The sequence below is a fragment of the Athene noctua genome, chromosome Z (assembly GCF_965140245.1).
Source record: "Athene noctua chromosome Z, bAthNoc1.hap1.1, whole genome shotgun sequence".
Taxonomy (NCBI): domain Eukaryota; kingdom Metazoa; phylum Chordata; class Aves; order Strigiformes; family Strigidae; genus Athene; species Athene noctua.
The window spans coordinates 86,708,302-86,852,480 of NC_134077.1; the positions used below are offsets into that span (position 1 = coordinate 86,708,302).

The following is a 144,179-nucleotide window of genomic DNA, read 5'->3' on the forward strand; positions in this document are numbered from 1 at the left end:
CAGACTAATTTAAGAAGAGTTATCATTATAATATACCTTTTGCAATTATGGGATATGCTAGGTGGCAAGACAGCATGGCTTTGCATTGCCAAGGTGAAAAACAAATTCAGTGTTCAATCAACCTGAGAGAAAAAGGACAATTCTCATTTGCATAAACATGTAGCCACGGAAACTAGATGCACAGAGGTATAAGGAAAAGAGACCTATTTTACATGATGTGCATAGAATATTTGACAGTTTAGATTGGAGGCGTCATTGATGTGGGTAGGAATGGTGCAGTTGGTTGCCATGGATATCATTTTCCCTACTGGCAGTGCAAAGATTGGCAGGGATGGATGCTAAAAAAAAAAAAGACACACACACACACACACACACACACGCATGCATGCACACAAAACCACCCAAACCACTGCAACACTCTGGCAACCTTACTCTCTTCTTTTGTTGAAAATCTGTATACCCTTTTTTCCTTTTTTTTTTTTTTTTTGCTAATGACAGCTCATCTACTATGCAGTGTAATCTAGAAACACTGATATTTCTATAATAAATCATTTATATACAGTATGTATTTACATACTGCACATAAATGCAGTGTGTATTTACATACTGCACACAAAGTCATAGACATATAAGGTATGTTTTATATCCATATATTCTATGAAATAGATAGCAAGATATTTAATTCTTAGGGAAAAATGTCTATGTGTCTGTATGTGTCAATAATAAGATTCTTTTTTCCTCCTTTAAGTTACAATCTGAGACACCCATCGACCTTTATATATATATTCAAACTTCTACTGCAAAATATGCATACCACTATATAAATGTGAATTTGTGCAAAAAGAAAGATGAATTATTTTTCACTGATGTTCTGCATTCATGTTTTGATCAGCTAGTCACTAGTTCATGTATGAACTGTTTGAAATTCTACCTACCATAAAAAAAAAAATAAAATCAAACAATCCCAAGCAAAACACAAGTTCTGCTGTCATTTTACAGCTTCTGCCAAATGGTCGTTCAAGGTGCTTTGATCTTAATACAGCAACGTTGAAACGTATACTTCACTTAGCTGCATGAGAGGCCCTACTGATGTCAACAGTACAATGTGGACTCTTAAGTGCTAGTGCTTTTATGATTTACTAGTTGAGTGCTGAGCATCTCAGGTGCTGTAGCAAGAACCAAGCCCATGCTCTCCTACAGTCTAGCTCAGAACTAAAAAAGCCCATTTTAGCTTTCCTCCAATGTACTCCAATGAATGAGGCCAGGTTCCACTCTCAGTTAAAGCAGAGCGAACCACAGCCAGATATATTTTAAATGAACGCTTATCTATCCATGATCTAGATATCACTATAACTACCAGCATAGTGCTTCTTCTGAAGCAGATGACATCTGGAATTGCCATGTGACTTCTTCATTCTCAGTGTTGTGCAGGTTTTTTTTTTTAAAAATAGTAGTAAAACATAGGGGGATTGTTTATTAAATTAAAAAAAAAAACCCAACCAAAAAACACAAGACAAGATAAAAGTTTACATTTCTGATTAACATTTTCTGTATGAAAGTGATATTCAGGCTTCAACCACTGCCCCCATACAACGTGACAATCTTAGAGCAAAGCGACAGAAATTGTCAGTTCTTTGTTGTGGTCTAGGAGACAGAGTTATAGGCAAAGAGATGGGTGGTAAGGTCTCTGCCTAGTCCTATTTCTTTCTGGTAGATTACCTTTAAGAAATAAATTGACCTTCTCTTTCTGTATTCTCACTATGAATAGGAATAATTATAAACTACAAAGTGCCTTGAGATCTGTGGATGAAAAAAAAAATATCTAAAAGTGGTCATGTGTATTACTATTACCTTTTCCCTAGTTTGCACAGCTGAAACAAGTAGTTCATCTCAGCTGCAAACATGTATGTGTGTGAGTTTCTCCACCTTCTGCTTTGATGAGATACTTGGCTTCCCAGTGGCTGTTACCCAGGCTTGATGCATCACAGCTACAGGGGCAGTAAGTTCAACATCGCAGCAAATCCAGCATGTAAATGAGGCAGGGAGAATGAGAGAAAGGAGAAAAAACAGGGAGAAGAAGGAATCCAAGGCTGAACTTCCGAGCAGCAGTGGTGAACTCCTGTACTTACAGTTTGGATGGGGAAACAGTGTCCAGCACTGCTCTAATGCACCTGAACCGATCTGAAAGTACTATGACCAATTATTTCACCCCCTCTTCAGCTTCCTGCGGAGACCATGATCCACATAACAGTGGTGATGGAAGTGGTAGCTTTCAAACTTTCGTGATTTTAATCTGTTTGCCTTAAGAACAAAAGCTTATTTAATTCTTATCAAAGAGAACATACGTATTTCTCTTCAGTCGTTGCCTGTTCAGTTGTCCATTTTGGTCCCCTATAAATAACTTCTGAATTTCTTGGCTAATTTCAACCAAGCTTGCTATAGCTAGGCTGACACATCAAAGATATTAAGTTCCCATAAGGTTTCTGACTGTTAGATAAGGGTGAAAGATCCTATGAATGTCCCAAGAGACTACTTGGGAAAGACTCTTTGGAAATGATGCTTCATTACTTTCCCTGCTCGTTAAGCTATGTGTTTTGATATCTAATTATAAAGATGAAAGTGTGAATCATAAATATCCTGCTGAATGGAATCTCCTTTCACGTGTCTGGCAGTTCAGGTGGGAAGGGATCACAGAGGCAGTGACGGGCACTATGGCCCCACGGCAGCATTGGAAAGACGATGTTTCTCCATTTTCCCTTTCCCTGCTGCCCTTCCTCCATCAGCTCATGAAGCAGGGGGATGTACTGAGCTTTCACTGGATCACAGAAGGTGATTATCTGTCTGAATAAAAATCCCTCTGGTCTTTGGTCTTTAAACCTTTTTTTCCTAGGAGCACAGGAGACACGTTATTGCATCATTGTACAAATATTTTCTGTCTTCCAAGCTGTGAGTATAACTCTTCAGTGATCGGTGGGGGAACTTTGCAAACAATCTGTTTGTCTTGGGTGAGCAACCACCTGTCCAAACTTCACTCTGGGGCCTGTCTACAGTCTTGAAAGCTCATTCTCGGTACGGATAACCAGTACAAACACCCCTGAAGCCTTCTCACTATATTAATTTAATACTGGGGTCACCTTGTCCCAGCTGTGTCGGTGATTTACTTGGCTGTAGCTCAGATGAGAATCTGGTGCAAGAAATCTTCACTGGTTTTAGCATGCCCCTTTCACTAGAAGGATAGCTCTGCTTGCTGAAAATCAGCTACTTCAAGATGCTGTTTTCTAATCAATTTAATTGTCCCGATTTCTTTCATTCTCTCTCCCTCTTTTTTGTTTTCTTTTCTGGGTGGAAACTGTGCCTAGATTTGAAAATAAAACTTCAGGAAAAATACATTGTGGGTTTCATTTTCTGACTAGCGTTGCCAGTATAGATCAAAAAAAGCCTTGTGATATCTCTATCTTTTGTGTGGAAAACAGCTCCACTCCTTGTTTTCTGAGCCACCTAAATTAAAGCTTGAAATGAAGGGAAAACGATGAGCAAGATGGATGTAGCCTGATATTTAATTATATCTTAATAAATGCTCACAATGACATTTCTTTTCATATAGGAGTTTCAGGGGCCTATGAAGCAAATCTAGTCTCATCTCCACAGAGAATACTGCATCTTTCTCCTCTGAAAAAGATGTCAACAGAAGTTCTCACTCTTATGAAACTGGTCTTACTGATATACTGTAATTTCCTCACACTCAAATTAAAAATATAAATGCATCCATTTCCCTACTTCAGTGGTGAAAACCAATTTATTCATGGGATTTTTCAGGGACCACCTGATACCTCTTTCCTAAAGAGAGATAAAGGAGACATCAGAAAGTTGAGCCATTTGAATGATCCATCCAGCTGAACCTTCTTGAACGCTTTGCCATGTTTATGATAGCCTTTGAACCACATTGTCACCATTACCAGTAACAGTTGAATGATCATAGAGCTCCTTGGGAATAAAAAGCAACATATTGAAGACTGCAATTTTTCCAGTGCAGCTGAGCTTTGTAAAGGCAAAAGTTCACTGCTAAGTTTGTGCTCCTAACTTTCTTTCAGACCACAGGAAAGGGAAGTCAGTGTATACAACCATTTCAGGGATCAAATGTTTGTCTAGGTCCAGCACAGTACATTTCATCCCAGGTTTAACTGAATATTTATATTTTGGGACTATTCAAACTGTCACAGATATGAGTATACTCCTGTTTCTGCACTATCAGCCATGATGAGTCAAACTGTGTAAATATGAACGAAGGTCAATGAAGCCGGTGTAGGGCCTGGAGAATAAATCTTATGAGGAGCAACTGAAGGAGCTGGGAGTGTTCAGTGTGAGGAGAAGGCTGAGGGGAGACCTCATCACTCTCTGCAGCTCCCTGAAAGGACACTGTAGAGAGGTTGGTGCTGGTCTCTTCTCACAGGGGATTAGTGACAGAACAAGAGGGAATGGCTTGAAACTGCAACAGGATAGGTTTAGACCGGACATTAGGACAATTTTTTCACAGAAAGAGTGGTCAGACAGTGGAATAGGCTGCCCAGGGAGGGGATGGAGTCACCATCCTTGGATGTGTTTAAGGGTCGTTTAGATGAGATGCTGGGGGATATGGTGTAGGGGAGAACTTTGTAGAGTAGGGCTGATGGTTGGACTCGATAATCCCAAGGGTCTTTTCCAACCTGAATGATTCTGTGATTCTGTAATATAATAATCTGGAAAATGCAGTGATCTCATCACCATTCAAACTAAATTTGAGCTATATGTCACAGCTCCTAAATCCCTATTCATCTTTTTTTCCGAAAAAAATGTGGTCACAGAACTGCTCTATGGCTTCTTCTAAAATGCTTATCTTGATCACTACATTTTCCTAAGAAATACAGAATGATTTACATACAGATTTACATCTTAATAGGCTGACTTTTAAAACCACTGTGCAAACTAGTAAATCAGGCTCTGCAAGATGAACCTTAGTCTCTTCAAGTCAGATTGTTTTTTTTTGTTTTTTTGTTTTTTTTTTCTCATTTCTTTGACATGCTCTTTCTCTGAGCATATTGTGATACAATACTGTAAAGTATGGTAAAGAAACTACAGCATAATAAATAAATAAATAAATAAATAAAGAAAGATCTCAAACATGACTTCCTTTGAAGTATTTCTTTAATAATCCAATATGAATTCTTAGTAATAATATAACTGAAAAAAAAAGAACAAGGACTTTTTGAACAAGCTGGTGATAGCGTTCATCTTTCTTTTGACAGTGAACTTGATTTTCCATGCCAACTGAAAGCAAATAGTGAACTGTGGAGTCAGGCATATGCCATACATAGATATATGCCATACATGATCTATGCATTATCTGTTTTTTCCCAATACATATATGTATATATGAACCAGAGAGGAAGAACTAGTCTTCCTTTTGCCTCTGAAACACTTAAAACTTGTTCCTTTACACTCTTCGAATCCTGCTTCTTTCATCTTTGTAGCACTAAACTCCATTCTGATGGTAGCTACTTGTTTCACTCTTTCTCTTTCTCATAATGTTTTAAGAAACCCTATCAACAGTTATAAAATAACTGTTCAAAATCACCTTTGTATTAACCCTTATACATGTTCTGTGAGATAGAACAAGTGGATTAGGACTGGGATTGTGTCTTGAAAGAAATCAGATCAAATTCATAGGGAATGGCAACCTCTTCTCCGAAGTCCTGCCACAGAGGAAATTAAACAATCCAGATATCCATCAAACTAAATCTTCTACCTTCTACTTGTGCAGGCTCAGATGGTATGAATTAATTGAAACGAAAATTTTTTTTGCATGCACTCAGTCAGTTTGTCTTTCAGTGGCCTATTTTTTAAGAATGGTGTTTCAGGATGTGATGTTTTGGTCCTAAAAAACCCAAGGTTTCCTGAAAGTAATTTCTGCTCATTTAATTATTTTTTCATCTCATCTCTAGCAAAATTAAAACTTCAACTCTTCTTCAGACTTTCCTTCTAAGAATGTAGATTCATCTGACCAAAGTACAGAAAAAAACCCCACCCCATAACTTACAAGACCAATCATGGGTTATTAACCAAAAAATGGTTTTGCATATTGATTTTTTAGGGCAAGATATCAGGCAGAGAAAATGGCAGAGGAAAAACGATAAAACAATTTGAGGTCAGTAAACTCAAGGCACAGTTAAATTCTTTGGGAATATCCTATGTACACTAGATACCATACTATTTTTTATTTGTATTTTATTAATATGAAATCCTAACTGAAACTCACTTTAGGGAAAACAAATCTTACATTTTCTACTGTGTGTAGTGCTTATTCTGCCTTCAGTTTGATGAAGTAGTTGGATCTTATCTCCCTGATACATCTCTATGGGTCTATTTCAGGAGTCTAGATGTAAGGTGCTATGAAACAGATAATGAGGGAGTTTTTTCTGGTCCAGAACAAAAGAAGGCTAAAGAGATTCCTGGCAATTAGCTGGAAGAAGGGGGTCAGTATAACATGTCACACAAACTGTGAACCAGCTTTGACAACTGATCTGTGGGCATTTTGGTATTATTTAAAAGAACTAGAAGTAGCAAAAGACTAATCCTTCTGCCAGAGGTTAACCAGCACTCGTGAAAACAGAGAAACATTTTTGCCTTCTAACTATGTACACTGGGACACACCACGAAGTTGTGTATCATTCATATTTTCTTGACATCATGGCCTTTGCTGGTCATGATCACCTCTAGTAATTCTGTGTTTTATATGCCCTGGATGTAAGTGCAAGTGCAGGCTGTGAATACTCTGTGATTGGAAATAACAAGACAACTCCGCTGATGCTTTAAAATAAAACGTAGGGGAGATTTAACCTGAATGTTACTGATAAAGATTAGAACAAAGGAATTATTTCCAAAGGGTCTGATTTCAATACCTTTAGAATAGTCTAAATTTTTACTTTTTCCTTCCAGAATAGACTGTCACAGGGGGCAGAAAATATTTTTTAAAAAGGGTCCTTTCAGTCATGTTGTCCTCCTCCCATCACCCAGGGACAACTGCCTCGTCCTGTTGTATGGTCTCCTAACGCTTAGTCCAGATAATCAAATACCATTGTGGCCAGCTGGGTGGACTGTAGGGTCTGAATAAGTAAAAGTATTGACAGCTCTCTCTTAGGCATAGCTGCAATACTGCATTAAGCAAACCTGGTTCCTGTGCAAGAGACTTTCTCACTTAGGAGCACAACAACAGGCACGAGCGAAATGCCCCCCTGGCCAACCATAATGTGACACAACAGCTGTTCTTTGGGGAGTGACCCTTTAGGGATTTTGCTCTTAATGAGCAGTGCTGCCAGACAGTTGCATATCTCATGAGAGATGTCACGTAGGCACTTTTTAATGAAGTCTTAGACATATTTTCATACTTTTACCCAGACCAGACCCACACTTCGAAGTTTCAATGTTTTGATTGATCTCACTGATCCTGTTTGGAAAATATTCAGCAGCAGGTTGGGGATAGATCCCACAAAAAGTCAATAAACTTCTGGATTAAATAAGCCTCTAATGTATGTGAATGAACTCTTTTTTGTGGTGTTAATTCTGTTTCCGCTCTGTACACGTTCATGACCATGATCTCCTCCTTGTCAAACCACTCTCCCTCCCACAATTTCACTTTATTTCACTGTTTAGCTGATGGGCTTTTTGTGCAAGCAGGGTTATGTCCTGGACATTGTAAGGGTTCTTGTTCTATTAGAGAGATTTGAGAGTTTGCTAGCATTTATACTCCATCTGTGAATCTTGCAAAGTTTCTGTCTCTTGGGAAGTGGTCAAATTTCCCTTGTGATGATTAAATGTGTTTATTTATGTTAAAATAGAAGATGATGAAAGTTGCCAAACCAAAGCAGAAAAAACTCTCATGTGACATAAGAGATGTCTTCGCCCCTCAAACATATACACATGTTGAGCTGCTGATGAGCAAGGATACCTTAAGGACACCAAGAAAGGAAAACTTGATTACTGTTTTAAGCTGGCTATTGACCCCACCCTTTCCGCTGCTCTTCAGGACTCTTTGACCCCTTCTTCAGCCCTACTGTATTAATTTTGTGCAAAACATGACAAATTTGGTGGCCATCTACTATGGGCTTATAGTGTTGGTGAGTAAGGGAAGAGCAACTGACACGATCCACATGGGTTTGATCAAAACATTTTACACTGTCTCACATAACATCCTTGTCTCTAAATGGGAGAGACATGGATATGTTGGATGGACCACTCAGTGGATAAGGAATTGGCTGAATGGTCACACTCAAAGGGTTGTGGTCAACAGCTCGATGTCCAAGTGGAGGACAGTGATGAGTGGTGTTCCTCAGGGGTTGGGGTTGGAACTGGAGCTGTTTAACACCTTTGCTGGCAACATGGGCAGATTGAGCTCACCCTCAGCAAGGTCACCAACAACACCAAGTTGTGTGTCAACACGCTGGAGGGAAGGGATGTGCCATCCAGAGGCACCTGGACAGGCTGTGCAAACCTCATGAAGTTCAACAAGGCCAAGAGCAAGGTCCTGCCCATGGGTCAGGGCAATCCCAAGCACGAACACAGGCTGGGTGATGAGTGGACTGAGCAGTCCCAAGGAGAAGGATTTGGGGGTATGAGTGAACGGAATGAATATGACTATGAACCAGCAATGTGCATTTGCAGCCCAGAAAGCCAAATGTGTCCTGAGCTGCACCCAGAGCAGTGTGGGCACAGGGCCAGGGGGGGATTCTCCCCTCTGCTCCGCTCTGGGAGACCCCCCTGCAGGGCTGGGTCCAGCTCTGGGGCACCAACAGCAGAAGGACACGGACCTGCTGGAGCGGGGCCAGAGGAGGCCACGGAGATGCTGGGGGGGCTGGAGCCCCCCTGTGAGGACAGGCTGGGAGAGTTGGGGGGTTCAGCTGGAGGAGAGAAGGCTCCGGGGAGACCTTAGAGCGGCCCCCCAGGGCTGAAAGGGGCTGCAGGAAAGGGGGGGGGGGGGGAGGGACTCGTCATCAGGGGGTGTGGGGATAGGATGAGGGGTGTTGGCTTTAACCTGAAGGATGGGAGATTCAGATTAGATGTTAGGAAGAAATTCTTCCCTGTGAGGGTGGTGAGGCCCTGGCACAGGTTTCCCAGAGAAGCTGTGGCTGCCCCCTCCCTGGAAGGGTTCAAGGCCAGGTTGGACGGGGCTTTGGGCAACCTGGGCTGGTGGAAGGTGGCCCTGCCCGGGGCAGGGGGGTGGGACTGAATGATCTTTAAGGACCTTTCCAGCCCAAACCGTTCTGTGTTTTTATGAAACCTATCACTCACCAAAATGAGAATTCTTCAGAGTTATTACAGAAAACAAGTGTTAATCCACTTAATTTCTCCTGTGATATCTCCTGTTACCTCTGTGCAAAGCCTTGTGGCTCCTGTCCACACAGCACTCTACAAACTTTCCTCATTTCATGCACTAATCAGAAGCCGGACATCCATAAATAGCACAAGATTTTCTATCAGAAGATAGCATGGAACAGAGGGGTGATTTAAACACCACAGCACTGATACCCATTCAAAGTTTAAATGCCAGTAATATGGGACAACTAATTCCTTTCTTCTGCCATCTCGGAGTCTGTTCCTAGTTATCAAGAATGACAGAATTTGTCCTAAAGCATTGAGAAAGAAGTTGTTAAAAGGTGCCTTAGGAAGATCTGTTTCTCTTGTGTATTAGTACCTTTTCATTCACTGAAAAATTAGAAAGAAGAATACTTGGCTGAAAAGATTTTAAAACCTGAACAAGTTTCTTCTCCTTACACCCATTCACTTCAAGCTATGTCCTTCTATAAATATATAGCACTATTAATAGTGTGTCCTAACAGGGCTGTAACATCCCATCTACGAAAAAAGCAGCTCAATATTCTTGCTGTCATAATAGCAAATAAATTCACATTTTTCTTGTCATACAGGGTCTGATTTTCACTTTTATATATAATGCTCATTATAAGGTGATATTATGTCATCCTACTGTAACCCCAGGTGCTATGGTGACATACTCTAGGAGAAAAAGACTTCCTACTTCTCTCTATCTTTTTGAAGAAAATTATTTCTGGTTAGTTTAATTTTTGGTTAGTTTTCTACGGCAACTAGCTGTATCATCTCCATAGAAACTAAATCAGAGTGTACAGAAAAGTGGAAAAAGGTCCTGAGCCTCTACTCTTTCTCTGGTGCTATAGGAAAGGTAACATCCCTGGTGTTTGTCTCCTCACACCACTGCTCCTGACCATGGTGTCTGAAAGACAATCCAAAGTCTCTTGAAGCATTTTCCATGGACTCCTGATGGTGTCCCTTATCTCCTCATGGTATTTCAATCCTCATGGAATTACAGGATTTTGCACATTTCCTCAGTGCTTACAGATGACCAACAACTCAGCTGAGACACCAGCTACTGCATACCAGAAAATCTAGATATGTGAACTTCACATAGGTGGATCGCCTTCACGGTGCCTGCGCAGAATCTAGCCGTTCCACGGCTGTCAAATCTGGAATGGACATGCAGAAAATGTGCCCCAGACTTACTGGATGCACTGCAAACGTGCATCCCATCTCTACAGAGTGTGTGGTGTAAGTCTAGTTCTCCTGGGAAGCGTTAGCCCCATGATGTATGCTTTAAAGTGTGCACACGTACTTCTTTCTTCTTCTTTTTTTTTTTTTTTTTTTTCCTGGATCCTACCTTTGCACAAAAGAAATAACTCTCCTCAGGGCTATTCATATCCTAGAGCTTTGATTCAAGACATACGATAACATTATTTCCTAGTGCCAGCTGCATCACACTGTTGTTAATTCTAATACAGCAATAGAAGCGCTATGCGGTAGCAGAAATAATTCATTATTCCATCACCCATGCCTGTATCAAGTGGGAGAAGAGATACACAAAGCAAAAGTCTAGATTTCTGTGCTCATTGAAACAGTCTGTCAAAGTTAAGGTGAGCTACCTCTGTGCCTTGACAGCCAGGGCTCTCATTTTGATCCTGGGTGCAGAGTTATGCTGTTCTTTCAGACCTCCACGTTTTCTGAATTTAATTTTATAAAAATGTAAACAAGTGATAAGACTATGTGGAGATGGATCTTTTTGTCTCATCTGTTGTGGAAGGGGTTCCTTGACCAAAAGTTAAGACTTGTTCTTTTTCTGCTGAGGTAAATGATGACAGGATATGACTCACCCCTTCTTTCTAGGGAGTAATACCATCTACTAAGTTTGATTTCAGAAAGATTTTGTGGGTTTTCTTTCTGGAAGTCTCATTACGCCCAAAAGCATGGCTTTTATTTTCATAGAAGAAATAATTCAATGCCAATTTTCTCTCTTATCTGAAAATATTCCATAAAGTCTATGAAGTTAGGGTTGAAATAAATCACTACTAGGCTCTATAAATTAATGTTAAGATGCATTTAATTAACATGGAAGTTCTAACCTAGATGAGAGAGCTTTCTCAAAGGCTGGCAGCTGGAAGAGAGAAATATCTTTGCTAAGAGTGCCCAGGCTATTGTTACGGTCTTGGGCCACCACAGCTGTTCCCTGGCTGCCTGAACATCTCTTGATGCTTAACTGATTAACTTTCTCCGGATGATGGGGGCTGCACACTGATCTCATGCCCAGGGCGGGAGGTGGAGGCTAGGAGGAGGCCTGGCTCAATTCTTTGTGATTACAAGTACAGAGATAATAAGAGACTCTAGAAAAAATAGGGGTCTAATAATTAACTTTTTTCCCCCTAGAAAAGGCAACCAAAGAAATTCTGGCACCTAGACACTGATAAACTCCTGAGCACTTTGTGCTCTGCTCAGTTCCTGGGTATCGTGGCCACACACTGTCTCTTAGAGCAAACGACAAAGTTATAATTATTGTGATAATCACACATTTCTTATTCTACACACAACTGTTCTTATGACATATAGAGTGCACAGTACTGTAACCTCTGCAGTGTATAACAGTTATTATATATATATATGATATTAGCAGAGTGGATTAATATTTTGTAATAGGTATGTTTTTCACCGATTTTTTTATTCTCTGTTCAGTTTTTTTCTTCCTTTCAAACTGCCAAAAGCTGGATCCTAATTTTCACAGATGTATTTGCTGTTATTCAACCAATAATTTCTGTGAAATATCCTTAGTTTGCGAGCTGTTTGTTTTGCAGTTCTGATACCGAGAAGTTGTGCTGTTTTGCCTGAACAGTGGGTTCACACCAGCGGTTTGTGTTGTATACTTAATTAACATCTTGCTTTGAATTGGGTTTCTGTTGTAAATTTAATTATAATTGACTATCTGAAAAAAAAAAAAAAAAAAGTGGGTTTTTTCTGTCAATATTCTCGCCAAAAAATCTCACTTACTGGATATTTCTGAGAACAGCTAGAAATTTCCTCAGAGGAAGCTTGAACAAAAAGAATATAAATACAGTCAAATGTGTTTATTTGTAAATGTGAACAAATACTCACAGAGTGCTTTAAAGAATTTCCTTTACTCTGATGGTGATTATCATTCCCTCTACCTTAGTGTGGAATCTGAGAAGGATTACTGGATTTTTTTTTTTAATATTCTTTTTGACCAACTGGCACATTAATACTAGAAATGTTTTTTACTCGTTCTTTAGGGTTTAAGATTTTACTATACTAATGATAAAATATTGTGATAGATGGCAATTCATCTCATCTAATTGCACTAACAGCAGAAAGGCTTCTTCCTTACAAATATTCACAGCTTGTACAAATACAAATCTTTTCCTTTTCAATATATGTTGTAAGCCACTTTTAGTCTAAAGGATCTCTCTGTCTTCAGTCCCAGTCCTTGGTAAGCTGCCAAACACAATAGGGCATTAATTAACATGTGCCAGGGATTCATCTACATGCATGGTGGTAGAGAGCAATTGCAGGCTTTTTTTTTCTTTTTTTTTTTTTTTCCCCTTTCTCCTTTACATTTCCGTGTAATTCATGAAAGATCTGCTCCAGTATGTAAATCAGCTCTTGCTAAACACCCAGTAATGCAGTTCCCTTTATTTTCCAGGGCTGTTGCTGAATTTTTCACACACCCAGGAAAGACATTTACTCTGTCTCTTTTTCATGTTCAGAATCCATTTACAGGCTGCAGATGGTAAAAAGAACATATTTGTTTACTTGCTATACAGCCGACTCTATAAATAAATCTGATAAACTAAAAAAAAAAAAAAAAAAAAAGGTACAGAATGAGATGAATGTCCCTTAATGTTGTACCAGTTGGAATAGTGGAATTAGTCTCCCTGTTAGCGCAGGGTCACAGTAAGCTGATCTGCTAACTTACATGAGTGTAAGGAGAAATACTGTAAGTCATTTGATATCTAGCTTTTACCACCCAGCAGTGAGTAGTCAAATAAATCAGAGATGTAAATAAATTTCAATTAGTCTTCAGGTAGACCTCATTCCCTTTATCTCCAAGGAAACCAAACTCTCTTTCCATTTCCTTGTTTGTTGTTGTTATTACTACAATTATTAACAATATTATTAATAAATAATATTAATTAATAATAATAAATAATAATAACTGCTTAAAAAAACCCACAACACATTTATCTTAATCCTAAACAATTGCCTTTCATTATTCACTTCTGACCCCAACACCAAGGGAGTGTAGAGATCTCCAATTGGATTGCTGGTATCTTTTTGCTAGTATAATATCTAGCACAGAAATATGGAAGGAAATAACCAATTAGAGGGTTTTTTATGCTTTTTTATCACAAATATCTGATAAATAAGATGATGTGCCCAATAGTCTGGATATTGTGAGAACTTCCTTTTTTCTTTCTTTTTCTTCTCCATCACTCCATCTATTTTACTTAGATCCTTTTCAACCCATTTCAGACAAACCTTTCCCTCTTCAGCCATTCCAAGTCCACTGTCTTTGAAAACATTGTGGGAGGAATCACAGGTTTTACTTTTGTTGTGTGCTTCTGGCTACTGATAACTTCAAATTACATTATTTCTTGGGACTGTCCATTGAAACATGTTTCAGAAATGAGCCCATTTTACCTTACAATGAGTAAGGCTCAAAACCTGAGAATCCCACTCATCTCCATAAAAAGAGGTGGATTTGGCTCATAGGCAAGACAGATAATGGATATTAGCAGGGCTGAACTCACAAGATGAAGAGAGTGCACTGAAAAACCAAAAAAACCCCTCCCAACATTCTTCCACCTTTTCCATGTTTAATAGCTGCTACAGAAAACTTAACTTTATGTCAATCTGCACATCTTCTAGAATTTTAGCTTCACATGTATGCCAACATAAGTTTGAAACCCACTGAGGAAAGCTAGTAAGGCTCAAATCAAGACTTTTTTTTCACATTATATGATGTAATCCAGAGATTTGGGTTGTCCCACTGAAAATTAAGTTTCTTCTGCAAACATTGTGACAGTCAACAATCAAACTTGTTGTAGCACTTTTGCAAGAAACAAGAAAAAACATCTATAGCACTCTAAAAAACTAATAGGATTTGTGCATTTAGACTTGTAGCTAGATCAACAATTTTCCAGATGTATAGTTGTACAGATCTTAAGTCACTAAGTGCAATGTCAAAAAACGTGTGTAACTTTAACACAGCAACAACTTAATGGAATGACTATCTTCTAAAAATCCACGTGACATCACTTGCTCAAATCAAACAGTACCCATTTTCCTCTGATCTTCATGCAGACAGTAGCAGCATGACTGTGTGAGGGAAATGGCTGTTACAGATATCGAGGTATTTCTTAGGCTTAAAATAATGTCTGTGGTACAGTGCAGACTTTGGACAGAGCATAGCTCCTGCTCAGAAAAGAAGAAATTCCTGTGGTCTTTAAGGATCACTGAAGACTGAGTTTCTAAACATTTTGCAGTTTTATGCCTGTACAGTATAGATGGCTTTGAAGAGGTTATTCTTGATAAGAAGTAATGCAAACAAGACGAGACAAAATACCTTCAGAATATCGCTAAATAACTATTAAGTATTCAGAGAAAGTTTACCATCTCTGTATTATGCCCATGAGATACCTTGAAACAAGTTGGGTGACTGCAAGATTAGTACGTTTTTCCTCTTGGCTGTATTGTACAGAATTTAGAATTTAGGTCTGGTGATAAATCCACACGGTTCTGTCTGCCAGGCACAAACACGAATTATGAGTTAGTGCTGAGCTAGATAAAAATACTATCAAGTCTAGCAAAGATAGGAATTAAACTCAACCACAAGCCAAGTATTTTGAGTTTTGCTTGACTCCTAATGTTTGTGTTCTTCAACTTCTCCCCAGCTTATGGGGAAATAAGGGCTGTATATACAATGCTATATGACCTTAATAAAAATAATGGATAGTATTTTCCCAGGTAAGCCTGGGGGATTTGAGGGATGTTCTGTTAGTACGGGGCAAGAGGAACTTCTAAGACCTCTTGCATTTCACTGGGAGAATGCAGCCTGACATTGTCCTTTCTGTCTCTTCATACTGCTTGTTTAATCACCAGGTGACCATAATGCCTTCACATACTGGCATTTTACACAATGAAAAGCTACTGTGTGATGTTCTAAAACACTGAGCTAAATCACCACAGTGCAATAACAAAGGATGACAATGGCACATCCCTTTGTCAACATAAAGGATAAATAAAACTGCCATAGAAATCCAGTGTAGAAATCCACTACATCAAGACATACACAAGCATTGAGTCAGACTCCATTTCAAACAGCAAACTCTCAACAACTGATCCAAAGAACTCTGAAATAAAACCATCCCATGACATCACCATTGCTTGAAAGAAACCAGGAAGACCTAACTTCTGTGAAGCAACGACTCAAGAATGCTGCAAGGAATCTTTTCATCTGAGTGGTGTGATACCATATGTATTAATGATATTTATCGTGTGTATAGATGCCGTAGTGTACATCTACTCATATTTACTGAAAGAGACCTGAACCAGACTTATCCCCAAACTGACGTGTCTTTGACATGAGCTAAAATACAGAATCAATATAGAATGCAAAAATTACAGGGATCTATATAACACTTGACAAAACAATTATGAGTCTACTGCCCCTAAGAGATAAACTATTGAGCAGGATACTTAGGCATGCACTTTGCATACAGACATGGAAAAAAACCCAAACATTGCAAGAACATATTCAGAGAACAATTTTTCAGTTGTCCAAACTTTTCCACTTCTTCCATTCAAAATTTACTATGAAATTTTTTTCTGAAGTTTTTAATTTTATCACTAGAATTAGTGGTGCTAGAAGCCACAGAACATGAAATCTCAGCCAGCTGCAGGGGGTCTCATCTTCATGGCAATATGTAATTTAAACATGATTCTTTATTTTGCCAACAGCAAAATTTTCCCTATCATTAAACTTGGCAAAACTTGTCATCCTAAACAATGGAAAGCTCTTTGTTGTGTAGGTAGGCTTCAAAATTTTTCTGTATGTGTATACATTTCTTGGATAGGCATTGTGTTTTTAACTTCTTAGAGACACGGCAAGACCTTACATTCTTGCTGCTTTTAGATTAATACACCCTTCCCGGTAATCAGTTTGACTTTTGTGATCAAACTGATTTCTAGTCACCTACCTTGTGAGATTCATAGTAATAAGTACATAGCACTTTTGTTTTGTGAAGAATTTAAATACAATTACATTGGCACAAGAAATGTAAACCTGTAGTGAAAACAAGATATGTATGTCTTGTCAGCAGCATCCCTTGAAACACTGAATTTTGGCATAGCTATCACTATCATCTAGGGAGCCCTGCTGTCTTTCACATGGGGTATCTCTGGTTTCTTTTTGTTATGATCTCCTTTTCCAGATTGTTGAGGGTATTTTTTAGGAAACACATGAACGACAGGAATTACTAAGCCTGCCTTCACTAGATAACTAATTCAGTTACTTCTGCTATTCAGCCTTGAAAGTAATTCTTTCTGGACAGGGTGGTAGCTCTGTCCAAAAACAGCTTCACTGGCAGAACAAGATCAGTCTGGCTTTACTGAAATTCCCTTACTAAATCAGTCTGGAAGTAAAAAGCCATGGTAATAACAGAAAATGCAGGCAAGCCCAACTTTCAGAGTAGTGTTTCCAGTCTGAAATTCATACACTGAGTTCCCCGAAACCAAACAGAATTCATAAACTCTACAGAGACAGACTTCTGTGATTGATTCTTTACCCCCAAAAAATTACCTTAAAGGTGAGACACAGCGTAGAGCTCAAGCTGGTAAACATGGGCTAATTAACTGTCTGCAACAGCCTGGCACCGCCGCAAGGAGATAGAGGGGCAGCACACACAAAGAGCAAGGGAAGAGGAGAATGGCAGTAGCAGTGGCTCCTCGCCTGAAAAAAAACCCAACTCCGTAAACATATGGAGTACAAGACAGAATGGTATCACAGAGAATGTTGCATAGTCGCGTTGTGGTTGCATGGGGAAAGCACAGGCTGGAGTGTATCAAACTAATTGTATAGATTAATCAGCACAGATGGTGGCACATCCTACTACCAGTGCTTAAAGATACTATTAAAAGCATAAGAGATAGGGTCGTGTATGTGTGCACAAACTTCTTCCTGCTATACTGTTCCCACAAACAATAATTTAGGAATATTCTGATTTAGAGGTTGCATCTAGACTGTTATGTTTCATAGCTGTCAGTGAACTTGCCCTCCATGAATTTGTTCAATCCTTTTTTTTTTTAACCCTTTTTTAACAATTAGTCCCCAGAACACTGGGTTCATTTCCCCACAGAAGTGAATCTCAGAGTTCCCTTGAGCTGTTCTTTATGTTGTAAGTAATCACAGTTTGCAGCCTCATGTTCATTTTCTCTGTATCTTTCCTACTTTTATAGGCTTCTTTCCCAAGACAAGAATCCCAGCCTAATCTCTTTTCATACAGATTCTGTTTCATATCTGATCATACTTTTTACCCTTTCTCAATATCTCTCCTAGTTCTATTGTATCTTTCTTGAGATGGAAGAGTCAGAACTTCACAGAATATTCAAGACTTAGGAGTAGCAAAAACTTGAGCTATGGCTTGATGATATTCTCTAGTTTCTTCAGTTATTATTTTCATAGTACCTCTAAATATATTTTTTATGGTTTTGACTCTGTACTGACTCCAAATTTATGACACTCCTGTGTCATAATGTTTAGCAAAAACATCATCACTGTACACACGCAACTGCAGTTCTTTTTTGCCTGATTTGCATTACTTTGCCGTGATTTGCATCTACCTTTCAACCAGAAGTTTTTGCAATCAGCATTGGATTTAAATACCCTGAAAAATTTTTCAGTGCTGAAAAACTTTGTCATGTCACAATTCACACAGTTTTTCCAGATCATTTATGAAGATATTAAATAGCATAAAATTAATCACTTATCTTGGTAAGACCTTCCTTCTTGGTAACCACCCTGGATGACAACTTCAAAGGGTTGGAGGGCTAACCACTTAAGGACAAGAATGTATTGGGAAAGTACAGTATACAGAAGGAATAACCAAAATGAGCTACAGCTTGAAAGCTGGTTTGAATGTAACAGATGTCAAGTGCAGAGCTGTCTGCAAAATGGAGATGCAAGGAGCTACGGATAAATAAGGGATGTTGGGGATAAACAGACAGTTCACTTGAGTTTATAAAGAAATTCTTTACTGTACTAGTTCTTGTGAAGGAAAAGGAAGTCCAAATAACCTCAGAATTATAAAGGAGCACTAATGAATACAAGAGGAATTTGCGAATAAGTACAGTATAACATCATGTTAAAATAAAAATGAGACTGTAGAAAACCTGCCAAAGTAAATACAGTAATAGAATAATTTAACGTTCCTCAAAAGCTGATTATGTGGAATGTGTAGGAAAATCAGCGTTCACCATAGTATAACGTCCCCTTTGTATGGCATAAACTACCTTACATGTACAGGAGCAGATCAGGTCAGAAGAAAGGGAGGAAGGGAGGAAGGGAGGAAGGGAGGAAGGAAGGAAGGAAGGAAGGAAGGAAGGAAGGAAGGAAGGAAGGAAGGAAGGAAGGAAGGAAGGAAGGAAGGAAGGAAGGAAGGGAGGGAGGGAGGAAGGAGGGAAGGAAGGAAGGAAGGAAGGAAGGAAGGAAGGAAGGAAGGAAGGAAGGAAGGAAGGGAGGGAGGGAGGGAGGAAGGAAGGAAGGAAGGAAGGAAGGAAGGAAGGAAGGAAGGAAGGAAGGAAGGAAGGAAGGAAGGAAGGAAGGAAGGAAGGAAGGAAGGAAGGGTGAAGAAGACTGGCTACCTCTGGGGTCAGGTACTCATTGTGATTTACATTATCACTGACACTGGTGTTCAGTGCTAGGATGCAACTAATTAGGACAAGACTAAAAAACACAAAAAAGCTTTTTAATGTCACTGTGTAAATTCACGGGTACTCCCTGATCCTGAACATCTAATGCACTTCTGAGCACTCTGTTCTAGAAAGGGTATGAAAACAAGCAGGGAATAATTGGAAAAGAGGATCAGAGCCAGTGGCTGCCAGATGCTGGGAGGTGACAAGGGACAGCCTGGCTGTGAGGAGGAAAAGGTCACACTACTGATGGTCTTGCCCCTCAAGAGTCTGCTGCCAGCCATGCTCTGAAGTGTTAGGTGAACTTCGGTCTGACACAACGTGCTTGGTGGTCCTGTGCTCTTCATCCATTTGCATCCACTCAGACTCTACCTCCCAGCTGTCCTGCAACAGGCTATGGTTGCTCAAAATAATTGTACTGCAACAAATGTCCTACAACAAAGAAGGTTAATCCATTAGAAGACATACTGACCAGGAATACTCCTGAATTTTTTCAAGCCTCAGAGAATCAGAACTTGAGATAAAAGGATCCAGGGAAGCCTCTTTTTTAACACGTGACATAACAACAGCATGTATTTAAGCTCTTAACATCAGATATTTTGCTACTTAGCTGTACTGCCTCCTGTGTATAAGATGTTTGTAAAGGATTATTACATTTATGTAATTTTATTTAAAGGTGACATCTTCCTTTGAGGGATGAAAGGCATATATTAGAGCAGAAGATAGTTTCAAGTCCTTTTCCATCTATGACATCCTTCTGCAGTTATTCTAAACCTTACCATATAGCAAACAGAAGCACCTGAGAAAGAATTTCATGAAGAGAAAGGTTGTTAGAAGGAAAAAGTTTAAGATTGCCTAAACAAATAAAAGAAAAAGTAATAACTCATATATCTGTTCACATTTCATAAAAGCAGTGGCATATTAATTTCCCTTTTTGCCATAACTACAGTGCTTCTATTTCATTGTTTGTTAGGATCTCCTTCTCTACTTGACCCTGGTTGTCACCTTCTTTTTACTTCTGTGTTTTAAAATAGAGTATGAGAAAAATAGGGCTAAAAGATCAGTGGAAGAAATTTCTTATACTGGGAAACAAGCAGGCATGGATCTGAATTTCACACATAAAATGAACCCTGTGACAATCTGGCCTTGCTCCATCACCATACTTAAATTTGTTGCAGAATTTCCCAGTGTAAGTATCTAGAATACCCTGTTAAAAGTAAATATTGTGGTGCAACATTAACTCAAGGTGATACTAAACATTATACAAAAGTTATTGCAGAAGCAATAAAAAGGCTCATTCCTTTAAACAGCCTTTCCATCAGGTCATGGAAGTTCGGAACAATGAAGCTCAGCCCAGCTTTTCAACTCATATGCAAGTGTCCTGCGAAGGAAATGCCAAGGTTTTTTTTTTCCTGTACATCTGCAGAGTGTTCAGCACAGGGGGACTCTGCAAGGAAGGAGAAGGTGAAGCCACCATCACTGCTAACACAGGGGCGGGATGTCTCTGGGGGTTGTCCCACAAGCTGTTGCGGGGAACTGGGTGAATCTTTCATCTGTTCTGGTGTCCAGAATCCTGCTTCAGGTTTTTCATAGGAAACCAGTAAACATTGTACAACTTGCTGTAAAAACACAACCAGTTTGATCAGATATGCTGACCATTGCCCATATCAGACCAGAACCATCCCTCCCCTTTAGATGAAACTGAACTCACCTTTGTAAAAGTCACCAAAGCTTGTTTTGGAGCAGCTACAATACCTGAAAAAAACCACAAGTTTTCCTAAATTTATCCATATGCTCTTTTTCAGATGTCCTTGGTGTCTGTGCAGCACCCTGTACTTTCAGATATCAAGTAAATACTCCAACAGGACCAAGGAGCTACTTCCCCTTACCATGTTGTTAAGTGTGCACAAATGCAAGCCCACAATAATTCCTGCAATTTTGAAATGCTGGGGTTTCAACCCCAAGCCCCAAATTAAGGTTGACATCTGGGTGATTCCCACAGCCCTTCCCAAAGGGGGGTGAGTTTGCCTTTAGGCTTCCCCCCAGGGTGGGGCCTGGCAGACAGAGCCGTTGGGTAAAGGAGCCCCAGGGGTCCAACACAGAGTAACCCAAGGTCAGGTGTCCCACTGAGGGATAAAGCTGGGACCCCTTGCAGGAGGGGCAGTGTCTGTGTGTGAGGTGGGTGCCCTGTGCAGAGTTCCCTGTTGGGGAAGGACCTCCCGCCTCCCTGGGACTGGGCTCCAGTCAGGTCTGGCTTTTGTAAACGCGGGCTGTGTGGAGATTCAGTGTGTGGCTTCCTTGGTCTGATGTGTTTGGCTTGTTGACTCGGGTGTCTCCCGTCCCTTCTATGGGAGACTGCATGTCACCATTTATTCCACCCATTGTTGGTCGTGTGGTGTCGTTGTTGGGGTCAGTGGGATTGATGTCGATTATGTATAATCTGACTGACTTGTTTGTACCCCCAGCGCTCACCCATGGACTGACCCTTTTGTATCCAATACAATTTGGTTATTGGTTCATCTTCATGCTGCCTGTGTCCTTTATGCTTGGCCTAATAATTGGCAAAACAAATTTGCATGCAGATATCTTTTGAATGTTGCCCTTTAACACTTAAATTTGCTGAGAGTAGCGGGGAAAAAACCAGATCAGACTCAGGATTCTGCCAGCGTGTGGAAGGCCCATCGATTTTGAGAGTCAGTCCTGTGAATACGTCTGGGAACTAGTGATTTCAGAAATTGTCTTCCTTTGGCCATTCTGTACCAGCACCATCTGAGCAGACCTGGAGGAGGCCGCCGGGCAGGGCTAGATCATCACAATCATGCACCTCTGAGTTACTTGTGGTCCTCCCCCAGGACAAACGTGCTCTAATATTTTATATATTCCTCGACAGCATCATAAGGAAACAGCCAGTTGCAGCCTGTTATTCAAAAATAATACTTCTGTAAAGAAAAAGATGTGAAAATGTAGGCATTCAAGTGAAAATTCAATCCTTCACAGTACAGAGCCTCTGAGAAGTCTTTTAAATGACCCTTTTTATCATGGTGCCATGTCCGTACCTGTCTGAATAGTGAGACCTGGTTAAAAAAAATAATAAAAATGTATATATACAAGTGGCTGAGTAATGTATTACTCATGTGCACTTTGTTCTTTTTGGCAAACTGACCTTATCAAAGGGAAGAAAGCTGCCCACTGTGACAAGCTGAGCCCTACTGAAAAGTCTGAATTAGCAGTGAGTGAGGTTTCTCTGTTATCTCATCTTAAATGATGATCAGTGAGAGTCATCTTTTTTTCTGGGGTGATGATACTAAAGCAATGCCACTTGCTTGCTCTTTTTGTTATTCTTACTGTTTTCTGTGTTGTGTGCTTTAAGGAACAAACTCAGTTTACAATAAGGATAGTAATTGTCGCAGTAGCAATAAAATAGCGTGCTGACCCTCTGACTACTTTTCTGCCAATATAGAAGTATTGTTTAGATTTTAGCGTGGCATCCAATTTTTAAATATAGTGCTGCCCATGGTGTAAGTCAAGAAATGCCCAGAATAGTTTTATTGCTGCACTGCAGCGAAGTCCATAAAGGACACCGGTGGAAGGGTGACAGGACTCAGGTGAGTGACACGGGGAGAAGACGTGGTCTGGTTTTGATCAGACAAGAGAGAGACGGTTGTCAGACTGCCTCGCAGGGGCAGCTGCACGGCTGCACGGTGGGGTCTCGTTTGCCGTTTTCTTCAGGAGAGTTTCTGCAGGTATACTGGACCTGTGAAGAATCAAGGTCCAGCACAGGTCAGAGGTGGTGTGAAATGTCTTGAGTCTCTGTGGGTGAACTCTCTTCTTCCCCTGAAACTGGAAAAACAGCATGCTGGGGGGAAGTCTACAGGAGGAGATGATCATAGGTTACTGTTTAACAGACTTTTAAAAACTTTTAGAAACTTTAACTGCATTTTTTGCAGTTATCCAATTCAGCAACTCTTTTTTTTTTTTTTTTTTTTTTCCTTTTAATTGTGAACCAATGGAAAATAATTTCTGGTCAATATTTAATGTATTCTCCATGACAACAAATTCCTCCTTTTAACTGCCTCTGATTCTTCCCCTTCTAGAGCTGTTTAACACTTCGTTTTTCTTCTCAGCACTGGGAAGTTTACTGGTACTGTAAAGGGACACATACTGCCAATTGTTTAATTAATTTTGCTTTACTTTCATAAAACCTTGGGCATTTCTTTTAGGGACTTTAATGAGGTTCCCAAGTCAGCATAAGTCTGGGCCGAACGGCCAGACAATGATGTGTACCACAGGTGTCTTCTGGGGAGGGTCTTCTGTTGTGGAAGGTGCTGCCACCACTGGATTCAGTGACCTGATAGAGCAACAGACCATGGTGTGATGTCCTCAGCTCCTGCCAATCCCATGACAAAGAAACTAACCTCTTTTAACTCCCTTTGCTCATATGTCTCCTTAGCTGCTTAGTCTCTCCCTGTGCTCTCAGTTGTGGTGAAGCAAATTAACTAATATGCTTTCAGAAATAAGACTATAAATTGTAAGGAAGCACTAGAGCCTGTAACACATTCAAGGACACAGCTTTGTTCACCCCATCTGAATTTCAGCTGGCATTTTGAAATAGAACAGCATGGAGAATAAATCTTTTGCAATATCCATAAGGAGCTCACCTATGGTTAATATAGCCCGTGAGTGGGTGGTATAGTTAATCACTACACAACACTGTGGCTGAAACAGGGCTTCTCTGAAAAAAAGGGGAATCTTCAAGCTAAAAAAGCTTGTCTGGGCTTCACTTTTAAGGCTCATTTACCCAGGTGGCTTGGAACATGAATACAGCCATAGTCATGTTTGTCAGTCTCTGAATTTCATAAAGCATCCCGCCATGCAGTGAAGTAAGAATCACTAAAAAGTCATCATTTATGAACATTCAGTGTGTCACGGTACCAAAGAGGTTGCTTTCTCGCGAAGTGCTGAAGTATCCTGGTGTGCAAAGGGTTGAAAAGTACCGATGCTAGCTGTTGATCACTGCACCTAGGAGCTGAATACAAAGTATGAAAGGGCAATTATCTAAAAAGGTGATTACTATTTAATGGGATGGCTACTATTTTTCTCACTTGGTTGTTTTGTCTTGCTGGCAAACAGGAGATTTTCCATCATTTAGAAGTTTTTGGATAAGTTTTGCTGAGCGCTGTATGCAATGTATTGATGCAGGATCTGTGCACTGGCACAGTAGGCACAGCAGACTGCTACAGAGGGAAAAATAACTGTAGACACACTGTTTTGCCTGTTTCTGGGATGCCGGTTTTGCTGCTGCTGCTGAGAGTAAGGTAGGCATCAGTGCTGGTTTGGGCAGAGCAGTGGACACTGCCGCGACAATGCGCTCTGAAACTCTTCATCACCTTCTTCTCCGACCTCTCCATCTCTAGTCCTGGCACCAAGAGCAGCTCCCCCAGCTTGACCCACGCTTGGGATAAGCCTTCGCTAACACCTCGTGCCCAGGGGTGCATTGCATGCTTTCTCTGATGCAAAGCCTCTGGTCAGAAGGACATGGAAGGGGTTAGGGCTGTAGAGATCTGTCCCCTCACTAAGTTACTCTGAAAAATTGCTGCAGTCAGAAAAGAGATGGAAAAAAACCTAAAAATCAATAATTGTCAAGCTGACTTGGTCAATAACACCACAAACTCTTCATGCTGCACATTCTTCTGGAAGGCAGCAGCATATACAGCCATGTGACAGGCATGGACTGATTTGTGCAAGCAGCATGCTAATTTGAAAGGTAAAATCTGAAAATAATTTATGATCTGAGTAACTTTAGACAGATATCCCTGAATTTATCCGATTTCCATCCTCCTTCTATGTTTTCAAACTCTTCTTTAGTGTTAGTTCACTTTCTCTAAATTCATTTCAAGTTAGGTAAATAATTTGTAAAATTGCATTTCCTCTTACTTTTTTCACTGTGTCTTTTTCATCCTAGAGAATTAATGTGAATGTGAAAGAAGGCTTTTTGCAGTAATAGGTAATAATACCGAAAATGTAGCATTTTCTGCTCGCACTGAAGTCAATGGCAAAAATCTTAATGAACCAAGAACTGGGCTTTTAGTATAATACCATTTGACTGGAATGAAGCAAATTATGCTGGTTCCCATGAGAAATCAAATATGATCAGCATATTCATACAAAACCACACTCACATGCGATTCTTATAAAAACTCTGTTTCTGTTGCTCAGCACTGGGGACAGACCAGGACTAGCATTCAGTTCAACTCAAGCAAGAAAGAACCCAGAGCCGTATTTTAAGTGTTCCCTGTGTCACTTAGGGCCTCAGTTTCAAAGATGCTTCAGAAAGTATTTAGCTTTATTGACTTTTTAAAAATTATTATTCTTTAAACTGTGGCACTGAACTGTGTCTCTGAGCTCCTCTGTAAATGTAACAACAAGGATCTTTCCCCTGCTGAAGTCACTGGGGCCACTTCTATCATCTGTAGTGGGAGTTTGGTTGATGGCTGTAATTGGTTATCACCATGGTATCTGAGGATTGACTCGTGGTTGTATAAATTTAGTAAACTTGCATCAGCAATATTCAAATCCATAACACGTACAGAAAATGCAGAGATGCATGCAGACACTGTACACAGCACAGATGGAAATGAGCAACCGAACCTCATTAGAACTTTATTCCTGCAAGAATATTACCGAGAAGTGGGAATGCCACCCCCATTTTACTGTGGTGACAGCGATGACACCCCTCTTGTGTAGCACGTGTGCTACTCAGGTCTCTTAACAGTGTTTGTTTTCACTCTGAACCACAAAGGGTATGGGGAGATACCATGAACACCAGGGGAAAATATGTATGACATGAAGCAGTAAAGAAAGCAATACATTGATAGAGATGACAGTGGAGAAAAACAGCAACTACCGTGTGTGACGGGATTGTGCGGGGCGGCTGCCAGCTCAGGAGCTGAAGGAGGTGCCTCTGCTTTAGGTCTCCTTGACGCCCAGCCTGCGAAACAGGGGTTCAGCCACTCTGCCTGCGCCTCCTCATTACTGTAGCCAGTACAATAGCTAGTTCATTACTGTAGTTTACAAGAGTGAGGCTGCTCAGTGACTAGACATTTCATTAAATTGGCACAAGCCATCTGTCATTTAACTTGTTTTGATTTGCACAATGCTGCTCTGAACCACTAACTGAATGAAGAACTTGTCTGGCAGTGTGTGCTGCGGGGTGGAAGGCAGCCCAGGCGCAAAGTGAGGGACCTGCGATGGGAAAGCAGTTACTCAGATGGGAATGAAAAGGGTTTTCTGTTTCTTTTTAATAAGAAACCAAGGAAGGAAAAGGAAGGCCTGAAACGAAAGGTGCTCTGGAGCACCAGGAGATGCAGAAAGTGTATGTGAAAATCAGGTGAAGCGTTCAGAACAGCAGAAGACACTAAGCTGCATAACAGGGAACTCACTGTATAAATCTAAGATGACACAACATTCATAGGAACAACCTTTAACGTTTTAGTCTTAAAAAAAAAGAAAAAAAATCTTGCAGTAGCTACAGTCTTAAGGAAAGTACTGAAGGCCAAGGACATACAATGTAGAAAAAGATTTTAAAGTAAGGAGAGCAGCACAGACTTTTAACAATTTTTCCCATTTCATTGAGGAACCAAAGTCTACTCAAATCAATAGTAGGTCATTTATATCAGACATGTTTTTCCAGTTTTACATAAGGAATTATATGGATATCTGAAAAATACAGAACAATTACGAATTTTTCTGTTTCATGCGAGGAAATGTGCAGAGACATGGTAGGGTTCTGTTCCATCTGGAATGTATATAAAATGCAGCACATAATTTTCATATAAAAGTACCAGTGTTTGCATCCTTGCTGACTTGATGCAAAAAAACCTTATTCAACTTATCCAGGTTTTACATTTGTGCTCCAGACTAAACGTCAGGGTTGTTCTGTGACTTTATAGAAATCCAAAAGGGAGCAAAAGATGTGTTAAGTGAAGCAAATTTGCAAACACAATGGTCATTACATTAATTTATGAAGGAAGGTAATCCAGAGATTTCCAGGCAAAAAAATTAATCTGTGGATATTTTAGTCAATTATTTGTTGTAGGATTATTCCAGTGCAGATAGTACAACAAAATACTTCCCTCTGTTATTTGACTTGGTCCTGCAGTGTTCTGCCATCTCCTTGTTGGTGTTTTGAACGTGTCTGGTAGAAAAAAATCCCGTATCGCTTGCCTCAGTATTCAGACTGAGACACTGCTTGAGACTCTTGAAGATGAAGGTTTGGGCTGATTTTGATGTTTTACAGCAGGACTCGTATACAGCCTTTATTATGTTGCTTATTTAACAGATAATTAGTACTATCTGGATTTCCTCATTGCAGTGTTTGAGAAATGTGAATGTTGATCCATACATTTGCTCGATCATAATTATCTGTGTTTGTAAAGTCCTTGTCAACACCTGCAACAGCCTTTCATAATGGTGTAAGACAGAGACTTTTGCAACTATTAGGCAATAAAGACTACATAAGAAGATCTGGAAAGTGTGCAGATGTGTGGCAAAGGGCAGAGAAAGGTCATTTACCATGGCAAAATACACAGGTCCCAGGCTGGGTCAGAGTGGGAGCTCCCAGCAGGATGAGGGGAAAGGGGAAAGTGGTGGAGTTACAAGAAGGGAAAAAAATAAATACCTCTGGGCATCCAGAAACAACATTGCAGATCCACAAATGGGCTATAAAGTTAATCATTCCACATTATTCTGTGAAACCAAGCAATTCCTCGCCATTATGTGCCGAGGAAGGATGTTTCTTTGTTGCTGATTAAAAGCTGAAATACACAGCTGACATGGGGATTTTCAATTTGGTCCAGCCCATAAATTCCTGTGCCAACACATGGAGAGGAAAAAAAACAAAACAAAACAAAACAACACAAAACAAAAACATGTTGGAAAAGCGTGGGTGCCAGCTGGCTCTGAACCTTCTGGTTTCAGGAGGAGAAGGTATTTGACTCATAATCACCCTGGCTCATCACCTGTGATACGCAGCATTGTATATCTAGTCTAGAATTAAGCATTTAAAGCAGGTGCGCTGTAAAACGATGCCAAAATTGTCAGTTATGGGTAAATCTGTAAACTGGGCATTTCTTATCAGTAGAAACAATTACCCACGAAGGATGGGGCATGCATCCCCCTTTCTCCTGTAAATTCTGGAGTTTCTCACAAAAAGGGTGGGACATTCCTATAGAGTTACCTATGCTCTAGGAGAAATCTAAATGGTTTTTTTTCCCTTTTTTTTTTTTTTTCTTTTCTTTTTTTTTTTTTTTTAAATGACTCCCCAATAGGCCCGTCCGCCCGGTGTCAGCCCCGCCGGTCCCGCGCGGTGCGGCGGCGGGAGTTGCGCGGTCCGGCGCGGTGCGGTAGGCGGCAGAGGTGCTCGGCGGCAGCCGCTAGATGGCAGGAGAGCACCGCGCAGCGCCGCGCAGCACCGCGCAGTCCCGCGGGGGCCGGCCCGTCCGCCCGGGGAACAAACACTGCTGGAATTTGCGTTCTCTAAGATAAAGGGGAAAAAAAAAAAAGCAAAAAAAAAAAAAGCGCCTTCTTCTTCTTTTTTTTTTTTTTTTTTTTTTTTTTTCCTGAGAGAATTTACAACCATCCTTCTTTTTCCTGGTGCAGATTTGTTGATTTCAGCGAGGTTGCATTGAGGATAAATTTGTCCCACCATCTCTACACTTTTTCAACAGACCTGTTAAGCTTTTTAGCACTATCTGCACCTTTACCGTATGAAAAATTGCCATATTCCAGCACGCACCATCATTTCCTCCATCACAAAGCGTCTGTTTAAAAGCTGTTTTCATCTTTTGGATAACTGGCTTGATTTAAAATAACAGCCAAAAAAAGTAAGCTCATCCGTGCATGAATGACAAATCTGTTGTAGTTTGGAGTGTACTTTAAGAAACTCTTTTAAACCTCTTGAAAAATTACATATTCCTAGAAAAAAAGGTATTGCACACTAGGAAACTGAGCAACGTGATTAATTTAATTTGCTATTGATACAGTTAAGTTTATACAGACACAGTAGATTTGCTATTATACAAATCCATACCACCCACAAATGTTTTTAAACTTGTTTCTGTTTTCTAAAGTATGTGAAACACAGAAGTTTTTTGCCTTGGGCTCAAGCAAAGGTTTTATTTTCTTTCTCAGTGCAAGTTGAAATGCTGGAAACTGCTAAATCATTAATTTCACATGGTTCCAACAAAAATAATTCAAAACCCAGACAGCTCTAGCCTGGCTAGAGACAAAGCTGAGATTTTCATGGCCTATGTAAAACTTCTGCTGTGTCTGACACAGCAAATTCTGAAACTGGACAATTTCTTCATTATTTGAATTATAATATGGATGCTTGATATACCTCGTGGGGTTTTTTTGGGAGGATCTTTCCTTTTAGAGTTGTTTTAAGTAAAATTGCCACATCTTGTAACAGAGCCAGAATTCTGAATTTATGTCAAAATTATAGGCAAAACAACACAGCACCAGGAACCTTGTGAGGCTTGTTACTGTACAACCCTGACCCTGAAAGTGCCTTCTAACTTTTTTTTTTTTCTTCAGTGTAAACCACTCTTTGCTTATACTTTAGTGAACTAACAGACGTCTTTGGTCATAATTTTTAAAAATTTTTTGTATCTTACCATTTAAAATTGCCTACTTTTACAAGTAATGGGAGGAATCTTATGAAAAAGTCTTGCAGATCTCAGTTGGGTTCAGCCCAGTTGGGTTCTCTGAAGGGCCAGGTCTTATTGTAATGAATAGAATAGAATAGAATAGAAGAGAATAGAATAGAATAGAATAGAATAGAATAGAATAGTTTGTACAGTGACCTGGTTTGTATCACAAGTGTGTGAACTATGGCAGAAAACTCTAAGGCATAGTAAGTGTGAGTGAGCACAGTTCTTTTGAAGTATATTAGGAATCTGACTCCAGTATAGAAAATTGTCTTGAACGTGCAAATTCTTGCATAGAATTTTGTTTGGGAAAGAATTTGAGGTTAAGTTTTGTCAGGTGAAGCATCTCCTCCCAAACCAGACTAAACCAAATCAAAAAACCTGGTGACAACTCATGGGGTGCTCTTGAATTATCTAAGTCTTTTCCACAAATACAAATATCATTTATACCTTTCCAGCCTTGCCAGTGAACACCATTCCCAAGCAGCAGTTCAGCGAGGTTTAACCACATGTCCCTGCAAGGCATGCAGTGTTAGTCTGCAGTGGGAACCACCTGCAATAACCCACCTCTGGAGAAGCAAGTGGCAGACCTGTTCCTCTGACTCTCAACTCATTTTCTGCACAAAAAAGCAGGTACCCGTTCCCATAGAAGCACCCAGACTGCAGCCTGTAAGTTGTTGCCAGCAAAGCAGCTGCTCCCTGCGAAGGACCCGGGCAGTGCAGGCTGTTCATCCCAGAAGGCGTCGAGAGAGTTTGTCTTAATCCTTCTCGGTGCACGGTGCCTGGCCTGGGGGCTGGACGGGGGGATGCTGGCACGCACTGGGGCTGCCTGGGGCTCAGAGCTCCTCTGCTCAGCCAACTGCTGTCTGCAAGCATTTCTAGCAAAGCCAGCAGCCATTTCAGGCCTGTGTGAGTGAGTAAAAATGAGCCAAGAAAAGCGGTTTAAAAATGGCCAACTTTTATTTGATTTTTTTTGAATTGAAACAGTTTTTAAACCATCTTGAAAGCCGCAGTGGGCATGATTCCTAATAAAGGCAGTGTTATGATTTTGACAGACATTAGTGCTTCCTAGCAGGGCTACAGAACAATCGTTATCTGTCCCTCTCATTTAACCCTACCGCTGTGGGAATAGCCAGAGAAAAGTACAAAGAGCAGAGGCTCTAGTTAAGCTGATGATTAAAGGTAGGGCTGTGAGAAAGAAACAAAGGAATCCTTCTGTTGCACCTGTGCACAGATAGCACAAGATCTGCCAGAGCTTTTTGACTACATTAGCTGATGTTTTACTCTGCATTATACTTTTTATAAAAAGAGACATGTTTGTTTAAAATACCTCTCTTCTGTCTATGAACTTTCCCTCCCACATTTGCACAGCAGACACACTGACATAAATAAGGACTGGTGCTTTCGTTTTCCTTTGGGGTTTTTGTGGCCTTGTGGTTTGATCCTGGTTAGCTTATCTAGCTAAATGACTGCTGAAAATTAACTCTGTAACTACCAACTGCATATATCAAATGCTACTGCACTGTGTATCGACGCATACAGCTGTATTAATGCCTGAGCTCTTCTTCTTGATGATGCATCTCCACAGAAAAATAATTACCTCCTTCTGCTCCCCCCTAAGAAAAAAAGTGAAATGAACTCAGAACAAAAATCTTTAAGAAAAGAACTCCTACATTTTTTATCATTTTGAAATATAGGATCAGTGTTATAGACTCTGTTTCAATTTCTTTTAAACATCTCAAAGTCCATTACAAGAAAAATAACATAGTCCAGTAAAGAAAGAGTGTTCAGCCAGCTACCAGACAGCCACCATGTGTCAAATACAACTGAAGACAGCTCTGCCGAAACCCAGGTATTAAAACAGAGATGTATGTGGCCTGCTAAAGAAAAAAATTAGTTCACAGTAGCATGACAGCTGTCTTAAATATAGTATCTCATACCCTTAACACACAAAATACAGAACAAAAGAAAATTAAAGGACACAATTAGTGCTTTTTCCATGCACAGGGGCACTCGTGCTTCCTCCATCTCATGCCATCGCAGCAACCTAACTCAGCAAATGCAGAAATGCTGCCCTCAAAAACAGCACACAGCTACCTGAAGAGTCTTCTCCCAGCAGCTTTCCAGGTGTTTTTGTGAAGTCCCACCCAGCTTGCAAGCTGCCCAAGACCTCCAGCAAAGCTCATCCTGGCCATCAGGTTAAAAACAAAAGATAATACAGCTAGCTGCCACTGAGTGATTTTCTTGAGCTTTTGGTTTTTTGAAAGAAACAAGAGTGGGACATCTCTTGGTGCTTTTCCTGTGATGGATTTCTTTTGCCAGGCAATCAAGGGGAAGCAGATCACTTCAGCAACGTTGCCACTGCTGGCTAGCCAGCTGAGTTCAGCAGCACATAAAGCTACAAACATCCCATCTTTACTGTTGCAACTTTTATTTACAAAGCAGGTCAGAGCTGTAGAGGTAGACCCCTCCCTTCACCCCATTGCTTAAGCCAGGGCTTTGGAACTTGAGAAGGAAAGCACCACCTCTTCAAAAGGCAAAGTAAACGCTCAAGAAACTCAAAAAATGGGGAAGAGAGGACCAGACTAGGGGAATTTTCTCTCCTGTTGCTGCTGGTGAAGGTCATGGAGAGCACAGCTGGCTGCTCTCCCTGCCCAGCGTACTCCTGCACACACAGCCAGTGCTGAGCGGGGAAGGTGAGGCTTTTGTGAGTCTGGCTCAGCGCTGCAGCCACGTGTGTACGGCCAGATATCCTCAGAGGTATCATCGGAGAGTCTTCTGCATATAGAGGAGACTTAGAAATTGGAGCCTTGGGGTTCGACAGCACTTATGATGTCAAGCAATGACATTTGATTTCTGCATGGTATCGCTCATACTCCTTATCTTAGAATGGGAAACACACAAATACAGCAATTAATGTAGCCACCATGGGCATAAAGTGTTACCATTATAGTGATCCTTACTGTATAGAAAAGTAGAAGGAGCTTCTCCTATACATAAAAACATGTCTGCCAGCAAAGACACTGATTTTGTGTTAAATCAGTTACTGGTGTTGTTTCTGCTGGTTGCCTACTGGCATGCTGAGCCAGGGAGGAGTAGTTTGATTCAGGAGACTAAATCATGCTTCTGCTAGCAGTGAATACAAATCGGACATTCAGTACAAAAGGAGGGGGTTTCACTCAGGACACTTAGGAAAGGAAGAAGGGGAAGATACTGACAAGACCATCAAGCCACCATGTAGGTGCCAAATTGATGTGCAGTGAGGGAGGAGAGCTTGGCTTAAACGCATGCTTGAATTTCAGCTGGGTAGGGTTGTTCATGACACCTCCACGCAGAAGCTGTAGTAAGCAGCGGTGTTGTGTGCGTATGGGCAAGGGTCTTTCTCACTGGAAGAGACCCCATCGTGGTTTCCTTCTGCCTTCTTCTCTGAGCAACTCCTAAATGTCCTTCTTTTATGTCCTTTTCCACAGTATCTCACATGCAACACTTTTTCCTACTCAAAGCTGAGTAATCTTAGCATAATATCTACTCTAAACCAATCAAAAAGTTTGATGTTCTGTGCCCAAAATTAGACTTGCCCCTTTCAGTTGAGGCACAGCTGAATACATTTGCGTTCTTTCTTGCTCCAGCTCTGCTTTGCAGGCTAGTATTTATCAAGAATAGCTACCTCATGTGACAATTTAAAAAAGCATTGTGTCGCCTTCCCTGACAATAGAGCTTTAGTTTTAGGACAAGACTGGAAGTATTTATGATTCAAAGATTAAAACAACATTCATGGGATTTATCACAAAATGATCATGTGGAACCTGGAAAGCTGGCAAGGATTAAAGTCTTTCCACTGGCATTCATGGACAGCGGCTCAGGGGTTTTAAGAGTCTTGCTGTATTTCTGTAAGTCCTTCCCAATAACACCTTTTTTTTAAAAAAAAAAAGTGAAGTTAGTATTTTTAAAGATATTTATAAATCTGATTATTTTCATAGGGTGGATTGTCTTCTGAAAAAGCACTGTCCTTTACCCAATAAAAAGCATTGTCTCATGCAGCTAAGTGTCGTAGACCTTTTTGCCAGAGAGACACTCTCACACTCCAAAAAAGGGACAGAATGAATCTATTTGCCAACAGGAGAGTGCAATATGATGTCAGGGCTCAGTTTTGTCTTTTTCTCTTCTTCAAAATCTGAAAAAAATACACCGTGAAAACTGGCAGTTTAATCTCAACTATTGGTACAATTTCTGTTGAAAACAATAAAAGTATACATGCTCACACGTTAACAACATCGCATAATATTAATGGCAAATAACATTTCCCTACATCTATTATATAATATATAAAATTAGGTGTGCAAATATATCTGCTGGCTCCAGTATCTTCTGCCTGTGCTCTCTGAAGCATAACAATTCTTATTTGACCATCTCTGTTTTGTGGAGTACTCTAATTATAGCACAAAATGTTTACAGTTCTGCTGAAATATGTAAATTATGCAAGACTAAGTCTAATAACAAAAATGCAATTTTTAAGAGAAAAATACATAAACTGACACGATGCAGGAGATAAGTGCTTTTCCGAGAATAACGTCCATGCTGTAGAAAGCGGACAAATAATGCAGAGTACAGAATGAATGCATGTCTCTTCAAAACAGTACAAGCTCTCTTTTGACATGCAAGCAATTCAGTAAGGAGGAAAAAGGCTAGAATTGAATTTAGCTGATGCAAATGAAATTAAAGCCAAATTGGTTGTCACATCGAGATGATGTTAACTATGTAAATGTTTGCTATTTATTAAGCCACCATTTAGAATTTAGACTGTGATAAAAATACAGGAGTCTTGTTGTACATTTAAGGTGCAAACTGTGCATTTAAAAGAGCATATATATGGATTATTCACCTCTTTCACCCCTTTGAGAATTAAATTTAAAATATATATTTTTTTTTTTTCCAGTATTTTTCTGTAATTATAGCTCACACGTACTGTAGTTTCAGGCTACCAAAAAGCCAAACCAAAACTAAAAAAAAAACCCAAACCACTAGGCTTTTCTAGCTAAGCAGTATCCCATTACATCATTGCTTCAGATGCATTCATCCTCTACAATATTGTTGGCTGTTTCAGGTTAACTACCAAAATCATTTGCCTGAGAAGCAAGATTTAATTGTCTTACAACTACCTCTGTGAAGTACAATAGGGATTACAAGTGCTCATTGATCATACTATTGGGTAGAATAAGGGACTCTTATTCTAGCATTTCTCATTCATTTTGTCACCGCATTCTCTTTGAAAGAGACCAAATGGGTCCCAGCAGGTGAAAGCAAAGAAACCTGAAAGGCCCCCTTTGATGAATGACAATACCACAACTGCCCTCCCCCCATTTTTTGAGATTATAAAACCTTATTAAATCGTGCCCTGTTTGATATTGATTGAGAGGGAGCTAAACTAAAACCAACAATAGCAGCATGAATCAGAGAACAGTGCTTTCATCAATGGGCACAGAACACAGCTAAGCTTTCCTGTCCTTTTGCTGTGTGGGTTCGTTGTTTTTGGTTTGGGGGTTTTGTGTTTTTTTTGGGGTTTGTTGTTGTTTGTTTTTCGTTTGTGGGTTTGTTGTTTTTGGTTTTTGTTTTTTGTTTTTTTTTTTTTAATTATTAAACCATAACTCTTTACTTTTGTTTAAATTATGATACAAGAAACTCATAAAATTGTACCAGCTTTGTCAATCACAGATAGCCAGTAGCTAGCTGTCCCTGTAATATTACTGATTCATCTTTCAGACTGTCCCAAGAAATCCCAAATTAAATAACATTAAAGTTAAGAGTCTTGCAGTTTTTAAATTTTTTTTTTTCTTCATTTTGGGTTTTGGGGTTTGTTTGTTGGTTGTTTTTTTTTTTTTTTTAGCTTTTCTGAGCAATTATGTCAACTGCCACTAACTTCAGGATGCTCTTAAGTATTACAAGGCTGGTTTTGAACAAACCGTGTGAATGGAAGAAATGAAACCATTTGGTAAAGGCTGATTCTGGAAAGCAACAGAAAAACTCTCTGTTTTTTAAAATCATATCTTATCTGAGGCTACTTTTATTACTTGCCTCTCATGTCACCCGTTTAAGAAACTGACTACAGAAATTCCCTTCATGGCAGTCATCTCGGTATAACTTGAATCTGCCTGATTTGGGGAGACTCTTTAATAGGACTGTGTGTTAATTAACTGTCAGTGATTTATTTATGTTTAAAGCATGGTGCATTTCAGACCATGGTAGAAAATGATGAAACATGAATAAGCACACATTTAATTCTACAGGTATCTTCTGATAACAAAGAATCTTGGGCCAGCCTCTGAAGAATTTATTTACTTTAAATGTTTTCCTTGGGGTTTAATTTCTTTTTCTTTTTTTTTTTTTTTTTTCCTACAGGTGTTCCTTGTCATAGGCAGAAGACCTCTGAATCAAGGGCAGCTTAAAGGAATAAAAATATAATAATGATGAAAACAATCTACCTTTAAACAGCATCACTCTTCCATGTAACAGGTGATTCCTAAATTTAATAATTTTTCTTTTGAATTAATTTTGGCTGAAGAATCAAATCACCATCCAGATCATAATTACCTAAATACTAATGTTATTATTCTTTATTGTAAAAGAAAAGCAGTTTTTCTGTTTGTTACTAATAGTCTTGTTTGAGGAAGTTGCACCATTCTGTATGAAAACCCTCTTTTGGTAACCAAACATATTTCTGGAATAGCTGAAATTGTTATAGAATTTCTGAACCCATCGTTCAGAGCTAAAAATTATTTTGATAACTGTCAAAAAAAATTAGAGGATTAAAAATAGTGTGTTCATAGTATGAATATGAGAAATAAAACAGCTTTCATTGCTGAAAAATTTGTATATTTCACTCATGTTGTGAAAACATCTGAAGAAAATCTGGGGGGAAAAAAAAGATAAAATAGCACAGAATAATAGAAGAGTTATACTTTTGAAAAGGATATAAAGAAATGCATTGATTATATTATAATAATATGTTTATGTCCATATTCATTTTTGATTGATTTGCACTATCCTTATCCTAATAGCTGCCTTGCTGCTATTTAATATTTTCCATTTGTTTGCCTTCTCCATGTCAAGTCCATGAGGATTATCCTGTGATTTCATACTGTAACTTGCATTAATCTAAAACATTAATAAATACTTATTACAATCCTCCCCTATTAAGCTAACTGTACATTCTTGTGTCTAAAATTTACAAAGGCTAATTGCTACTTAAATTGAAAGCAAAATATCGAGTTTTACAGCTATCTGTTTTGTTGTCTGGGGAGGAAGGGGTTATGCAATTTGGCACTGGCAAATTTGGTAATGGTAAAATCTGTATATAACACAGAGATGAGATTGAAACCAGAGAGTTTCAAGTTATATTGTGAAAATTACAACTAATCTTGGGAGAAAAATAACTTGAACACGTTTTATAAATAAGCTTGCCAGTTACAGAACTTTAAATTTTTATACGCTGCTCAGGACTAATAATTAACCGGCTGAAATCTATGGCTAATTGTATTTTCATCTGGTTTAACTTTTCAAGTGCAAATGTTACATGCTAGTTTTATGTTAATGATTACCCTTTTCTAGGCAGATCTGTGCTGCCAGGGAGAACATCTAACATCATTCTTTTGGTTGCAAGGGAATCTGGTAATTCAACCATCAGCAACTGCTTTCCAGTCTGTTTTCCTTAAAGAGCCCTATGAAAATATAATGTGATGGGCCAAGACGTTGCAAGATTTTTCCTGTTTTCTAGTCTCTGCTCTCTAGGTATAGAGATGTAGTAATTTTTCAAACTCTGTTTCAGAAAACAATATATACACACGAGAATATGACTGCAAATTACTTGATTGTAAACTGCATCAAATTATTGTATTTCCATCTATCCTCTAGCAGTTGTTGGCAACAATTATAATTTTTAGCATAAGGAGTACTTTTAATTATCTGTTAAATTTTCCTTGTGGTGCATTTTGACAGTGCCTTTCAAAAACGATAAATTTAAAATAGTCCAGCTCTAAGGAAGAGGCTGCACTTGAAAGTTTCCAAGCTGAATCCTTTGTTTCTTTTTTAACCTTACATTTTAAATAATTTGCCGTAGCTTTAAGGTAACAGTAATATGATGGAAGCAGTGTTTTGATGTCAAGCCCTAAGTTTTAGTGCTCTCAGGTCACCTGGGACTAGAGTGTGCTGGAATCTGTTGTCTAATTATACAAACCCATGAACTGTCAAGCTCCATTACATTACTATAATATCAATTTTTGTTTAATAGCAGAATTTATCAATTAGGTCATGACGATGTTTCAGCCAACTTGCAATGAGAGAAAACGCTCATAAATTCAGGTATTTAAGTTGTTTAAATATGTATTTGAAGTTACAGTAAAATGCAGGCAATCAAAATAGGAAGTATATTTATCGATCTTAAATATATTCACTGAATTGTTCTAATGGCATTCACATAATTCATATTAATTTTTAAAGCTGGCTTCCATTACTTTATTGCACATTTTCTAACTATTAAGAATTGCTTTGCATGATCCTTCCCGTTTTTAGGTATATCTACAGAAGGACATACATGCAGACCTACATATGTACACAAATACTTATGCCTTGTTTACTGATCAAAGTTTAATCCGGTAGCTTTCATTGGAGGTGATCTGGTGAAGGGATGGACTTTTAGGGGAATGCTCACCATGCTCTTTTTTCTGTTGAGGGTTTTTTAAGCAATCTGTATACCCCATGAAGGAAAGCACGTCTCTCCAGAGAGCCATTCAGAGCAGGGTAATCAGGATATGCTCTAGGAGTGGACTAAACATCTCACCAATTTGGGTTACACAGTGCTGGTGGTTGAGTTCCTCTCTTTCCTTTCCCTTTCCGCTTCCCACTTTCCAGGGAGAGGGACACTCATCTCACCTTCCTAAAACACACCTCCAGCACTCTGCCAGCCTCCCATCACTGTTTTGGATGCCAGCCCCTCCATGGAGGAGACGCCCACCCAGCACATGCCAGAAGTTTCTCCCCCAGGAGCCAGATTTTTTTCTTTGAAATCATCTTAAGTGTTCAATCTAATAAACATGATGGATTCATACCTTACCCTCCTATAGCTTTGGGTCGATCACCAGGTTTATCAGACATTTTTTCTAGGCACCATAGTCATAGTCCTCTCAGGACATAGTATTGCCAATCCCTGCATTCCTACACAACACACTGGAATTCAATTAGTATAACCCAAAGTTTTTTTTAAAAAAATTAAAAATCAGCTTATCTCATCCAGGTTCAGAAGGCAGGCTTCTTTAATGTTCCCTAGGTAACTCAATGCAAAACTTAAGCTAAAGTAAAAGATATGAAATGTTAAAATACCAACATCAGCTTTAACCTGGATGCTATAAAAGAACAAAGCCTGTATAATGAATATATGCCTTTTCAGGTATAACAGCTCTTTTGCTTAGATCCTTTCAACCTGTGCAGCCTGAGGACCCCGTATTCAGTTGCAGTGGGAAGTTTGACTTTGATCTCCAACTCCCGTGTTTAAATTCTGAACTATACCATCCTATTAGCATAATTTGTGCATTTAATTTTCCCTATTAATGGAATGATATGAAGTTGATTACACTTCTATAAGCATAAATTCAAAAGTACCCGTTCAATTTTCATCTCTAGCATTGCATTAATGTATTTCACTTTTTTTTCTTTTTTTTATTCCCCCTCTAAATTTCTTTGAATCCCCTTTCCATGAATGTTGGTGACGATGAAGCATTTATCAGCTACTGTTGTTTGCTGAATAGATGGTTGTTCCAGTCAAGGAACTCAATTTCCATACATTACAATTACTTAGGATTGTTACTAATGTATGATAATGTAAGGAAAGTGTAGACTTGTTCAATATCTTGGGAGGGGTCATTTAATATCATTAAGTTACAATATCTTAATTTTCCATAAAACTATTACTGGCTGAGTATTTGAATGCTAGAGAATGAAAAAAATCTCCACACTTGTTCTATATTTCTTCTAAGTTCTATATATGTGTGTGTTTAGCTTGCTTGTGTGTATGATTGTCTACATCTCTATTTCTGCACTTATACCATCACCACTGTACCTAGAAGTTACAGTAAAATCTTCAGTGTTTCCAATGTCAAGGTGGTAATCACTGAAAAATTAGTCAATGAATAGTTTTTAACTATTAACTAATCCTAATCCCTTACTGAATGTCTGTAAAATTACAGGTGTGATACTCTGTCAGATAGACCTAACCTAAATACACACAAGTCAGAGGCAAAATAGTGATTTTAACATATACAGAGATAGTACGTAAGGGATGGGGTGTGTTTTGGTTTGAAATGGCATAAACTGATGAAGAACTAGATGTGCAGGGATGGGTTTCCCAGGTGGTGCCATCTTTCATTCCTGTTGAAATCCATAGCCATTAGGGACTTCAACCCTCTTGCAGACTTTTAATGTCAGTTCATCTCTGTGAAGCCAAAGTTGATATCTTAAAAGAGAAACAGAAAGAGTTAAGAACTATCTCTTGGCTAGGCTTATTAAGCCACGATGAGACTGGACAGAAGAGCAGAAATAGCATAATGCCTCCAAGAAGTTGAATTAAGTTGTCTGGTAGTGACATGCTGTTAAAGTCAACTGTAAAAGCCGAGAACGCTTTGGTTGGTGGGGTGAGTCATTTGATCACCAATTTTGAGGTAACTTTCTTCCACAAGTAAAAGACGTTAAGGAAAGATCTGCTCGAACTTTCGTATATATGTATTGAAAAAAATAGCCCACTGATATAGAGAAAAAAAACACAGCTTCCTTCTATCAAGAGAAAAAACCAAAAATATTCCTAGATCAACTTTCAGTCCTTGCTACACAAACCCTGTTTCTCAGCAGACTCAGTCCTGACCGTCTAAAAGTAAAAGTTTGATACTCAGCAAGAGAAACACCAGCCTTTTCTATGGCACACCAGCAGTGGGAGGAGAGCTGGTACGTTGTTATTACTGTTTCCGCGCACTCACTGAGAGTGGCACCAGTTCAGAAGGTGGAACAAGACCTCCTTCTTGAAGCAAACATTACTGAGGTCTGATCTGGTGAACTGGAGAGGCAAGCATGCTAAAATAACTGTTTTGAAAGGAGTCCCACCACTGATGTGATACCTGGGAACTTACTGCACCTTTCTGGTTCTCAGAAAGTGCCCACTCAGTTGTGAGGTTGTTGGGTTTTTTGATTGTACTTCTTTCTATATCATGCTTAAGAGGTAGAAGAAAAAAATCCTCCCATTTCTTCTTTTTTCCTACCTTAGCTTGTCTCTACGTACATTTACAGAATATGTTTCACAAGGTGTTGTTTATGTTTTGAGGATTATTCCCCTCTACTTTCCTGTAACAAAAAGGGTCTGCTGTCTATTACTAAAATATCACCTGAAAATTAAAACTATCATAATGCCTTGGTAATTTAAAATTATTAGGTTTAAAATCATAGGTGTGTGGCAAGAGGAAAAGCATATCATTCAGTCATGAGTGGAAAGGGAACAATGAGATTCACACGCGACTACAAAACCGTTCTTATTCTGTTGTGATGAAAGAGTTAGCTGTGTCTTATGTAGGGAAGGTCATCTAGGAGACAAAAAAGCTTACTAGAGTTAGCTTGGTTCCTCCCTAGGTTAACTAATACCTGGTTAATTCCTGGGATAACAGGGAAAATCACTTTCAAGAAGCTTATTTTCTGACAGAAAGCAAACAGCATGACCACCAGCTTTGCATCCCATTCAGCTTGTAGCAACCAACTTGTAACTGCTATCAACAGAATTATGGAGGTTATCATCTGGGGGAAGGGTAAAAAAAAGCAGCTCTTGCCATGTTTTTTTTCCCCTTGCTGTGCAATAAACATTTGTAACAGTGCTACACAAAGACTACTCCCTATCCCCTATACAAAGTCTCTGAAATAAAGTTTGCATGAGACCTTATGTTTGATTCTCGGCAAAAGGGTGGAGAAGTCAGGCATAAAATATTTCAAGGCAGTATTACATCACGCCTGCTATTTAAAGCAGTTGATCTATCTGTTATGATTTTCTATTTACAGCAGGTACTAACACACACACACACACTGCTTAAATGATAACTGAAAATGACAAAGCGCTGCGTTCCCTGCAAACCTGAAGGAAGCCTTACCTGCTGCTGTTTTATGGAGAAATATGGGGTATGTCATGCAAGGGTGTATTAACTTAATTAGGGTATTTCAAAACACAGCAGAGCCTTGATGACATTTACTTAGGTATTCAGCTGATTTTTTTTTTTTTTTTACGTGTATTTATTCTTTGCTAAATTCAAGTCCTTATTTCTCCAAAGATGTGAAAAGTGGTTGTAAGGGTATTTAATCTCTTAGCTAATCAGTGTGGGGTTTTTTTTCTTCTTTTCCCTCTGTCCACTTATTTTCTTCCACACCTATCCTTTTCTATTTCTCCCGCCAATCTTGCCTTTATAATTTTCCTAGCACCAGTGTTAAAGACAGCTCCAGCTGGTGGCAGCTTCACCATGGCAATGTGTTACTATCACAAACAATTGTCTCAATGTGTTAATTCATCAGTATAATTTCATTGTAGGCCCCATCTGACTTCTTATAGAAAATCTCCCTTCCTAGTCAGACCAATACTATGAAATCCTCTGTGAGACAGTTCATACTGTCTGACATTACACTTCAGAATAAGAAAGAGAAAAGGGGGGAAAACAAAAACCGTGCAATGTGCAGATTATCTGTCTTGCATATGCCGTACATGAACCAAAGAGAAGGGAGAAATAGAAGGAAAAGAGGAGCGGCTATAAAATGCCATAATTATTAATTTGGGGGGAGAACCCAGGGATTGAGGAGACCTTCTGTCTTTGCATCTTGTCCTAAGTGACTTCTGTGGGCACCTTGAGGATGCAGGAGACTACGTAGAGTCCTAGTAACAGGATGAGGAGCACGGGAAGCCCTAAATATCGGCTTTTAAAACACAGAGTTTCAGGCGCAAACACATTTTTGGACAAAGTTTCCTTTTAAAAAGTGTTGGAAGTATATGGACATATTTGATTAGCAGAAATAACACAACACGGTATCACTGCAAACTCCAAATGAGGTTTGAAAGCTTGGAGAAACTCTCGGCTGACAAAAAATATAGTATCACTTTTAGGAAGGATGAACTGTAAACAAGGAATTGGTTGGTTTAAATCCAATCTAAAATAAAATTTCAACACGACAATTTCAAACTCTCAGTTTTAAAAAGATTTATTTAATTTTTCTTGCCTTTTTAAATGAAGTTTCATCTGTTCAAGTTTTTACCATTTGCAGAAAATCAGCAGTGTGTTAAGTTACATGGCTAATACCAGTCATTTATGGTATGTTTTCTCCTTCTTAATTTTGGCCCATGTTTAAGAAATTGGAGGAGAGGATGAGGAATATTTCGAAAGGAACACTATTCTTCCAGTATATCCAACATATTCAAAATCCAAAACTGCTGCAGTAGGTTCTTGCAAAAAATGCTACAGCCTATCCTGCCAAAATAATTTCTGGACAAAGGAAAATACATTTGAGAATAAAGGAATTTTTTTTTTTCCTTAAAAAAGCCTTTAATTTTCAAAGCCTTTAAACTTTTTTTTTTTTTTCTTTGAAATTTCCTATGTTTGATCATTCAGAAATGTGGACATTCAGATTTTTGCCTGACTATACCACAATAATTCACCAAAGAAATGATGATGCACAGGAAAGATGTGGAACAGATTAAAATGATTTATTTACATAAGTGATGAGTAAGCAGGTCAATTAGGAATTAAATCAACCAAACCACATGCACAGTCTGATCAAAAAAGACCAAAATTGCATAGCTTGTGCGTCATACAGCAGGCACATCTTCCACTGTTGATAGCTGTGGAATGGAAATATTTTTTGGTATTGAGTAAAGCTGTCAAAATCTTGCTGTTAGTGATCTGCATCAGGGACTGCAGCCTCATGCTCAGGCTCAAGGGAGTGTAGCCTGTTTGGCTCATGGCTAATTGCTGGAGAAAATGGACCGATGGCTGCTGAAAATGTGGAGAGGTTGGAGCTGGACATGCACCAGTTCGTGGGTTTCTGTGGATGTGAGGTGGCTAGGTGAGCACAAATCCAACAAAAATAATGGCCTGCACGGTTCTATATTGGATTATTGTTTTCATTGCAGTGTGGGCAACGGGTAAGCTCACAGTGATATCTCATTTCTACTACAGCGCTGGTGCTCCTTGAAATCAATACCTGTGACTAAAGAGAAATAAAACTTAAATGCTTATGAAGCCCAAGTTTAGCAAAATTAAAGTCTATGTGGCTGGTGTGAAATGGTATCTAAAGCACACATCCAAGACTGATGCAAAGAGTTTCAGCTAAAGAATATATCTATTGTAAAGAAAATTGAAAAATTAAGGAGGATTATTAATCAGCCTGCATCAAGGCACGCAAGAAATTGTGCATCTAAAAATCAATAATTTTTTTGGCATATCTTCTGTCACAAGCTCTTTTAACCCAAACTGTCTTACTGCACAGGAGAAGAGTGGGCCCATGACTTCCTGATTAAGCCTTGCCTGCCAGAGTGCTTCAGTAGAAATTTCTAGGCTGAGGGTGCTGCCCTCCTAAAATTGAAGTGAACATCATGAAAGAGTTTTTTATATGTTTTCTTTTTTGAGGGCAGGCAAGCTGTTGTGAAAATAAAAAAGGTTTTGGAAGCATGGTGATGACTGTAGCATCATTGAGTCACAGAATGGTTGAGGTTGGAAGGGAAAAAAATATGAGTCTTTGTTTTAGTTGATTTCCCCCTTCCACAAATCCTTCTGAAATCATAATGATTTTAATCCCTTATGATAAAGTATAATTTCTGAAAACAGAAAAAATATTTTAAAAGTTTGAAAAGAGGTTGTTAGACATCTTGATGCCACTATGTCTCTTCTCACAGTTTAGAAAACCCCGAAATGTCATTTTGGGTCAACCAAACCCAGGATCTAAAGTTGGTTAAAGAAAAGGTGTTGCTTTGGGCTGGAAAATAATTGTTTTCACAGCTCCACTTCAAGGACAAATGAGAACTAACTAATTCCTCTACTACATTTGTCTGACTGTATAGGTTGTTGCTTCCTGATGTTGGAGTTTTATTCCAACTGTGCAAGGAGTGATAGGGCCAGCCAGGAGTAACACAGCAGTCTAATATGGCTATTCCTTCTATGAAAATGACGCCAAGTGGCTTCTCTCAGTGCAGTCTACCCTCAGGAAATTTAAAATCACTAATTATAACTAATGCACTTCAGAATAAAAATAAATTCGTTTCATTTTCTGTTGGTTTTTTTTTTTTTTTTTTTTTACACGATCTTATATTTACCTGTGTACATAAAATGACAATGAAGTTTTCGTTTGGCACATTTGCTTCAATTATTTGAATGCACTTTGGTCAGAAGTAGACACGTTGTGCTATGAATATTTCACCCATCTTCAATGGCATGATTAGCCAGCCCGACTCATAGCATTTGAACCTGTAAACAGTGAGTTGCAGGAGGAGGAACAACTGACATTTTAAAAGATGCAGATTCTTTTACCGATGAATCTATAGCTGTAGCTCAAATAAAGACACTTCCTTGAAGCTGAGCACACTGATTTAAGTTGTCTGCTGTGTATTTCATTGTTTGTTAGTTTCCCAAATAATTCGTGCTGCATAAAAAGTCAGGTGAAAAGGCAACTAAGAGTTTCTCATGCAGAAAAAAAAAAAAAAAGATACTTATTTCTGTTGCTCCTCCTCTCTTTATTTTTTTTTTTAATTTTTTAATAATGTTCAGAGTTACACCATACTTCAACTAGATTTTCTTTATCAAGCCCTCCTCTGCTTTCAGTTCCAACTCCTTCCCCCGTTCTGCCAGCTCATTAAACACATAAACCTGTGAGAAAGCCACAGTTAAGCCCACCCTGCTAACAAAGATGATTTCACAATAGGCCTAATGTCAAATATGTTTCAGACGCCTGGTGAAACCTCTTCATGAAGCAATACATTTAGCCACACGGCTGCCACTTGAGGTTGTTGATTACACAAAACTATGAGGCAGGGATTGAGCACTGCATCTGCGTGCAGAGAAGTTTTAATGAATGCCCCAACTACAGGTCTAAAAATGTGATACTTGTGTGCAGGCGTTGGTACAAGCAAGGACTTTATGGAGAGGACACTTACAACGTTATGCTTATTGTTGCTAAATAAACTCATTCCTGCCATTAGCAACAAGCTGTAATGGAAATGGGAGCTGATTCTGTAGCTCTTGTCACTAATTGGGATGTAGATGCCAAAATGATAATGCCTTAAAATAGCTAGGATAGATGGATGGGAAGAGAAATAGGCTCTCTTGGCAGTCAAAACCACTTCTGCACTTTGTCCACTTCTAACAGCAAGTTTGTGAGCCTTGTGTGCCTGATTTATTAAAGACAGTCTTTATATATTTGCTTTTTAAACTAATCAATTTTTACAGTTATAATAATTATGTGCAAGAATATTTACTGTCAGCAATAAATATTAATTAATCTCAGTACACAATTTTATTTGGCGACTATAAATAATTTCTGATCCAGCAAACGGTACTGTAGAAAGTCTGGTAAACTAAATGCCATTTCACTTAATGCTGCTAAATAATTGTATAAAAAGAAGTGCTGGGTAAATGGCGCCAAAGTAATATCTAGCATCACTCTTATCTAAATGAAACTTTAAAGACAAACCACATTTTCAGCAGCAAAGGAAAAGCCTAAGGAAAAAAAAAAAACACCCAACAAAAACCAACAACCCACCAAACCACCAAAAAAGGAAAAAATGACAAACTATTTCCACATCTCTTTTAGAAAAAAAAAAAAAAAAAGGTATATTTTAACCAAATATATAATATTCGTAATTTTGATTTTACTAGAAATGACATTTTATGCCAGCTATGGTATTATCTTCCTGCAGAACTATTGGTTGTTACACACTGGTTTCATTTTTGGTGTCACCAAACATTTGTTTAATTTCCCTACTTACCCTGTAGCCAGAAACAGTTTGAGGGATGAGGTAAGGGGGAAGCATTGTTGGAAATTACTCTCCTAAACTTCCAATGCTTTCACCATTGGAATATTTCCACAAGCAAGCAACAGACAGGCACTCACACACATGCTGTCTATAGAGGATTTATAATATGTATATTTATTTAGTAATAAATTAGTGAGTAATATAAAACTATGTCATAGTTCTTGCCAGAATCATGTTTAAAATGTGTGTTTAACTATTTATTGAGTAAACTGGCCTACAATATTAGCTGATCCATTTTATTAAGAAAATATTCTGTGGCTGGCAGCTAAACTGAAGGAAATTAAATAGCTTCAAGGGGACTTAAATATGTTTTAGAAGATTAGGGTTCAAAAACTTCAAGAGAGTACCTGGGTAGTGCTGTAAATGTACAGAATTACTTACCTGTAATGAAAATAAAGCAAAAAACTCAGCAGAGGTATTCATGTTACTAAAATAATAGCTGGATTAATATATGGTCTTTGAAAGAGACTCCTTGGGTGATCATCTCAACCACCTTCACATAGAAAGTAAGGCATATTAGCTCTGTATATTTTTGCAGTAACCAGCAGTTAATGAAGACAAAACTGAAGCCACTGACCAATTTCTGTTTGTTAAGTGTTTCACTTATACCCGAGGAGAAGATCCTAGGTTTTGTGAGTGTGAGACAGTAAGAAGACATTCATGTGAAGGGTGGGACCTGCTGGTCATTAAAATCTACATAGTAAAGTTTCAGGTTATCTAATACATAGTGGTGAGTGTTAGGGTTAAAGAAGCATATTGATAATTTCAAAATACTGCAAACTTGGCTGTTTGAAAGAGGCATTCAAGCCAGTTTTGGCAGAACGAATGTAGGTGGGAGCGGGCAAAACAGCCATGAGGTCAAGTTGGGAACAACACTGGTGCATGTTGTGTCTGGTTTGTGGGTGCTAATGGGAGAGAGCGGGTCACTCCCGGCACTGCAACATCACCATCATGCTGAGCATTGGAGGGAGACAAAGGCCCTTAAATTGTGCTGTAATATCCAGTGTCACACCCTCAGAAAGGAGGTCGCATCACCACAGGTCTCCAACTCGTGTGTAATCAATCCGTCTGTAGAGTTCTTGAAGCAGCACCACGGGTGATGCCATCAGGGGTATTGACAAGGCTTCTTGGCATGTGCTTCTGCATCATCTTTCTGCTTGCAAGACATCCATCTCAGAATGTTTTCTGGATGATTTTTTTAACATAATTAGAAAATCCTAAGTGCATTGATAACCAGTGGCTGTAGCTAAGCTCTCTGCAAGGAAAGAGGAATTCAGACAGGTTGCTTATTTTGGTGTAGAATCACTTGATGTACACAGGTTTATTACTTATATACCATTATTTATAAGATACTTATTTATTTATGTTACCTTTTTCATTACCATGCAGGTATAGGGTTACAAAGCTATTTTTTACAGGTTCTCTGCTCTTTAGACTTTTCAAAGTAGCGAAACTTTTCTGCCCTGTATAGCTTTCTGTTGGAAAGATAGCAACCTAGCTGCATGCCATCCAATGCAAGATCAAAAGCACATAGATCATAAAAGTATTATATAGGTTCTATAAGAAAAAAAAATAAATCGTAATTCTACAACCTACCACACAGGTACTAAAGTTTTATCAATAGAATAGATGAACCGGAGCTAGTCAATGCAACATTATCTTTTGACAAAATCCGTCACTATTAGCTGTTAAGGAAGAAAATATATTTTGATGTGAAAATCCAAAGCCCTGAAATAGATGAGATAGATTATCTATAAATTGACAACAGACTGAAAGGCAGAAAGGAGAAGTAGGAAACCACATGTTTTTATTTTAGCAAAACATAATAGTTAAATGATTTAAGTCCTGTACAATAATTGATGTGATCTATTTCCTAATGTTCAAAAGAAGCCTAACAAATCTTCAAATAATATAAAAGATTCAGGTTAGTCAAGACAAGAAAAACTGAAAGAATCTGCAGAAGGAGCTATGAAAGCTTCTGTCTACAGAAGTTAAAGCCAGGTGGAATTCAGTATCAGGATGTACAAATGAAGATTCACTGGAAACAACTCAAGGATGGTTCAAAGTACTTGTAACATAACCAGGTTCTGATCAAAATTCAGGCATCCACATGGGCAAAAAATGCCAAGAAAATATTGCAAGTAGGACAGCAAAAGTTTCTCTGTACTAGAATACCGTGCCAACTGTTAAAAACATATCATTTCCTCAGAATAGTCTGTTCAGATATATTGTCACCATATTGCCAGAGAAGAGTAAAAAGAAAAGCAGTGAAGGTAATGAAAATAATTAAATATGTAAAATGTGTCCTGTAGGAAAGACTACTGAAAAGGAGATAATCCTCTTTTTAAAAGGGAGTCCAATAAGAAATTGCACCATAGATGCACATAAAACAAGCTGTGTGCAGAGGATTAATCATACTCATGACATGTGACAAAGAAGTTGCAAATATAATGATAATGAGCAAAGTCTTGTTTTGTAGTCTGTGTAATCTATGTAATCTACCTGTGGAGATCAATGCCGTTAGATACCACACAGGATTACAATGTAAGGCAATTAAACCAGATTTGGGTGCTGGCATAAATATTGAGGATATCTGTAGTTGTATTAGGTAGGGCCCGTATTAATTAAAGGTTGAACACCCAGCTGCTTTGGCTGCACGAGATAGTTTTGGCCTCACAGCAGAAGGGATAAATGCAGGAACGGGAATATCCTGCACAGCCATAGGTGTCTGCGCTTCCCTGTGAATAATGTGGCCTGGACCAGTGTTGCTTAGGATGCTGACAGAGAATCATCTGGGGTAATCCTCCAAGCCACTATAGATTTTCCTGTTTGCCTACTTAGAACTGGGCTGACGGTGAGAAAGTTGTTATTTCCAATTAAACCCGACCCTGGCTTTAAGATGCAAACAGCTAATTCTTCTTGGCTTTTTCAAATCTGTTACAGAGGCTTTGAACAATAATACTGAAATAACATTTGAAGCACATCACTGTGCCTAATGAATTACAGAGCTCTTGATTAATGGCACTTGTTCAACATCGCACTGACAGTAGTATGAAGGGTAAAAAAACTGGTAGTGTTTCTGTCTAATGTGTTTTCTCCTATAAGACAGACCAGTCGTCATCAGCACAGACTATTTTTAATTTTTTTTTTTAAATAGCCTCTTTTTTTTCTCTTTCTCTCCTGTTGTATTTTTTGTTTTGCAAGCATGGTCTTTTATCCTGCACTGGAGCTTGGATGAAATGAGTTATCACTCAGGAGGTCTGCAGCAGGTTTTGCTGAAGTGTCACTACTTAACGTTGACTCTGCAGCAGAAAGCCTCAGTCCTGCATCCTAACGGACAGCACAGCAGTGAGGAGGCGAAAAGGAGGGAGGGGAAAGGAGCTGAAGGCATGCACTGGTCAGATCCATCAGCAAACAAACCAAGCTGCTGGAGTATCCATCATGATGCCACTGGTGAATTGCAGTTGACTGGAGGCATACTTCACTGCACAGTATCAGAGTTTATGTATTTTACTAACCTTATTTCACTGGGTTGAGGCTGTACAGTTTTATGGGGCCCCCAATCTCCACCAGTTTGAAATAAATTCCTGCTGAGCTGTATATCACAGCCTGACAAGGGTTGCAGGGCCATCCTTGTACGTACAGTTGTTGCCTGTATTTCTTCCGCCGCTTCCGGACCAGGAGGTCACTCTCCTCAGGGATGAGCAGGGAGGCATGCTGTAGAACTCAGAGACAATAGCAATTTTCAACCTTTTGTTATTCTGGCAAGCTGTTCATGGCACCAGTGGCAGGGAGGGAGGGTTAGTGCTATTGCAGCTATCTCCCCTCTCCAGCTTCCCCCTCTCCTCCCAGCAGCATCAGTGACACAGATCTTACAGCAGCGATAAGCCTGGGTTTGTCTGCAGAAATTTCTTTCCCATTTATTATTTTGTTGTCTTGGCTAACGAACACAGCTGATCTCTGTGTGAAAATGCTGTCAACACATCCAGGTCCTGCCTTGTCATCCTTAGGTGTCCCCTATTCTTGAAAAAAAAACAACCAAGCCTGCCTCTGGGCCTGAGTAAGAAGTGTTACAGAGGGCCAGAGGTGAATTAAAATGGCTTTTAGAAATATAGCCGTTAATAGAATCATATGAGCAATCTATTTTTATGGGTTTTGGGGAATGAGCTCCACTGAGTATAAAGAAAGGATCCTTCACCTTAATATATAGTACTGCAAGAGGAGCATACTACTGGAGAAAGTAGGAACAGGATGGAGGCCACTGAAAAAATCATTCTTTTTTCTCTGGCAGTGCCTCTGGGCTTTAAGGTGGTTTTCAGTAGTCTAAAGATATTCCCACTGCCGAAGCAACACTACTTAATCTGTAATGTCTGACAAAGTAACATCCTTACCTGCTCTTTCTTCTGCTGAAACAGAGCCTGCTTCCCAGCAATAACATCTCTTTGGTAGATACAATCTCATACCAGCCAGGCGTACCAGCTTTTCACTGCAGCTAACAGGTAGGCGCAGGAATGATGACATTGCTTCCACTGCGAATTTGAACCTGTGACTTTTTGCTCCCCCCAAAAAATAGATAAAACTGGTAAAAAAATGAGCCATAAAGCTGACACGTAAGCTCCTGTTTTGTCTTCCTTCAAAGGCAGATGTGACCCACATGTAGAACAAGAGCCTGAGTCTTGTTCCTTTCTCTCTGCCATCATGCTGTGTGGTTCTTAGTAACTCCTGCCTCAGTTTCCTCATCCAAAATGGAGAAATATCATCAAACCTCCTCAGAGAGCAGCAGGAAGGGGTCACAGTGCATGAAAAGGCTTGTGAAATTTTTGGGCTTTACAGGTCATAAAAAGTCAAGGTATTGCAAGCACTATGCCATTAATACACAGACAAAACACCAGTAAGTTTTGTATCCAAAGGAGACAGGAATATTCTCATTCTCCTTTTCTTTGCCACAAAGAACATATTCCATTTTAACACACACAACACAGAGAGAGGCTGAAAGCATGGCTTAACAAGAGAATCTTTTTTCTAACTATTATCAGCTGCATCATCCTTCAATGCAGGGAAGGATGGAGAGTCATAACTGAGCTCTGAAGAGGAAGAGCAGGGCTTATGAAGGAAATTAAAATGGTATTTCATGAGGAAACAATATAACACACAAAGCCCTGGTAAGATATATTTTTGGTTATTTTTTTTATTAAAGGTGAGAGCTTATCCATATGTTGGACAAGCAGTAGTTTCTGGGTAGCTACCATGGTTATCCATAGACAGAAATAATTGAGACAGTTTTACCTGGAAGGAATGAAGCATAAGTCAGTGGGTAGAGAATTGCAATCCAGGTATTTAGTTATAAGGATGAACCTGAATAATGAATTTACAACTGCCTAACAATGTCCATCATTTTTTCTGAAAAAAAAAAAAAAAAGAGACTGAGAGATTCATCTCTGAAGCAATTTTCTTTTGCTGAGAGACCAGAGTTCTTCCTGGACACACCATTGCCAAATGCAGGTATTATTAGATATTGGTTCTTGACCGCTTCCTGGAAAAAAAAAAAAAAAAAGAAAAGATTGTATTCACATTACTTATTGCTGTATTTGTTTATTTTAAGCTATTTCATGCACACTATTTGTTTTGACTTCCCAATAGCAGCTCATGCTGTAGCATTAATCTGATGCCAGCAACTCTGTGCATAAGAAGCAATTTTCAACATTTGTAATCTCCTTTGCTGAAATTGCTGGAGGCTGAATTTTGTCTTTGTGGAGCCCCTTCCATGCGATGCCTTTGGTGAAATTGCAGGCTGTCGGGACGTACAGGGGTTTTATCAATATGCCTTCAGGAGCACCCACATTGTAGGACATCTGCAGTGTGCCCTAACGCAATAAAAGAGTTTTCGGTCGATGGATGCCTTTGTCAAGGAAGCGAAAGATCAGAACGGAAAAATTTAACATTACCCACAGCTGGTGATTCAGGGCATGTCGAGTATGTTTGAGCTTTCTCAATGTTCATCTTCACACACTCAGAGCAGTACTTTTCTTTTTGTTGTATTGGATTTTCTCCGTGAGTACTCCTTGGATATTGCCAAGATAAAAGAGATGTCATGTGTTGTTGACTCATATGTAAGTATGGACAAGCACTGAGTGAAAACAGACCCAAGAGCTGCTTATTGGAGACATAAGGCATATTTCAGACTAGAAACCCATTTCAGCAGCTCCTGCTCACAGGAGCAGCTTGCCAAAACCTAGCTTTTTGGAGAAACTCAGGGGTTTGAGTGCCTTAATAAGTGACATTACCAAACCCTGAGGCTCCTGATTCAACCAGGGCCCTGCTCAGAGCAGGACTGAGAGAACAGTAACAAACAGAGGCATTTTCTTGACCATGACAGGGAGAGGCAGATGATGCCTCTTCTGCCCTTGGGTGGTCCCTCCGCCTCCTCCCTTCTCCCCCGTGCTCACTGGGGGCACCCTTAGGAGGTGGCAGTTCCTTTCTGTGCTCTCCATACAGACACACAACTACCTGCTTCAGCATCTGTAGTTTTTCAGCAACTAACCAGAAGGAAGACCTGGTATTGGGACAAAGGAGGATGTTAAACATCAGCCTTTTATTAGGAATAACAACACAAGAGGAAAAAAAAAAAAAAACCCACAACAAAAAATCCCAAAACAGAAACTGCCCAGTGCACTTTCTGCCCAGAAAAAAACTCCAATCTTTGTTACTTCCTTTCAAAATTGGTCCTGCTTGAGATGCATAGTGGAAATGTGTAGTTCCTGTCCAGACAAATTCAATGGGCATTCATGGAGGGCAATGACTATCTCCAGCAGATATTAATTACAGTTCACTGACAATACTTACTGCAGAATGGCAAATTTAATTTTTTGTGCTGGATGAACAGAAAAAAAGCAAAATGAAATGTATGTGAAAGTCTGGGTTTTTTTTCACCATGAGTGAAGACAATTTTTCAGCAGCGAAGCTGCGTTGTACTCAGTAAAAACAAAATTTACACATTTTGTTGGCTAAAACCAGCTGAAGTTAAGAGATCCAACCCCAGTTCCCATGACACTTCTTTGCAGGTTGTTCTTTAGCAGTGTTTGAGAAGAGAAAACTTCTGTCTGGAGAGAACCTATATAAAAGAAAACTATGTATTGCTTTTTGGAAGAAAAATCACGCAAGAACAGAAATTTTAGCTGAGAAGACAAGCTGGCTACACGTTGAATATTTTAGAACTGTTCACTCTACTTTCTGCATTTAGCAAAAGGTAAATTTATTTTCCTGAACGAACGAAATTTGTAAATTATACCAGGATAGACGGGTCTTTTTACAAGTGGAAGTTTCAACATTTGGAGATGGAAGATCACTATTTTGCAGAGAGAGCCTGTAAACTTCAGTAAGAAGGTGTAAAAGGTGAAGAAAGGAAAAGGGAATGCAATCTTATAAGAACTGGGATGAACTGGCCAATGTAACTATGTTCTGCAATGAGCCCGTCCTTCCTCACCTGGCTCTCTAGCAGGAGGAGCTGTGAGAAGCCAGTCGGCAGCAGGAGGATGCACAAGGTCTCACAGCAATAATTCCCTGAAAACTGCGTAACTGTAGCTACAGGCAGAGCTATGTATCCCCTCAGGCTCTACCATCACTGTGACTGGCTTGACTAGGATAATGCCGCAGACCCATACTTCGTGCATAAATTTGGAGGAGGGGGGAGATGGGCAGGACGTGGTTCCAGCCCCAGGCTCTGTATCACCTTCCCGCAGATGAAAGCAGGGAAAGCAGCTACAGGCAGACACTCTACAGTCAGTGCAGCTTCCCACCCAGCCCTGGCTCTGCCGCCCTTGGGAAAGCAGAGCGCTAGAAGGGTGACTTGTGTTTCCACCTGAATGTGCAGTTCTTCCCCTGTCCTCCTGCTCCCCACACACCTTTTCTTCCAAGTCAGGCAACCTTCATGTGTTTTCAGCCTTCAAGTGCCTGCTTGTGCTCTTCAATAAAAAGACAAGACGAAGGAGGTATATCGAGCACTGCAGGTTGTTTTTCAGCCTTGGAGAGGCACAGAGATACAACGGTGGAAGGTGACATAAGGACACCTGTAAACTATGAAATAACTGTGAATAAAAGCATTGCAGTCTCAAAGTTTATTGTGATATTCAACCTGTCCTCCCTTTCTTTATTCCCAGCAATGTCTGTTTTCTGTCCGTGAGGTACCTGCAGGGAAACCGCGTTGGAGACCGGCCAAGAGGGGCTGCTGTGTCCCTGCTCTCCCCTTCCAGGTGCCTACATCCCTCTCTGTGTTTAGCATACCAGTCACCCTGCTGCTTGCACAACACCTACACAATTTTGAAGGCTTCACAGTTGCATCAGGGCAGCTGCATTCCCCTGTCCTTCTTTGGGAAAGGGGGTCCTGCCACTCTGCCTGATGCGTCTCTTGAGGAAAGGGCTGTTCCAGATGGCTGTGCTGTGCTCTAAAGATGTGTTCTCCTCTCAGTTCTCCCCTGCAAAGATTTCAGAGCTTTAGCTAGTTCAGGCTGCTTTGCCCTGGGTGCAGTTAAGGCATCCCTCCTTGCCACATTTCTGTACGGGGCACAGGGGGTTGGGGTAGCTAACAGCTTGCCCTTTGAGAAGATACCTCAATGAGGAGACTAGCAATGGGAAATTATCACCCCTGCCTCAAGAACTGTTAGGGTCTCTAAAGGGCTGCTGCACAGCAGAGCTATAAGCCAACCTCTGAGCACCCTATAAGCTATAGGGTAGGTGGTGTATGGTAGCTAGAAGCACAAGGGACCTGTTGCAACCATGACCTTGCAGATCCCTCTGCTCCTCCCAGGCTGCCTCATTACTTGGAGAGTATTCATTGGGCCTAGGATGGATTAGCCCCTTATAGGAGCCTGCACTGCATCACTAGAGCAGCAAAAGTGGGAAACATTAAGCATCCATGGAGGAGGCCTCATGCTAAGGCATACTGTCCTCGTTGCCTTCACCGAGCCTCCTCTTTGTAGGAGCTCAGTGGAAACCTGGACACACTTCAGCTCTTAGGGCATTTTCCCATGTCCCTCCCAAGCTTTGGAAATTAAGGTGGGAATTTAGATGAGTCCACCACCCACACCCCCCCTCCAAAATACAAGCACACAACCCCTCCCTGCCCCCCACCCCCAATGTCAGACTAATAGATTTTACAAGGAGTATGAAAAGACTTCGTGTTTGTTCCTGGGTTTATCACCTAACACTGGCAATGATGTTAAGGTAGCAGTCTGGATGGTACACACCTTCACTTGCCACTGTCAAGTTTATGTCAGTAGCAGAAGCTGAAAGGAGGCTCTTTAACAGCCTTGACTTTTACTGGCATCAGAAAAGTCCAGAATTAGACAGTTTCTGAGAGCAACCACTCTCCTTTCAGATTTGGACTTTACCCTCCTGTACAAAGTTAGAAATTTGCTATGCAAAAAATCGTCAGTTACTATACCCAATAAAATGACACTAATAGTCTGTATTAGGGTTTCCTAGAATTACTACTATTGCTGCTAAAGGGGCTGCTACACAAAAGAAAGGGACACAGCAGGTGGTTCCCCTACAACAGCAGTAGCAGCAGCAATTATTGGTAGTGAACAAGACATACAATACAATACTGGGCTTTAGAAGGCCTTGTCTGTGGTAAAATCACAGCCGTGACAAGGGACGAAGTTACAACATAGTTATCCCCTGACCCAAATACAATATGATCCTATTTTGTAGTGTTGATGGGTCCATAACTATGTCCCACAGCAAGGCTTAAAGGTTAAGGTTACCAGCTGCACTCTACAATGAAACTGTGTTGTAAGTGGATCCCATGACACAATTGGGTTTCTAGTATAGAAAACCCCTAAATAGGCTAGATGCTATAGATCTCTCCCTTTTTCTCCATCTTCCTTGTGTATGCATGCACACTTTGCCCTAAGGATATCTCCAGAGAGCTGTGCTTCTCCATTTACTGTAATAGGAAGCACTTTGATATGATGACGGGGTCATTGTCTATCAAAATCAGGAGATCAAAAGATTTACAGTTAACTAGTAACAAGTCATCAAAACACTTTATGACAAAATTTGAAAGAGACAGGCCCTTCTTCTCATTAAGCGGCGACAAAGCAAATATTTTTCCATTGTCTCTTCCAGGAATTTAATTGCTATTTTGCAGTTTACTTAGGCTCCTTCATCCAATACACCTGATGCTTCAACTGTGTGCAAATAAAGTGTTGCTAGTTTTATCAAGGAGCAGATGAAAATGAGAAAAAATAATAATAAAAAGAAGAAGAGGCAGCCTGACCTTTATAAAGGCTGTCAATACTTTAACTTATACTCTTCAGCTCCTCGACACTTACTTGCCAAGTACTGGCTGTAAGACAAGAGGCAGGGAAAGAGGGATGGGAGCTACCCTGGCAGTGGTAAGTTTCTAGGGGATCTGATCAAGTGATGGAGATACATGCCAGCTGCAACCTCATTCTTTTGCACCGAGTTCTTTCACTTGGTGGTGTTATGTGCCTTATAGGCAGGTTTAAAAAACACAGACACAATAGGAAGGAAATACGAGAAGTAGGCTGGCTAAGGACATGAATTTAAAAGGTTCTGATTCAGGGTTTGTGCACTTCAGTATCTCTGAGATTTCTTTGACATCTTTTTTTTAGGGCATACAGTACCAGTTTTCATTGTTATGCCAAGGACTCCTCACCAAGGTCTACCTGCTCGTTGACTTGGTCCTGACAGGAGGTGTCAGCTCTGCCATTCTGCCAGCTGAAGTGCAAATGTGTATGTCACAGGATTTCTCACAAATCTTAGCTGAAATGTTGAAAATCGTCTCTCTCTTGATTTATTAAAATCTACTCTGGATTGTAGAGGGGGTTTTTTTCCCTTTTCCTGGGCACTAATCTGATCATCCCTTCCAAATTTTTTTAATGCTAAATGATGTCACAGGTTTGTGGAGAAAAAAGCTTGTCACCTTAGGCACCTGATGTTTCATAATATGGTGATAAAAATTGTTGCTGAAGAATGTGCACAACCCAAAGGCAGTGGGGGATCTCAACACAAAGTTTGCCCCTGCTCCTTTTACGTCACCACTAAAAATAATGCTGGACCAGAACATTACTTAATTCAGCCAGATAGAAAAATTGTGGTTCATATTTTCCTGGCTTTGAGGAACAATCATATCCACCTGTCTGTTTCCATAAAAATATCTGAAAGGTTTTGTGACTTCTTCAGATTTTGCATCTATTGCATCTTCCCAGGTCGAACTCAAGATGATCTTTGCATTCCTTGGGGCACAAAGAGCAACTCCTGCAGTTCTGCAGCAGCAGACAAAATGGACATGAAGTCAGGGAAAGATGAGGAGAAAGAAGGGGGGGCACTCAGGGAAGCAAGCCTTAAGAAAAGTATTTGATAATGATAGAGATACCCAAAGATATGTCCCACTGATTCTTTTTATGCTGCTGGCAGCTACACATGGAGCGATTGCTTTGACCCAGTGTCAGTGTGTGAGTGGGAGAAGAGGAGCCAAAGGCATCCATGCAAGTGAGGTTCAATTCTCTCTTAATTTGTTAGTTTTCAACACCAAGCTGCGTTTTAAAGTATGGCATAACAAAAGCTTCTTAAAAATCCTTTTGGCTTCTGCATCAGCTAGGGGTCTGGCTTTACATATGGTAAATCTGTTAGATGTTGTGGTGTTGAATGAATTAGATAAACCTTGGATAAATAGGTGGGAACATGGCAAATTATCAAAATGAATGTTAAAAGCCATAAAGTATGTTTCAAATTGTTTCTCTGAATGGCACCTTTCAGGTATCCATTGCAGGGCAGTACTGTGGAAACGGTGATATAAAAGGCATAATAAAATTCAGGCTGAGATTCATAGGCAGAAAGACTGCTTTCAAAAGTGGATGTAGGAGTCGATGAAACCAGTGAAAATTGGCCAGTGGATTAGTTACATCCCTCAGGTACTTGCCCTATCTCTCCCATGACATTTTTAACCCCGAGGCAAAACCATCCAGTGCATCCATGAATCAGCTCCTGAACTGACACTGGTTTCAGCATGGTTTATTAAGAAAAAACAAAATCTGAATTAGTTCACATTAGTGTGACAGGCTGAAAACTGGCAAGTTGGGAACTGATTTGTGAGTAGATCAGTTCATTCTGAGTTGGCCATCCATCTGTTTGAAAGATGGGTCAAACAGCTGAAGGCAGTAACAGCTTTAGCATCCTGATCTTAATTCACTGCCACAAGTCTATCAGCCCTCCCAGACACACTAGATGTCCCCTCTTCCCCTTCTGCAGGCCCAGCTCTGCCATTTAAGCACTACTTATATTTTCAAAGGCACTTTACAAGAACTGTCCTAACCCAGTTATAATAAAAAAAAAAAAAAAAAAAAGAATCTCAGGGAACTTCCCAGGGGAGTTACTTGTTTTAAACAATGTATAAAATATGAGAATATTCCTGTGAGCTCTTTCCAATTATACACTCTTTTCTGGTATTTTTCTTTAAAAATTCAGATGTAGAATAAATGTGTTATACATAATTCACAGAGAAAGTTTTAAAATTAACATTATACCATAAAGAACTGTATATGACTTAAATGGCTAATTAGCTATATGCTTCATGCCTTGCCAGTGAAGTAGAGTCTCTGCCTGTTACTATACTTTCATTAGAAGTAATTCAAAAACTTGACATACATCTCAGAAAAATTAAGAAGTTGATATATACCTGAATTTAAGCAAATGAACTGTCTAAAAGGGCTGATTAACAGAGTTCACCAGACTGAATATGTTGTTAATCCCATTGTTGGTTTGGATCCTATACAAATTCAAAAAAACAGCCTTCCACCAAAACTGGTTTTATTTTTTTGCAATGGTCTACTAGTTTCTTCTGAACACGCTGGAATGAGCAGCAACAGAAAAGGCCCAAGTGTGTGGCTTCCTCATCTTACTAAATTTACAATAAATTTTTTATATTAATTTGAGAGAGGCTTGGAGGTCACCTTATGTATTCAAACTAGAAGCAATGTCAAATGCAATCAGCTCTCACATACTTGAAAGTGAACTTTTTCAGAGTAGTCACAATCTATTAGTGAGTGGGCCAGAACTGGGGTGGGCTCATTTGGGGTTTCCATTTTTGGAATGACTCTGCCAGCAATTAGTAAATCACTAAGCATAGCCCTCCCTAGCCATTTAGGTAATTTAATATTATTAAATGTTTCTAAAATAAGAAGTGGGTTATAAAGTGTATCATTTAACTTAAGAGTAATTTGTTCCATTACTTAAATTTTCCCAAAGGATTTTATCATGGTACAGGCTTACAGCATATGTACGATGCTGCTGTGCCCATAACACTTGGGTCTTTAATTTCAGAAAGTGCCATCATAACCACTTATCTTAGTTTTGATCATTTCTGGCTCGTAGATTTCTTTCTCCTTCATAATCATAGTCAGCTATAGTACCCAGTATAAGTCCAGGTCAACATTTTTTTCATACCTACATAAAAGCGTGTTCTGTGTGGAGTGGTACAGATTGTGTAGAAGAACATGCTTGAGATGCATTTGCGTGAGCCTAACGGCTCCTTTTTAGCACTTCCTTCAATATGAAAGCAATCCTGATGAGAAACAGTATTTGAAGATGTATTGCCAGAGCACCATGAACAGAAATGCCCTACTCTAAAGACCATAACTAATCTCTTACCTGTACTGTCTTTCACATTATCATGTCAAAGTCCTGATCCCACTTTAACCTTGTTAGCCTCAATCCTTATTTTGCTGCTTTTTTAATTCCATATGCTCCTCCTGCTTTCATGCCCTGTATCAATGGGAAAAACTCCTTGTTAAAGCTACCATTGCACTCTGCTTTTTGGCTTAGGTCTCCTGAGATACACAATGAAAAACTGTAACCTCCGGTATATTAATTAATAATGATATATTAATAATTTACTCCCAAGTTTGAATCATACTCCTAAATTGTAATAAAAAATATGTTTTAACTGTATGTTTCTTTTTGCAGTTATAACACAGCCAACTGTGGTCCTGTCAGATGTCATAAACTTGGTTGCATCAGAGAAAGGTAAGTCTTAAAGAGCCTTTTAGGATCAAAAAAAATCAGTGTGCCAAGAATTAGCACAACCTCCAGCTGAGTCAGTTGTGAATAGGTGGTAGAGACTGCCAGGGGGCTGAAAGTGTATTCATTTATTAAGCAAAATTAAGATCCTCCACCCTCACAGACATTTAAATTGTCCTGTGGTATTTTGCATGTAGGTTACTCCACATGACCTGGCAAAATTCCCCAGGTAATCTTTCTGACCAGTACCTTTTCTCTGGAGTTTCCTTTGGACGTGTTTTCTACAGGACTGACTCAAGTCTAGCGGTCATGGAGAGTGGAGGTCTAGCCTACTTGTCTTGGTGGCACCAAAATTTTAACTCTTTCACTGGGTGCTAAATCTACCTTTGAACTGTTAGACCATTCCCTCACCGTCCTGCTTGGAGATGTGTTACTTGAAATGAAAAACTGCAGAACAGATACTTTTAAAATAGAAAACACTGGCTGTGATTTTTTTTTTTTTTTAATTGTCTAGGAATCTCCTGTAAGAACAAACTGACATTGTTTTGTGGCGTCCCCTGTTCCCTAGGAAGATGGCCCTCCCCGAGGACACATTCACTCCCAATATTTCTGTCCCCAGTGCACATGCTCGCAGCTGCAGCGTTGCATGTTTTAGAGCTGCCTGCAATACCCCAAACCCTGGGGTGCGCTCAAGGAATTAAGTGGAGATGCTAGAGTTTTAACAAATGACAGCAGCAATTAAACTACTCTATTCCCATCAAGATCTGAGTACTTTTAATCATGTTTATTCTTCTGAAAGTCTGTGCTTTTTCTATCAAGTTTAACCCAGCCATAGGTAGCGTCATCACAACAAAATTTTGGTTCCCACAGCTGTTCGCTCATCCAAAGCAGTAACTATTTCTACCTTTCCATTCTGCCTGAGGTCTCTCCTCCTCTTCCCGCTTTATTTCCATAGTGGAATTTCAGAGCTGCGTCCCCTCTTCTTTAGTACATTCAAAAGATCAAGTCATTCATTCTGAAAGACCAAGCCTGATGATTTTTTCGTCAGTTAAAAAAATATATTTTGACCATGAACTTCTATACCATTAACTCTGCCAGAATCCATATCCTACTGATATCAATATTTTGGCTTACCATGCAGATGTTTTGTTTTTATAAATTATTATTTCAATTTTCCAATTATGGTTTTTTGCTGCTTTTTTTCTGCAATATGAAGCCTTAAGAGTGGACTTAAAAATGAAAGACTCTTTTATGTCCACAAGCCACCAGTTTGCTCCAGGCTCATTAAAATCATTGTAATTGTGACCTGTGAATAAGATTTCAGTTCTTTGCTGCTCTTATTTCTCATTATAGAGAGGATTTTGAAATATTTTAGTCTTACTTTCAAATGTGTTGATCAAGGTGATTTTGTAATTTGCTGTGTTTGGTTTTGCAACTTACTGCAATTTCTTTTTTTGTTGTTGTTGTTGAAAGTGTCTTTATTTTGCATTATTTTTTTGGATAAACCAAGAAGTATGCATTTTCCCAGGCAGTATGTTTTGAAATTTGATTGATGTGGATCCTTGATTTTGCTTATGCTGTACCTTTAGATTTTATGTATTTCTGCAACCAGCTGCTTTTCCAACTGATTAGTTATGATGTAATTCCTTTCAAATTTTATGCAGCAGATACCATCCCATGATACCTTGCAGTTTTGTGTTCCTGCTAGCACAATTACAGGAACAGTTACCATAATGGTAAAATCTCTGTATACCCAAAATAACCTCTAAATGGTTTTAGTATTTCAGTATTAGAAATTTCAGTATCAGTATTTAGAGCTTTTCATCGAGGGCAACAACATGGAATTGCCTTTGTTATTGATTTTAATTACAGTGCATGCAGCTATTTTCTCCCAGCACTGAGAGGCAGATCTGATACCCATACTGTGTGCAGACTGTACTTTGGTAAAGACACTGTCAGGACCTTGCTCATCTGCCCAGCTGTTTATCACGAATGTAAATGCAGCTGTACACAGTTAGACAAATCAGCCAGAGGTTGATGGGGAGCAGAGTCACATCAAGGCAAGCAGATGGCAATACCTGGTTTTCTCATTTCAGACCATGCACTCTTTGCAGTTTCACTGAAATTGGCCCAAAGGGTGTTAGGAAGGAAGACACATACATGCAAGATGCAGATAAGAGTAAGTGCTCACACCCTGTGAGCATTTGTCTCTTTAGAGAACCAGGCAAGAAAAAAATTTGAAGCTAATCTCATCTCCTTGCATCTCTTTTGCCTGTTGTCTACTTCATCTACATGGCCAGCTTGCCTTTCTTGTTCCTTTGCCCACCTGTGATGCATCAGTTCAACTAATGAAGAGGAGCAAGAGTAAAAATAATCCTAAAAAAAATGCCTCCTCATTTTTTTCCTCTTTGATAAGGCTTTTCTTAAGGAAATCTCCTTGGATGTCTCTCTGTGACTATGAGGTGAGATTGGTTTGCCATGTACACTCACTGTTTATTAAAAAGCCAGCATTTGTCATCTGTCTCAGTGTGTTTTCATACTGTCAGAGGCAGTGAAACTAGACAAAATGGACTTCAGAGGGGGTCAGCTAAAATAACCAATGGGGAAGACACCCCCCTGCTTTTCTTGGTGGTCTAGATAGGTAGCAAAGAGCATTTTGTGCTTCCAAAAGAGCGTGCTGGGAAGCAGAGAGAAAGATCTGCAAGAACATCAACGCAAAATGTGGAGCAAAATTAGGAAGACAAGAGGGAAGAATGGGGTGGGATTTGGAAAATACAAGAGGTCCCTTGAAGAGAAGTTTGACTCACATGTGGGAAGAATCCTGAAGGATCCGACACTTCCACTGCAGAACTCATATCAATTTTAATTTCTTTAGCAGACTTCCACTTTTGTAGAATTAACTTCTTTCCAATTAGACTTGCCCTTAAAATAAAATGCCCTTGATCTTTGCTAATATTTGTAATGGAATCAAAATCCCTAAGGATAAAGATATTAGGATTCAGAGGCAACTCTATGCTCATTTTTTTATTTACTTTTCTATTACTTTTCTTTAGAATTAATACTCTCCTCAGCCTGGATTCACCCTTGGAAGTCCACAAGGACCAGATACAAAACAGTCCTCCCATCCTCCTGCTTTCCCCACACATCCCTGTGCTGGGGAAGCAGCAATCTCCTCTTCATCAGAGACACATGTTCTGGGTGCAGAGCCAGAATAATCCAGTTTCTGAAGTTTCAGAATGAAATTAAAATAGTGTCATCTTTCCATAGACTTAGACCTTAGAGAGAAAAGGAAATCTTGTCTGCATTTCCACTGTGACTTTTGAAAACTGACTTTGTTCTGTCCTCAAGCCTAAATAGCTGGTCAGTAACTCGATGCAATGGTAGTGAAGACCACATTGCTCTGGCACTTTGGGCGGGACTGTTAAGTTTTGACTATCCAAAAGTGCTTTCCTCCATAAAAGCACTTTTCCCATCACAGGCATCTTCCTTTCAGGAGTAATTTTAAAGTGTTTTCCCATTCCTAAATACGAAATGCAATTTATGTTCAAAATTCTGTTGATACATTCCACAGATCTTTTGCCTCAAAGTCCCCAGTTACTACCAATATCACTACTTCTGGTAGCATAGGCTGGGAGTGGAATACCTAATCAGAAGAGGGGCATTCATTAGTATAGTAAGGAGAGAAGAGATGGGTCACAGGAGGCTGGGAATGTCCAGCTACTCTGCAACGTGATATGGTCCATAAAGCATTTTAAGATGGGATCACAATGAAAGAAAGCACAAAACCAGATTGAATTTCCAATCTCTTTCTATGGAAAACTTAACCAGAAGTTTCATACCAGACCATACTGATTGCTTTTCTAATCTAAATTGTTTGTACATCAGTCAAACAGTTCATCTCAGAAACTCAGAGATAAGTCAGGTCATGTTTCCATGTATTGCCAGCTCAAAGGATGGGTAATATGGCAACACCCTTTCATTTCCCACATGCCGGTAACTACTCTCTGCTACTTGTCTGTCAAACTGGCAGTAACAGGAGACAGGAGTTTGCATGTTCAGGTTGCTGTTGTGCCTGCTGCCACTCAGGAAGATGAGCTGAAAAACCATGGCATTGTATTGAACCTTGGTGGTGGCAGCAGCTGAATCAAGCTCGAGAGAAAAAGGGAAAAATGTATGAAAGGAGCTGGCATGAAAATGGCAATCTCCTATTTCTTGGACATCAACCCCCAGTATATCATGGCCATTTCATAGACAACTGAAGACCCTGAGACAGAAAGGCCATGTGCTCTTTGTTTGAGGCACTTTTCCTTTCCCGTTTGTCTGAGGCCATGATAGTCCTGGCAATGCCTCATTACAGCTCTGCCCACTGAGCTAGCTGACGAGTAGACATGTATAAAAAACATGGCCAAAACATCCAGGGGCTGTTTGTCGTCATTAATTCACCCCTGTGTAGTGGCCATATTCTCTTGGGACCCGCTTTAATGAGTAGCACTTAATATGTACACCAGCCTCTATCACTCCCTCCTGCCCACCTGCTTCTTTCTCCCATTTTTCAGGCAGCAGCCCCTGGTGTGTGACAGGAGCTTTCACAGGGAGCTGCACACCAGGGAAGGAAAGGTTTGTGCTGTTTGTCTGAGGCAGCTTTTTTATGACCAGGGCATTCCCATAAATGAGAGGAGTTTTAGGACTCTAACAGAAGTCAGATAAAGGGAAAGGATGAAGCGATGTAATGAGTGACACTGTCACTAAGCATAACATAAGCAGTTTCTTCATGTTATCTGAGGTTATCCAGACTGACAAGCAAGCAATGCTGTTGTCAAGTGCTTTAACAAAAAGGGATGCCATCTGTGTGCAAGGCACTGAAGCCACAGATGTGCCATGTTTCAATAAACTAAAGCATAAAAGAAAGCTCTTGACCAACCCAGTGTATAAAATCAGTGAGTTTGTTTTTTCAATTAGCGTGGTGAGAACCCCTCCCTTCTCCCTCCTGCTAGCCCAATTAAAAATGCTTTATTTCTTTGGACCATTGCCCTCGAAATTCTCTTGCACTAATTCAAGTGAAAAGTTACACATTCCATCAATTGGGAATTCTACCATAAGAAACACGACCAGTTCTTCTTTTATGATTCCTTTTTCTTCTGCTTGCTGCTTTGGTGATTTAAAACAGCTCTTACTTCCAAAGGCTGCTCAGAGATTGTCTCCAGTACTCATAAAACCCTCAGAGGGAGGGTTCATGTGATTCTTTTGCCACTTCTGGCAGTTGCTGTAATGGAAAGAGATGAGAAATTCTTTGATACAGAAAAGGATCCAGCTTTACATTTGTCTGCAGCCCTTCTGGGAGGCAGCGATTCAAGGATCACAGCTCCTGCATCTCGGGAGGACAAATGATCAGCACATTGACAATATTGGGTTGGGAGCAGAAGCTCTTCTCACAGTGACCATCAGGGCATGGCATGTTCTTCCAGGACAGACCCACATGACATTTTGGAGCCTACATCCACTCTGAGAGACTTCTCAGGCACTCAAAGAAGCTACTCTGCATCTGGGATTTTTGCACTAGAATAGGAAAGGAAAAAAAAAAAAAGTGTTTGTGGAGTGGGGGGAGAGGAGAAATAAAGGGGGAAAGCACTCAGTCACTGCTAATAACCTGAAGTTAGAGCCTCTCCTAGATGTATGCAGAAGAGGTAAAATTTAGAGAGGAGTAAGAAAGAAAATATGAATACCTCCCTGCAAATTTTCAAATCAGGGCTTAAAAGGGCTGGGTTTGCAATCAGTTCTCCTGATGTCTCTGTAGATCTGAGCCTTAGCTCCATGCTCATTTTCTGTATTAGAAAAAATACCAGTGCATGAGGGGAAAAAATCCTCACACCTTAGCAAAGCATTCAATATAATACACGAACATAGGGCAGCAGTTAAGTACTGCCATGTATCAACATTTCTTTTAAAAAACAGCTTTTATGCTGTAAAAACAGCAACAAAGTATTTCTGGGTTCAGTTGACCTCCCTGCTTGAGTCTGAATATCCAACATGTATGTCACCTCTTCTGGAGCTTTGATCTTGTGTTAGAAAGAAAAATATAATTATTTTCATGCTGTTCAACCCAGTTGACAGAGGATCTGATATTTTAGTAATGCTTTTGAGATGCCTAAATTGAGAACAGAAGGATGCTGCATTCCTAATTAAAAGGAATAAGAGGTGTAGTTTGATCAACATGATGCTCCAGCTGAAACTAAAACACCTAAAGACAATGAAGATAATAGCTAGTGAAAGAAGTGCTTGCACATAAGATGAACACTGAGTGATTGGTCAAATCTCTCCCTGACAGAGACAATTTAATTACATTTCTTCACGATCACATTTCCACTCTCAGGACTGTAGAGGTCTGTCAGTTCCCAATTTAAATCATGATTTTTGAGGTTGAAAACATTGGCCCATCCCAAAACACAGCAAGCACAGACATGACATATCATATGAAGTGCCAGCCAAGATGTGCATGTTCATTTTTTTTAACAAGTGAAAAATAACTTCAATCATTTCAAACATGATTGAGCTTCAAACAAAATGCAGCACTGTCAGTCTTCAGTGCTCAAAAAAATGCTGTGTTATATTGTCCCCTCCCAAATTCAAGGTGTGTCATAACATTATTTATATATATATACACATAGATGTATACACACTTATAATCATACACATATATGTAGATATATACACACATATAAATACATGTGTATATATAGAGAGACACCCGTATAAAAGGAGTTCTTCATGTCTCCTCTTCATTTGTAAGCTATTATTAGGTACCTGCTTCTCAAGTGAAAGACTTTTTTTCTTCAGTCACTTGTCCAGGTAAATTGCTTTTTTCTTCCTTTGTTTTCCAGTCTTTCAAATTTTTTTTTATTTGTTTGTTTGTTGTTGTGGTTTGGGGTTTTTTAACACAGCCTAAAATTTTAGAACTTATTGTTCCAGACATCACATCACATTCATAAGGACCTGAGTGCTGAAAATGAAGTTCAGTGCAATGTAGACTTGATAGATTATTGGGTTTGGTTAAAAAAAAATTAAACAGTTCAAAGGAACGGGAGATAATGTCATTATCTTTCAGAATTTTTTCCAAGACTGTGTGTTAAAGCACAGTTAAAAGAAATTAGCCAAAATCAGAACAATTTATTCTGAAAATGCTAGCGAGGGATGTTTCAACAAAATTAAAATAAAAAAAAAAAAACCAACACTTTCTAGCTTCCTTCTAAAGTGGGTGTCCAATGAAAACCTCCGTTGCCCAGAAGATGTCTGTGTGACCAGGTCTATCGTGTGCAGCTGTCACAGGGCAGGTGCAGTTGTTGCTTCAGACACTGAGACCAGAGGCTGGATGGTGACGGCCACTGGGATGGGGCAGCTCTATGTCTGGCCATGGTCTCACCCTCTCCACAGGTCACACACAGCTGGTACAAATATTTCCTCTTATCCATAGGTAAATCTTACTGTTAAGGTGACATTTTGTAAGGGCTGTGTAACCTAAAGGCATGTTGGCTCTTCCATGTTGTGGACAGATGTGCAGGTTAGAATTGTCTGGCAACTGGGATCTCACTGTGGCCAGTAGAGTTCAGTGCAAGGCTCCTCTGATGGTGCTGCTGGTCCAACTCAAGGTAAAGGCTACCCCAGTTTAAAAGTCATCTCCTGGATCTCCTGCAATGCTTCGTGCGCTTACATGGCAGAATTTCTAAAGTACAGAAACATTAAAGCTTTCGGAGCAATCACAAATGTGGCTAATTTGTGTGTTCAGTGGATTTTTGTTGGTGGCAAACCCAAACGTGGAACTTGCTGGCAGCCAGCAATCATATGTGCTAACGTCTGTTTTAACTTCAGTTTTAGTATTTGACCTATTTAAAACGCTGCAATATGAAACCAAATGAGGCAGTGCTTCCTTTAACGTTCCTTTTAAAAGATGTTTCTTTTTGTTTTCACTTACAAATGGTGGGAAAAAATCTTGTCTGAAATGCATTTTCAACAAAACCAAGGGAAAAAATTAAAGCTTTGGGTGAATATTTTCTTCTGGCTTCAGACAAGCTCTGCTTTCATTGAACAGGAGTGACTAGGAGAACCTGAGTTTCTTTTACCCTCAGAGAAAGCATCATCCTTATATATGCCCTGAAATTATCGTCTTCTTTTAATTTAACACAAAAAAGGCATATTCGTCTTTTAAGCAATGATAGAGACACCATTAAAACATAAATTTCAGCAAGCATCTGCAGCTTTTATTTGCTCTAATCTGCATGACATAGTTTCCCTCATTTCATAACAATGTATTCACTTTGAATGGGGCTTTTGCTTTTTGCAAAAGATAATGAACTAAACCAGCTTGAAGTTGCCTACAAGGATCATGTTAAAATAAACACCATAGCAGTGAAACCTGCTTTGAAACATGGTTGTTTATTTATCCATCCTCAGTTACATTTATGCCGTGCTAGGCATAAGCACAAATTACTTATCAAGGTTATGGTTGCAGTTGCCTGGCATAAGGAAAGCAAAAGAAGGAGCACATTTTAATGTTTTCAACAGGAAAAAGGTGTCAATTTTTTGTACGCCTCTGATTTAGTTTGGGTATTTTTTCTCCTCAGCTTCTTGTACATTTTCATGCTGTAATTCTGGTGTGAGTGCTGGTAAGAACAAGTAACGTAGTGCTAGGCTTTTAAGAACTGAAGACTCATTATACAATCAGTAAAGAATCATACAGAGTAAAAAGAAAATAATGTGGATCAACACAGACTGAATTGGACAGAGCAAATCCTCTGACCCACCACAGATTGCCCATTTTAAGATTTATCGACACCCTCCCACCTGAAGGTACCAAGAAATAAATTGCTGGTAGTTATACCCTATTCAGCAGCAGTGGGAAAACCATGGTCTCATTACCAGTGCTGGCACAATGCTGCGTGGACATGAGGTTTGCCATTTCTAAAGAAATGCCCTTTTCATGGAGCGTTCCCTTAAGAAGGGGGAATAAAAATTAATATCCCTAAGATGAGGACAGTGTGCCTAAGACTTTCTGCCTATCTGCCTGCTTTCTATCTGACCCTAAATTACCCTCAGAAGGTGCAGTATTTAATACAGATACTGGGCACAATGTACCTTCTGACAATTAGTAGAAAGTGCTGTTTTGTAATTAAAGGGTGAAGTGGGGCATGATGAACATATGGAAAAGGAGACCCTTATTAAGTGATGGAGCCTTCAAAAGAAATTGCTAATTAGTATGCATTTGATGTGTACTATACCAATTTTAAGACTTTGCCTGGAATAAATTGCTATGTTGGGTGTTCGAAGGAGGGGTGAGATTAGCATTTACAAAGGGGGCAATTTTCTGTCTTCTTGACTCTGTTAAATGGAGGAAATAACTTCCAAGACTGAAGCAGTAGTTAGCCTATCAATCATCCTCACAGCTGGAAAGTGGGGATCCCAAATGCTGAGATGAGTTAATCCGTCAGTTAATAAGTTCATAGTGGCACCATATGGCGCTGGGCCACTCCACACTGGGGCAAGGACAGCACTGTTTACACAGGCATGCTGCTTTCTCAGGTACCTCCCTGCTGGCAGATCTCTTTGTTCCGGAGGATCAATTTACTTTGCACAGTAAATTGACTGAATTGATCAGTTCAGAGCTCGTAATTGTTGGCTAATCGCGGGGAATCGTGTCCTGCCCATATGGGAGAGACAAAGGGTGCTGGCAGCAGGCGAGTTTCTTGCTCCATCCTGGAAGCTATTTTCTCTGGACATGATGGACATTGATTAAAGCTGTTGGTAGGTGGATATGCAGCCTGTACCAGCTTTAAGTGACAGAGATAATGGGAGGACCAGCTTCCTTCAGTGAGGCTGCTTTAGGTGTCCTGGCCCGGCTGCTGTCGCTAGTTTTCCTGGGGGAGAAAAGCAGAAGAAGATCCTTCCACCAGCTCAAACACCAACAGGCACTTCTTTAAAATAAAACATCAAATGGCAGGCTAGCAAACAAACAAAAAATAAAATCAGTGTGTTTAAAGCCACACAAGCAGGGCAACTTAGTACAAGGCGCTGCAGAATATATAACTTCCTAGATTTAACCTTGAAATGCCTCGATTTTTCAGGTATGTTTGAAGACATTGTTTCAAAACATGGTGATTACATTCTTAAGTAATAAAACTCAGACCAGTCTGCAAATGTACAAAGAATCCCATTTAATCTTTTCCTTTTAATCAAGCTTCTTTTCAATAACCATTGCCTTTCTGATTTGTTTCCGACAGAAGTGGTAGATTCGTCTTTCATTTTACAAAAAACATCTTTTTTTTTTTTTTTTTTTTTTTATCAAGTGTAATAAATAACGTATTTCAAAATATCAGAATTATACATATTTCAAAACTGTGATGCAGCATTAAGTACAGTTTCCCAAAGGTGGGGTTGTAGCACGGATCAAACGCAAACCCACATTTGTTAGAGGATTTTGCTGTCTTGTATCCACAGCAAATTTTTAATGTAGGTTGTAGGGACTTATCTTACAACTTGCTGTTTATTTCGGTCCCTTTGAAATCTGTGGACTGAACCTAACGGATAGTATGACCTACTATATTAAAAAAAAAACAGTCTCTCTGGTGTATACTTCAAATCTGAACTGAAAGAGCTAATTCACAGACAATTGGTTTGTGAATTTTGTTGTTTTGGAGTTACCATGTTAATTTTATGGTGTGTTGCTTTTGGATATTCGTCTTGGTATGCAGAAATCATTCTGACAGCCAAGGAACTCTAAAAGGTAAACGTGTCCTCCCCTTCTCCTCTCCTTTCCCCTTTCTCTCCCTTTCCCCAAAACCTGTTCATTCATTTTAACAGAGGTGCTGGAAGGACACGCTTGCCCTTAGGATTTTTTGCCTGAATTCTCCCAAACTTTAATGAAAGTTTGTCTAGTCTCCTTCCAGCAGTAAGTGAGAACTAGACTTTAGAAAACTACCATTCAGGAGCCTTCTAGGATTGATTAGAAAGCGTCAGTGGTTAGTACCTTCAAAACCAAAGGAGGAAGTGGTAATGTATCCAACTTCCACAGCATTATATAAAAGTAAAATGTGATTATTTTTTTTTTCAAGATTTAGAGAGCCAAAGGCACTGTGGATGAGCTCAGTTCATCCAGCAAAAGGGCACCTCTTCACCTGCACTTTACTTTCTCAGAAAGTAGAGTTTTGTATGAAAAATACATGTAAGAAAGTGTACATAACTAAATATATGCCCCTTTTCTGTCCCTGCTGCCTTTAAAGAAAAGAATGTCGAAAGAACATTTTTTCGACTGACAATTTTATGCATAAAAGAAGTAGAAAAGATTTCCTCTTAGGAACTGTGCTTTTAGGTCCCATAGTAGACTGGGCCACAGATAGTGTAGCATTAACTACAACAGAAAATTCTGGTTGCAGGGTCTGACTTTATGCTTAAGTGAATGATGGAACTTTTGGAGGGAAAGATGAGACAGTGCTTTTAGATGTTAGTATTGGGAATGGGTCTATTTTCAAAATTACAGGAAAAGATATATTAGTGAAGTTTCTTTCATTAGATGATTTCATATTTAAGGAAAATAATGCTGACATACAACCCCCTCAAAATTCCTAAAGTAGTAACCACTAGCCTTTTGATCAACAAAATAAAAATTCAGTATCCCAAAAATAAAGCATCCCAGATGCATGTTTATAACATGTATGCTATCATATTCCATAAAATATGTAATATTTAAGAGGATAGGTTAATTTAAACCAAGTTTCATTTCAAAGCAAGTATTTTGTAGCTGAGCTCTGCAAAACTCTCCAAAACTGGCTTTCTAATGGAAATATAGACATATCTTCATATGGCAAGCGTTTAAAATCACCCCTACAACAAAATAAGATATATTTTCTGATTATCCTCTTTTTCTGGAGGTTGTTGTGGTTTGAAAATTTATGGCATCATCACTGGGGAAGGACAGTGACTGGCACAAGAGTCATCTTGCTCTTCCTTGACCTAGATTCATCAGGGGAGAGTGTGCAAGGGGAGGGAAAAGCTGCTTCATGATTGCTCTCAGCCCATCAGCACTCCCTGCAACACTGCTGGTAACAAACACTCCAAATAAAAGTGTTTAATGCTGCTCTCCGCTCCACCCTTGCTTGCTAAGCTGTGTAGCATGCAAGATATATAATAGTTGAAGCTATTTATAAACTCCAGGAGTACATCTGATTGCACTCCAAACAGCAGCATTAGTGTATCAGGGTAGCTGTGGTCGTTGCTGCCTTCAGTTCAAATAAAAAGATGGTGCAAACTCTAAATGCTTGAATCCAAGGGATTCCATATTCTGGGTTGTCAGTGCTGATTATTTTTTCATTTTTCTTTTTTTACTAACTTCATATATTCCCAAGCACAGCAAAATGTCAGGGTACTTGGAGACACCCTCATCACTATTTCTTTGTGAAATCCCACTAGACTTTTCTCTCTCCGGACGACCTACAGAGAAGATGCCTGAGGTCACAGGTGCCACCCAGCACTGAGCAGACAGATGGGTTCTTTCAGGGATCCTTGGCAGAATGATGGCTGCACAAAATTGTAGTTACAATTAAAGCTTTACTTTCTTAAAAGAACATTATGATTAGTATATCACAGAATTTATTATTAGAATGGCACAGGATTTCTACAAACAGAATCAAGACAACACAACTTATAAGTTAAGTAATAAATAAAACTGATAAATAATATAATAATAAAAATGATTTTGTGGATGGTGCTCTGTATTTTCACACTTCCTTCCCTCTGCCAGGGCCATCACCACCACCAAGGGCTGCACAGGTGCCTGGGACATTCAAGGCTAGTGAGGAAGGGAGTAACCTAATGTTTGTTCTGTCTACTTGCTGCACTGGACCTTCAGGGCCTGATAATGAGGGGAGGGGAATGAATACGTGACCTACTCTGTCACAGAAAATGGGTATTTGACTCGTAAAATGACATTAATTATGCTAACCACGTCACCAGGGTCGGAACAGGGGGCACCCGTCACAAGTAACTGCCAGAGTTTGTCCTTCAGTTCATGCAGCTGTGGTCAGTGCTTTGAAGACTGAGATCCCAAAGACCACCAGCACATCCTTGTTTGTGATCCAGTCTTACCCGGGAGCCCTTGTCAGAACTGGGCTGCGTACAGACCTGAAGTACCATGGATATCCTCTCCCAAGGACTGTAAAGGACCTACCTACACTTCTGATCCTTAAAACAAGCAGAAGCATCAAGTGCATGCTGCTCAGGGATCGAGCGACTGAGCATCACTCACCTGGTCCAGTTTTACCCCCATGAACTCTTCCCTCTCTTCTGCAGGAGAAGGAAACCACCGTAACTCCTCATCAAGCAGCATCTCCTCCTCATCCCTGCAGCTGCTGGCACACACGGCAGGACCCTGGGAAGGAGTTCCAGTCCAGAGCTTGGAATTGCCCAGCTGAATTTGGGCAGAGAGCTCACCTACATCAGAAAGACTAAGTGACTTGATAATGAGAGATTTTGGCGTCAAAAAAGCAATTACATAATTGTCTCAAGACAGCGTGAACCCTCTAACTGCCCTTCCTGAAAGTTGCAATAATTTCTTGCTTTATTAAAGCCCTCACATGAAAATGAGTGTGCAGAAAGTGCCTGACCTTACGGTCTGCCACCTCACAAGGTCCACAATACCAACACTGCCAAGGAACAAAGGCAACAGTAAACTTTGGATGATTTGCCATCTGTCTTTAGAAGGTGTCTGAATGCTGGTTTCCTGTTCTTTGGGCATATTATAAAGGCGAAATGTGAACATCTTCAGGCTTATATACATAAAGAATCACAATTATGGGGCTAGAGGAAATCTCAAATAGTTCTTCTGATATCTAAAAGATTCTGATTTGTACAAAGAACAGAAAAATATGAACATTTCTGCTTCTTTATTTGTTGAATATAATTCTTCTTTGCAAGAGTTTCTTTGCAAGAATCAGCTTCACAGCTAACCACACTGCTGGAACTTCAAATTCTTTGCTGTAATGGTAGGAAAAGTTTTTCAATTATTCCTCTGGGGACAAGTCATACAGTTCCCATATTTTTGAAGTCAGCTGTGTTTTCTCAGACCCTTTAAATCAGTCTTCTCATGTTCACGTGCTCCTTACAGACAATATCTCATTGGCTGCTAATTACAGACTATTTAAGCCAAACGTTTTTCATACTCATAGAAAGAGACCATAATGCAACCACTTCCCATGTAACAAGGAGCAGTAGAAAAGGACAGAAATTGTGCAGGATTTAAGAACAATTCTGCTCTTCCAGTTACACTCACGTAATGGAAAGTGGAATTTGAGATGTGTTTATTATGACCCACAGCAGCTAGTGAACTACCTGCTTGTCATAACCATCATTCTCCCTGTTTTGGGGGTTTATGTCTCAATATTGAGTGCAGACCTGGAAAACCGTAATCATGGTGTTAACTGAGGATATTTTTCGGCAGTGTATGACTGTGCGTGCCTTCCTCCCACAAAACCCCAGGCACAAACTGATGGTCCCAGGTAAGAAAGTTGTTTCTGCTATGGGGTCAAACTTGATTCTCCTTGTGGAGATGTGAAAAATAAAACATATTACACTGTCCTGCTAGGTTGCACTGTCCAGTTTGCATAGTACATAGCAACAAATGACCTGTTAAATGATGACAAATCCTTTAGCTACTGGCTTTAGACCTCTGACCTCTTGACTCCCTGTCTGTATCCAGGGAGCAGTGTGGGGAGAGGAATGCAATAAATGGCTTGTAATCTAGTGGTCTCAAAAGAAATTACATCAAAACCAGCTGTTACACCACTAGTCGTTAAAGACTGACAACATGTTAACTAAAATAGGGCCTTTATATTGTGCGGGCTTTTGCAATTGCTGAAGGTCCAGCGCTGCCTCCCCCTCCCCGTTTTATGGAAACAGCAGTAAATGTCATTCCAAGTATGTCCTATCATCCTTTAAACTATGAGTATGATGTGTTTGATTTCAGTCTCTCTCATTTTAATTGTGTCAGGCTGTGTTTCTAAACTTTGAGCTTTACGATGTGTTTCTAACTTCAGAGCACAGGGGCGACACAGCAAATAACTCCTGCATTTCCAGTTGCCTCTGACTGATATTTATACTCTGTTTTGATTATGATTTAGAATTTCTCTCTCTGTCTTTTACTTTTGGAAACATCTATACAGGTACACAGGATTTATGATGAAATAAAGTCTACATTTGCCTCACTGGTTTTGGTTCTGGCAGTGACTCAAAGCACAACTTAAAACAAACTGTGCTTGACAGTGGATGTCAAAATTTTACCATGGGATGCTTGAAATACAGACTACATCTGTCTGTTCACCCATGCATGGATCCAAAATACAGAAAACCAGAAAGCACCACTGGGGAGAAAACCAAAAAATGAAGGAGCACAGGGGAGCACAAACCCAAAGTCCTTCAAACCCAGAGTTGTCTACCACGTATTTGAGCAAGGGCATAGATGAAAAGGAGAATGTCTGAGAAGGAAGGTTAAACCTTTCTCGCCACCTTACCCTTCCTCATCTCAATTTTCTTTCTTCAAATCTCCACTTGTGGCCATTCTCTCTATTCAAACCTTGTGCTATAACCCAAAGGAAAAAACCTGATATTGGATGTTCAGCCATTAACTTCAATGAAGCCATAAATTTATGTCTGTTGTAGTAATAACAATAAATTAAAAAAAAAAAAAAAAAGAAAAAAAAGACTGTAGTATATGATGTCACAGAGAATAATTATTTCCAGAAAGAGATTGCCTAAAAACGCCAGTTACATCTCCTGCTGATACTTGTGAAAAGTGGTTAAAAGCTAAGGAAAGCTGAAAGATGAGGCATCTACAATGAGTTAATGTGAAGCTAAATGATATTCCCAAAACACAGAATACGCTGTATCTTTTCTATTGGTGGAGAAGCAATGGAGAGTAACATCAAACCTGGAGAAAATATATCTGTTAACACACATAGAGTCCTCCTAAATTAAGCCTACACTGCATCTGTAGGTACCTAGGACCTGCTTCTGTCCCTGTCAGTAACACAGTCTGCCTAGTTTTCCAAGACTGCCCCAGCTTTGGATACAGCAACATGCTTAGAATAACTTGTTCTGGAAAAACAGGCACGTACTTCTTGATATCAGTTATAATATACAATTAAACAGTTAACTGTTTAATCTAATTATCTTGTACTCCATTAGAGTAGCTGCTAGATTCTTTGCTGAGGTCTGGGTTTGGGACGAACTCAGCCTACACCCAAAGGGAGGTTCCTGATCACCAGACACGCTGAGTGAAACAGCTTTTCCTCCAAACCAGGTCATTAAATTTCTAGAAATAACAAATGAGTAGAGAAGAGGCAGCTTGATGATTTTATGGACCTGTTTTGAGGTGCACTTCTTCACAAGTGGAATGCCCTGGGATCCAGCTCTTTCTTTTCCTGATCTGTGTCCTAGTAGGAGGCCTGAGGCCAGACCCCTGAGACATCTCACCTGACTTTCACTTATCCTCTTGTCCCCTTTCTTATCAACACCCATAATTTTGTATTGCCAGCCCTCTGCTGGAGACAGCTTCCAAAAAAATATATGTTTAAACCACCAGTTTCTGTTATTTCTTCTACTGTTTCCCATCTTTAACAAGGTAGGAGACCAAATCCCAGGTCACTGGTATTTCCTCTTCTTTCAGCAGTCTAACTAGAGTTAATTAATTGAAGTTAACCCCATTCCACACACTGCCTCAGGAACTTGGCATTTGATTTTGAGGAATGGATCACCTCTGAGCCTGTGCACTAATATTTAGGCAGAGCCTGCTGCACAGTGGACCTCACGACAAATAGGAAAATGCCAGACAAGAGAACAGCATTGCATTTTAGGATTTCAAAAGTGCATATCCATTAGAGTAATTTTACAGATTTGATTAGAATCAAAGTGGTTTATGTACCCAAAGTGTATTTCTTTACACTTCAAACTCCATCAGATGTAGGACCCAATTGGGCTGTCTCCAAAAAGTACTCTTACTTTTGTTCTACTCTATATTTAAGATGATATCTCATTCAGTATGTGCATATATAGATTAAAATTCTCTGCTTTTCACTGTTTGCTTTAATGATCTGAGAGAATGAAAGCTCACTCTTCTCATGATGAGGCACAACAACTGCTGAAAACTCACTTAGGAAAATAATCTGATATAAAGCTTTTGTGATTTTGAAACTCTTTTCTGTTTACACTGGTCTTGGCCTTAAGTAAATTTACTTTGTGTGAAGATGGAAGAGAATATTTTTAGCTTCTTTAAGTATAAAGGAAAGAGATTTATCTGTACTAGCTAGAAGGAACAAGTGGCTGCTGCTGGTTTGGAAAGTGATACCTTATGCAGTAGAGCAGTAAGAAGGGAAGTTGACATAACATATGTGGGTTATAAGCAGAGGAGCAGAAAGCAAGAAATGACAGCTTCTGTTCATTTCAGAGACACACTGAGAGCAAAAAGATGATTGTCCTGAGGATTCCCTTTCTCTAGCTTTGTATTTATATGATTATCCTCTCTCTTTTTTTTTTTTTTTTTCATATAAAAACAAAGACCAAGAAATATTCTTGTAGAAGAGCATGTGTGCATGTTTGCCACCAGATTAGGTAGTAGGGTCATCTCATTTATTTATTTGGTTTTAATGGTTATAAAAATATATTTATCCCTGCAGCATGATTGCAAAGTTAATTCCTCAGTATTGCCCAGGAAGACCAAGCACAGGTCTTTTGTCTTAGATCATTTGTTTCAGGGTACTTGTTAATGCCAGGGAGATTTGGAAGTCATCTCCACTGTCATATATCTTACTTTTAATTTTCTTAAAAACTGTCTCAGTCAAACTTCAGAATCCAGCTACCCTATGCATCACTCCTGGCAGTCCCGGCATAAGGCAGCAGATTAGACCTGCTTCCTCCCTCCAGAGCCCTGTAATGGCTCCTGACTCCATGTCGGGCTTGCAGCTGAAGCTAGAAGCCAAAACATTTTAATTCTGTAAAAGGACATCAGGCTCAAGGACCGCTTCAGAGAAATGCTCCTGCTTCGCATCTGCATCAGAGAACAGACCTCAGCTGATCCAAAGAGAGGACAAGACAAAAAAAGAAAACCTGTCATCTTCTCACTACAAGGAGACGGTGTCAGACATGCTCCCTACACCAGGCTGGGGGTCCAGGTCATGCATGGGTGTTGGTCTGCTCAGCAGCCTACACCAACCCCTAAATCCCACCCAAACAGAGCAAAAAATTTTAAAAAGGGAGCTTCCATACAGCTCCATCAGTCAGCATGCTGTGGAGCATGCAGCTGTCCCCAGCAGCTGGGAAACTCTCCAGGTCCCTCACACCATGAGATAATCTTCTCTCAGTCTCCTTAGTGATGAGCCAATGCCTTTTTGTTGATTAAACTAAACCCCTCAGTTTCATCTGGAGACAGGCTCTGTAAGGAGCTGTGTGTGATTCATTAAGCTGCACACTTCTCTGAAAGCTGCATAAACCTCGAGGAGACATACGTGAATGTCTGCAGGTTTTCACAAGGCACAGAAAGGAATTTAGGGAACAGCATTACTGGGAAGGCTCACATCCTGCATCGCACTTCTCTTTATACCTGTGTATGGATGAAGGGGGCTGATACGAAGCCGGGACTTTCCACAGTGTGAAAAAAAAAAAATCCCTTTTCTTCTGGAGGCTATTGAAGAACTCAGTGTAGAGGTGTAAAGCATCTTCTCTGAGAAATTATATCAGTGGGAGTGCATCCCCTCCTAGCTCAGCTGGCACCAGCTTGACTGTCCCTGGATGCAAACATCAGGTTCCCTGATGAGAGGCAGTGTGAAGGACAAGGACTGTTGGTCTGTTGCAGCTGAAGAGACCCATTAATACTATACTGCTACCGAAATAATAATTTCTTCAGCTCTTTTTTGGCCACAAACCACTTTAAGAATATGCTGAAAACTGAAAGCCAGGATTTTCCAGAGACCTACTTGAGGATGCACTGCATAGACAAACACTCATCGAAAAATTCTTAATGGGTTAGGGGCCCTAAACACTCATCAAAAAATTCTTAATGGGTTAGAGGCCCTTGTTTTTCAAAGAAACATTGGAAATTCTTTTTTTTCTTTCCTTTACTAAATCACCTCTGTGATTTCCCTCAATAGTTCCTGATGCTCTAAACAAAGTACTCCCAGCAGTACTTCTCCTCCTCCTGGGTAATTTAGCTTTCAGAGGGAGATTAACAAGTCACCAGTCCATGGGTGTCTAGTGTGCTCAGATAAACAATAACATGTAAAATTGATGAGAAAATACTGAAATAATCTACAGCAGAACATAAAACTCTTGGAAAAAATGCTCCTACTCCCTCACACATTTTGTGCAAGCTTTCTGTGCTCTGAACTGGATCAATATTTGTATAAGAACACACTTTGTGCAAGGAAAAACTTTATAAGGAAGAATGAAAGTTTGTAGTCTTCTCTGTAGCTAACTTTGTATATTTAATACAACGCACTTGCAGACTGATTTTCTTTTTACAGATCAATACAGCCATGAGACAGTCAAACTTTCCTGGAAATGTACTGAGACAAATGATCATTTGTATTAAGGCTTCCTTAAACCACTCTTCATACCTGTAAGGCCTGTAAAGGGACTTTAAAATGTGTGGAAATGCCATTTAGTCCCAGATTAAGGACTTCTGCTCTCCATTAAGTGTAAAGTAACGTTAGCACAAACGCCTGTTAAGTTTGGTCTCTTTAACAGCAAGCATCAGAACGAGACTGCAGAATTATATCTTTTGTAGTTCTGCAGTGAGCTGAATTTTCATTTTAGATTATTATCTTAGTAATAGGAATAATCTTTGCATTTTTGTCTGTCTCAGTTGTATAGCATGGGCCCTGGGCAGGTTTTTCTACCATTATTTGTGAAAGCTGAGCTTGACCCTCTGTTGCTCCCTGGAGAATTACTTTATAGACTGAAGAATAGACTATAGAATTACTTTATAGACTTTTAGAGCCCACTGATGTAGAAACTGACAGCCTTCAGGGCGCAGGCATCTTTGGCTGAGTCACTTGTAAACTACTGCAACTAAATGACAGTTTACCAGCATGCAAAGCCATTAGAAATGCACAGCTGAGCGACTGTGAGTGCACTGGAACGACACATTTCATCTCATTTGCTGTTTATTTTATACGCTTAAGTTTATCAATCAAAGCCTACAAGCTGAGGACAAAACGTAGAGACAGCTGTTTGAAATCCGACAGCAGTCCTCCATTCAATACACCATATAGTAAGGTAAAGATACTATTTAAAATAATACAGGTTATGAAGCTGTACCTCAGCTGTTAAGAACCTGTGTGGCTCTCTCCAGCAGTTACAAAAAGGCAAGGGAAGACAGCTATACCATCATGTACATATGTCCACAAATGCCTGTATATAATTTCTATGAACATAACGTCTGTCATTTCAATATTACTTACCAACAGCATGTAATAGGTGTATCACATCAGCAAACAAAAACATGTGCCTACAGCTATACGTTAAATATCGGCTGTACATACACGTGTATCTATAAATTTATGAATATTTTACAAACCTTTATATTTTACAGATCAGTCTTATGTATTTACAACTTTCGCAAAGAGAAAACAATACCTACATACGCAAATGTGTGCCTGATATCCAAGACTGAAGTTTATAAACATATATATGCAAATACAAATGTGATATGTCACTTTCGTGCAGCAGATCTAATTTTTTTTCCTCCCACGTTAGCTTTGAACTGCTATAATTTCACTGAAATGTATTACTACAGATTTACTCCAGCACAGAAACCTTCAGACTCCAGATCCGCAGATTTAGTACCTAATAGGCTTCATTCTTGAGATAACAGGTTTGGAAAAACCAAGTCATTCCTGCTGTCTTTCTTCTTTTATTTGATATTGTCTCACAATGCCCTGTGGAACATCCTCACAAAATAATCTCTATAACTTGGTAGCTAAATGATGGAGTATATGTGATCTTGTTAGAAGTCACAGATGGACTATTTTTTATTTTTATTTTTTTTTTCTTAGCTTAAGCTAAAATCTCTCTAAAGGACTCCTCTAGAAGTATAAAATAAGATGGACTAAGTCTGAAGAGCAATTTCTGTGTAATTTTAAAGGAAAGTAGGAAAGTCTACCAGCCTAATAAAAACTGTTTTCTTTATATCATGTGTGACTTCGGCTCATATTTGTCAGGAATCATTTCTGTCCTCATACACTCTCTTTTCAGGCTTCTTCTAAAGCTTGTAGTTACTAAACTGCTCAGTAAGGAAACTTCTTTTTTCTCACTAAAATTAATCTGATCTTTCTATGAATTTTCCAAAGCATGAAAATAATTTCCATTTATTTACCATAAACAGCTATACTTAACTGTGGAAGTATGAGAAGTGGAAAGAAAACCTGCTGAAGAATTTTTTACAAATGTTTTTGTTAGAAATTTAAGTACAATTCTTCAGCATTTCCCTTCTGTTTTGACGGCTCCTTGAAAACTCTCACAACTTTTTAAGTTTGGTAATAATGTCCATTAATTAATAGCTTTTCTCTGCTCGCAGTTTTGATGAATTTGCAAGAGTTGTTAACACAACAGTTATAACCACAATTGATCACGTTTTGTCTGCATGTGCCCTGGCCCTGCATATTACGTGTTGTCTAAAGGGGAAATGAATGTAGAATCCTGAGAAGAAAATAAATATATTTTAGATTTTTTCTCCAAAAGTAACATTTCTGGTTTACATTTCATTATTTCATCAGTTTGTTTGCAAACCATAGTGAAGTATTTTTTGTGTGTGACTTAGTGAAGAACTTGGCTGGTTTAACGTTTTCAAGTCTCAAAAAAAGGTATAGAAAGACTAAAATAGTTCTAAGACTGTAGTGGTGATAGGATCAATATTGTCTCATTAATTTCGCACCCAGGTCAAGTTCTAACTCATGGTTTTGTTTTACACTTAAGCAATACTCTAGGACGGGGTGGTATTTTGGTTTACTTGAAGGAGTAAAGTATTTCCTTAGTTCATCACCAGCACTAATGTAAACACTGTTAACAATTTATTTCTAACATGGTTTTGCCGAGTTATTTGTGGAGAGGATGCTCCCCCTTTATTTCTTAACAACATTTCTTCAGGAGTTGGGAACCGTGTGTGGACAAAATGGAGACAGTAAATAGAAGTGGGGTGTTAATTCAGTACACAGGCATTGATTTTAATAAAGTCAGTCTAAAATATGTAATTATCACGTGACCTCCATAAATAATGAGTAAAAACTGTCATCAGATGAGGTCAGTAGAAAGACTCAATAATTTCAATCTACTGAGACAGAACTCTGTAGTGTTTTTTTTTCTTGACTATAGAATACTCATTGAATTTTTAGCTGCAAGTCGGCAAATTACATAAATTGTAGAAGTGCCACAATGATGATCCATGAATTCAGGACATTGGCCAGAGCTGGGAAAGGTGAAGTCTCTTAACTTTATGATTCCTTCTCCAAACAGGGTGCATGCTGGGGGGAGCCACCCAGTGAAATTGGCAAAAAGCCTAGAAGAGTACAAAACTTTCAAAATGTAATATGTTAATGTAAATAGCATCCATAGCTGAAAACATACACAGGTCACCTTATTGCAGACCCAGAAATGTTTTCCTCGTCATAGCTGCTGACCAGCAGATATGCACCTCCTTTTCTGAATGGAGAGACTATGTGGAGAACAAAATGAATCACATACTTGAAATCTTTGTCATAAAATACGGCCAGCCTCTTGACTCTCTGCAGAATAATCTTAGTCATTCTCTTTGGCTCAGTCAAGGGGAAATACTTGAAATAGAGATAAATTCTTTTTTCAAAATTAATCTATCCCTTGCTGAGGAGATATTTCATGTGACTACGAGCAAGTCCCTAGATTTTGCCTTAGTAGTTGAATCTGCATGTTATCTCCAGTGCAGAATATTTTGATTGCTTGGAAATAAACGTCTCTATGGATAATATTTTTGAATAAAATTATCATATTCTGGAATAATTATTGTGAATTTTAAATGAAACCATTACCCCAAAACAAAGTTTAATCCCAAATAGAAAGTTCCCCTGTAATGACTATTAAATTGTTGTTCTGCAAAAGAGATGCTGCTCAATTTTTTTCATGTAGACAGCATCTGAAAACACAGTGTTTCGAGGGACAGAAACACTTCCCTATATCATGACAGTACTCTAAGCATACGTACACTTGTAGACTTGGGGGTTTTGCAGTGACAGCATCGGTATCTAAAATTAAGAGAGACAAGCAGGTGAATAGGGTATTAACTCTGTTTCTTCATGCAGACTACCATTGCCATAATGTAATAGTTCTGCTGCATAATATTTTTTTCAGTTAGGAATTTGGAGTCTCACTTAAATTTGTCACCCAGTGACTGGAACAAAGGCAGAGTTTTATGCCTTCATTCCAGCTGTGAGGTCAAAGGAAGAAGTTCTTATGGACTTCACGGGTGATTTGGATTGATACTGTCATAGCATATCTTCGGGTACAGAGTGTGAATTTCTGATGTACAGGAGACAAAAACCTGTAAAAAAATTGGAAGCCAAAATGTATTTTTTTTCTAGGAATCTTTTAGCAAAATGCCCATAGCTTCTTATTCCAGAACTCAAAAAAGAAACTAACCAGTTTCATATATTCTGTGGTGAGGGAAAAAAAGAAAGAAATAAGAAAGAAAAGCACAGGAATATCATGTCAGAGACTCTGCTGCCAAAGCAGAGCTTTCTTTTGATAGCTAATGATTCCATGCCAGCCAACTACTTCCATTTAAGGTAATATATGAGCTATTAGACAGGTTAAGTTAATTTTTAACCTAATATTGAGGATCTGGAAAGTTTTTACACTCACTGGGTGTTGTAATACTTCAGCAAAAATTAAACTGCCACTGGACTTGCGATCAGATTTGCAATCAAAGATCTGATGCTTGCCATTCCCATTGGGAAACTGTAGGTGTTGCTGAAGCTGCATAGCTGCATAAGAGAGGCAGGTGACCTAATCACACCCTAGAAGTATTGGTTAATACTTTTAACACTCTCTCAAGCAATCTGTTTTCCCATTTCTGTGTGATACTTGAAAATGCATTTCCATTTGATGCATTCCTCATCACTTGGGGTTTTTCTTTTGGGTGTGGGGTGATTTCTGGCATTCTTAGAGTAATTTTCCCAGAACACCAGCCTATACGGATTTTAGCTTGTTAGTGAACCGTGCCTTACAAGAAATTCCATAATAAAAGGAGCAGTCTGCAAGAATTATGGATTTCATTCTAATTTAAAGGGGAAAAAAGAGATCAAGATCTGTTAAAAGCTGATTGTATTCCAGGGACTTCGGTGTACATGGGAGTGTCTTCATTATGCTTTAGAAGAGAGCTGGTTAACAATACACCCTAGACAATACCGGGAGTTTAGTCTTCCAGTTTATCACTCTTGTTATCCCAGAGACCAATTCTCCAAGCACAATCTGTTTCTAGTCTTTTTGTCATCAGAGTGGAAAGATCAGTGGCCTTTGACATGGTGTGAGCTGCCAAGTGAATCAAGGGGGACGGAGTCACCAGGACGAAGGACAAAGATCGGAGCTGGGTTGAAAACAGCTTCAGAGCCTGCTGAGCACAGGACCTGCCCAGAGATCCCAGGGAGCTCAGTTCTTGCTTGGCACTTGGTTTTCCTGGATGCAAACACCTTTCAGATCTTTGTACTGAAATGTTCGCACTTGACGCATATCTCCTTGTGATATCACTGTCACTCTCTCTAAGCATCTTCAGAATGGCCTAAAAATAGGCCTGTCAGTCACAACAGTAAGAAAATAAAAAAATTCCAACCGTCTGACATAGCTGACTAGAAAGATTTACATTTACTACCATGGGAGAAAACACAGAATGAAGTCTGATAAAACCATGGCGTTTTCTAGACAGATCAAATGAAAGAATGACTATAATTATCTCTGTACTGATGCTTCTTGTCTCATCAAAACAACCTCAAACCACTCCTTTCCAAAGCATAATTTTCTATGGTATAACTTATTTGTAACTTAGACAAGAAATATATTGCAATATAAAGAAAAAATTGATGTGTTTTTACTTTCTTTCTCCTTTTTGGATGCAAAGTCAAATAAAAACAATGCTAAACTCTGCCAGTAAAAAGGAAAAATTTACTAAATGGTAATTTAATATGGGGTATATCCTTGGCACACCTATATTGTTCAAAGTATGTCTGCCTTAGAAAATCTTGTTAACAGTGGTCCCCTTTTCTGTATTTAGGTTCTCCAGGCAAAGTTTAAGGATTTCAAGTCAAACCGTTGGGTGGTTGAGTCACCATACAGCCTCCTCCTTTCTGTGCAGCATTGGCCAGACTAACCTGCATGACTCTGAACGGTGAAGCCTGGTGGGTTCCCTGTTTCTCTGGAAGGTCCTTCTGTTGCTGTGGTACCAAAGCAACCAATGTCAACGATGGCATGACTGCTACTCCTGGTTCATATTTATTGTCCTTAAATGAGCTTTCACCCATGGTGTCCCGCAAAATCCCCACTGCTTTGCAACAAATGGAAGAGCAAGTAAAGTCAACCTTGTCCAAAGGGTCCTAAGCTTCTCTGTAATTCATCAGAGTACTAATGGTTGAGGGGTGATCATAAAACCGTTCAACTGTAGTCTTGGGCAGCCTTAGCTGCCCTGTTAAATAAGTATTCTTTTTCCTTCACCAGACTGTCTATCACAGAATCACAGAATCGTCAAGGTTGGAAAAGACCTTGAAGATCATCTAGTCCAACCATTCACCTAACACCATATCCCTTTTAATAGTTGAACTAGATGATCTTCAAGGTCCTTTCCAACCTAGTTGATTCTGTGATTCTGTAAGCGCTATCAAAACACAGCAGACATGTTAAATATCTCCCTAATGATGTAGACTAGTTACTGGTTTGAGTTTGAATGCTTTCTGATCGCCAGGAGTTGTCAGTGTGATGGAAGAAGCACTGCAGCACAAAGAAGAAACCGCGTGTAACTTGTCTTTTTCTTACCCCCTCTTGTCCCACTCTCCCCAAATGAGCTGTTTTTTTACGTAAGTTATGTTTGTGAGAAGCTGCCTGTGGGAGAGATCTGTGGTCTGGTCCTCCTGGCCATTGGAGACCATAAAATTCTACATTAGGGAGACCATGCTGTTCACAGTGTTTGCACGTGCCTTTGCTCACCCTTTCATTAAAAAAAGAGAAATCTTTTAACCGTAGTAATAGTCAGTAATTGCCTCATTTTCTACATGGGTCATTGCACTGTGGCACATAAAACAAAATAGCATGTGAAATTTTACATCCTCAGCACTCTGTTTTAAATTATGTGTGTTTAAACAAGCACTTCTGTAGGAGAAAATTTGGCCAAACACAACTCACTAGCTCTTCTCTGAATATATTAATTGATTCAAAACATGACAAAGGGACTTTATTTGCTCTGCAGCTGGTCCAGCTCCAATTCAAAACTTGTTTAATTTCATTTGGGATGAGAGCAGATTGTCATTTCGGTTGGAGTTTTTATATTTATGTCACTAACCTTTTTTTTTTTCCCCCCCCATATTCAAGAAGTTGTTATCATGAGATGAATGTCTTCTGACACTGTAAAACTTGAAAGAGAAAAACTAATCCAGGGAAGATTACTTATCTTCATCAAATGAGCTTCCTGCTGACTGTATAACATTATCAGAAAGTTGGGCAGAGGGAACCCAGTGAAATACCTCTCAGAGCCTGTCAAAATTATTTTTTCTTTGGAAACTGGATTAAGAAATACTTGATTGCACTATCCTTTTCTTCTTTTTAACACCTCATGTTTTAAGAAATGTAAATATCTGTCTTTGCAGAGTATCTGGGAAGTACATGACTGACAATGTGCACTGCAAAGGGGGCTTTGGCTAAAGGATGTCCATAAGAGCAAGAAAACAATTTTGTTATCAAAGAGTGGCAACAGAAATGGACAAAGGTATGTGTTTGAAACAGCACAAAGTTCAAAGTACGGCCTGATGACTTTTTGACATTTGTATGTCTTTTTATCATTCTTGATCTATTTAAGGCAAAAAAGTGGTTTTAGAAAATGACAAGAAAATGGTAGTTTGAAGAGCTTTTAATGTTATAGTGATCCCAACAAACACTTTTTTAAAGTAATTGTGTCAGACTTTGTGAGGCTGATGTTTTGTACTTTGAATCAATGTACCAAAGATATGTTTTGGTACATTGGTTTTCTGATAGCGCTTCTTTTGGGAAATGATAACAAGCAGTGCAGGATTTGGGGGTTTTGCCTTCAGCTGTCCAAAATATCTCAGGTATTGAAGGGGAAAAAAAATCCTATAAATCAAACCGGTGTCTCAGTGATTCCTGAAGAAAGGGTTTGCACTCTTGCCGTTTGTGAGTTTCCTCATGCCAGGGTCAGAGGGCTGAGGATACAACAAGCTGCACTGGCTTATTTTCCAACATTGATTCCTCTCTCAAAGCACAGCTGTGTTATAAGGCTCTTGCAATAGCCACACCACAGCAGAGCTGCATCTCTTAAAATACTGTTAATAACACACAATTACTTCATTTCTAGCTTAAGTAAAACTTGTTATTTATTGGATTAACGTGAGTTCAGCATACATGTGGACTGGTGCCTTGCAGTTTGGACACTTCCACCTTAAGGTTCCTCAGAGTTTTATCAGCTCAGGCTCAGGCTGATCCTTCCTGCTCTCTATACTACATACCACCGTATCTGTTACCTACTTTACATACAATTTGTGCATAACTGACAGAGTACTAATGACCTGTACAAACTGTAAATTATTGCTCAAAGAGCTCAATAATGGTAGTTAAAAGAATGGTTGTGCAACTACCAGCACAAGTGAAATTATGAGCACGTGTCTAATTTAATGTCATCTACACAAATAACAAAAGATCTGGAAATGCCTCATGGAGAAATAGTAAATATGCAGAGCAGCATAAAATCTTCTTAGCAGTTATGTCATGAAAGATACTCTTTCCAGTTCTCACAGAATGCATTTACATTATTATTATGATAAAGTGATCTTTTTTACTGTGTACATTTAGGCTTCAAAAAAAATTATGAAAATACTACAATTCTACTCAGCTCTCTGTCAGTCTTAATGATTAACACATTTTAGTTTGTTTAATCCCTTTAATCCTGAGTGACCAATACACCTGAAAAGGAGTAATCTAAGTTATTTTCCTTAGCTCAGTTTCAATTTCTTGAATTTATGTCTGCTCTTATGCTGGGGTAGGCACCCACTGTGGTCAGAGCCTGAGCCCTTGTTTATCTTTACTTTTTCAAGAGGCTGCCAGTTACAAAATTTGTATAGTGTGGACACACTCCGCCTTCCTCCTTCTCTGATGTGAATTTGTTCTGATGATTTCAAAGCAAGAGTTCAGGATCTCCAAACTAGATACCTATTTCATGACATAATCGATCTTGATTAGCAAGTGAAGTTAAATAAAAATCAAGGAATTTAGATTATATCTGTAACCCCTTCTAAATTCTTCTAATATCTCATATTTCTTAAAAGTCACAAAGCCAGAGGATGAGGAGACAGGAAAAATAAGATGTCTGATAGCTCTAGCAGTCTTTATTTCTTAAAAAAAGTATTTCTGCCCAGTGATACTGTGTGCAGTGCTTTGTTCTGTATTGATCAGAGATTTAATTCTAATGTTATTATGGAATATTAGAGATGGTATAATTTTAACAGTAAACATCAAAGAGGGAGAAATTTGTCCATGGAAATTTATTTCTACACCTAGAACAGAGCCAAGAACAAGCAACAATACAAAGTCTATAATTTGTAAGAGAGAGAGAGAGAGAGAGAGAGAGAAGGAAAGAAACCTGAAAGGCAACGGCTAAAGGTAAGTATTTCCAATAAGCAGGCCTGGATAACTAAAATCCTAGAATCCTAGCTGAACTATACAAGGATATCTCTGAATCATAAATCATTCATTTTGATGAATGGCAGAGGATTTCCAAAGGAGGTCTACAACACAGAGTGTAAAACTTGATTTGAATTGAACTGGAAATTCATAGATTGGTTAATTACATAAAGTTTCACAGAAGTTGTGAAGAAACTTGAAGAAAACAGCTAATCTAGGAAGCAACTAGAGAATTAAAGTCTAGAATTAGAGACAATACAATCATAAGAATGCTTTCATTAAAGGTGGAAGTTACAAAATTCTTGATTTATTTTTTGCATGATCACATATCTAGTCAATAAAAGAGTTTTGCTATAGTATATCCTATGATATGCAAGAATTTATCCAAGACTGTGTTGCGTGATGTTTGGGGATTTTTTAAACAGGCACTAACTGAAATGAGGGAGCTCACTGCTCACCCTGTTTATATTAAAATCTGACTCATCTTCCATATTTTGAGATCAATCGCTAAGGAGACATCAAAGATGGACCTTCCTAATGAGATCCCCCATGGACTAGTTCTTGTTCCAAAACTATTCACTATTTTTATTAACACCAGACGCTGTAGACTGCTGGTGCTACACAGACTCACAGAGCAGTGCACAGCTATGGCAATCAGTTATAGAGTAAATATGGCTTGAATAATAATGTTACAAGGTCACAATTAAGAGAATGTGTTTCAATAAAATCAAATGTAACCAAGAAAAATTCCTACAAAATCCCTCTGAGGACAGGGGGACAAACAAAAGTTTTTTCAAAGGTAACACACTTTATGTAAATTTGAGGGTAAATACAGTGGCATAGGAACTAACACGATCCTTGACGTACAATAAAAGTTAAATGCCAGACTGGCCTTGCTCTGTGCGTGTGCTGGTAAGACTGGCACTGCAATCCTCTGCCTCATCCTCACTTTATCAGAAGGATGAGAAAACCTGCAAAGAGGTCAGCAGAGAGTCACAAACGTTGACCAAGGAGGCTGTGGAAAGGGCGCACAGCGAGTGCCTGAGCCATCTTTCCGCAGGCAGATGGGATCTCGCTGTGCTCACACCTCGAGCGGATCGGCACAGACAGCCCAGCCCAGGAAGGCGTCTCACCACAGGTACTGATGCAGACTTTGGCAGACAGAGAGGCACCTTGGGACCAGGCTCTTTGGCAGTGCAACCTCCGATCCTACGCCATCGCCACAGGAGCTGGGCAGCTGCTCCAGCTCCCTGCTGCCTTTGAACAGATAAGCTCGGCTCAGTACTGGTACACTTTGCTCGTGGGCTCAGGGTTATGCCAGGTCAGGAAGGAGCCTCCTTGCAGCTCAGACAAAACCCACCAAGACATTCTACGTTCCGCAGAGTGAAGTGATGACTGTTGCACCTAACATCACCTGCAGAAGTCACTCAGTTGTTGAATCTTGTTATTTTATCACAAAGTTTATCCAATTTTACATTAACTGTTGCATTTTCAGAGACTGTGTAATCTTACCTGCTACCTGAAAATGTCAATTCAAAGTTTAACTGTTAGAGATGGGAAGGAAAGTCAGCACCTCTGAACTCTCTCCTCAAACAGCCTGAAATCTTACAACAGGAGGCCACAGTCAGGATGCAGAGATATTTAAAAAAACAACTCAGGGCAGACCTAAGCTGGCCCTGCCTTGCATGGGGGTTGGAGCAGGTAACGTCCAAAGTCCCTTCTAGCTTTCGTGGATTGTGTGACTCTAGATGAACCAGTTCTAACCAATTCCTAACCTGCACCATCTTAAAGTCAGGTATCCAATTTGTTCTGGTCATTTGAGCTCACCCTCACAACAAGGGAGGACAATTATTTCTGAGTGCTTTCTGGAAATCTAACTGGAGATGAGAGGAGCCACAGTCTGGAGATGTCTCTCCCACACCACTGAGGCCACGTTGCTTGCACAAGATATTTAATTTATTGAAGGTCAGATGTAGGGATATGAGCCCTGGCCAAAGCCTAAATAGCATGCATTCGATCTCAAGTCTTTAAAGTCCAGCACCCTGATTAACAACTGTGATGTGGAGCTGGCCATGCTCTTCATGTATTATTTGGACTTTCTGTATTTGTGTAACTATTTTTATATGATTGGTCTCATGATTATGCAAAATAACTACACTCGTGGCACTTACAGATTATTTGCTTCCACAAAATATTATTTTAGCTTTCATATTTCTAAAGACCTCTGAGTACTTGCAAATTAGAGAAGAGCACCTGTAAAAGTAGGTTAAGTTCCTTAAACCTAGGGGTGGATGTGACATTAGCTGGGGGCTCAGTACAATTACTGTATTTATTTTAAAGGAAGCCTCTAGACAGCACTGACTTAGTACTGCTAATGATGTCTGACAGAAAGGTTACCTACTAATATGGAAAATGACAGTGTGGAATTCATTTATCTCCACAGTTCATTCATGATGCTTCAGGGCATTATAACTGCTTCAGGCTTTATCGCCTCTGAGTTACGGACCCCACGTTTACCAGGAAGCAGCTGTATCACAGTGCTCCCCCTCCTCTGCACGGCACACAGAGCCTTAGCATTGAATTAAGACTAAATAGCTCAGAAATGGAACGCGTGTACTGAAATATACGAGACGCAAAGCTAAGTGTGCCTAGGCACAACCCTGAGCGCAGATACCTACAGACAAGGCAAAATGCCAGAAGCCTCCCCAGCGCACACAGAAAACATTCTGGGAAACACCTGTTTCATACTTACAAAATCGATATTGCAGAGGCAAGTGGCAAGGAGAGCCACGTCAGGATCAGGCATGCAGTGCACTACCAGGGTTTTGGGAGAGCTCCGTGCTTCACAGCATCAAAAAGCTGCAATAACCATCACGAAGAACTAACAGTGATGGTGTGACTGAAATAATCCACCTTGCAGCATAAGGTCGCTACACCCACCTTCTCTACTGAAGTCATCTCCACTCTGAGGTCTGAACTAAAGCTCCTTGGCCTGAAAATGCTTCTAATTAGTGTATTGGCATGAGGATGAATCAGACCTGCATTTACTTCTGCATAACCATTTCCAGGGTGTCTGCAGACGGGCTGTAAGTTCAGAAGTTCCTTGTCACAAGTGCTTTGTCTGACAGGCTTAAATGAATTGTCGCTCAAAAAACTTGCTTAGCGAAACGAGAAAGGGCCCGATTCTGGCATCAGGCTAGTTTAATAGAAGGATGTTTGCATAAAGTCAGTGAAACACTAGAATTAGATATAGCTGCCAATAAACAATATCTAGTGCACACAAGCACACAGACTAGTTTAAGTAAAACTTACCTCATATTAAAGGACTGAAAAGAGCCAATGAAGTTAAATATTCTGAATTATTATTCTTAATATTCTATTATTATTAGAATTCATAGCAGTCAGGTAAAAATGACAAAGCCAGCCGATGAAAATTCACTTCACAGAAACTTGCTGTAAGAAACATTTGCAGCTACTGTCAATTTATGCATGTCTAATGGGTACAGAGGATAAGTCCTGATATATCTATTAGGCTGGTGACACGAAGCCAACATGCCATTCGGGAAGCAACCACTAGAATTCTGAATTTATATACAAACAATGCACAGGAAATCTTCCAGACTTCCAGTCTCACACAGCCTGAGCCCTAATAAACTGCAAAGGAAATTAATTTCTTCACTGCATGTCTGTGAACGGATGGAAAGCCTCTCTTGCTTATTGCACTGCCACAGGCTCTCTCCCTCTCATGAAAAGGAAACATCAACGCATGCTTGCTGCTTTGCTCTGTTTTTAACACAGCATCTTCATTAACTTTCTGTCTTTCTCTCACCTGATTTTGCTGAATGGGATCTCATGCTAGAATATTTTTCATTACATTTTTTTACTGTGACAAATAAAAAAATGCTGCTCTTTGAGAGCATCGGTTTTGTGTGATGTAGTACACTGCAGAGAAATCTAGCAAATTAGTAAATCATTTTGCACCAAGTTGTGTGTTGCTTTGGTTGCTGAGCCTCTGCTATGAAGCTGGATAAGCTCTTCATAATTTCAGGGATCTGATTTGACAGAGTGTATGTCATCAAAAAGGAAAAACAAAACAAAACAACACAAAACCAAGCAACCTTTTTAAAAGCTCTGCCTTGACAGAAAAGGAAATTCCAAAGTTTCTTTTCAAAAATTCCACTGGGCTATGTTTCTAAACAAGTATTTTCACTGATCTTGGAGACTCTTGTCTCTCAGTGGGATATCTGTAAGTGCTCATTAGATCCACAGCTCTAGGGTGGCACTGCCTGCAGGTTGACCTGATGTCTGAGGGCTACAGCAGTGCCTAACTCTAGCTGATCCCCTAAACTGCTTCACAACAAGTTTTTATGAATCAGTTTCATGAACCAGAGACAAGTGGCAGAGGAGTCTTTGACTATAAGGCAGAACTTTAAAGTCCTCCATAAAAAAAGTCATGTATCTCATAAAAACTCTGCATTCTTAGACTCAAGGATCCAAAATTACAACAACAATGAAGAGCTGTAGACACTGCTAAAGTCAGTATATCTTAACTATGCACTAGGGTTGCCCCAGAAAACTAAATCCAGACTGGTTTCTGTAGTTGTGTGAGGGTCAAAAATTTCCTCAAAATGTGTGCATTTACAGACCTTCATCTCTGAAAATCAACATTTTCCAATGGAACATTATGGTATAAATAATCTGAGTAGGCTTTACTGACGACTAAAATCACACAGACAATCCTTCTGATGGGTACAGGAATATTCAAAACCAAGAAATCAAAACACAGCTGGTCAACACAAAAAGCAGTGAGGGAAACGTTTGAGTTTTCATTTTCTTGTAGTCCTAAAATAATTTTGGGTTTACATTTTTATGCTTATTTCTTCTTTCAAACTGCTTCTTTTTTCAAAGTTTTTTTAATTCTGGAGTTCACAAGAAGGTCATGGAAATGAAAGAAATGTCAGTTCAGCTCACCCAGACAGAACATCTTGTGGACATCAGGGTACTTTGTCCCCTTTGTACAGCATCACTTTTCCTTGTTTATTCCTTAAGGGAGCTTATTTACATCAACCCTGAATTTATCTGAGCCCTGGTATCTGCCCTTAAAGAGGTATCTAGCAAGGATTAAAACGCCATGGCAAACTTCCCAGTCTCTTCCCCAACACAGCTTAGTTGACAATAATGGGTTTGTACTGCTGAAAAATGAAGCAAATCAGCGCAGAAACAGAACCAGGAAAAGAAATAACCTTCCAAGCAAAAGGCAAAACAGCTACCCTGGAGATTAAAGTAGGAAAGACAATCTGAAGAATATGCTCAAGAACCAAAGGTTGCTGAGGCTGAGAGAGCACGTTGGCCAGCTGAGCTCCTAGTCACAGTTTTGTAATAATAAAATATCAGCAAAATGCTGATATTGTTTCATGGAGAGACACAGCCAGGTTTTGAGTGAGAGGGGCTGAGGTACAAAATTACAGTGATGATTTTAAATCAACCCTGATTTTTTCTGTCTGATCCAGAGTAGGAGTTAGCACTACTCGCCAGAGCAGTTTGTACCCAAATGGGGAAGATTTCTGGATGGTGTAGTTATAAGTGCAGTGTACTGTTTCAAAGGTAAAAAAATAATATTAACCCAAACTTTGGCCACTCAAGCTATCCATGTCTAAGCAGAACTGTAAAATATAAATTTAAAGTTCAATAAATGGCCATAAAGGACAAATATTTTATGAATTTGTGTAATTTATTGATACTACACAACACAGACTCGACAAGACCCTGATTTCTTTCTTCATTGTCACCACTGTTTTTGAAGATAAGTTTTCTGAAAGGAAAATCAGAGACAACAGCTGAGGTGCATGTGCTGGTGTATCCTAGGGTAATTCAGTCTGCCTGAAAGTTGCATTCTCTTCCTGGGCCATGGGAAGTTGCAAGTCACCAAATCACAAAAGATGTAAAAGTTGGGGGAAAGGAAGACAAGGACATAAGTAGGGGAAAATGAGTGTAGAATGGATGACTGACAGAGATCTACTGTCAGTTATTCTGTTTACCTACAAGTCCCTTTCTCTACTGTCAGAAGCTATCACATCATGAGATTATTTTAATAAATGCTTTTTTTTTGATAACTTAGAGTTCCAGAAGTTCATTCCCCTGATGCTTCACAACCTTCTGCTGATTTCCTGTTTATACGTAGCAATTTTTGACTATTTATTTCTTCACCAGGCCTATCTTTTTCCATACATAAATAGCTTTTTTCCTTCCCTGATGTCCACCTCCATCACATAATCGGAGGCAATAATAAGTGGAGTTGTTTTCTTCCCTTCTTTCAGGACAGCCTATTTGCTCTCTTATCTTCCTCCACAGCCTCTGGCTCTCTTCTGGTTTGATTTCATCCTTCCCATGTAAGAGCAATCAGAAAGTGTGGCAGATGGGCCATCCCTGGTAGAAATACCTCACTTATGCTTTTCCAATGGCTATATCAACCCTGATGGCTTCAACTCATCTAATGACCAATATCTTCAGATTTTTCAGGAAAATAAGGTAATAGTTAAAAAAAAAAAAATGTTATTAGTCCCTAAATTAAAGTCTCTGCACTATCTACCTTAAATTGTATCTAGTTCATATTATTCCAATTATCAAGATTAATCACTCCACTTGTTGTACTCCAACCTTCTACTGTTACTCCCAGTTTTGAGCATTTGCAAATTTCCATTAGTACAGTACTACTTTTTCTGTGAAGCTGACAAGGTAACTAATGACTAAGTCGCTACTGATGAAGACTGGACTAAATACTAGTGCAGTAGGGAAGCTGGTTCTCATTGCCCTCCTGTCTGATGCTTCTCCTTTCAGCACAGACATTGGCTGCCTTTTCTTTCAGTTCCATTTTCATGTCACACTTTTTCAACTAACCCCCATTTTGCTGGTTTAACTGAGAATTTCCATTATAGCAGCATATCCGATGTCTTACTGAAGTCAGGCAGATTTTCTCTATCCATATCTATCTATATATATCTATAGAATAGCTTTCTCCTTAGTTTAACTAAAACTTCTAAAGGTATCCAGTTAGTTTGGCAAAAGACTAGTTTTAGGGAAATCACATTGCCATTTCAGTTCACCTTCCATTTACTAATATCTCAATACTTTTATTCTTTATTTCAAAATCTCTTCTAATAATCTAATGCCTACTGTCTGGTTTACTTCAGAGCTCAAAATCATGGCACTCTAATTTCCCTTTTCCACCACAGAAAAATTTTCTACATGAAAAAATGTGTCATATGAGTTTCGGCATGTGCCAAAAAAACCCTCCAAAAAATTCTCAGAATAAATATGGAAGACACAAGAAGTGATTATGTCTAAGGATGTTAGCTAGGGAACTAAAATTAGAGGGTCCTTCTAGCTGAGAATTGCAAGCGGGTATAAAAGTTGATTTACTGATAACTTTCGGAGGAATTTGGAATGAGTTACAGAAGAATGATGAAACCAGCAGTAAGAGCTACAGTTAACCCGTTGAGTTTATTCAATAGCTGCTCCATCTAGACAGGATTCAGCGGGCAATACATGATCACTCCAGTAAAACAGACATGAAGAACTCGTGAATTCTCAGACTTCACTGATAAGAGCAGTAGACAAGTCCCAGTTTAATACTAGAGTAGACAGGACAGAAAAAAGAGATGCATATACATCTTTGAGATCTCAATGTATTTACTAGGATTTTAAAAAATCTCTGTAAGATCCATTCTTCAAACAGCACAGGCAAGTTGTCCCATCCACATCTCTGAAACCTAGATAATAATTAAATTTACATCTGAAGCATAGTGCCGGAGAAGCCATAGCTTCACAGAGTAGCAGCCTAGAAATTCAAAGTATCCATTTAACTTTGTGTAATCCTATTCAATAAACAAGATGTACTCATTATTCCCACACTCTCCTTGGGCGAGATGCCAGCAAATATTCAGTGATAGTTTTGTGACAACTCGAGCCAGAAGGTACACTTGAAATCATAACACTTTCTGTGCTGCAGAAGCATAGGGTATGGTTCCAAGCACCATTTCTCAGAGCTTGACAGAAAGTATATCCATTTACATCAAAACATGATTTCTCTTAGTTAAAGTAAGTCCAGTATACAACTAATCACACTGATCAAATAGCAGAGTAACACAACATAACATAATGTAGTATAACAGAACAGAACATACAGTGAGGTGTAATATAATAAACACAAAAGTACTGGAAAATAAAGTTTCACTCTAAAAAACAGTTTAAGAAGCAGAGGTCTGAAACCCTTGTTGCTGCAGAAAATACAGATGGTACCAAGACACATCTTTGCTTTTTCTTCTTTTCCTTACTCTCAAAATTGTTCTTTGAACAGTTGACATTTCTCCTCAAAAATATTAACCATATCTCCAGACAGATGGTGTGATTCCAACCGCTACTAATATTATTAATGAAGACTGCTGGCTCCTTTCCTTAAGGAATCCTAATTGATAAAAATTATTTAGTCCCATCACCTAATGGAGTCTTCTTCCTTTTAAATGTGCCTGCTTCTTTGACATATGTCTGCTCCTTAGGCATGTTTCCAAGCACGATAGTAACAAAATGCATTTCTTACTTTCCAGATAAAATATTAATCCCATGGCCAATATCCACAAGGAGCTGTTTTAGTGTTATGTGCAATTGTACTTTATCCATGAACAGGAATAACGCTTTTGAAAGCAGAACCCAAAAGCTGACACTAGCAATACATAACTTAAATATACAGAAAAATTCTATGAAGTGGTGATTTCCTGCTGATTTTTTTCTCCAGTGTACCAATTCTTGCAATTTCATCATACTTTTCACAGTATATGGTGTTTTGCTTAAAATAACAACTATCTATGTCAGAAAATTGCATGTGAATCTCATCTTTCATTAAAAAGTAGACTTCTGTGCCTCATGGCTGCAAATAAATGTTTACTGACGCCCTGTGTTCTTGGTCACATTCTTGGTAACATTCTGGTAACGTACTAGAATGACTAGAAATCAGGGAGCAGAGAAATAGAACACAACAAATGTTATTTTATAAATCACTTAGTTTTACCTAGCTGTGTGATTCTGTGAACGAGTAATGGTATTTAAATGGACTAGTCTGGATAAAAAACAACATTAAAAAATATACCTTTTTAAAATTTTATTTATTTATGTATGGAAATAAGTACATTTCCAAATTTGTGTAATACGTCACTTGAACAAGGTTACTTATATGTCTACAATGGATAAAAACTTTTCACTTGATAAGGAGTGTATTGAAGAGATGCATGTTTGTTATCAAAGTTTGACTGGACTGGACTTAAGAATTAATCAACATGGAGAACCGGAATTTGCCAAGCTGATAAACTACATGTTGGCAGCTGATGTCTCCTCTGCAGGTTCAGACAGTCCATGATGTCCTTTTGTCCCACTGGTTTGGAAAATCACTGCATTCTGGCAAACTTGATGGGAATCTAGTCATGCTTATAAGCGAGGAAAGGAAATGGCAAGTTTGAGATCAACAAGAAGATGTAAAGCACCACACGACATCATACAACTTCTGCCCATGAACAAGGATGTCTCCAAGATGCATTGAGCTAAAACAATTCATAGGCGTCTCTGCTGGGCTGAGGATAACCCAGGAGAGTCTTTCACATGGGGACACTTATAACTGTTGTTAATTGCCCACCAGAAGAGGAGGCTGTGACTCCAGTCTGTAGGAATAAGAAGAAATAAGACCCAAAAGAGGGTCTGGAGGACACATGTAGTGCTTGGGGAGAAGTCCAGCAGCCTTGGACTTGGAACAAAGGCAAGAAGCAAATAGAAAATAAAGTCTTTACGTGTGAATTACCAAGCAAATTTAACTAGTTGTGGCCCTTTGGTCCCATCTACAGTTAGTAATGGGATAATGGTCCAGATCCTACCCAATAACTCAGTATACTGACACCTTCATTTCACAGTCTTTTTATACCAACTGACATTTTGGTTTGGCAGCCCCATTAAAATTCATATTTATGTGTTGCTCCATAATACACAACCCAGGATTTTAAACAGTCACAAAAAACCCTCTATCTTCTGTGGCCACTGCAGTGTTCTCAGGGTTCACATGGCAAGAAGCATTTGTCGTTGTGGAGAAGCTGTGAATTGTAGTTGAAAATACATTTTTAATTCAAAACTCACACTTCTGAGCCTTTTGTGTTATCAGCTACCATCTTGCTGACAATTCGTATGATATGTGACTGTAGCAGTACAAGAGGCCAATATCAGAAATTATAAATCCACTTTCATTTTGTTTAACCCTTTCATTTCTCCTTTTCTTCATACTTCTACAGCCACAGCAGCCGGGATTACTGTGCCTGCAGTCAAGCAGGGAGATGTCAGGTGCAAACCCAGTACTAAGAGTATTGCAAAAGGATTCCTGCCCCTCTCCTGTTTATTTCTTTCATGGCCACTGGGAAATCCAGGAGGGGTTCTCCCAAGATCCCTTATTCAATCTCTTTTTTGCTAATTTTTGGAGCACCAGTGGCCTAAGTGACTGAAAAACATCTGTCCCACCAGGGCAAGCTCACATGAATCAAAATACCTACAGAAATCTGACACGTGGACCAGCACTACAATTAATTTATAGTCTGATGCATGGTATCACATGGAAGAAATAGGAGTGCCCTGACTTCGACAGGTCCTCAGGGAAACAAGGATTAGTCCACACCACGTGGCCACAAATATTGCAACGCAATTGTAAGAAGTTAATATTGTTTCCAGAACATCTAAGAATGTTTTTATTTCATAGAAGAGGATTTGTTTCTGTTCTTCTGGAGAGGAACAGAAATGAAAAAAATGAGAACAGGATTCTCCCTGATTGCCATCCAAGTTTCCAGCGAGCTAGGAAAAGTGAATTTCCTCAGCTGCACAAGTCTGGATTCACGTTAGTACATGCCTAGAATTCACTTAGGACACCGTTGGGATGTAAGTATGGGTTCTGAAGATCTGTGGTTTAATATTTAAATAAATGTTTAAACATTCATGGCCTTCCTTCAGCCGACAGACCCATCCTGGATCACATGGGCAACAGATTTATAGCTTCTCTGAGACCGTGCTCTCTGACTGCTGCATGAGGGTAATACTTTGCACTTTCATGGCAGATCTCAGCTTTTTGATCTCAAAGCACTTTGCAAGTGCATAATAACTAGTTAAGCCTCAAAACACACCTCTGCAGGGGGTACTGTGCTATTACGTCCGTTTAATGGATGTTAAAAATGAAGTATGGTAATGTTAACGCGTAACGTCAACGGGCATGGTTGCAGCATGCTATAGACACAGCCACACCAACAGGGACACTCATTCCAAGCATTATCACCTTCAATATTTTATTATCTACAGCATGACATAAAAACAGAGTAATTGCTAGAATTTTACCCTACACCTGCCGTTCTGCTGGTGTGTATGGAAAGCTTTTCTGTAACAAAGCTGTTGGTGTAAGGTTCAGCTCCTGTAGCAGCTGGTAAAGGGCTCTACAGGGAGACCCGCTTGCTGGAGGCCACTTACCTTCACGAACAGCACAGCAGGTGTGCAGCAGGAGTGGCTATTTTGCCAGCAGCACTTTCTTCTCCGATAATCTGTTCTACCCCATTTCTAGTTTGGTTTAGAAGTTTTCTGCAAATGCCCTGACCTGAGGCAAACTTCTAGACACTGTTAACAACGTCCAGCAAGGAAGAAGCCTTGCCATATCTGCAGCTCATGGCTCCAACATGCTGTGTGTGACCAAGTACCTTGTGAAGCCAATGCTGTTCAGCTGAACAGGCCTAGCAGGAAACACCAGGATCTCAGGATCTCCCATGGAAAAGGGCCAAAAGCAACGACAGCAAGTTTGTGGCATGTAGAAAAAAAAAATGCAGAAGTCACCTAACAATCCAGGACGCTATAAAACTAATAGAGTTGTCCATTTACCTGACCAAGGTCAAGGAAGAAAACATAGCTAGGCTGGCCAGAGAGATGAGGGCACAGACCAGAAGATGCCAAAAATGCTGCTGAGATCAAAATGACATCTGCTGGAATTGCGAGGAAGGAAGTCCGAGAAAGAACAGATGGCAGAGGAGAAATGATTGACTTTATTCATTTAAAAAAAAAACAAAAAAACAAAAAAACCAAGAATGATGGGTTCCAAGGCTTGCTGCAATTAGTACTCTTTCAGTCTAAATGAATTGCTCATTGCGGTAATAAATTCAGGAACTACTGTTTTCAGTCTGCCCTTTTCACAGGCAGGAGACACAGAGATGGCACAAGCCCAAGGCAAAACCTGAAATATGACCTTTTACGTATTAGTGTGTATCATAGCGTAACAAGCCTGTATTTCTCTAATCATTCCCTCTTTTTCCTCTCCCTATTCCAGATATTGCCAGAATACCCTCCCTGGTACGTCAGGTCCTTTGTTAACTCCAGAAAATGTGCCTTCTTGGTGAGAAAGGGTCCTGAGAGGATTATGAAACAGGGATATGGAGTTTCCCAGGTAATTAAGCATATATGATATCTTTTCTCACCAATCCTCTTCAGATTTTCCTGACACCTTGAAATTTTTTTTTTAAATCTTCTTAAAATGCACTATGAAGCTTATGAAAAATACAAGGAAGGACAAACTACAACGGGATATTCAGAGAAAGAAAGTTAATATAGAATAAATCTTCATCAGAACTGCTTTCACCAGTGTAGGCATGCTGCATCATTGCCTTTACACCACTTTCATTATCAGAGATTCTTTTCTCTGGCCCAGGCTCTGAAAGAGCTTTGTTTGACTCCTTTTATATTAATATGACTAGAGGAAAAAAAAAAAATCCAGAAGCTATATAACAGTCTGTCTCTTCTTTTCTTAAATTATTTAATTTCTGAAAGCAAAAAACCCATGTAGCAATCAGACAAGAACTCAGCAATCCATTAAATACCATTAGTCTTTCATCTTCCAAACCAGTTTTGAATCATAGCATCTGAGAGAGTGAAGATAGAAACAACCAGGTCCTCTCACTGCCTAGCACAGGATTATTAGCTAGACAGCACCTTTTAGTGTTTTTTTTTCAGTCTAACATTGATTGTATAATGTAAAGGGCCTTTCACCGCTTCTTTGAGGCAATTACTGTATCACTAGAAAAATATCTTCTCTAGGATTTTTTCTTGATCTACATCCTAAGTAAGTTTCAGTAGTTTTTTTTTAAATTGTTTCTGATTTTGTTTTCTCATACAGTCCTCCCCAATAGCCATCATGGTTTCTCATGACAGCTGATTACTTGATAAATGTTGATAAAAAAATTGACTCCTACAATGATAATTCCCGGTTTTCTTGCTTCACTCAAAAAGTGAGTGATAATGCATCAATTCTCCAAGTCCAGTAATGAAAAATTGCAGGAAAATGTTGAAATGGGAAAGACAAACATTAATACACAAGCAAAACATGAAAAAAATTTCCATGTTCTATTAGTAGATTACATGCTGGCATCTGAGTGTGTTAACCTTTGTTTTCTCTAATCTGATATGAAAATTGCTTGAAATGATTTCAAGGTCATATCTCATTAGAACAATCAAATATTAAAATTCTATGATAAAAATATAACCTGATAGAAAATGGCTAATATCGTAGACAGTTCCTAACATGTTACGACGAATCATGTAGATAAAGTCTATTTTGTTTTCACACACTTTGCTGATCTATCTTTACTCCTTTACTCCTTCCCAAGCAAATGGAAGGTGACAAAGGGACAAGAATGCAGAGTTTGCTGAATGCTTTGTATGCCCTTGAACGTCCTTTCTTCTGAATGAGTGCTAATGGTATTCCTTGGTTGAAAACCCATCAAATTCAGTGGGAGCTGTTCTGCAGCTGATTTATTCCTTTCAGTTCAGGACACTGAATCAGTCCCTTGATTATCTGTACTTTTATTAGGAAAATATGGATGTCAAAAATAAAGGTATAACTTCTTTTTTTAAAAAAAAAAAAAACAAACCCTAAAGGTTTTTTTGGGCAATAGTCCCTTTGATTCCTGCCAGAGCATATGGACAAGTGTTCCCAAAAATTTCAGATAAATGGTAGCTCTCTGTGCTTGAGGCAAGTAGTGAAAGTTACTTGTCTGTGCTTATACTTCACAGTCAGAAATTTCTTGGCAGCCTGCAGTTAAATTCTCCCCCATGAGCTTTGAGGCCACTATTCAGAAGGTTTAAGTCTTTCTTGTTCTTCTCTAAAATCTTATCCCAAACATTCCAGTTAATGTAAGTTTTGTAATTTAGGGAAGATTTTATTTGGTCTACATCTCTGAGGGACTGTGTCTCCACCAGTCCAGTGCCCCAGCAGCTGTAGCATCCCACAGCAAGCAGGGCCATCTTCAGCTGCTTCCTGAAGGAAAGAACTCCTGATCAGCTGATGAAAACAACCTCTCCAAAGGCAAATGCAACCTGAGACAGAGAAGGTGACTTTGACCCCCAGCACAGGTTGAATCCTTGCAGTGTTGCCAAGCTTTAACCTTCATCCTGAAAGAGGAAGCTTTCCCGAAAAAGAAAAAGCCATATGTGAAAATTTCCAGTAATGTTTTCCATCACATTCAGGCTGCTGGGGGCCAGAGGGTGGGAATTGAGTCCTTACAAACCAAGTGACAGTTTGACAGTGTAGGACTAAACCTCCCCTTGTCACCTGAGCTCACTAGAGACAGCACAAGACCATGGGCTCGGTGTGAGCAGGTTTACTCTGGTTCTGTGAAACTGGGAGATCATTATACTAAAGAAGGAAAGGAGGAATGTCCCAAAGGACTGAGAGTAATATTGAATTAAGTGACAAAACATATCGTTTACTGATGGGAAATGTTTTGACTCTCCGGCAAGTGTTAGCATTTTTAAGGGCTGAACTTTTTGTTACCCAGGGTGAAACTGCAAAAAAAGCTCATTAAGTGCCCTAATGTCCCTAAAGGCTAATGCAATTTAGGAATTTGACTGCCATTGTACATTAAAATTTCTTTCTTTTTTGTACTTTGTCCCCCATTCACAAACACCTTTACCTTGCAAAGCTAGGTAAAAAACTGCTGCACCGAATAATTCAATTTGTGTTTTTAAAAGGCCACATAAAGCAGGGCCCATTCCTATTAATTCATTCCTGTTTCACTTCCTCCAGACCCCATATCTCCCCTCAGTACATTGTCAAAGTCATGCATGTACACCAACACAAATCTTGAAAAATTAAGGACAAAACATCACATTTCAGAATGCTTGAAATTATTGGGGTTTCTAAAGTGTTATTTATTACTTGTATTATCTCGGTCTTTCCCCTTCTCACTCTCTTATTTACGCTTATTTTAAAACCCTTGAAGATTTTTTGAAAAGATTATACTCAAACTGGCAACACCAAGTTCTAATGTTTATCTTATTGTAACATTTCATACCCTCAAAAAAATCTTTTTATCGCAAGATGACATTATCTATGGTTTACAAAATTATTATGATGATTGCTTGGAGGGCTTGCCTTAGGAAATCTAGCCTTGACACACATTACTTTTATGGAAAAATAAATTTATCTCAATTGGCTCTTAATGTCATCTGAAGAAGAGAACTATTTAAAACTAGCTGCCAGACACAGAGATAATCTTAGCTGAAATAGAATATATTTCACAAAGACGTGAAGTGGCTAACCTGGCTTTTGGATAGTGCAAGTATTTTAACACATCTTATTACTACTTGGAATATATTTCAGATGGGCTTTAGAGAGAGATGACAAATTCTTCTCAGGCATTCAGTACCATGACCTAAAATTCTCAAAACGTTTGCAGAAAACAAGATAAATTGTGTTGCTGACTTTTGTGGGGCTCTTTGGAGAGATTTACAGTATCAATACAACAAATTAACTGAAGTAACAGCTGTGCTAATTACAGGCAAGTTTAAAAAGCTGAAACTTGTGTTTAGGTTTTCAAAATGCCAGTGGACTCAACTAATTACCACATGCTGTCACAGTGAGAGCAGCCAGGTCATGTTATCAAGACCTTTCTTGTCCAACGGCAATGAAAATAATAGAAAGAAAATACTCAGTACCTGAAATACTCAGTACCTGTGGGCAGCAGGTGCCAAGTCCAGCCCCTTCCCCTCCTGAGTGCCAGCCTGGTACCAGAAGCAGGAGATGTTCAGATCTGACAATTAAGCCTCAGGCATTCGGCGACTCTCTCTCTCTCTCTTTGGATTAATTTTTAAGCAGTTTTTAAAGTGGTTCCCTCTTGGAATGAAGGATTTTTCAACTTGTTCGTGTGAGATGTTTTTAATCTTATTCAGTTCACTCCATTCAAATTAAGAAATCTGAACATCTCTTTCTAACAAGAGTGGGGGCCCTGAAAAGTCACTGCTGGTGATGACAGGGACATCTCCTGCTTGGAGGTACTCTGCCAATTTCTGTCCCCACCAGCCTGACCCTTCTCTCACTCGTGGCAGGGTAAAACTGGGTGAAAGATGTGAAGCCAGAGGAGCTACCCCAAAGCAAGAGATCCTTCAGATCAGAACCAAGTTATAGTGAACTGAAGGATGTGCATGGGAAGCAACAGAGAATAGCATTTGGCCCAACAAAACAAAAGATACCATCAACATCACGGGGCAACAACCTAACTTGAACACATTTTTCGTTACCCTGTTTGTTGTTTCTTTTCTGAATGCTCAAAACTATGTGTTTTCTAAGTGTTGCCTGGCTTTTCAGTTTCTCAAGAGGAAAATCAAATTTGTCATCACCATTTACTTGAAATTCCACACCCAGAAAAGACAGACAGAAATACTCCACCTTCGCTTTAACACACCAACCATGGCATACACAAACCACAGGCTTTAAATTCCCACAGTCATATGCTCCATTACCAGCCACACAGATAGTAGACCAAGGTTGAATTAAAACTGCTTTTTTCCACCTGGGAGATCAATAACATCCCTTATAAATCAGGACTGGCTGTATGGTTTCTTGCACACATCCCACAGATTCACTCTGCAAAAGACATTGACCATCCATACCACTTTCTTGCCTCTTTGTATCTGAAGAGTTATACTGCTCCAGGGGGTGAAGGAGGGGGAAGAGAAGGAAAAAATTATGGGTTATGAATATTGACAGAGAAGATATTCGTTGTTTACTGAAGTCTTGTTTACATAAAAGCTCTCCACAGTCTACCCCCTAAGTCCAGAGGTCCTAAACTAGTGTCAGTGAGCTGTCTGGGTATTTTTTCCCACGTATTGCGCTGCTATTCTGCCGACAATAGGGACCCATTAACATTTGGCCCTTCAAGTTAGTGCAGCCCAAGCCTCGGTGGCAAGGACGTCTGCCCAATATGTAAAATAATGGAATGAATGGATTCCGTGGAAACAATGATAACAAGACCTGGCTGAGCTAACTGTGGCAGCATGTGGTAATTTTCCAGCCCGCTGACCCCGTAAAGAGAGCTGGAACACAAAGCTTAGACTGCAGGGCAGGTTGGTCTGAATGGTTGCAAACAAGTGCAGAATATCTGATGATGTCATACACACAATTTGACAGATGGGGCAGGGTTTTTGTTTGTTTTGTTTTGTTTTGCTTTGTTTTAAACTGGAACTTAACTGTTTATTTTTCCAACATATTTACACATTACGGGTATAACGCGAAAAGCCACAGCTGCTTTAAAAACGTGTCTCGGAAGAATCGTTGCGTGTTAGGTTTAAGAAACAACCTTATTTCCTGGTGACAAATGGTACTGCTTGTGCAGTGAATGCCCTGGGAGTGGCGGGAGAAAGTTGCTATAGAATGATGCATTATCTCTGTATTCAGCCCTGGGACTGTTTTGAATCTAGCTCCCCCCTGAATCCTAATATACACTTTGAATAGCATAAAGAAGTATTGTTATTGCCTCAGTCTAGTCATTACATCGGAGAAACAGAGAATCAGAGATATCTAAATGGGTTACTAATTTAGGTTTTCTGTCTGGGACTAAAATGGCTTAAAACAAGTTCGTTTGAGTATTACAGAATTGGTGTATGTTTGCAAGACTATGCAACTCTATGCTTTAGACACCGTAAATGCACTGAAGTACAAACATATGCTAACGCAGTTGCATACCTCCAGAGCATGCTTGAAAGTGTACATAAATGTGGGATGGGAAGAGATGATGTCATAATTAGTTGTGAAACACCATTGATACGGCTCCTTACAACTTTATAGCTCAATGAACATTAAAGGACAATTCCGATCCTGCGGTTGAAGTGGAAATGATAATACAGTACAGAACACACTTCTGAAATTTTTACCACGTCTAAAAGCGGATTAGACTTTTTATATGTCCCAAGGGAAAAATACTACACAGGAATTTTGAACCTATTCCAATTACATCTTTCTCTTTCCCTTCCAGTGTTATTTTTTTTTGTCTGTGAGAGCTCTGAGACAGTGCCCGAAGCACTGTGCAATAATGAAAATAGGAAGGAAGGAGAGGCACAAAAGTAAAAAAAGAAACACACATTGATTATAGTGGAATTTTCTATAAGCTTGACACAATCAGTCAAAGTTAAGATAAATACAGGCAATATTTTTAAATTAATAACCACAGCCTGAGTAAACAAACCAGAAGACCAAAGTTTGAGGATGACATTTTCCTACTTGCTTTCAGCATCGTTTTTCAAGCAGAGAAACTGTTAGGAGGGATAGTTTTTATCACAGCTTGAAATTATCATTATCAATGATGTGCACTATGCTCTGCCTTTTCAGCAGCCAAGGATTCAGTCCCTATTATATTAAACACTGTACAAACACACGGTAGCAGGCAGTGTCTGACCCAATCAGTTTTCAGTGTAATAGGCAAATTCAATACAGAGACAGGCAAAAGGTCCCTCTGCACCCATTAAATCCCTTATATCCACAGTACGATAGAAAGTGACATGATTTTTTGAATGGGGAAAAAGATTTTGACCATTTCCTACATAACTTGAATTTCGGGTTGATTTTATTGCTAAAAAATTACATTCTGACTCCATTTTATCGTATTCTATTGAAATGTAAGGATTATGTTTGTGATGTTGAAACTTCAGTGACTGGAGAGGAGACCAGAGTGAAATACGTGAGTTGTCTCTTAGGCTGTAAAAAAATATTTCCAGATCTCTGCAAGCTTTGCCTTTTTGTTACTCCTTACTTTACAGGAAGAAAGTTTCCAAGCTACAGGAGGTTTACTACCGTTTTTTTTTTTTTTTAATACCTAAAATCAAGACTTTTCCACCCCAGTAGGGATCTCTGCTGATCAGAGAACAATAAAAATTCTGACATAGGTAATTTTCTCTTCAGATTTTTTAAATTCTGTTTTTGTGACTAATGAGTACCTTGGAGGAGAGCAGCCTGAGTTAAAGGTTCAGCAGCCTCAACTGTGTGGATGCAGGTGTCAGTACTCCCAGAAAGCCCTGAAAGAAAATAAGAGAGCATGATTCGTTGACAGGAATTCATCTTTTTCAGGTGAACAACTGCTGCAGCTACTTGCAATAGAAAAGAGCCAACAAAGCAGAACTATGGGAACTGATGGTTTAGATTTACAAGTTGTGTTACTGCTCTGGGAGTATGACAGTGACTTCAGCTTGCACACCGTCCTGATGAGGAGAAAACAGCCCATCTTGACTTTCCAGACATGAAATATTTCATCATGAAAACATTTTCAGTGGGGTAGAAAATCATCAAATCACAGCTGATAACTTCTTAATTAAAAAACACCCAAATTTTAGTGTAGGCATTTTTGAGCAAGTAAATACATCAAGTGCTCAGTTTTTAATTGAATTAATGAAATGTCTGCATGATTATTATGAATTACACCGTACTAAGAAATTTTTAATGTTAATAAGTAAAATATGACATAAAGTATAATTAAATACTGTAAATTATATCTATTTTATTATGACAAACAAACAAAGTGTTACTGGTTTTAAACAAACTATAAAGAATAAAGATATATTTTAATGGTTTTAGCATGTTATAGATGTATCTTTCCTTTAAGGAGATGTACTGAACCTCCTTTAGATATAAGAATTCTCAGTCCTGGCTTGTCTAAACTGATTTAATAAAACAAGTCAATAATTTTTCTCTAGAAAACAAGAATTGGTTCCTGCAGACTCTATCTACATGTATATGTTTATCTTACTAAAGAGTAAGTCTGCAGCTTTGTTCCATTTTTTATACAGACCTACACCCCTTCTATTTCATACGTACATATACAAGCATTTGCTGGTGTGTGTGTGTGTGTGTGTGTGTGAGAATAGGTACTCTGTTTACACCTCAGAAATGACCCTTCCTAAATTTCTGTGCTATGTAGCAGTCCTGGGGACCTCGTCAGTCTGTCACTTTGACGTTAGCATCTTCATTCCTGACTTTTCAGCAGAGAAAGCAACTTTTAGGACATATATTGGGAGTTCTGTGGATTCCTTCTCTCCACCTGCAACTTCTTCAAACTGCTGATTGTAAGGACTGCAAGCGCAAAGCACAGACCGTACCTAGTTCCCTTGTCAAAATTCCCACCATCACAAGGTCAGTGAGGGGTGAGATGCAGAGATGGAGATACTGAGAAAGTTTAAGACACACTCAACCTCTTTCCTTCAGAAATGCCTGAAGACATCTTGACATTTTGAGATCCCATAAATATTGATGGAAAATACAAAAAAAAGTCCTTGTAGCCAGTGACCCTATCAACTACAGCAATGGTCTCCCAACCCCACTCATACCTACAGATACCAAATCTGCCGCAGCACAAAATGTAGGAAATACCTGTCCAGCTCACACCCCTGGCAACTTGAAGAAATGGGCTTCAGTACTTTAAAAAGTGGACAATAGAAGACCTAGAGGGACAGTACAGTAGCATCTACCCAGGCAAAGGTCTGATATTAAGCACACATTTCAGGCCAATGTCATTGCAGAATTTTAATCAGAAAGAAATGTACCGTAATTTTACACTTGGGCCACTATATTAATATGAAATTTAAAATAACATTATTCATTTCTATATTTCCTAAGAATCTTAAGTTATTTTGTCCTTCTAAGCACCGTGGTATGAGCACGACAGTAAATTACTATTATGTCCATTTGACAGAAGGAGATTTGGAGGAAGGAGTATGAAGTGACATGGAAGGACAGGAGAAAAGGCACAGGGGATGTTGTCTTCTTCCTGTGCTGGACTCACCCTTCTGCCCACGGCCAGGCTCTGTATTAACATTTTTCTGAGCTTTATTCTGGAGCTTGCATGATATTACCTACTTATACTGCAATGCACAAGTGTGGACCCAGGAAAAAATTTCATCTTCCTACAATCACAGTGCTGTGATTTTGATCAGACAAGGTAGCTTAGACCCAGGTTTGAATCCAGCTCATTGTATATGGGATTTGGTTACAAATAAAAATTTGAATTTAAGATATCTTTCTGGAAGAATATATGGCGTATTAATTATTAGAAGACTTGTGCTTACATAGCAATACAGCTATGCTTTTAATGTAGAGTTATCAAAATCCAAGTTGAAATGATTGCTTAATTCTCAGTCTGTAAAAGAGAAGAAAAAGGATATATGGCCTTGTTTATGCACAAAATTGATTTTAAATCAATTAAACTGGTGAAAACCCCTATGTGAACACATTTAAATTGGTTTACATCTGGCTTGTATTAATTTAACTTCATTCAGTTTTCACCAAATCAATTCAAATGTGTAATTAGCTTAATGGCTCTTGCTTTTCCAGAACAACAGTCTTTCATTCTCGACAAGGGGGAGCTGTTTTCATTTCCTAAATATTCCAAATGAGGCATGGAGCCACTTTTATACAATCACTTTTACTATTTCACTATTCTTTCCTTTGACTATGTAAGGGCTGATTCTGTGCATTAAGTAGCTGAAAGTGACAGGCTGAGAGGGCAGGTGCAAGGTAACGCAGAGAAAGAAGTTTTCTGTATTTTTCTGGGCTCTTATAGAAGAATGGTCAGAGAAAAATACAGAGCAGGTCACTGACACCAGCTTCTGGGTATTTTTGGGGTGTTAATTTCTCCATCTAATCTCCAACATTTGTCACTTGTCAAACAATCCTATGTTGCCCTTTCCCAGGCATTCATTCCCTTCATTAATTGATGTTGGGCTTAGCTATTTTTTTTCTGCTAATTAAGTAAGCATTTCTTGCTTCAGAATAAAGTTGTGACTCATGGTTTTGTCTAGGCTCATAACAACCACTTCTCCTTTGAGATCCTTCCAGCAGAGCTGTGAGATGGTCGCTTTATTGTCCTCTATTTGTTCCCCTAAACTGCTAGCATTTAGGAACATATTATGCAGTGACAAATCCTGAAAAGCACTGTAGGCTTGATGGAAATTTCCAAGTGCCATCAGTGCCTGCTGAAGACAGCAGCTGTGAATGGTCGGCAGCATCACCAGGTGCTCTGCACTTCACAGGATCCAGTCTTGGGCTGTACCAGAGGTTGTTAAAAAGAAAAAAACATCTTTCATGTAAAAGTAACAGATTACACATAATAACTGTCTGCTCTGAACTTCCTTGCATGTTTGTTTTCTGTAACACACTGTTCCTTAGAGAGAGACAGGAACAACGCAGGAAATATATTTTAGGACGTTTTTTTTATGTAATGGATTGGATGTCACAAGAAGAGGGGCTGAACCCAGAGAGTTCATCCCCAGGCCTTGGGAACATCACAAACTTACAAAACCAACAAAGCAGTTTTCAGCTTTACCAAATGCAGTCATTATGTGAAATCCTTTTCCATAAATCATCTTAAAGCTATTTTCAATGGCGATTCAATATAAACCTACTTTTCCAACCAGGCATATCTGTGGTATGAAACACCGAAGAAAACCATGAAAGCTGCTTTTGTTAATTCACTCTGGAAATATAAATAACTGGGCTAGTAGTCAGTTGCCTTTGACATGGGAGAACTGCTGGAGAAATTAAGATGCCAAAGGATAGTCTGAAATATTCAGTAAATTACATACTGCAAGCGCTGATGGAAACCACTCGTCCATTGTTTGAAATGATTGGCAAATGAGCTAGCACTTTGTGGCCAGTATTGGCCTTGCCCATCTTGGTTCTAAGTTTCTGCAAATTAATGGGTTTTTCTGAATTGCTTATATTGTTGTAAGGAGGAAAGATTCAAAAACAAAATCCTATTTACACTGTGAAAAATACAATTAACTTTCAATTGGAACTAGATACTGCATCAGGAAAACATTGAGCAGTGTGTGATTAGCACTTCTCTTAAGTGATTTGATTATTTAACCTTCTTTAAGAATGTTTTTCCCTCATATAGTGCCCCTATTTAGTATCCTCCACCTTAGAGAGCTATTAGATAACATGCCATAGCATACCAAAAAAATAGGGAGAAGAATAAACAAAGACAACTTTAGGCAACTGATGACAAGTAAGATTAATTAATAATTTTCCTAAAGTCAACGATTTTCACGTGTAAGTATGCTTATACATCTAACGGAAAGCAAACACATTCAATTGTATATATAATGTTTTTTGAAATACATTTGTACGCATAGACATAAACAAGCAATTGCAGATATAAATGTATTCCACTCTTACTCAAAATGAAAATTCAGAAGTTCTGTTTTGAACGGGTATCATGAGACCATGGTTGGTTATCACTAATTCTCCTTGTCAGAAGCAGAGCGTGACAGGTGGCATAGGTGTTTGATACCACTATACCATGCTGTGATTTCTAACTCTCATTTCTTGCCCCAGAGGTGCACAGGCATTGCCTCTCCACAAAGATAATACATAAAATATACAGTAAATAAATTATTAACTTACACATCAGATTTGTATGTAAAACAGAGCATGCCAACGTGCTCCCTGATAGGTCTCTTAGTATTTTTTGTGCATATTGTTTAAGTAACACAAATGAAGCATGTTCATTTGCTAGTTCTATTTCTGTTTAACTTTCTGCTACACAGAGTAAATGCGGATACACACAATAAATTATCCCATTATCAAGGAAATGGAAAACAAATACGTTGATTGTATTCTCTAAAACTACCTTTCTTTTTCCATTTTATTTTGCAAATTATTCATTAAAGATATCCGTTTTCAGAATGACCCATACTAATCAACAGAGATCTGTTAAAATCAACAAAAAAAGAAAACCTTGATCCAGGCATGAGGCTGCTCTTGCTCTCATAATAAGGTTTTTCTAGGATGGCTTTTTGTCAGCTGCAAGATTTACCGTAGCCCACATTTTCCATTCTTAGTTGAAGATCTAAGAGATAAATATGATATGAACAGTATGTGACTGTTTGATGACCTTTCTATATGTTTAGTGTAAGCTCAACAGTGGTTTGTCTTTGTCAGAATTTCGTGATTATTTTCTGATATATCTTAAAACATTGATACCAACAGAGGATAATGTGACTGGAATGACAGCATTCTGAAATTTTCTCGAAGCCAGATTAAAAGCTACGGTAATTCAAACTTTCTTTCTCCTCTTTTATGATCAAATTTAAACTGGGTAACACTTATGCCTTTGTGTTGGTTGAGTAAAAAGTGACATCTCCTCCTTCAAAGAGAAAATGGTAAAAATAGATGGGAAAAAATACTCATTTTGTAGGTATGAAAACCATTTTACTGGAACCTTGAATCTTTAGAGAAGGTATAATCACCACAGATGGCCCACTTAAGGCTGTTAATGTATAAAGTCTTGCCTGCTGTGCATTACAAGGCTATAATTTTCATCTTGGGGTTCCTATGACTAAACAGCTCAACTCAGCTCTTTCAGTTTATGACATCAGAGAAATCCTCAGTGAAATTATAACCTTGGGAATACCCTGCAGATGCTTTTATTTCTACTTACAGACTCAAACTACTTATATATCACTGCAGAGCGAGTTAACAGTAAGCAATAAAACACTGTAATATATATTTAATATGAGACCCTTTTCTTTGGGTGACATAGTTCTTGTTAATAGTTTAAAAGAATGTGTTGTTACCTTTTGTGTGTGTTTTTTTTCCAGCCAGCTGAGATCTTTCAATAGAATAAAATTCATGGCCCCAGCAACTGAGCACACTGGTTTTGGGCTACCTCTGCACCAAGACAACCCCTCGGTAATTTTCTGCTGTGCTGTGTCTACTGCAAGATAAGAAGCATGCCATGCTTGGGCAGGTCTTCCCAACAGTACTCACGCTTCTTGCCTGCCAGATGCAAGCTTTACCTCCATCATAGAACTTTCAGCAGACTCTTTGACAATGCACACCTTCTCCATCACCCCGATGCTGTCACTGTGCTCGGAGCAGTGAGATGCTGAGGGCTTTTCAGTGAAGATGCTAACATCAGCTGAGGGCCCTCTTGGCTGGCCAACTATGGTCAGCTTCTGTGTCTGATTAATTTCTGGCACTGTCTTGATCATAGGATCACAGAATCATAGAATCATTCAGGTTGGAAAAGACCCTTAAGATCGAGTCCAAGCGTAACCATCTCCTTGCTTGACCGTTGTCTGCCACAGACTTTCCTTCTTCCACATGATTCCCTGCTTGAAAGGGCAAGTGGAGAGGATATTCATTATCCATTCTGGTCCTGCCTCCTTTCTTTCTGCTACAAGATCTTCACTGCAGCTCAGTCAGACTCAGAAGAGGTATTATAGAATCATGGAATCCTTTAGGTTGAAAAGGACCTTTAAGATCATCGAGTCCAAGAATATGAGGCAAATCACAATTTCTAGTTACAGAAATGGCAGTTCTTTCTTTTGCGGTTTTAAATTACTTAGGAACCAATCTAGACTTTCATAAATCCAAGAATTATCCAGATTTTCATAAACCTGAGAGTATTTCCTAAGAGTGCTCAGTAAGAAGTTTTGAAGAATTTTTCAGTACGTATGTGGGTGACCTGCAGCTTGCTTTTTCTGACAAGCTGGCTTTTATTCAACTGAATATGTGACCAGTCACCTTGGTCATATGGGGAAGCTAGCACTCCTCAGCTAGATGACGAGGATTTTAAAGCAGAAAAATTATCATAGCTAACCACCTCCCAGCACACACATTCTCTGCAATGCACTGTCTGGATAATGCTGCACTTGATCAAAATTCCCAGCAATTCCAGCATGTGTGATGTTGTGTGTGGCAGCGTGCTGGTATACAGAACAACGTGAGACCTACAAACCATCATGCACAGAGGTCAGCATTTTTATATTTAAAAAAAAAAAATCATAATTGCTCTATGATTTGAGATTTCCTTAAAAGGTTTAAAACTACCCGTGTTTAACGCTCATTAGGGAATACAAGAGAAAAAAGAATATGTGGTTGTTACAGCCTAGAATTGCAAAAGATTGCAAAAGTTTGGTCCTTTATTTTTATTTTCATGATAAACCGGCTCATTGTTTATTAATGCATAATGTGGTTATGAACCTGTCCCATCATTATCTGGCATATTACAGATCATGGGGCAGCAGGAGGAATAGGAGGAGGCCACATACTATCCTTTCCAGTACTGGGCTCCTGTATAGTGGCTATTTAACATGCAGAGTTCTGCAGAAATCTTCCCTCATTACACTACAATTGAAATCACATCAAAAGTCACATCTATGTCTTATACAGTGACATATCTACCGTAACCAGCTGGAAATCTGCAGCTCACAGACGTCAGAAATATGCCAGTTTTCTTTCCAGACTGAGCATACCTGCCACTTATTGTCATAACAATGTCCTCTTCAGGTCACATTATATTGTTCATCTCTGGAAACATTTGAAGTAGTGTTACTGGTAATCTTCAAAAGTTGTTGTTTTACCAAAAAATGTTAGGGCTGACTATATAGATAATATCAAAACACCATACAGATGAAAACTTCTCTTTACTTTCATAGTGCTGCAAGAACTGATTTGAATACAGTAAAAAAAAAAATATATATATATATATATAAATTGCTTAATATAAAAAGGCAAACTATGGTTATTTTTTAAATGGCTTAAGTGGTTTTGTTTTTACTTTTGCTGCTTCACTTCATGTTTCCATCATCTACAAGAAGCAGACTACTGAAAACAGAAAAATTTATTTTCAAAGGAGTTAAATCTCCCAAGAAACCCCAGTATCTAGGTAAGAGAGGTTTAAAGAATAAATGTGCAGACTTGTGATGATTTCCTGAATCACATAACCACATGTTCAGACGTTTGCTTTTCACTTATTATCAGCATTTGACTTATTTTTGTTTCATCTTACCCCTGCTTCTATTCCACTGTCCTTGTTCAAGATATGGGAATCAGGCCTTTGGTGTTATATGATACTAAAACAGATTAAGATGTGGTTTTCTTCCACAGTAGATCTTTGGGTTTTCTTCCTGTACAATTTTTCTTTTATCTCATCAGGTTTGCATATATCAGAACTTTGAAACACTGGTGAGTACACCGACGGGTCTTGTCAGTGTTTCCATTATCATTCATAAATCATGATTTTCAAAGTTAATATTTCAACAGTTGTAAATCTCATCTTGCTGAAATGAAGCAGCTTGGATTTGAATCTGGTTTTTTTCCTTCTAAAATTGGATTTAACCCATTAAATTTCTTTTCTTGTTTGTGTTTTGAATGATAAGAGATGTATTAGTAGGCCAGCTCCCCAGGAAGTACTTGTCTGGAATCACCTCAGTAACTTCACTGACCAAGAAAGGAAAGAGCTAGAAAACTATTATTAAAACATTATTAGCCTTGATGGTGGCAGATGAAACTACGTTCATGGACAGAAGCAGAAAAATGTGACCTCTATTCATGAGAGGCCATCCTCTTCTGTAATAGTTGTCTTTATTTTAGGATCCACGATGAAGGTCCTCTCCTCTGCCTCGCCTGGATTCAAGTCCCATGTCACTCATGTCATCAGGCAGCCCGTGTTCTCCACTGGCCTCCTGCCTCTCCCATCCTTCTCGCTCTGTCCACTCAGCCAACTCAGACTGTTCTCCAGGTTCTGAACATCAATGCTTCTGGAACCCACAGCTTCAAAAAAAAACCAACCCAAAACCAAAGCAGTGTTCCTTTATCACCAGGGCTGTCACCCTGTTTTCCATGCTAGTGTGGAGGACATGTTCACCTGCTTTTTTACAACTCTTCTTTCTGTCTTTTTCTTTCTTTAGATATTTCCTGCCAGAATCCTAATCCTGCAGTGCTGCTGTCAACCTCCAGCAGACAGCATGTTTTTTGCAGTGCAGGAAGAACACAAGCTCTATGCAGCCTCCTGACAGTGGGATGGAAAGTGTCTCTGAAAATTAAACCATTTAAGGATCTGCCATTTTAGCACTCAGTCAATACTTATTCTTTCGTGATTTTTCATCACGAAGAGTTTGCAATTATTTCCTCCAATCGTTCTGCTCCTCTTTTGCTTTGCTGTAACAAGATGGGGAGTGGGAATCCCAAACAGCCCTCATCAATGCACCTCAAGAACCGTTTTATGACCCTCATATAACACTTTACATGACTGTTTAATTTCCTATTTAAAACAAATTAACTGTTGCATGCTCTAATCAGGATACAAAGGACCCCAGATCTTGTCTGGAAGTATGTGGAGGTTACTGAGAGGTTGTCAAGATTGATGGTTGCGCTGACTGTATGACCTTAGAATGAACTTTGACTAAACTTTGCTCTTTGTGTGCTTGGCAGTCTGTATTTGGAAAGCATCAACTGTCTACATTCAATGTATTAAATGTAAGGCATGAGCTTTCCACAGACTTGTTTCTTTGTTTTTACAGAAGCCAAAAGCTTCATCAACTTTATTTATATCAGTTATATCAATTATTTCATAACTATTTCAGTCTGCTTTTGTATGCATTTATTTCAATAAAAGAGTATGTCAGTTGGCTCATGCTTCCTCCCCATTTCCTCTTCTAGATTGTGTATCCTCAACATCATCACGTGGCAAGGGTGATGAGCAATAATTGTCCCTTGGATGGTAAATTTCCATGACAGTTTTGCGGGACTGCTCTATATTTATGCACTATTTAAACCCCAGCTGTCTCAGGAGCCAAGAATTCCATTAGTGTATTTTTATTTGGATTTTGTACATGTATTTTAGACATATATAAGTGTGTCTAAAGAGAGAGAAAGAGAACAGGAACAAGAAGAGAAGTAAAGATTTTCAGGCCATGGGGGACACACTTTCACAGAAAACTCTCAGACACAACAGGTGATACCACAACACAGCAGAGAATTATTGCCATGAAGAGATAATACACAGAACAGAGTGAACATTTGCTATGACCAGGACAACTGCTTTTACTAAAAAACAACTAAAAAAACATCACATTGCTATTTATTAAGGATTATGATATCACAATGTCTAATTCATATTAACTTGTCCAAAAAAACCTCATCAGCAATTTTCCATCTGAATTTCTTTTCAAAAAGGCCTAGACTCCCAACCAAACGAGAATCTTTCCTCTGTTGTCGATATTGTCCACCAGAGCAGCATTTACTGAAAATGAAACAGGGCTACCAAATCTCATTCTTGGAAACAAAAAGACTTGTATGTCGTGGTTTAGCTTCTGCTGTTATTTTTTTTTTTTTAGCAGCACACAATTTTCATTATTTATTTAATACTTTATTAAGAAAATAATTAACTCTTTTTCCCCATCCTATTCCTAAATCAAGTAAACAGTTCCCGATTTGCCTATTTGTGTAAAACTACTAATATCAGTCTACTTAAGAATCTAGTGTGAAGAAAAAGGCAAGGAGTATTCTAATCCTCAGGACCGGCTATCATCATTTATGTATCTTGCATAAATATTTACAGCACATATATGTATAGTTGTACATACACAAAGGAGTTAAAAATCAGCTTTCATTCTGTTTCCAAGATCAGAAAGTGCTGCAGCTGCTGCCAGGTTTTAGATAAAGATTAAGCAGTTGGACTAGATCTCTTAAGAAATATTTTTGTGATCAATATTCAGAATAATAAAGCAGGGAACTAAATAACTGAACAAGTATGAGCTATAAATAATAATGCCTCTAAACCGAGTATCTACCATAGTTTTCAAGGCATCAGCTTTTTTTTAGGACCTTTTCAATTACACCAAGGGGTCATAATCCAGCAACACTGTCAGGACATGGGGCTGGACAATGACCTGCAGAGCCTGTACGAGTGATAAAAGGGGCCAGGGCCCACTTGAGCAACCCTGAAATTCAGACCCAACAGGAACCACCGTGGTCCAAATCTAAGGCAGATTGAACAGTGGGTTTGTGGCCTGGTCACAGTGGGGACCCAACAGTGAGGACAAAAAGCTGTGCTGGGTGGTCCAGAATCAGACATTTTCTCACTTGACTTGGACCACAAGATGTAGCCAGTGTGTGAATGTATGACTCTACGAAGTCATAAACGGAAAGAGCTTTTAAATAGACTGGTTCTGAGCCTGTTCATTATGTGTAGGGCTCAACAGAAAGTTTTCTAAGTCGAAAAAAATCATCAGTAAATAAGTGCAAGCAATAAAAGGGAAAAAAAAATGCTAATGCATTTTATCTTGCAGACTTTTTTTCCTCAGCTTGCTAGACTTAGTCTTTATTTCAGGTCTGAATGCACCAGCAAAGCTTGCTTTGCTTTGAAGAATGAGATTAATCAAAACTATTTTGAAAAATGAGCCCAACTGAAAGCAAGGAAATATTTAAAACATCTCTGCAGCCATAATAATAGTTTGATGATCTTAAAGTGAATCTTTACAAAATAAATATTCCAGCCAAAAAATGTTTCACCAATTATTCAGCAATGTTGTGGCTATAATGGTACTAATGGTGCTATAAATATTTGTAGAGGAAAGGGCTACATGACCATGAACAACTTAACCACTCCCAGCCTTTCATTCACAGAGACCTCAAGTTTACTTAAAATCTGCTAAGCTCCAGATCTCTGGGAATATTAGACCAGGCCAGATTTCTGAACACTTCCATGCATCACAAGTTCAGCTCCCAGGGTCTCAGGACCTTTCATCAAATTACCTTCTTGGTCAAAGAAGCTGTATTTGTCCTGACAGACTCTCCCAGAAAAACACTTATTTCACCCACCCAGTCTTAAGCATGACCCAAATGCCTAGGTTAATTTCCTGGGGTTCAGAATGTGCAACCAATCTTTTTTCCTCTCTCTGACTATTTTTAGATTTACATCTCTAATGCGCTATTTTCTCCTCATCTCTCTATACTAAGCAAAATCTAAATTTTTATCTGCTTCTCAAACTGTGTCTGCACGAGTGGCTCCGTGACCAAGTTGTCATTACTTCTTATTACACTCACATGTAAACCTGCTGCAGGTGACCAGAAAATTGGAGGTGGTTGCCCACATTAACTTCCCAGAGTGACGTCTGGAAGCACATGCTCTCTCATACCTGCACATTGCCACTGATCTCTGCAAATATAAGGAAAAAATCTAAATCATGTATGAAGGAATCATATGGAAATATAGTTGAAAACCCCTCTGAACTAATTGCTCAAGAAAGCTTGAGGTGCTTAAGAAAGGTGATAGAATATTACATCCATGGAGCAGTTTATTTTTCTCTGCTTTTAGTAAATATTACATTTCAGATTAGTATAGCTTGACACCTGTCAACTACGTAACAAAAAGCACTTGCAATGTGCTTGCAACTAGCATCTACATAGTGAGGAAACATGTGGAGCTTGTTTGAAAGAAAGAGAGTGAACATTAACTGTGTGGCACAACACGGAGTGATTAGCAGAAGCCTGAGTTCGGCTCATACTGGGTTGGCTGGAAAATGTTCATACGGTTTTTGTTTGTGGGCAAAGAAGACAAACTGTCTTTGTGGCACAGCGACGTGCTGTGAAACACACTGAGGGTAACATCGGGTAATGCAGAGCTCTCTACTAGTTAATTTATGAGGAAAACCCATTCAAAGCTGGCTTGGGTATTTCTACTCTATATAAATATGGTATATAAATGTAAAGACTGACAACACCTTAGTATTTTAGGTTACTCTTTTTAAGTAGAGAAGCTTAAGGAGTTCCACAGCTAAACTCCACTGAATAATAGCAACAGTTCAGTATTAACTATTGTATTAATTATCCTCGTATTAATAATAAACAGTGATATTGGCAGTGTCTGTCCAGAACCACTGTCTATATACATCCCAAAGAGAAGCAGCACAAAACTAGAAGTTGGCACTAAACAGGACTAGTCATGCCAACCCTTGCAAGTAAGCAGCCTCCTCTGCATTCACAATGAGGGTATCTGGGTTACACAACACATATCAGGTCTTCCTGCACTGTCTAAGTGCATGCTGATATTCACCTTGTCATATCATTTCAAAATATTTTTTAAAATTGATTACATGTCCAGTCTACAATCTTAGGAAATGCCACTTCAGAGTTTTCTAACTGGCTTTCTTACATCCTGGCCACCTTACCATGACACTAGCTCATTTTTCTCTGTAAGACACGTTTTCTCTGTTTATAAAAATTCTAGTTGCAACAGCATTAGCAAGACATAGTTGTATTTCTGTGACAGAAACATATCAAGCCCATAGCAGCAGAACTATGGATTGCCCATCATTCACAGAAACCCCTCAATATCATACAAATTTTGGTGTTTTGATAGCCACAGGATTTCTTCTGAACGATGACTGTTTACTCAGTTCTGTTGCAAACACGTAATTCTTCTATGAAGACGTTTGCACTTTTTTCAGTCTGCCCAAAAAAAAGACATTCCCTCAAAAAGTCAGAATCAGACTTCTGGCACTTCTCAGACGTGGACAAACATAGAGTTACAGTTCACTAAACCTCAGAAATCCTCTGTCATAAACAAATAACACAAAAGATTTTGTATGCCCATCACTTGTGTCATTAGTTTTTCTATCAGTTGCTCCTCCACTGATTAGTTAAACAGACCAACGAATGTCAAGCAACCATCAACACTTGTGATATTTTTTCAGAGGAAATGACATACATGTGCAATCACTTTGCTTTAGCTGTGTTTAGCTACACAGTCTTTGAGGAATTTAATTTATCTCCTCTGAAAGCATGGATACCTCTTAGATGAGGGGTGTCTCATGCTCTCACCAACTCAAGCGTATTCTTCAAGTAGATGCACTTAACTATAGCTGAGTTGTGGACTCATCTCTGTTCAGTATTGCACACCCTTGAACTGTGGTTCTTTTCCTTCTCACCTTACACTTCCCTTAAAAATTGCTCTACTTCCCTCTTTGTGACTGGTTTTCAAAACCTTCCTCCACTAAAACTTTAAACTATTGTTAGGAACATGTATTTCCATCTGACTGCTTCTGGCCAGGGAGGTATTCAGATGTCATCCAACTCAATATATAATGATCTTTGAGACTTACTACAATTAATAAAAGCTGAATTTTGCTTGTCCTTTTTCTAAAATTCTTTTGGTGGAGCAGCAAGTTTCTCTCTGAATAGATCTATGAAGTTTACTGTCACAGAGTGCTTTGAAAAGGACCATTCCCATGAGCACCTTGAGTCTGTGAGACTTCTGCTTGAATTTCTCCTTAGAAATTCAATCTGCCTTCCTAGTGAGCAAGTCTGTATATAAACTCTCTACCCCCTCTCAGATCAAAGGTAAATACACTTGTAGGTTAACGCGATTGTAAGTTTTCACATGCTGTAATTCTACTTGTTTGTGCAAGCTGGAGAGGGGATTCCCCTCTGAAGATACTTGAACCTTCCTTTTTTCAAACCAAAGTGAGCAATGTTACAAAGGCATGTAGTTTTCAATCCTGGCCTCGTAACTGCTTGGTGTGTATAAGACTTAACTCTTTTTCCAGCTTCTTTTAAAAATATCAGTTCCCTCTTATGGCTCTGAATCCACTAGATAAGAAGCATTGCAGACTGGCAACAGTGATGAAGCATAATTTAATTTCAAAATTTATTTGGGAGAGTAGCAATAATACTATGTAAAAGCCTCAAATAGATATTTGTTTTAAATATCACAGGACACTTTTTGTATGCTAATAAAAGAGCAAATGACTCTGGGAGGGAAGAATATATCTGAGATTTAAAAAAGAAATGAGAAAAATCTTCAGGCTGGGTAATACAAAGATCCACTTCAGTGTAAACATATTCACTGTTCACTTCCCAGCAAACCTGTGGCAGTAGGGAGAGAGAGGGTTGATTTCACAGTCTACTAAAATGTGCTGCAATTAGGGCAGAGTTCTGCTCACACTCATTATCTGGAAGATCCTTTTTTGCCACCACCATAAAAGAACAATTTCAGTTATTAAGCCACAGGCATGAGGGCAACCTGTTATTTTAACACTAGGACTTTGACTCGCTGGCACTCCAGATCTGGAATTTAGGCGTGTGATTGCTCAGAGCTGTCACAGGGTTGTAATGTTTGTACTTTCCTGATCCAAGAGAGCCAATGCTCAGCGCTGCACCCCTCTGAATTGGCGCTAAAACCAGTCTCTTGTCTACTGAAAAGTGCTTGAGCGTAAGAGTCCCTTGCGGACCTCCACATAGTATGTTATTGAGCCTGAAAAGATTTGAAACATACTCCCGAATTAGGATCTGATCCAAACCTATTTGTGTGAGCCTACACGTTCTCACACTGGTTTCAAAAGACCCCCAGATCAGGCAGAACAGTTGTAGGTATTGTATTCTCTCAGAGAATTTTAAAATAGTATTGGTCTGCCTGGCCGTGTCTCCATTTGAGCTTTAAATTGTCTTTATGAAAGCTTCTCGCTTGGCCAAGGAAATGGCTTTGGTAATCCAGCACATTAATACCTAAATGTTATGTCAGATTGCTCTCCTTGCTACCCATATCCCAAACGCTGGACCTTGGAGGCAGGTGATTATGTTATCTAAAAATGATGATTTGAAGAATGAATTAGAAATTCACTACTGATGGGATAGCATCTCCTTCTGGAAAGTAGATATCTCACCTCTTGAATGGACACTCTAGTTATCATCTACATTTTCGATACGTATGGCAATTTCATCACACAACCTGCTCTTTATTCTTCCTGTGGTTAAGATTCCTTTTAAATAAATGGTGTCCAGGATTTTGGTAGAGTATTTTCACAATGCCAGAAAATAAATATATATATTTGAAAAAAAAAATATTATAATTAAAAATCTTTTGTCTACAGTATAGTTACAAATGTAAGAAGAATAGAAAGATTAGGCCTTCCCATCTGAGAAGGTTATGGTGGTTGCATCAGAATAATTCTCATTCTTAAAAAAATCTCTTTTTTTAGACTATTGTGATGGACTAGACACAGAGATTTTATATAAATGATCATTAATTTTTCTATATATGTGTGGAGTGTAGGAAAAAACGGTTGTGTGTTATTTTCCAGGAGGACTAATGAATTGATCCATACTGACTATTAGGAATGTGAAGGCTGTCTTTCCTCATAATATAAAACAAAAAATATCATTACATATTTTCTACATCCAGACCAGAAATTTACATCTGAAACGAAAGCTAACTGTTGGAAAGAATTTCAGTTTTCACCTGGAGACCTAAAGAAAACTACTCCTCCTGAGGCATCTCGCTGCTTTTAGCATCATCACCGTGGTTTCCTTTCTTATTACACTGAAGTTCTAAATAAAGCCATGCAACATGCTTTAGTGTTAAGGATTGAGAATATGTGAACATAAAGTATGTAATCTGTCTTTGATTTGAGCTAGAATATTGCATTGATATGCTTTGAAATCATGACTGTGTTACAAAACTGACAGTTTTAATGGAAAAATGGCTTTTGAAAGCTGATTTTGAAAACAGACAATACTTCCCTGAGTTGTGACTGTTTCACTACATGAATATTCAGGATAACAGCAAGAAACACCGCTTTACTTTATTCTCCGTTATATGCTTTGGAGTGACATTTAGTGGGGATAAAACATGCCTTGTTTTACAGTAAAACCTGTACAAGCACCTTGTGTTTTTCAAACCACTTCCCATCTGAAATGACCACTTCAAAACATCTTATTATTTTGCTCCTGAAGAGGGTACTTAAAAGAGTCCTTGGGCCTATACATTATTTCCTCCTAAATGATATACAGAAGACTCTTAAGGACTATTTACTAAAAAATACCACTTATTTTCACCTCTCTCATCCTCAACTTAAATAAAACGTGTGAACAACTCCAAGTGTTGCTTCTCCCGTTTCTCCTGGGAGGGCTCTTTGAAGTTTTCAAAGACGCAGTCTGTAAACATGTCAATACATAATTCAAAGGGCAGAGAATGATTAATTTTAACAAAGACCATCTTTAACCTAAGCGTTTCTAAGGCACTCACATCAAATAACCATTAACACACACACACACACACACACACACAAGTTTTAAATGGAGTAGTAAAGATAATTCTTTTTGTCATACAATAAGGCAGAACTTGTGCACCTGATATGACAGTGCTGTGAAATTTTCAGTCAGCAATCATCTAATACAAGGATAGCTAGGACATGGATCTTCAGTTTATAGCCCATATAAAACCCCAAATGGAACACTTTCTCTTAAAACTCTTCCCATAGATATTTCTTATATATCATGAAGAAAAAGAAAAAAAAAAAGAAAAAAAAAAAAAAAAGAGAGATCAAGTATATTTCCTTCCCTTTACAACCCATCCTTAAGACAGATTTCTCTACTGCAGAACCTAACTAATAATCCAAGTTTATGCAGACACACACTTTATGATCTACAGAAAAGTATGATCGTGTCCCTCCACCTCCTAGGAAGGATTTAATAGTAGATGCCACATCATATTACTAGGTCAATTATTTTTACTGCATTTTCTAGAGTCTTCTCCAATTCTACTAAACACTAGAAGAAAACAAACTTAAAATTCTGTTAGAAAAGGTACGTTTTGGGTTTCTTTGTCTTTTCTCTAATTGTATCAGTTAATTTACTCAGACTTGCATGGCAGTGGCCCAAAGGAGATGGCATCATAGGCTATGAATATTCTACATACCCCTGGGGCTGTCAGGCAAAATTGGATGAAAACTCAACATAACCTGATCAGCGTTACCGAAGGCTTCTAATCTTCAGGTTTATACTGAACTGCACTAAACTAAATATATATCAGTCACATATAAACAGGAACACTTTCCCACACTCTTCATTTGGACATTAACTTCACTTTTCAACGTCAATTTAACATTTTATTCTGTCAGAGGTTTGTTTACTTGTATTTCTTTTAATGTGGTTTTCTGGCAGCTGCTTTGTAACTACTAATTTAAATTGAAGTAATAAAATCTCATTATTGTCTACATCAAATATAGTTGAGTGTGATGGATTATTGTGCTCAGTCTGACACAATGCAGCACTGCTTCCCCCAGAATATCAGAACAGGTGCAGTAATAACTCATTACAGTCTTTTATTTTGAGATTATTTTTATGAAAAAGCTTTTAAGAAACTTTGAAGTGTGGATTTATCAACTGTTGAAAGATTGTTGATTTAATAATTGTTTACATGATGCAGGGAAAAGGGACCCTGATTGTGTCACTGTGAGCAGAAATGACCACATCAACAAACCACTAATTTATGGCATATCTGCAACTCATGTGTTTACACCGACAAAACTGAGTGAAGAAGATTTCTTTGGCCAAGTGAGCAAATGGAAATTTTTTGTGAATCCAGCCCTGAATAGCCCCACGAGTGGGCAGTAGACTTCTGAAAGTGATATTGTATGGGTTGGTACCACCATGGTACACACAGTCTCTGAAATTGGTTCTGGTGGGACAGTTTGGCCCCTGTAGGACAAGCCCTGTCATTACTTTTGGGAAGAGCTGGTTTCTTGTTAGGCCTATCAAGGCAGAGCTAGAAAGGGAAATGCAGCACCCTGTTCCAACACAGCCAGACTGGATATCTGGATGAAACGAAAAGCAGTATTTAAGCTATTATCTTTAAATTTTCATTTGATTTCTTGATGCTTAGTGTTTATCAGCATTGAAATATCTAGGCTTACTGCATCTTCTGAACCCAACATCTGGGAAAAACTACTTAGCCTGCTCAAGAGGTGAGACCCCATTAACACCGTAAGTTCCTTTTGGCTTCCAGCCTAGGCTCAGCCCGTGTAATTTTAAGCACTTCACCAAGGTCCAGTGTCAGGAGCCCTGAACTTTTTCCACAGGAGGCAATAAACACTTCTAGAGAGCAACCCAGCTCACCTAAGTGTTGCTTTCCACTAGGATGTAATTATTAATATAGTTGCTTTAGGAGGTTAAAACTGGTTGTTATTAATCTAGACTTTACAGTAAATTAATTAATAATTTTTTTTTCACATTAAAAAATCACTTTGGTAATCGGACTAATCCATTTTCTCAAATTACAAAGACAGCAGGAAGAAGAAATAAAATCTGCGGTTGGGTGAATTTCTTCCTTTTTGCTGGTTTTGATAAGAAAGTTAAGGTGAACTGGTGAAAAAGCTAAGATGTTAGGCCAAGAAATTAGTGGCTCTCTACATTCTTCTTCATATTAATGCAGACTCTTCAACAGATATCTTAGTGATGAACTGCTAAATAATATTCAGTTCCTTTTTTTACCAAGATATTTCCAACGTACAAATTTATCAAGTTATTCTGAATGGGATGGCATTTAGATAATGGCATCTCAGATGTGACTCATTGAATTATAATATTTTAGTAAATGTAAAAATTTTAACAATGTTCACTATCTCTGTTTTATATGTTTAGCCACTTAAATAATTAAGGTTGACAAAGGCGAGGTAGAGACAGTTTTGACATCACCCTAGTGAAGAATGGGCAAAGATTTGTAAAGTCATCACAGGTTCAAAATTCAGTTTTGTTTCAGTGATAAAGTCCCCAATTCAAAGCTATTCCTCTCCCTGAGTTCAGCTCATGCAAAGACTTACAGAGCATTCAGCCTTGGAGGATTCATGGATAAAACCTTACAGAAATCTCACGAAATACTAGCAAGTTAAGTTCTCCTCTAGAGTAGTCCCACTCTAGGTAACTGCTAACACCCTGTGATATCTATCCATGACCAGCCATCATGGTGTGTGTGAAGGATTTACTAAAACACTTCAATATGCTGTTGGGTTGTATTTTTGAAGGTGGACAAGTATAAAAATTGACACATTTGTGATGCTCCCAGCCGCACTGACAGAGCCAGAAAGCATGGTAAGAATAGTCATGGAGATGTAACCTCATGGACAGAACCGTAGGGTGACCGTGTGTCTTACACTGTTGGAGGCAACCAGAAAGAAAAAATTACTAATAGTCCTGCTCCTCTGCTCCATGTATCCTGATATCCCACCCATCACCTATGAAGATTAGTCCTCAGAAAGCCACAGCAGTTAATTGCATAATCCTTAGTTTTTCTATAAAGATTTCTGTGTCCCAGTAGTATTGATTCATAACATGGAGTGAAAGTTGGGGTTTTTTTCTGAGCAAAGTGGCAGGTGGTAGATTCAGCCTCAATGCACCAAGTCCCTTCAGGGAAGGTGGTTCTTACAAACAACAGATGGATGGCACAGTGGCTAAAGGTCTGAAACTCAAGTTGCATTATTATCTAAAAGGGTTTTTTTTTTAGTTTAAGAGCAGTGTGATATTTAATAGCAGTGTGATAGCTTAATCAAATCAGTGAGGAAAATCCCAGGGTGGAGCTAGTGGAGAAAATACAGTATGTCATTCAACTTGGTTATCATTGTAAATGGCAGCTCTGGGGGCAGTGAGGTATATTAATACAGAAAGAGGCAGAACAAATGCACTGGGGCTTATTCAGCTACTTTCTGCATAAGGCGTATTTTGAAAGAGTCAGACACAGAGAGCCTCTGCACTGAGATGTTGAATGAAAGTGCTGAGGAAAGGAAGAAACTGTTCAAACATATGCGTAGATGCCAAACTAGCGGGAACTCACCAGAAGGCGGGGGAAATGGTTGTGTTTTGTGTGTTTCTTAAGAAACTGGGCTGGTGTTTGTCTGCTTGCATCGTCATCTGTAGTACTTCTTTCTGCTGCCACCCGGATTTCCATTCACTGATTTGTTTAACCTCAAAGCGGGAAGCTGACTAACACAAAAGCACTCATTGTCCACGCTGGAATAGAATTAGGAACCTCAATACATCTTCTGTATTTTAATGAGGTTGGTCATACAGGTTGTCCACTTGTCTCGTAGCAGTTCTTAAGACTGGTGAAAGTGCAAGATTAGATTTTTTTTTTTTTTTTTTTAAGCTCACGAATGCAATGCACACAGTGCTCAAATGTTAGGGTTGTGGCACAACCACTGGAAGAGTGACAGCTGAAGTCTGCACCCCATCCTCACCGATGCCTCTGTGAACACGAGAAGGACAGATCTCTAATTCTGTAGTCTACCCATTAGACTGGAAATGCTCAGGGTACATAGCCAACATAATATATTTTCTTAAAACATATATTGTCTGTCCTAGAGGCATTGCTTTATGGGGGTAGTTTCTTTTGCATTGTTTTTCACTGACCTTTTTATACTGACCTCAGTTTGTAGTACCTCACAATCATACAGATTTGTAGATAATTTGAAGAACTCTCTGCCATAGATGGTCAGGATGTACTTCTAGGAATTATGTAAGAACAAGCCACAGCACAACAGAGAAAATGCATTCTTCTACTGCCTTTCTCATTAACTTTTTTCAAGTCCTGTCGCTCATGAAAAGGTACATACCGATCTCCATACAAAGGTTGAAAGTTTAGCTTCACTGAAGTCCATGTATTAGCCTGGGAGATTCAAGACAAAGGGTGTAATTTCTTAAGCCTTCACAGAACGTCAACCAGCACGAGTCACCTGAGGGCTCCAGGTTCACAACACAAGTCCCGGGGTGATGCAGCACCCACGGCACATAGGTCATGCTGCCTGGCTGCCTGGCACAACCCTGCCCTGTGCACCCCAGTCCAGCGGTGGGTAACTCGGCTTGGTACTCGGCCTGGGGTCACTTACTTCTTTAGTACAGGCAACGTTTCATACCTCATGGCCATATTCACATCCTGATTTTATGCAAGTACCTCAGTGTTTACTAAATGTTAGAAATTGATTTAGCCTAGGTTTTTCCCTGGGTTAGCTGACATTTTATATATTTGTTATTGCTGACTGATAGAACCTTGTTTTTTCTTGCTTATTCAGTCACGTTTGAAAGGACTACCCATATGAGCAAAATTAGCAGTCCTTAACAAAATTAGGACTGTAAAACCCAGGGGGTCTGAGCTAGAAGTAAACAAGGAGCATCTAGCCATTCATAAACTTTCTCGAGATCAGTATTTTGATCTGTTACTGCAGTCCAATCCATATGTTGTGTGCCAACAATGTCCAACATCGCAGGAGTCCCTGTTGCTCTGATTCCATGACCCAACATCTACTGGCTTTTGCACACCATTGAAAGAAACGGAGAAAGGCAACGCAGAACAGACTTCATGGCTTCCATGTGTGCTTTGGTAACAGTGAGAACATAACAATTAATTTTTCTCTCTCCCCATCTCTCTCTTCCCACGAGCTGGCATACACACCTGCAGAAACAGGCAGTATTTAGCCACAATCCATCATCAGGAACTGCACTTGCAGACTTATGTCTGCAATTAATTGTGACTTCGCTGTTTTCAAATGCAAAATAATGGAATCTGGAGCTCATTAGTAGACATATTTATCCATTAATTCAATATTTTGTGTTTACAAGGCATTGTACTTGCACAGTTGTTGATTCAAACATATACCAGTGCAAAATTCTGTGCTGAGTTTTAGAGGTTGTTCTAAATTTGTCAGAACTGCAATGCAAACACATCCATAAATGCTGCCAGCCTGAAACGATGGCTGGCACACCAGCATTAGCTAATTTTGAGATGCAGAGACACTGATACCAGGTACTGCTGATCTAAAACCCTCACAGCATTTTCTCAACCTCAGTGTGCATCGAGGTAATGGTGCTGAAGTCTGGTGCTCTTGTAGTTGTAGTTCAGGTACCTCAGCAATGGGCAAATAGAAATTACAGGATTAGGACTTTGGTTATGCTCAGATATAATAATAATTTGCTTTCCAGGCTCCTGGTTTAACTTGGCTGTACCTATTTAGGAAATACCAGTAAACTTAGGCTTGGGCTTAGGTGAGCCTGGTGTGAGGGTTTTGGAAATGTTCTCTGAAACAGCAAAGGGAAGGTGAAGCAAATGGCAAGAGCATCAACACAAAGACCGGCCAAAGCTTCTTCTGAAGGTTGGTTTCACACAATTTGTGCCTCATGTGAGAGACTCTGGCATTTAGAAAAGTATTGAGAAATATGTGTCACATGAAGGACTCTGAATTTGTTAATAGTTCTTGTTTGAAAAAGAGAAAGTGACATGACCTTAGCTATAAAAACACTAGCAAAGCTGAGCTCAATAAATGTGCTGTAGTTTTCTGTATGCACTTGCCATTATCTGCAATTAGAGAGATATGATAACAGACCTAACCGTATGTGAAAACATGACAGTCCCACTTTTAAGTATTTTATTCACTTGAACTATGCACCCTGTGTACGTAGGAAGACTAACACATCTTCAGCCGTTTGGAGAAGAAAGTTTATGTTTTCTCATGTGGCTTTATGTCTCTGGGCTAGAAGGGATTTCTATCCTAGGAAATGTCCCATTTGTTTAGACTTTAGATTTCTACTGAAGAAGAAAATTTGGATCACACAAGCATCAGCTGATACAAAGGTCTATCAGTAGACTGAGAAGTAGACTGAAATGTCATATTTCCAAACATAAGAATATTAGCCATTGAAATAAAAGCATATTGATATATGAACAGATTTTCTGTAATACTGTGTTCCTAGCAAGCATGATAGGAACTGTATTAATTGCTTCCTTAAATATCAGAGGTAAAATCCTATGACAATCAATTACAAAACTTTTTTTGACTTTGGCAAGACAAAAATCCCTTTCCAGTTCACTCTATATGTTAGGCATTCATATTTTGAACCATAATGTGGAAATAGTTCATAATAATTCTGGTCTGACTAACAACTCTGAACAACCAAAACAGGCGTAGACCCTTCCAGTGTGTTGAATAGTCATGTCCTTAATTGAAATCATCCAGTTAACGCATCACATGGTTCTTGCAGAAAGTGTTTAGCTTGGAGAAAAAAAAGATTAAAATGTGGCACTGGTTCATAAATGTGAAACTTTTGTTCAGGCTTCTGAAATTTTTATTCTTCATGAGATATTATCCTGCCTGACTTCATGTTTGAAAGATAATCTTGATTGCTCTGAAGGGGGAGAGAGGCGAATAAAATTGATGTCTAGTTTTGGTGCTCACCAGCCCACTATACTGAAGACTTGTTATGGAAGTTAATACGTGTACAGTATAGGTATTATATTCCTGAGTTATAATTCAGGCAGGGTTGGCCCACCTGTTTGATTTGGACTGAACTACTGGACAACAGGGCACAACCTTGAATTTTAGCCCAGTCCAGTGCTGAATGTCCCAGTCCATTCCCAGAAATTTATTATTTCTAACATCAGCTCCTTAGCAGGGTAGGGAATCCCTTAAATCTTTGTGACATTTAAGAACAAAAATGCTAGGGTAGAAAATGAGCTATATCCCCTCCAGAGGCTGCTATAACTCCAGATTCAACTTCCTGAGCATTCCAGTCATTTCCTTTGACTGGGATAGATCTATTGTAAAATTGTTTTCAAAAGAAAAACTTATTGAAGCAAAATCTGATAACTACAATATATATTATAGTAATATATATTTCTGTGTATATACATCTCTGAAGTAAACTTTACTCATAGTGTAAAAACTCTGTAGTTCTTGTTCAAGTATGGGGAGTAGAAAGATTTAAGCAAATTATTTCAATGGCAAAACTCAGATCAGTGCAATTTGCTATTTTATGTTACTGATTTTGATGTGAACCCTGTGTGTTGGAGGAGCATACCACATTCCCCAATATGAATAGATGCTCAATAAAAACAGAGCTCTGCAGCCACCTCTTTTATTTCCGCAGATCCTTGGTGGATAAAATGATTGGGTGAGGTGGAGCAGTGAAGAGTGTGTTCTTAACTATTTTCCTCTTCTGTATCGCTGAAGATAAAACTTCATAGCAGTATACCAGGAGTTGGCTCAGACGTGAGGACTTGAAGTGTTCTTGTGCCATGGAAAACATGGGAGTAATTTTTCAGTAAAAGAAGAAAATACAGAGATATACCTTAAGTATATGCATACATTAGAACGATCTATTATTTGGCCACTGTACCAAGATACACCTAACTTCAGATGTCTAAAAGTCAACATCTAAACACACCATCCTCGAGCAGCGTGGTACAAGTACTTCCATAGGACGGCAGATTTCACTGGGGTGTGGACCTGGAGGGAAGTTACTTCTCGTTGGCCAAAAAGGCCTTTACAGATAGTTTAGTTTTAAACTGGGTTGTATGTCGAGGGAACCTGCGCCTGTACATTTATCTGTATCTGTCTCACACTGTACGTCAGGACAACCCTTCGATGAAGTTTCCCTGTCTCATCAAGCCTACCTGTTCCATCTAGGCCAGGGCTGTCACATTAATACTTACTATGGATACTGGCATGCCGTCCTATACCCTTGGTAGCTGTAAAAGCAAGTAAGGCTCATGCAAGCTATGGATTTTTCTTTTGGGTTAGTTTTGCTTCATTCTGAATTGCAAGAGAGACAGCAGTCTGTCTCCAGTTCAGATGAAACATCACAAAAAGGGGCAAAGAGGGATGGATGTTCAGGATGACTAGGGAAGGACCAGTAGGACTTGAAGCAGAAAAGCAAAGGATCTAATGCAGGATAGGAGAAAAGTCATGCAGAATAACAATCCTGAGCTGGGTTCTGTTCTCCTTCACAGCCAAAGCAGCTTTCTTGAAGCACAGCGCAGCATTCAATAGGCCTGCATATCTGCAGTGAGGAAAAAAAAATTCTCACAAACGAGGAGGAAAAAGTCAAAATCAGAAAATAATATTGTCTAACTTGATAATCCAGTTCTTTATTCATTACACATGTTTGGAAGTAAAAAGAGAAAAGCTCATTATTTATGCTGAGTTAAAAAATAGGTACTGCACTAATTGTCCCAGTCCTATTAAGCTTCTTGAGATGACAAGTTTGTAGGGTAATACATGTATGTGAAAACCTGACTGTCATTACATAAAAGTCTGAAGAGATGAAGTAGATGATATGGATAGAGAGGAAAGGTGATATTCAAACAACTACCATTTATCTGGACAATGGCTGCTTACAAAACATAAATCTTTAGCAACCCTTCAGGGTTTCATTTTGTGCAGTGAAAATGGAGATTTTGTGCATAACACCTGCCGTTAGTGCTAGTATGAGTATGAAGAGTACAGCAGAAATACTGATCTTCCCAAGAAACTGGCTCTTTCAGAAAATTGAATCAAATGTTGTTTGCAGATGTTCTCAGATACCTTCATTTCTAAGCCACAGCTTTGTCTCAAAGTGGGGAATGTGTGAGAAGAACAAAAGGAATGTGAAATCTTAGAAAGGAGAAAGTTGTAAAGAGGAGGAAGAAAAAGAAATGGATCTAGAGGTACAAAAATAGGTAAGAGTAAATTAAAGGGAGTGTAGATGAGAAGATGCTTTAAAAAGCAGAGAGAGGAAATTCAAAAGTTGAGAAGGTAGCATGAGAGAGAGAGACTGAAAACCACAGAGAAAAAAGTAAAAAACAAACAAACAAACAAAACAACTGAAAGGAACTGGGTGATATACAAGTAAATAAGGGTGCACATGGAAAAATATCAGACCATGAGAAATGATTGAAAGCAGAAAAGGCAGGAGGATGAGGGCATTCAGAAAACAAACAAACAAACAAACAAACAAAAAAAAAACACACGTGAAAGAACAGAAGATGTGCTTATAGCAGAAAAACAGACTAAATTATTAAAATTATGTATATTTTTAGGAATTGAAGAAACAGGTAGAGACAGGTGAGTAGGAAGGAAAATAAATTGAAGAAAGTAAAAAGGAAAGATTTATTTTGGGATTACTTCCTAGAAAATTGAGTGCTTAAAGTTGACATGAGTATAAAAAGCCCATGTAAATATGCATGGTTTTGAAGTGCATCTGTCACATCTCAGCACTTGCAGGCTCAAATCCTGCATCCTCACTGTGAAATCTTAAGTGTATTTACTGGGGAAGGCTGCTGTTCTGCAGCACTGTGTATCCTATGTCTTATTTAAGTGTTTCCAAGTAACACACAGGAGTCCCATATGGCATTGTTTGAATTGCACAGAGGTTAACCACATATGAAATGGACGTCAGCCAGAGCCTGCATCAAGACAAGGACATGTGTGATGCTATATTGGTGTTACACCCCCTAAACTTGCCCATACTTGCTGCCACGCTTCTCTTTAATTTAGCAAACAGGTGGCTTTACTGTTGATAGGCACCATGGCTGAATGGGAGATGATCTAAAGAGACAAAAAAAAAAAGCAAAAGCAAAGGGAAGGAAATTTAAATGGTATGAAATAATCCAGAAACCTGAATAAGGGGTTTACATTCATCTTCTTTCCTTACCTATTGCAGAGAGGTAATTCCAAAGACACATGCTGGCAGGTGAAGAAATGCTTTGTATTTCTTAGGGAAAGGTACAGAATGACTTTGCATCACATGTTATAAAATGGCAATATAGATAGTAATATAATTAACAGGAATTGTGCTGCAACTCTTATTGGATAATTCCTTACTAACTATACACTTTCTGAGATTTTCATTGCACAAATGTTTTCCGTTAGATATCCTCCTGAAACATGCACAGAAAGCATGGGAGGGTTATAAGTGTTTCAGAGTGACACCATTAATTGTTTTGGGATTGTTACAAACAGCTAGATCACTTTTTTTTTTTTCTTTTTTGCTTGTTTTCTTCTTTAGGAGAAGAACTATTCCATTTTATTTAAGCCACAATTTTAAAAATTCTGCTTTTTTTCTTAGTGTTCCCCCAGACCTGTATGCCAACATGAGCTACAACAAATAGTAATATTCTGGTGTGATCTTGTCACAAGGGCTGGCACCCAGTTAATTCTGATTCACTCTAAAATGGTGTGTGAAAGATAAGGAAACTACAGCTGTGAGTTCCCAAATAACAGATCCATTATTTTAATACCCCAGATTCATGTGACAGAAGCTGATCTAGCACATCCACTTGCAAAACTCTATTGGCATCAACTTTTCAGTAAGCACATGGGTATTTGTCTTTATAATTTGCCCTAGATTCAAACACAGGGAAAAGATATTCATGAAGTTTTTCAGGCGTAGTGAATGGCTTCAGAGTATTTCAAGACCTCTCTTTCTGGTGAGCAGAATGGTTTCAACCAGCCAAATTCAAATGAAACTGCGTCATATGTTATTTCCCATGAGGGATACCACCTAGTGCTTGTGTAGGCAAAAAATACTGGATCTGTTAAAAATCCAAATGTATTCTTTCTTTCCAGTTGAAGGGAGCCTGGGTCTCCCACCACCCACAACCATTTTATGATGTCAGATTGGGTATGCATTTCAAAAATTGTGAAACATACATACCGAGATTATATTCACCTCCCCTTTCCTGAAAATGGGGCCCTCAGAGTGGGAACAAGGAAAAACCCTGGGTTTGGAGCTGGAAATGAGGACAGGGAGATGGGTAAGGGGATCACCACCATTTCTGCTGCTGAGGAACCTGCTGCTGAGCTGACCGTGGCTTTCTTAAGGGTAGAGGTTTCATGCCCAGGTACAGTGAACTACAGTAATTGAGACTGCAGGTTACGAATAAGGGGAATCATCATGACTAGTGTCCAAAGCTAGCAGGAGAAAAAGCAGTCCTTTTGGAGGAGAAAGTCCTTATATCTCTCCCTGCTTTTTACTGTATAAAATTGTGATGTGTCGCATAACCAGTGTCAGCCCTGCGATGGCTCATTATCCAGCATCAGAGACCTGGCTATCCAAATTTGGGGGCACAGAAACACAGAGCAGGTGACCGTTCTCATCTCAAACACATTAATAGTTTGAAAAATAGATATGCCCACCTGTCATGCACTCAGCAATATTTTCTCACCTCAGGTTTTGAAAATAGGTCTTAACTGCTTTTCTCCCTAGGATGGTTTTTATTGTATTTTGCCAAGTGGTCAAAAAAAACAAAAAAAAAACAAAAAAAAAAATTAAAAGAAACATCAGGCCTTGCTTTGAAATTTGTGTTTCCAAGGAATGTTCTTCTCTCTTCCTAAACTAATGTTTGATGAGAACTAAAATGCTGGAGAGTTACTTACAAAGCCTTTTACAAACCACAGGGAAATAGATATTCAGTGGTAATGAGAGGAAAGAAATGTAATGTTTTGTGAAAGTGTTGGAAGTGAATTGTTTCTAGCAATGGAAGTCCTCTCCCTGATAAGAAGCTCGTCAGGAGAAAAATGTCTGCTTTAGCAGTAATATTTTTTCCTAGCTGTCAGAGTTCACTTACCTTGAAATCCACAGTGGTACCTACTGCAGTAGAGCTGCTCAATCCACACGCATCTTTCCTCCACCATAACCTGCACAGCCCTTTTGGGCATCTCTTCACAAGCTTGCTATGGTTCTCCAATCTAAAGTAGGATAGAAAAAAGAAAAAAAAAGAAAAAAAATATAAAAAACCCAAACCAACCAACCAAACAAACAAACAAAAACCACACCAAAAAACCCACCAAAAATAGGATTAGTTGTGGATTCACTGATAACTGGAACAGCAGATTGAAAATTACTACAGCCATGACACATGAGAAAAGCAAGAGTACATTAATTCTATAAAAACCCACTTCATTTCTGTAATTCCAAAATGAAAGTTTTCACCTTCCAGTTAGAAATTACAATTTTCATTAACAAACTAGCATGAATAGCATAGCACAACATGAAAGACAATTGGTGTTCAGATTGAATTGCATACAGGGGGCTGCCCATAGCAGGTTTTCCTGCCTTTGCTGTGTTGCTAATTATCTGAAAAGGCACCTCCTTCTGTTCCAGCTTCACAATTTTTCCCCATCCGTGATCATATATAGGTGTGGCAGTGAGCCTAAACCACGACATTTTGCCCCGTGCTGCTCCAGACTCCTCTCCATGTATGCCAAGGTGCTGGTGGCCCCCTTCCTCCTGGAAGCTGGCTGCAAGATTAATGCTGTAGCAGCCAACGGACCTGAATTGTCCCACAGCTGACAGAGTACACAGCCAGAGTTGATTATGAAATCTGTGGTTTCGCTGCTCCTTCCTCTGAGCCATCCTCCAACTAATATCCCTTATCTGATGTTCTAGGGTCACCACGACCTGGACTCTCAAAGCTCTGGATGTATTTTGAAACACGAAAGGCAAAAAGGAAACAAGAGCTGGGTCTGAAAGTCTTACAAACACATCTGAAAACTTGTGACGCTGATTCCAAGGCACATAAAGCCGGCAAGCATTGTTTGTCTGAGAATTTCTCTCTGCAGGCTTCCGTGACTCATCCGGAGTTGTGATTTTAACAAAATGTTCAACTGGAAAAACATGTTTTGTTTCGGATCAAAGTAGCCCAACGGAGTTTCTTTTCTTGTTTTCTTTTTCTTGCTTTAATTTCATACAGGTGTTTTCTTTCCTTTCAGAAGGGCGCAAGTACATCTGTACTCCAGGGGCCTCTCAGGGGGGAAGGAGCCCAAATTTCAGTCCCCCCCGGGACCTTTGCACCCCGGTCCTGGAGTCCCTCCCAGTGCTTGCTCTGCGCATCCCTGGAGGCAGCACAGCAGAAGCATCCCGGAGTGTTTCAGCAGCAGACAGCCCTTTTTGAACAGAGGGATCAGGCAAGCCTGAACTTGGGCTGTTTGTTAACGGCTGCTACAAAGCCTTCTGAATAGCCACCTGGACCAGGGCCAGGCTGGCCCCGGCAACTGCAGGGCTGGGAGTGTGCATGGCCCCACTGGGTGCTGACGTACCGAAAACACGTCACCCGCAGGAAGCCTGATTTGCCATGCTTGCAGCCATAACCAAAACTGCTGTGTTTTGTCTGACTCCCAGTTTGTTATCCCAAATAGCTCAGATAAAGCTTAGCTCTTATGCTTTACAAATACTTCCCAGATAACTTCATGTGGCTCTGGCTAGGTTTTGCCGTTACCATCCTCCCAAAGAGACTTTGCAAAGTTAGAAAATAATTGATATAGTAGGCGTGTGACAGAACAGCAACATAAGGGTATGTCTATGCTGGTCAAGCTCTGTATCCAACCTCATTCCCCCTCTGTAGCTTCTTCTGTATCACTGCCCAATCGTAAAAATAATTTGAGGAAGGAAGGAAGGAAGGAAGGAAGGAAGGAAGGAAGGAAGGAAGGAAGGAAGGAAGGAAGGAAGGAAGGAAGGAAGGAAGGAAGGAAGGAAGGAAGGAAGGAAGGAAGGAAGGAAGGAAGGAAGGAAGGAAGGAAGGAAGGAAGGAAGGAAGGAAGGAAGGGAGGAAGGGAGGGAGGAAGGGAGGAAGGAAGGAAGGGAGGAAGGGAGGAAGGAAGGAAGGAAGGAAGGAAGGGAGGAAGGAAGGAAGGAAGGAAGGAAGGAAGGAAGGAAGGAAGGAAGGAAGGAAGGAAGGGAGGGAGGGAGGGAGGGAGGAAGGAAGGAAGGAAGGAAGGAAGGAAGGAAGGAAGGAAGGAAGGAAGGAAGGAAGGAAGGAAGGGAGGGAGGGAGGGAGGGAGGGAGGGAGGAAGGAAGGAAGGAAGGAAGGAAGGAAGGAAGGAAGGAAGGAAGGAAGGAAGGAAGGAAGGAAGGAAGGAAGGAAGGAAGGAAGGAAGGAAGGAAAAGGAAGGAAAAGGAAGGAAAAGGAAGGAAAAGGAAGGAAAAGGAAGGAAAAAGAAATCAATGTTTTATGATTTCCTACCCTGCAGCGTTCTGAGAGGAAGGAATGTGATTATCCAGCTTAGCCCTCATCCCATCGCCTCAGCAGCAGCCACCCCCTGGTGCACAGGTCAGTTGGCAGCCACTCTAACAAGGACGCTCTCCCCATGGGTGGTCTTGGCTTTACTCCCATTTGTACTTTTGTGGCACTTTGATACAGAAACACAAATGCCTCTTTTCTTACCCTGCGCTACTTTAGGTTTCAAACTTGCCTGAAAGGATCAGCATGGGAACTCCCACCTCCTAAAATACTCAAGATCTTCCAAATCCAAACGTGGTTGGTTGTGGGTTTTTTTTTTCCTTCTTCTTTTTCAATTTTGGTTAATTTCAGGACTACAATTACCCTTTGGCCATTTACCAGACAGACTGTACACTGTATTCAGGTTTTTCAGCACTGTTGCCCTCCCAGCGTCACCATGCTATGATGCATTAGCAATAATATTTACCATCTTGTCAGTCGGTCAGTGGCAACAGGCTTAATGAAATGGGTCATTTGTTATTCAGCACAAACCACAGTCATTGAGGAATTCAAGGAGATGCTTATTTACTGAACTTTTATTATCTGAATGTGCATGGGCTTTTAGAAAAAAAATGTGTAAAACTTGTGATTTTGAATAATGAGCATGACATGGGGGAAAAAAAAGAGCTCTTTATACTGACTCTTTCAAAAGAAGTCTTACCCAATTTTGCCTGTGTAAAAAAGGATGCAAATGTAATTTGCTTATTCACAATTTAAGGTCCTTTTTGTGCTGCTAGAACAAAGTAAATAAGGAATCTGGGTCAGCTGCGTTTCACCTTCATACTGGTGAACTTAAATTAAGTTCGTAGGGTTAAGACAGTGAATATAATATCACGATACTACTGTGAACCTGAAAAGAGAGATTTGTGAGGATGACATTGGCAACAATTGCCACCAAAGAGGAAAATGTTTTCTTTTCTTGTAATATATTAAGATCTAGAAAGACATATCAACAATGAAATACTCTCTCCCTGAACCACATCCACCTTCTTTTTTAGTACAAATAAAACCAGCGTGGGTATTCAGAGGATTGTTTCCAACTTTGAAAGTGCTGGAGGAATTCACCGAAACATCTGATATTTCACCAAACAGTGACCTGAGTGTGGTGGGTTTTTTATTTGGGATGTTTTTTGCTATGGTTTCTTTTTCTCTCTTTTCCTTAGGAGAGGGGGTGGACGGGGGGGGGGAGGGACACGACACACACACACAACACGACACTGACACAATATAAAACAAATGTGGGGAAAATATTTAATTTTACTTTATAATTAATGAAATGACACCAAATGCAATTAAAAAAGGATACTCAACATCACTGAATTTAAAAGTAAGAAAGGAAGAGCCACATGTATGGTTTGTTAAATTTAAAAAAAAAAAAAAAAAGGAATAAAATACTTTAGCCATCCCTTCTGAAAGGACCACTTTACTATGCTTCATAAATTTGTCTTAGCTGATATTCCTGTGTAAGGCTCCTCAGATAACATGGAGCTACCAGATCTTCCCCAGTACTCTGGTCTGCAGCCAACGTAGCCTTGTCAGTAGCATTCACAGCACCGCAATGCCTTGCTTTGTCAGATATTTTAATTTAAATCATCAGTGAGGCTTCTTTCAGCCCTGCTTGGGTAGCCATAGGGTTAGAGAAATGTTGAGAAATGCCACTGGAACAGCCCTGGCATGTACATGTGCAGAATGCTCCTTGCCCCCTTCCCAGAGATTTCTGCACATACCCGCCCCAGGTTGCACCCACACAAGAGCTCCCCCAGTGTTCAAGGCACCAAAAAGACACTCTTATGGTTTCAGGCAAATCAGGGGACTTTTTGGACATCTCACACACCCTGAGAATTGCTCTCAGCAGTGGAAAACAGGGATACCCTGATGAGTCATGGAAGACAAGAGGTAGAGCTGATCCCTGGTGGGTTTTCACATCTCATCTCCAGCACCCTTCCTCCTCAACCCTCACCAGGGTCACCCCAAACACTCCCCAAGCTGCTGCTGGTCCCCCCTGCTGCTGGCAAGACATGTCCTGCACACCTTCAGCAGGGCTGCGGCTCACCAGGAGCACAGCGAGGAGGATGCCTTGCCTCCTGGGGGGTCACCTGGGCTTGGAATGTGATTCCACCACCTGACCCTGGAGAGCAATCCCTGTATTAAAAGCTTTTCCCAAAAGACTGTTTCCACAGGTACATTTTGAACTTGCAAATTCTGCATGATTTGAAAATGTGCTTCTGAATATATTCTCATGTTTCCAGTGATTATCAGTCTGCAGGGTGCTGTAGGCTACAAATCCCATGCAAATAGCTTCAGCTATTCAGCTCTGGTGAATGCTGAGAGCCCTTGGACAATTAGGGCTGCCCAAAAGAAAGAATAAAGCCATTAGCGACCACATTTCTTTTTATTTTTTCCCATGGACATGTTGAGGATGGGGATACAGTGAGGGCGTGGGGAGGGAGGGAGCTTTGTCAGTGCTGAAATTAAAGCCAGACGAGAACTGTGAGTCTATCTAAATCATCTGCAAGTGAAATGCTGCCGCGCTCACCCGTGAGGACGAGCGTGCAGCAGGATGGCACGCCGCTGCACGCTGCACCGCACCGGGAGTTGCTAGGTTACCCCCAGCATCAGGAATTCAGGGAACAATGTACTTATATCTTTTTCAATTTTGAAAAATAAAATAGGTATTGACATAAAATACAGTGTGGCACTGAAGTAATTTCGTAGTGGAGAGATCAGAGGAAAGGAGCCTTTCATCTCGGTGACGGCGGTTTTACTTCTGGTGGTGACTCAGAGAGGGCAGCGGCGGGATGGCTCGCCGCGGCGCCCATCTGAAGGAGGACGCTTGCAGCTCCTGTGCGCCAGCAACTCCTGCCCCAGCCCTGTATCCCAAAGCCACTGGGCAGCTGCTGCTCTCAGCCACATCAGCTGGTCCTACAGAAACCTTTGACAGCCCCCGTGATGTATGGGCCTCGAGGTGGGGGGGGGGGGGGGGGCAGGAAATAAGCCACCCTTTCATGGTGGAAACAAATCTGACAGGTCTAGTGGAGGCTCCCAGCTTACTGGTGTTGTGGCTTGAGCTTTATTACCATTGTTGTTATTATCATCATTCTTCTGTTCATAGATAATGTCATAATTTACAGTCAGGCATTGTGCGCACTGGCTGATTCATGTCGCTGGGGCATGAATAACCCTTTCCGTAGGATTAATGATGGATCTTCAGCGAGAAAGAGGGATGGGGAGGGAGGGAGGAGTGGGGGAACACCCTCATAAAGGCAGGCTTTCCTCGGATTCTCTGCTCAAGAGTATCACATGAACTTCTTCGAGCCTGTGCACTGTGCTCCTGTCCTAAAAAAATCACTT

The 144,179-nt window shown here is 39.3% G+C and overlaps 1 long non-coding RNA gene across 1 annotated transcript; it reads left to right on the forward strand.

Moving 5' to 3' along the window:
• The first annotated feature begins 36,312 nt into the window (after positions 1-36,312).
• LOC141973842 (uncharacterized) lies at positions 36,313-109,650 on the forward strand. Its single transcript, XR_012635606.1, has 6 exons — positions 36,313-36,527; positions 61,090-61,149; positions 86,465-86,588; positions 88,047-88,165; positions 102,473-102,589; positions 109,538-109,650. It is a non-coding gene; the product is annotated as an uncharacterized LOC141973842 (long non-coding RNA).
• The last annotated feature ends 34,529 nt before the right edge of the window (positions 109,651-144,179 follow it).